The sequence below is a fragment of the Haliotis asinina genome, chromosome 7, assembly GCF_037392515.1.
Source record: "Haliotis asinina isolate JCU_RB_2024 chromosome 7, JCU_Hal_asi_v2, whole genome shotgun sequence".
NCBI lineage: Eukaryota > Metazoa > Mollusca > Gastropoda > Lepetellida > Haliotidae > Haliotis > Haliotis asinina.
Window position 1 is genome coordinate 59903514 of NC_090286.1, and position 144179 is coordinate 60047692.

Sequence of the window (144179 nt, forward strand, 5' to 3'; positions counted from 1 at the left end):
AGACTTGGAGACATGTAATAAGTTATATATCACGCACACAATAATCACTTCTCTTTTCGAATATTTGATACCGTGTTTTATCATCCAGAAGCAACTTCATGTATCACTGTGTTTCGGAAATAACAATGGATCGAAGGACATATGTCATCGTTATCATGTTGACTACATGCTTACGTATGAAGTTGGTGCAATACTTTGATGCGATCCAGGATTGTCGGATATCACCGTTTGTCTCGAACTACCGTCATATCAATCGATGGCTGTACGAATATTTATGAAACGAGGGATGTACATGAAGTTATGAATCCAGAGCTACAGTTTCCAGTGAAATCCTGTGGATGATCGAATCTAGGGAAAACAGGGGCCATGGGGTAGCGCCGATCGAGAACACAGGTTCGATTTCATACTTGGGAACAGCGCTCGAAGCCAATTTCCCCGCATCCGTGCATTAATTTTGCTGACATATTGATAGAACAGGATCAAAACCACATTCACTCACTCATTCCAGATAAATAGCTACTTTATAGGAGTACATGCGTGAGTTGAAGTGAAGGCGGTTATCAACGAATTCCTACATCGCTCGGTGAACGGGGATTCCATAAAACGAGGCCCTGAAATGAATTCACAAATTGATGTTGGTATCCACAATATTGACATAACACTTCACTTCGCCCCCCTCCCCGACCACCCCAACACCCACGACGCTAGCTCCGCTAAAATAGCTAGGAGGGTGATATGTGCAGTCTGCGAGCCCCTGACATTCACTTCTTATCATTAGGTCACGGAGACCTCACCCCGCGCACGATATCAAAGCAAACAACCGCCATGACCCCCTTGCTAACATTTGATTAAATCAACATAAATACACACCTATCGCCAGCCTTAGGTTCTACAGCATTAATATTTATTGTTTGTGAGTTTGACTGAACTATCCATTATTGCAACACAACGCCGCATTCTGTTGTTTATTACAATACCCCTTTCTTTCCAACATAACTGTAAAAATGAATTAAAACCCCCATAAACCTGTATATTATTGTTACATGTTTTGTTAGCGCCGGTATAAAACCCAGGTAAACGTTTTTTCCTGCGTGGTGCGATACCGGTCTAGCAACAACCGGTCTCTGTTTAGCCGTTTAGGACCGACATGACATGGCCAGTCTGTCTCACAGTCTCTAAACCATATTACCTTCCCATTCGTTCAGCCGTTCCTACAATCCGAAAGCCCTAAATAAGGCAAGTCTTGATTTTCATCAGATTCAATGATCAGTCATATGTATGCGTATACATTATTGCATTGCAATCTGACTTGTAACATGACACACGAGTAGAGAACTGCCACACAGGCCTCCTGGCGTTCAAACAATAAAGAAGTTCATCAAATCATTAAATAATAATTATTATTTGCCACCCGAGAATCACACCTGACCCTCAGTCTAAGTTAACTTAGCCTCAGTGTATTTCGTTACACTCCACACTGAGTCCTACAAAACCTAGTAGAAGGTCGCGTCAAGTAACCTTTGAGCGACCAATGGCCGTCCAATCAAACGCGAGACGGTTAAATAGATTTATCCAATCAAACAACGGCTACTATTTAGGGATCGGAGGGACTTTCAAAATACTCAGGTCACAGACACAGATCTCTCAACAAACAAACATGCGCATATAACAGTTATTTGACCTGTAGTATATACGCTTTGGGGTTTCTGTTGACATGGTTACCATTAGCTAATAGCCATAAGATAACATCCTTGAATACAGTGTATTGCAAAAAAACAATATTTTCAGCGACTGTTTACACACCGTTGTCATGGTTGTACGTACGCCGTGTGCATCACCCGGAAGTGAGCGTACGCTAAATAGCATTCGGACTCGTTCGGGTACGAACCTTTTCGAGATAGAATGTGCACTTTCGCGATTTGGCAAGCTGTGTTCTGATTGGTCAGTCTCAAAGGTTACCTGACGCGACATCCCATAAGGTTTTGTTAGACTCAGTAGTGGAGTGTAACGAAAAGAACTAAGGATAAGTTTACTTAGACTGACCCGACCCTGCAGTCAGTGTCTGGATTATCCACCTCCTCACACGGACTGCTATCGCCATCAAACGTCTGGACTCCTCTACTCCATCCTGATGCACTACCTGGATCTGTACATGCAGATTATGTACTGGAGGGTATCTAGCACTCACCCATCGGCCAGTCTCTGACCAAAGATGCTGACATTGCATTCTGTGATTGCTGTTCGGTACATACGAAGAAACGGGTGAGAACTGACCTTCAGTAGCCCATGCCTGTCGTAAGAGGCGACTGGTGGGATCGGATGGCCAGGCTTGCAGAGCTGGTTGACACGTGCCATCGTGTGATTCAAATATTGTTGTGCAGTGTTAAACAAATAAATACAGGTCATTGCTTGGACCTGGATATTGAACAGGTGCTCTGTTAAAGCGGACGTATTTACACGTTTAAACCAGTGTAAGTTATTGCCTGTCCACCACGCTACCTTTTGCCAAGTATATATTGCTCAGTGTGCAGTGAAGAAACAGTGACAATATTCTAGAAACTACAAAGTATACACTAATACTTTGATGCAAATTGCAGATGGTACAGACTGTATGTGGAAATCTAGTCTCTCGCACAGACTTAGTCTGTCGTACAGACCCTGAGGTATAAATATCCAAGAAAGCCCACGCAAGTCTAGAAAATGTGGTAAGTCTAGATTTCCACAGCTTTAGGACTCCATTTCATTATATTACTTTTTTTTCACTATGGACGTTTTTCCAGTAAAGTATGTTCATTTCAGAGACTATCTGTTAGTCTAGCACAGACTCTGAAGCAAATATAACAACGAAAGCCCATGCAAGTCTAGAGAATATGGCAAGTCTAGATTTCGAAAGCTTCTGGAATGAAGAAAGTCTCAGGGCTCCTGTTCATCTCAGTTTAGTTTCTTTCACAATGAACTATTTTCTGTACAATATGTTCATTTGTTAGTCTAGAGAAAAATCCAGCCATCGCATACCCACTGGGATAACCTCTTCAACCGAATAGTTCCTTTCTGTTTACCAGTGATGTCAGTGCCTTTTAAACACCTTTTTAACTGTAAGCTGTTCGCATCCTCTTCGAACTGATACGATATATGTGTGACCTTTTCAGAGAATACCCGTACCACGGCACCATAGATTGTACACTTTGTATCTGATATAGTCGTTTCTCGGATATCGGTAAATATGTTTCATTGTAGTTACTTGTGTCAAGCGTGGTGATGACTGTGGTTGTTTGTGTCAAGTGTGGTGATGATTGTGGTTGTTTGTGTCAAGTGTGGTGATGATTGTGGTTGTTTGTGTCAAGTGTGGTGATGATTGTGATTACTTGTGTCACGTGCGGTGATGATTGTGGTTGTTTGTGTCAAGTGTGGTGATGATTGTGATTACTTGTGTGAACTGGGGTGATGAGTGTGGTTACTTGTGTCAAGTTTGGTGATTAGTGACCAACACCGGAATGACCACACGTTACTGTTCTACCGAGTTCTATTACGAATCAAGATCCTGCCAGATTGGAACATTTCCTGCGAATTGTATGCAGACGGAACCGCCATTCAGGACCTATACCTCCGCAGCGGAGGCTGGTCTGTGACAGCTGATCACATAAGTGGCTCTGTGGGGGCTCAGGATATTCCATTAAAGGATAGTCACTCATCCGGAAGTCATATCATAGACACTTTGAAGTTATCTCTGACCTCCTGTGACCCCAGGTCAAATAGGTTTAACCCTAGAGTATTCACAACACATTCCCCAACACTGCTGAATAGTCATCAAGTAACCAGTTGGACGTCTTCAGAGCAGCGCACAATGAATGCAACGTACGATAAGAAGGGATGCAGAGAGTGGGTTTTACACTGTTAGCAGTTTTGATGCGTTGATCATCAAGATGAGGTAAAGCGTCAAGTGTGGTGATGAGTGTGCTTACTTGCGTCAAGTGTGGTGATGAGTGTTTTTACTTGTGTCAAGTGTGGTGATGAGTGTGCTTACTTGCGTCAAGTGTGGTGATGAGTGTGGTTGCTTGCGTCAAGTGTGGTGATGAGTGTGGTTGCTTGCGTCAAGTGTGGTGATGAGTGTGGTTGCTTGCGTCAACTGTGGTGATGAGTGTGGCTGCTTGCGTCAAGTGTGGTGATGAAAGTGGTGAGTAGAATTCCTCATTTAATGTTCCCGCCCCGATGTTGTTGTCATATCGTGAAAGTCATCATACAATCGCTCTCAATCCCAACTTGCTGACCGTGTGTTTGGGCTATATCAATGAAGAGCGCTAGCCGCGGGAGGGTTAAGCTATTAACCTTATAGTAATCATATGATAAAGTCAGATGTATATCCTGTGATGGGAACAAACATCTGCAGTACCTGCTGTAGGACTAAAGTTGCTTCTATTGGGATGGCTGTGGGTTGGTTATAGCGATACAAATGTGTCATAAGTACGTTTACAGAGCATGCGCACACATCTCTAGTCAAGATAAGGGGCTTTCGAGTGGAGTGGAGTGAGTTTGGTTTTACGCCGCTTTTAGCAATATACCAGCAACATCACGGAGGGGGACACCAGAAATAGACTTCACAAGTGAGAGTGTGTGAGAGGGATAGTGCAAGTGAGCTGTGTTTGTCGGCGACATTGCACGGAATTTCATGACACCATGTGTGGGACACATCCTACTTACACAGGATGTCGACATTTATGGTTTTAGTACAATGTGCAGGATGTTGTTTTGTAAAAAATGCGTAAGCAGGGCTGTGACGTGTGGTGAGCTGATATTCTTGTGCAGACCGTCTATTGCCGACCTATAAAACAAATTTATCTGTTGACTAAGAAACCGGAGAAGAAATCATACCCCATCACAAACACGTTTTAACCCCTTGAAAAATGTACATTCTGGTCCAAACCGACCTCTGATCCTCTACGACAAGCATTCGCTGTACAGGGACGAGTCATTAGTCGGAGCTAAATTGGAGACAGGACATTTTGTCTCTTGATTTTTGCATACTTTCTGTGATTTCCATCGCAGTCCAAACCACGAGCAAGGGCGTTTTGCTTAGAGGCCGTAATTTCTAATCAGGCCGCATTAGGGATTTCAACAAACGTTTAACCGGGTATTGGGCTACTGACAAACAAATTAGCAGCTCATTCACCCCTCAGACTTCAACATTTCAGACAGTGGTCCTAATAGCTGTCCATAGAAGTCCTTCCACGAAATTCCCTTTTGCGACATTGTAAGCCAGGGCAAGGTATTATACCTAGACACATCTTCAAATGACTAGACGCATCACGTTCAGAAAGTGTTACAGTCAAACGCAGCCCCAAGGATGAATGTATCACGTGACTTGAGATTCGTGTCGCGATTTGGACAATATATACACACTGAACACCTAGATTTGTACTGTCAACAAACTGTAGCCGGAATTAACTTAGCTGTGTCGCTAAACACGCCAGATTACCGGTTTACGCAGCCCGTATATAGCCAGAGTGGGATGGACTGTTGGAGAATCTGTCCTTCCACCTACACCATGTTGTACAGGCAGATTCACGGTTGTGGTAGACAATACGCGTTTGTTATTTCTCGTTACCACCAATGCCATTTGCATCCCCCTCGTCGCGTCGGTAATCATCCCTAACCAGGGCTGAAAGACGTCTCGGTGTCATGACTACATGCTTTTATCATAGCCAGATGATCAACTGAAATAGTGTCGAGACGCCATTTTGTCTAGATTCGTTTGACCCTGACCGTTAAATAGAAACAAACTAGTCAATCACTAAACGTAATCTTCGGCTTCAAACGATATGGCACGACCGTCGGAAGAGAGGTAGACGAGAGAGCATGCATTGATTTACATTTGTGGACCTAGGTACACCTTACTCCTTTGGTGTGCTACGTCACTATAGAGACATACGTCATCAATTCCAAGGGACATAACTGGCAATGTAATAGGCGTCCAGAATCTTAAGTGTTATCGACCGTTCAAACATTTCACAAAACCTGTTTGCAAATAATTAATTCAAAGTAACAAGAGGTCAGGTGGTAATTTTCTCTCCAATTTCGTTTAACTGGGTAATGCCGTTCTCAATGGATGCTAGGAGTGATATCGTGACTAGGCAAACCAAATGCAGAATTCGTGTTTGGAATCGAACCCGGGAAGTTGTCCCCACTGGCCTATCACCCCGCCTCATATGTAGACTCTGGGCCTATAACAGTGTGCGTATCAGTGATAAAATATTAATGTTCATGTGTCTGTTGTGATTGCCACTGCATGCACAGAGTGCATTGAGCTGCACAACACGACTTGATCACCTACATCCAAGTGCGGCGGCATCAGGACCTCCACGTTTCCTCTGGTCGTGTCATACTGTACTCGTTGTCATTGCAGTTGTCATAAGTGGGATTCCCACAGGATGGTGATCCATCACAGACCCACACTCCCCGTCCGGGACAAAGTGATTGATGACGCAACAGACACAGTGCCTGGCCTATGGACATGGATTTCGGCCCGGTTCTTCATGGACGGCAGGTATCACTTTGTAAAATTCAAAACAAGAAATCTCTTGTATACTTGATAGTTCATACCCTTCCACAACAGTTATACCGATCTATATGTACAGCCAGGGAGACCCGTGATTTCGACAAAGTAGATCACTGGTGAAACTAGAGTGGGCGGTACAAAGATACGCAACCATTTCCACAGACCTCGCAATCAGGGAGAGGCATGGTTTCTGCAATGTACAGACCCGTGCCAGTTACATTCGGACACCTGACGTCATTTCCATAGACTTACATGTAAATTTATTGTAGCATAAATAATTTTCATGAAGTTATTTTTCGTAAGATCAAAGTAAAATTTTGCATATTTGTGAGGAATCATCTTACCAAAAATCACATAATTTTATTCAATTTTCCGTGGCCAATTTATAGAATGGCAACATTTCAATCAACGTATGTGCAGTGCCGTGAACTCCTTTAACATGGCGGCCTGTGTAATTGTGCATTGTGGAAACCATATGTAAACTGGTATATGTGATGTCATTAGTTAAAAAGTGGTCGGAGAACTGAAATGAAATTATATGTGCAGAGCATCAGATGACTTCCAATTTGCCTGTCAAATCTGACAAAGATCTGCCCTAAACTCACTTCATGAAAATTATTTCCGCTACACTGAAATAACAGGTAGGCCTATGGACAAGTCTCAAGTGTCCGAATATTTATAGCACGAGCCTGTACATCACTAGCGGATCTACAGAGTGGACGTTTCAAAGAGACGCCACCATTTTCACAGACCTTACAAGCAGGGAGACCCGTGGTTTCTACAATATAGAACACTAGCGGATCCAGAGTGGGTGGTACAAGGAGACGCCACCAGTTCCACAGACACCAGACATGTCTGACATCAAGATACATGTTCGTTCACTCAGTTCGGTATATAATGCACGACCCTTATATGGATGGGTGTGACCAAGTAAGGTCCATAATGTTTAATGAAAGGAGAGTTCCTCCATTTCCCATTTCAACATTGGAAGGTACAATTCCTTTGACATGAAGTACGTAAAAACAAAGCACAAACAAAAATCGTTTGGGCAGCAGCAAGGGCAGCCCATGGTGGTGCACGTGGAATACGTTCCCTGCAGCTGTTGCACGTGCACCAGTCGCCGCGAGGTGAACTTTACAATACATGGTACGCGGCTCCTCACAATTTAGCGGGGTCCCGAAACGAGAATTCGATCAAAAGCTTAAACATTTTTTATTACATGCTCACGGTTAATATCGACAGTACAGAGCCCTGAACATGCATGTCGGTTGACCTGTTTGTTTCTTATCTGGTTCCTTTAATTATGAACATCAGTACAACTAACATGCTGCAAAATAACTGTATGCACTCTATTTGTTAAATCATAAGAAATGTATATATTTGAAAATATATCTGATGACAGTGTGCAGGTTCCAACTCATCAGGAGACACGATTTCCAACTCAGTTTTTAGAATAAATAGTCCTGTCTGTTGCAACTGTAAAGTATTTGCGTTCAAGGAAACACATGTGAAACGCCATTCTGTTGTTTGGGCGCAACATTATTTTCCACGAATACACAGACTGCTGTGCTCTCTGACACGTTCACGGGGCCAGATTCAGGATTTGTCGGGGTTGTGTGGTGGTGGATCCACCCAAACCCCCACCTCGAAATCACGAACACGATATGTCTTTTTCATTTCACTTTTTTGGTTGTACGGTAAAACCTAGATGTCATAATATATCATTTAGAATATGTCGCACAACAATAAAAGGTTGCATCGAGAAGGGTAATTGAATAATATGGTTAAAATAACAAGATTATGATAACTGAACAAATGCTGTACATCGTGAAACAAAGTTTCATTGAAAACGGTAATTGAATAGAACAGTTCAAATAAACTCCTTATGGCCACTGAACCGATGTCATATCGAGAAAAAGCTTCATCGAAAAGGACCATACATTGACAAACAGAGTTTCATCGAAAAGAGTACATGTAACTGAATAGAAAGGTATATGTTAACACTCTGTGTTAACAATAGTCGATTATCCCACTTTAACGTCTAGGTCAACGTCTTATTGTGGTATACAGTTCGCATACAACGACGTCTTCAGATGTAAGAAAGTTGCCTCTGTCCCCTCCCCACTTCCACGCGTCACTGATCCGCCACTGGTATACGACTCTTCAGACACAAAGTGAAAGAGGCAGCAATGTTTTTTCTTTCACAACACTTTACCGTCTCCACATATTTGATTATTATCATATAGCAACATGTTTTGTTGGTGTTTATGCGACTCGTTAACCTCATCCTATTGAGGGTTATCCCAAATGAGCTACCTGCCGCAGGTGAAGTGGAACCGAGGCACCCAATCTAACATGACTCATGCACGCTTGTATTGCTGATTCCGCGATATTCAGTTTCATTATATTACACCCTCTGGTCATGCGCACAAAGAGCCCCGGGTGGGACTCCTTAAACCAGAGACAGTGTCACATTCTAGATGTAATATAAATGAAGAGGCATCGTCTACAAATACATAAACTGCATGGTCCAGTTAACAAACAGAGCGATCTCGGACCAACTGACAGTCAACAATTAAATGGCGGTATATTGATACAGCGAAACTCATGGGGAGGCATCAATGGCATTCCGTTTGTAGATTCAGGGAGACCACGGCCTTTAAAGGACTGGTTCCGCCCAACATATTAAATGTCTTTAAACAGGAGCTACAGCCCGTTTCAGTGAGAAACGGACCGATGAATTGCAAATTTTATCATTGTACAAAATTGCCACATAAATATAAATAGTACACACGTTTTTGTTTTATCATTTACTAATACCCAACAGCTTTCTTGTATTGGAACAGTTTCCACCAAAAAAGTTGTTTAAGAAAATATCATCATCGAAAACACACAAGTTGTTATCTGTCGCGGCGGGGTGAAACCGCAGAAACGGAACAGCCACTATGTCGTCGTGCATGGATACACATGCCTGGTTAAAATGCTGACGTGAAACATTTGATGTTTAAAGTGTACGATTTTTTTCAGTGCTGAAACCGAAAGGGGCAAACCATTTTATACCATTCATAAATTCCGTAAACGCGCATCAAAAGCTTTAGGAGTATCAGCAAGGGTACTGACAAATGTTCTGGAACATAAACATTGCGAGAGTGATGCGAAGCAGGTAGGGGTGGTGTCACAATCACACAAATTAAAACATTTGAACAACTTTCAGTAGAACCTTGTAAGGCAGTCAATCAACATTTGTCTTCTCTATTCTGAAAACAAATACATGCCGCCGAAAATTTAAAAAAAGCATTTGAATCAAGAACACAACCTCAGAGTACTCTAGCGACTCTTACACTCTTTCGGGTATCGTTATATGACAATTTCGAGAGAGAATAGGTCAGTACTGTGAATGCCCTGATATCGTTCGCTTGAGATATAATTTTTTCAGGGTAATAAAGAAGCGCGAGGAAGGATTCGGGCCAGTATATTTGCACGAGACCTGCGCCAATACCTCGCACGCTGCCATCAGTCAGTGGGTACCCGACTGGGGTGAAAAGGGGTCACGTAGAAAGCTGCCTCTAGGAAAAGGAGAGAGACTGATCATTCTCCATGCTGGCTGCTCCAGCAAAGGCTTTCTCCCAGGCTGCTACTTGGTATTCAGGGGAAAGTCCACAGATAACAGAGACGATTATTCCGAGATGGTAGGGGAGTAATGTAAATGAGATAATGGATAATTTTATGTTACAGTAAGTTAGTATGGTATTAGCAATATACTAGAAGACCTATTGGTACATACAGTATGCTAATATACAGGTAATGAACAGCAACGAGGCGAACTGTGGTGCAGCGTAGTATCCACTGAGCCAATATACCTGAGTGAGAAGCTTCACACCATGAATGATTTGGACTTGTTTGCACTGTTTGCACCACCTTATCCTGCTGACCTCCAGCACCTCTAAACAGAGGTGATGGTGACAGATATACTCTGAATCTCAAGGTGATCAATGGACTATTCAGACTGTGCATACCACTGGGTCGTGAACACAATCTAGCAGACACGCAAGGTTGCATGCATGCACGCTTCGCATCCTTGCATTCCTGAAATTGTATGTACTCTCTAATTTTCTATTGCCTATTCTCTCGCATTCCCATGATTTCTGATATAACGCTCCTCTGGAGGAATACAGAATGTAATAATAATAAGACTATCGACTGTGTAATGAAAAAGACTGCCAAACACCTTGTCAGTGGATGCTCGTCCTTGGCACAAACAGCATATCTTAAAAGACATGATGGCATGGCTCCTTGCTTCTACTACCGTCTCTATCCACCATGCATATGACTTTGACTCCGAGGTCCATCCATGGTATGGCCTTGAACATTTCCAAGGCGTCATGGAAAATGATGCTTTTAAACGTCTGTGCAATAGGCACGTATACAGTCTGATAAGAATCCCATCCAACAAGCCTGACCTTGTCCTCTTTGATAAAGGCAATGAATTTATTTATGTCATTGAATGTTCTGTCCCTTTTGACAACAACCTGATTGACAAGATTCAGAAAAGCATGCTAAACATGCGGAACTCCCCTTTGAAACACGAATACACTGTCGTCAAACTCCCAATTGTTATCTGTACCCTTGGATTGGTACCTCGTGATCTCTGTGTGTCCGGGTTCTACACCCGGGAGAACAGGGTTTATGACAATCTGCGTAATGCAGAAGGGTGCTGTCTTGGGGACTCTATGTATTCTCCAGAAAGGTCTTGGTGAATTCAACTGGACAGCATTACCTGGGAGAAGGCAATGCGCTGTCTGGGCTGCATGTAGACAGGGTAAGGACCCTGAACTGATGAGCCTAACAATCCTGACCGTGCCAGGATCACCCGAACCCTCTCTGCTGCATTTTCCTAATCTGTAAAGCATAATAATAACATACCCCGCAAAACGTTTTAAGTCTTCACAAGTTAATGTCATCTCAGCTATTGTCTCGCAATTTCCATGTCTGAAAGATTCGTTGAGGTAGTATCACTCGGGATATGTGTGGTTCTAGGCCCCCCTCGTCAGCCTGACATGACTGGTTGTAAAACCTTAAGTCTCAAACAACAAGTAACCTAAGTGACACTGCTGAAACTTGTGTGATGCTGCATTACAAGTCCGGATATAGTACATGTTTCCATGGTGACGGAAAAGTCTTCCCTGGAGTGGAGTTGCAGCTGCCACGGACAACCACCTGTATTATCCTCCGCCTGTTGCTCCATGAAAGGTCGAAGTAATTTCTTACCGGATGTGTAGCGGATGCAATTTTTAGCATTTATATCAGCGCAGCCATCTAACGCTTGTCGCACAGGCGACCAACCCTCAAGCAGACCTATTGTCAATAAATTGAATTTGATTAAGTTTGTATGTTAATGTCGATATACGAAAGAGTCCACGATAGCGGTGCAGCCAGCCACTGGATGCGCCTCGGTAGGTTAAACACAGTCCTTTATCACATACATAAACAACATTTATTAACTACAATACGGCTTGAAGGTCTGGGTGATAACTGTATATAATGCAGATGGGTGGACCACTCACGGTTGTCTGATTAACAGGCAGTTTAACATGCACATTGACGGAATAAGAAGGAGAAAGAATCAGTCTGAATGGCCCTCCTGATATTCTCACATCAGTATAACCACCAGCCACAGTTACAGTCGGCTTCAGTAACACAACACATCAAACATGGTAACACTACATGCATTAAGGTCAAACGTGATCAGGTGTATAAGTTGTCCCAACCGAGTTGTGGATGATTTCAAGACAAGCGTTGGTAGGCCAGTGGGGTAATCTCAAGACAAACATTGATTGGCCCGTGGAAAAATTCATAACAAACATTGGTTGGTACACGCGGTAATCTAAAGACAAACATCGATTGGCCCGTGAGGTAAGCTAGATACAAACATTGATTGGCCCGTGGGGTAATCTCAAGACAAACATTGATTGGCCCGTGGGGTAATCTCAAGACAAACATTGATTGGCCCGTGGGGTAATCTCAAGACAAACATTGATTGGCCCGTGAGGTAATCTCAAGACAAACATTGATTGGCCCGTGAGGTAATCTCAAGACAAACATTGATTGGCCCGTGGAAAAAATCATAACAAACATTGGTTGGTACACGTGGTAATCTAAAGACAAACATCGATTGGCCCGTGAGGTAAGCTAGAGACAAACATTGATTGGCTCGTGGAAGAAGTCATGACAAACGTTGGTTGGTACACGTGGTAATCTAAAGACAAACATTGATTGGCCCGTGAGGTTAGCTAGAGACAAACATTGATTGGCCCGAGGAGGAATTCATGACAAACATTGGTTGGTCCACAAGCTAGTCTCAAGAAAAAAATTGACTGGACCGTGGGGTAACTTCAACTGTTTGGACTCTTCGAGAGGAATTCTAGAAGATGCGAATAATAGGAATAACAGGTCGTTATGGATGATAAACTTCTTTATTGTATGATAGCGACGTTTAACTTCAAGACAAACACAGTGTCCCCATGTAGCTTTATAGAACACAGGGTCCTGAGTAACATGTAGGTAGGTGTCTGGCCACGCACAGACCAATCATATGTCCATAAGCTCTACCGAATACTGAGACTGCAGATCACAGGCCTTGAGCCATGGCATAGCTACTTTGATTTTCCACTGGCTGCGGACAGTGGGTACCATCTAGGTAGGTTTGAGGCTGCAAATTGTATGTATAATTGGCTGTGGATTAACGCGTTGATATCTTTTATTAATTGTAGCAACGTCCTAACAAGCCTCGCGCTGCATCATCGGTGCGTACTTACCAAAGATGAGAGAAATGAAGAGCAGTATGTCGTACTGATGATAGAGATAGATAATCACATATAATGTGAATAAACTTCATCCAGGTCTTCTTCCTAACACAATGCCGTTACCTTCACATATGCAGTATGCAAACATAAAAGCTAAATGATACATTCTTGCTGAACAATTGTTTATACTCTGTGACGATCCGTGTTTCGGTTTCGGCTTGTGATAAAAGCTGTAACAGGGCGACGTCTAAAGGGTCGTTTGATGCATTCTACCGTATCTTAATGGCACGATCATCCTGGCAATCACTTACTGTCTGGTGCTGACAAGATTATTAACAGGCCGTCAAATAAGTATTACTAGGTGTGATGCCATTGAACAACTAGCTGTTCGTCCCTCACGCTTTGCAGGTACGCCGTATGGTCATGGAACAATGTCAAGATCACCATACATCAAAGTTTTGTAGTGGAGGATCTCTCTAGCGTACCGTGCAACACGTAATGTCCCAAACATGTTCTACTGTATTGAGATCTGGACTCCGAGAAGGTCAAGGCAGAGTTTCTACCCCTCTTGAGATCAGAACTCACTAATGAGACCTGAACGATGTGGTCTAGCATTGTCGTCCATGAAATCTCACCTTGTGTTCGGAGGATTGTCATTGAAGTATGGTACAACAATCCTCTATTTTACAGTTATGGGACAGGCATCCCTCAACCCCAATGAACCCTCGCCAAAAGGTACCTGCGCCAAAACATTCCATTATACATGTCCAGTGATTGTACTGAGGCAAACACGAGTTCGACCATCAGTCATGAACAAACGGAGTCGACTTTTGTCCGACCAGGGGGGCTCTTCTTCATCACAAATTCCAGTGACTTCGAGCTTAACACCGGCGTAAGTCGTGCCAATTTCTGCACCTGTGACGTATGAAGGGTCGTTTGTATGGGGTTTCCAGAAATGCTGTACCCTCCTTAGGGGTTGTTAGTGGTCGACTCTTAACGCCATTAGCTTGCGATGTTTTCTGAGAGTCGATGGATGACATCAACATATCTGCCAATAGTCCTCAATGTCATGGCAGCGCTCTTTATGTCGATAACTTGCCCTCTTTGGACAATTGCCAGACGATTTGGCCCCGCATTTGTTTATCAGCACCGGAATTGATTGATTATCCAAGTCATCGAGCTGTATCGACAATTTAATGAAACTTTATACTTCTTTTATATAGGATACACGAATATGTGATGCTCTCCTTTGATCGTTTCTAAAATCAATGTAGGGCTCCATCCGAAAAATAAAGATTATCATACATTCATACGTGATTATGACAGAAATATAAATGGCCATATCGGGGTTCAATAGCATATTTTCTTTCATGTGTATATTCAATTCCAATGCAAATGATTGCTTTGTGATGTCGCTAACACTGCTACTTAAACCCTTACGTAAAACATGCTTGCATTATGAATACACAGTGAGGGCGATGAATGCATGACAATCCTGCTCCGGATATTGAACAAAATACAACGGCCATTCTGCTAGAATACATCACGCAGAAGCTTTCAACATTAGATTCAATGTACATTAGTGAAAATGTACGGCTGACTACCTAAGATAAAGTATTTTACCGGCCCGGGCCTGCTTTCTGAGGTTCGATTGATGGACAGCCCATTGCCTCGTACACCTGTTCCCACGCTCAGGCTTATCTACCAGGGGACGCAACTCTTACATCACCAGTGACACTGGGGCGTACACAAGGCCACACACAAAGCGGGCAGATCAGCTGTTATGCACTTGTGCAGTAAAACGTGTCGGAACGCTAGCTGACTAGAAGTTTTATGCAATGTTGTCAGACATGTCTGTACATTGAATGTACGTCCCACGTACACTGCAAGTGGATTTTCAAGTCGGTTTATAATTAAACATATTTTTTAAGATTCAGTTTTGTGTTACGGGTTAATATTGTTGACTGAACACTGATGAGTCACCGTTTTGTCGATACCAAACAGTCGTGCAGTTGAACGGCAAACGCTTCAGCCGCCAGCAAATATACAAGCCAGTTTGCACATAATTTACAACGATGTTTTGCCAGCAACGTAAATAAGTTTGAAAGGCGCTCACTGACACGCCCCATTTCTAGTTCTTTAAAAGCCATACTATATTTCACTCACTTGTAACATGGTATGGTGGACATTTCAGCTGAATACAACACAGCCGTTTTATTTGTATGTCCCGCACTCGCTGCACCAGATCTTCCTTATCCTTCGGCAACTTCTGAAATGCTCAAACCCCACAAGAAGTTAGTCTCGGTTTTCCTCAGGTTAGGGTTCTGAATCTTCCTGCTCACTGGGAGTCTTTATATTTCAAATGGGGTGATATGTTATTATATCAAAGGGAAATACTTTCAGAGGGACGGAGCGTGAGTCCACTGTTTGAGTGCAACATTGATATGATTATATTGCCGCATCATCCCCAAGTAGTAAACCCCAATCAAGATGGTGACCTTTCCATATTCGACCACAACGAAGCATGACGTCACGCGGTCACGTGCCGGGTACCCATGTTACAGCTGAAACTATACAATGAAGTATCAAGACCGAGTGTGTCATAACTTGGTAATGTAACACAATTGAGGACAGAATGTCTGTACATCGGGTACCCAACCATGTCACAACTTGGTAAATCGAAACAGCTTAGGGTTAATTGACTGGACAGGGGTTGAAAGCGTTCTCTCGTTACGTAAAAGACCCGGGGCCGATATCCCCATTGCTACAATGTGTGAAGAACATTTCTGGTGTATCTCCCAGTGATATTACAGGAATATTGCTGAAAGCAGCGTAAAACTAAACTCACTCACTAACTGTCTGGGCAACGGGTACCCACCCAAGCAGGCTCTTTTGAAATTCCCCCAAACAACCAGATACACCCCCAAGGATTGAAATGGAATGTGCCACCGTTTGAACTCAAAACCAGCATCTCACTAATTAACATCTTTAAGACTGCCCTCAAACATATCTATTCAAGTGTCAATTTCCATCCTAAGCGCTCAGAGCATTTACCATGAATGATGCGAGCACATAAATGCAAATGTTATTATAAGGATAACTCTTCGTTCTTGAGCATATTGTCAAGCGTTTTATGAATCATTATCTGAAAAAAACATTAGTGCTAATTTACATTGTATTCACCGATTTTTAAAACATGTTTCCAACTACAAATAATCGCGTAATGAAATCATTATTATTGTCATGGTTTCTGGGGCGGTGGAGTGCGATGTAAGGGGCAGAACTCTTGCTGTGCTAACGATCAAGTATCTTTTGTGTCGAGGTGAGTACGTTCACGCGGTCATGTGTCGAGATCAAACCAGCTCTGGTGAGTGAGCAAATATTATTTTACGCTACTTTTATATATTTTCAAGCAAGATCACGACGAGTGACACCATAAACGGACCCACTTTGGATATATCTTTTATTTGAAATGGCACTTGTTGCTATACACCCAAACATCATATTCAAATGACTACCAAACAAGATTACTACTTACACAACAGTCTTCTGGTAGTCAGTGTCTGACTTTCAACTCCTCTCCCCCATTAGGTCTAGTACAGGTCTAAAGCGTTTTTCTTTAAAGCATGGATGCTAAACCACCAGTCTGTAAACCTGTATACGGGCGAAGACAGTCCTTCTAAAGCCGTAATGAGGACTATAACGTCCAAATGTATTACACCCACCGCCACCCTACTCCGTACACGGTCTTACACCACCACGCAACTCCACACTAGGCCTTTACACCGCCACACGTCTCCACACTAGATCTTTACATCGACATACGACTCCCCATGTCTTACACCGCCACACGACTCCATATTAGGTCTAACACTTTCATGTAGCTCCACACAAGGTCTTACACCGACACGCAACTCCACACTAGGTCTTTACACCACCACGCAACTCCACACTAGGTCTTTACATCACCACAATACTCCAAACTAGGTCTTTACTCCGCCACGCAACTCCATACACGGTCTTACGCCGACACGCAACTCCACACTAGGTCTTTACAACGCCACACGACTCCGTGCACGGTCTTACACCGCCATGAAACTCCACACTAGGTCTTACACCACCACAATACTCTAAACTAGGTCTTTACTCCGCCACACGACTCCCCATGTCTTACACCGCCATATGACTCCATACAAGGTCTAACACTTTCATGTAGCTCCACACTAGGTCTTTACACCACCACGCAACTCCACACTAGGTCTTTACACCACCACGCAACTCCACACTAGGTCTTTACACCACCACGCAACTCCACACTAGGTCTTTACACCACCACGCAACTCCACACTAGGTCTTTACAACGCCACACGATTCTGTACACGGTCTTACGCCGACACGCAACTCCACACTAGGTCTTTACATCGACTCACGACTCCCCATGTCTTACACCACCACATGACTCCATACCAGGTCTAACACTTTTATGTAGCTCCACACTAGGTCAAACATCGTCTCACGACCTCACTCTAAGTCTAACATAGATCTAATATCGCCCTGCGGATTTTCACCAGGTCTAACACCGTCCCACACCTCCACAACAGGTCGAACCCTTCCACACGGCTCAACAATGTCACTTTCATGCAGTTCCAAACGTGGTGTAACACCGTTAAACGACTGTATACCAGGTCTTACACTTCCAACACACTAGATGTAACACCTCCACACTAGGTCTAACATAATCTGTAACACCTAATGGATGGCTCCACCAGACCTAACACTGTCATACGGCTCCACCAGACCTAACACTGACATACGACTCCACAGTAGGTGAACACTTTTAGACGGCTTAACACTAGCTCTTACAATATCTCCAACAACCGTCAGATGGCTCCGATCACACAGATCACACATCGTCATAGTCCCCTCCCAAACCGGGTCAAACAATGCCATGCGGCTCCACACCAGCTCTTAACACTGCAGTACGGCCCCACAAGGTGGAACACTGCCATGTGTCTCCCTAGAAGTTCTAACACCGACATCACAGTATCACAGTTGCGTGACCAAGTTCTCGGCCAGCAGAAGCTGTTGTCCAAAAGGCCAATATCAATATGGTCTATACACAATACGGACTACCGGTAATTGATATCCTAGGCACTTCATAAAAGAATGAAGGTAACTTTAGTATGTAATGGTTAGTGGTAAGGCGACCGAGACTGGTCATTTGTAATACGGTGCGGTGCGTTCGGTCCTTGGGCGATATCATATTTTCCTGCATTATCTAACGGTAAATAATACTGTTGTAAACAGTATTAAATATAACAATTATGACTTGAGGGTATACTAACGCTGTCGCGGAATGAATTTAAAGTTTCAAAACGCAAAAGTTTATGTAAGTTGAAGGAACCCCGGTAGGATTTGTTTCAGACCAAAATACAGAATTTCTTTCAGCATTACAGGAAAACCTGGTCGGAGGAGAAACGTACTATTCATTGACTAAACCAGAGACTGATTCAAGCGGGGAAAGGTGGTGATTTTTCCGGAGAGTGAGTGTATTTGTTACAGTCTGTACAAGTGTGTTTGTTACAATCTGTACAACGTACATACTTTGTTTATGTCTCTCCTTACATGTGTATATAGCGCATCCCTATATAACAAGTGCTAGAGAACTATACAACTGAAGCTCTATCTGGCGCTACAAGGTTATCAGTTACATTATCATGTCATCCTACCGGGTACCCATTCACTGCAGGGGCCATAATCCCCTGTCCATGTATGCTTCGTGATTTTCAGTGTGGGACGAGACTAAAGGTCCGGAAAGCCTTAAGAGCCATTTGCTGGACACGGTCACCCATCCCTGGACGCAACCATCAACACTTAACCTCACCCATAACCCATTCAGGGACCTCAGCTGTGATTCGTCCAGTAATGGTTGACTGTAACTAACAGTTTTCCATACAGTAAAACCCCGATATCTGGATATTGGATATCTCGCGATATCGTTTACAATCATCGGACCCACATATGTTCACTTGTCTCGGACAACGGATAACTCGACAACCATTCGGTGAACCTCAAGACCCCACCGTATCTTTCACTACACGAAACTAAGGTTTTGTTATCCATACGGAGGTGCGGTAGTGGTTAAAGCGTTCGCTCGTCACGCCGCGGACCCTGGTTCGATTCCCCTCATGCATGAAGTCCATTTCTGATGTCCCCCCTCAGTGATATCACTCAGCTCACTCACGCATAACAATGATTAACTCACTCACTAAATACATGGTGGTGCTTTGATTGTTCCGAGTCATTTTGCCTGTAAGAAAGAACTCACTACTCACCATGAAATGGTTACCTTAATTCTTATGTTCGGACATTGATTCGAATATGTTGACCGACAAAACGGAAGCATGAAAATATGTCGACGCCTGTGCACAGTGGGGTCATGCTGAGAAAAGTCGATTACCTTGGGTGGTTTACGGACTGACTTGTAGAGGCATTTGAGTCCGAAGCGACGCCCAAGGTTTCAATACCAATCTTGGTCTTGTCAGAATACATCTATTTACAATCATTTGAAATCAGAGCGTCAGATTATTTCTCCATTTTCCTACTTATGTGTCATTATAAAGTAAGTAGGTTTCAGTCCTCACATCTGTATTGCCCATGGATGCCATCCTTCAGTGACCTCGGACACGCCACAAAGCCGTATTTGTCAAACGTTCTGTATACTCGCAGTTAAATATCCAACTGCCCTTTCTCTATGAACACGACGTAAATTGACTTTGAATTCCTACATAATATCAACAAACCAATCTATTAAAGATATTGCCGGGCTCAAATGCTAACGTTAAAGTCGTACAAATGTATGTGACATAGCGTGACAAAAGTGGCTATAGAAGGCTGTGCTTACATGCTGTGTGTGTCTCAAGCCATGTATAGCGTTACAACAAAGGGAGCGAGGACGTCATGTCTCACTTGGTGTTGAACATAGTCTCGAGACCACTCATTATCAAGCTAGTGCCGATGTTTGCTGGCACTGGACTAGCGCATGCGCGAAGAGTATACGACCACTGATCACGACATTACCTGAGATTTCCTAGTTGGAGGGATTACCATGGCGGTGTCCGGGTGTGTTCGGCCATGTTTCATCGTATTCAATTTCTTGTTTTGGGTAAGTTTAATATTCTTTTGTGAAATTATACAACTGCAAGTTACTGTTGTTTTATTTTCAATGTTGACGTTTACAGAAAGTCTTGACAGTAACTTCACATTCAATTAAACATTTGGTGGTACACTCATGACACCGTTCCTATATCGTAGCATTGTTAAACTACACGATTTATCTCAAGTTCGAATAAATCCCGATATAAAATATGGTAATAGTTCTTCTGTATCTGATTCTGATTCGATATTCTGAAGACGATGACCACAGTATGGGTGACGATGTTTGGTGGCATCTGTGTAGGATGTAGGTCTTACAGTCATTTGATAGGGACAAACCCAATACGTATGGATTTATTTCGTTTCGTTATTTGATACCCTTTGTTCACTCTCATGTATAATGTACAATCTGGCGACATCTATACCTTTAACGACCAGGACAGATCTGTTCATACAAGCATGACAAAGCAGCTTGCCCTTCATGATTACATTAAATGTGATTACTTATCATCTGCGGAAGACGTACGTAACAGTTTCATTGTTCTGCTGTCGACTTTGGCAGATTAGACATTCTGTGATAGTACTTCATTGCACAGTGCCCTGTTACATTCGACATCCTTCGTTGGAGGATGGTAGCACCTCCACATGCTCCTTCAGACTTTATTGCACATTCTGATTTTATATCCTACTTTCACCTGATGAGGTGAAGATTTATCAGGACTGTCGGTTTTATTTTTGGAGCAACTGTACTTTGTGTCGGGGATATACAATGGTTTATGGTACCTGATCGGTGTGAGTTTCATGGAACGGCATAGTTCGGTATCCTGCTGCAACAACTTCTTAATGTGTCTGTGCGTGTGTCTGTGCGTGTGCTTGTGCGTGTGGACTGAAATTGAAACACCTTAGACTGTGCTGGGGGACCTCGGATGTAATACTGCATACTGAGCTAGTTCAAATGGTGTCTGCAAAATTGACAATACGGCGTAAAATATGTAAAATAAAGGTTAATACCTAACGCCTGTTTGTTTATGGGTTATCAAATGTTATGAAACGTGTTTGATTGTTAGAAGTCAAACATTCTGTAACTGTCTGTTAATGGAGTACCTGTTAAAGACACACATCAAATTGCAAAGATTATCATTAATGGAGCGAGAACAAGCCAGCTGTTCAAACTAAAGGGACTCGTCAACCAATCTGGCCAGACATCTGACAGTCCCAGTTCAGGACGTCTGAGATTGACCACCCCGCAAGATGACCTGCGCCTTCTCCATTTGCGCAACCGAAAGCTCGCAATCACGTAAATGCATCAACAACGTTGGGCAACCAGCATGGACACAATCATGAGACGACTGCGATATGCCATTTCAATATAATTATTTATTTCATGTTTTCCTCGGCGTAACAACACCATTTTTCATTGCACATTAGGACCAAATGCAAGTAGGCTGTCTTCGATATTTTTCTGTTCATTTCTTCTCATTCTTACAACCTGACTGCATTGTCAGCTAGACTGATAAACTATCTGCAATGCCCCGTCGAGAGGTCGTTTTACAAAAGCCCAATAATTTGAAAAGAAAAAGGAGAGTGTTAAATCGCGGAAAAAGGAATAGGTTTGTACATCGTGGGATCCATGGCAGTTGCTTTCAGATTGTTGTAGGAATCTACCAAGGTGTCCCACCATATATGCCACTACTTGTTTGATATACCTAACCCCCCACAAAGCAATATTCACTCGTCTCATTATTTGATGCGAAACAAATGAAACACAGCTGAAATTCTGCAATGAGGCATACAAGCTTCAACCCGTTGTATATACTTACTTCCGCATTGTTATGTTTTCGGTGGCGTATCAACAGCAGGATGGACGTCTCCGTCAGTCTTGAATAAACGTTAGTGGTTTCAGTTTACATGTTTACAATTACGAATTAACATTGACATCAATTATGGAAAAACCCAGCCGTCTTATCTCCAACCCTCCTTTGGTGGAATAAAACCTTGCCTGACGTAAAAGCCTGGAGGGATTTAGACAAAGAGTAACATATACGGCCTGTAACAACTTGATCCACCGGTAGGGGCCATTCGCTGTGCTAACACGACTTTGTTCGTTATGTAGCGCCCAGCCCAACGTGAGATATCATATTATATTAAATATTATATATACCTTATATCAAATTCCGTCTGGAGAACATGTAGAGTTTCAGCATGCAGTATCAGCCACTACGCTCTAAACGACCAGGGGATATAATTCTGAAACATTCTGAAAGCCCAGCTGTTCAATAATGTCTGTCATTCATGAGTCTGTTATGTAATCAAATGATCTAAACGAGTTCCAGATCAAATACTGCATTCATGGGAGAGTCACTATTTGTACTCGTGTCTATTTGCCGCTAGTCTAATGGTTATGTATATTCAATAAACGTTTCTGACATCTCATGTAAATAAAGGCGTGAAATGGTTGGGATTTTTTTTATATAAAACTTGCTTTATTATGTAGTTTAGTTACTAGCTACATGACGTCCCGTGAGTTTAATCCAGTACGACATGTCCCCGCTGACGTTGGTTGATCGTAGACTTTACTGAAACCAGTGAAAAAGGCATGGGTCCCAACAGCGCAACATTATAATCCGATTACAGCGGATTCGAACCGACGATCAGAGGATCCTGCCTAGGGTAAGGGACACTATGTATCAGAGTATACGAAGCATCTGCTTCTACCCTGTCACCTACACATGTAATTGTTTGATAAAGCTGGATAAAGCACTATAATTTAGCTTCTCAGTGGATTAATACCTAAGGAAACCGTTCGACACCAAGCCGTGGTCTCATGACAAGTTATATTAGGAACAAAGATGGTCAAGTCTACAAATGATAACTATCTATTCAGTTAATTAGACCATGCAGATCCACTCGTAGCACATTCGACCCGTATCTCGTTTTCTTGATGAAAGTGGTCACGCCCATTTTATACCGTTCCTAGACGTAATACAGCAAAGTAGATACTGTAAGCGGTGAGTGGTAGATGTTTGGAAGGAGGCAAAATAATCAGGTAATTTGAAACAAGATGCCAAAAACAAATCCAAGTGACAGGCGACGGATTGGACACTTCATAGTCACCAGCTCCACTTCCCACAACTGTACTATGCGAATACGTGGATTCAAAGCAATAAATTGTTAACTATTCCATTTAAATGAAATAATTATTGTATTTATCAGCTATCGGACAGTCTTTATAGTTTATTCGACTGGTCAGAAACACTGTGTTAATGAGACTCGAACAGCGGCAGATCCGTCCAATCGCATTCTTCGTTCTAACCCGAAGCACTGATGGACACAGTCTGTCAATAATTGATTATATGCCAACATTAGATGATAAGGAACTAATAGGCCGGGCATTCAACACCCTAAGAAACAAGCTTATTGATTTCATAATTTGGCGTGGTGTGAGAACCTCTCAGTCCTGGTCTGTTGCATCAGCCATGTGACGTCTGGCCTTAAACTGTCGTTCGTTGTTAATCAGGACCTCCTTTCACAAAGTCCAAAGGTTACCGTAAGTCACTAAGGTAACCTGAGTGCAACGTTAATGAATGGGAGTTAAGGTTTACCTTAGTAAAGGTTGCTTCGCGAAAGAACGCCCTGGACGTTCACCCACATGGGTAAGCGTGTGTGAGAATATGTTGTCCATATTACATTGGTATGAATGTATACTAATCATCTTCTCACAATAAATTACCTTATGATATAACCAGCGTACTACTTGCATAAACATGTCAGACATATTGGCAACTTGAGGTATTATGTAAAGTGACACGTCTGGTAGTGAGATAACCTGTATTTTTTTATTCAGCTTTAACGGTTCCTCTTTAAGCCGCGAATTTATTGTTTGCGTATTTTCATGACGACAGTTTATATGAGTGGAGTGACAAGTTTAGACCTTTGACATTCACAAAGAATGTTATTGATCTAAAATAAACCTAACATTGGAGAAGAAGCCATGCATTGGGCAATACGTTTGAATACTGATATTTTCAACTCACAACACTTTATTCTAGTTTTACATGACCCAGACTAGTTGGCAGGTATCCTAAAGTAATGTTTGTGTTATATGGTACCCAATTAGCAGGTTAGTGACTACAGTGTTTGTTCCATGAACACGTAATTTACGTGTGTGTAGGTCAAATGTGAAGAAAGCCCGTGTCTAGGCCTGCCCACCGTGACGTCGCTCGATGTTGCTGGTTACATACACGAAAGGAGCGACGTAAGGTCGAGGTCACTCACCAACCCCAGCGTCAGCTTCATCGCCACAATATAAGAACATTCACTTTTCCAAAACTGTTCTGTGTCGTGAAGAGAGGGTGTTTTTGTTGGTACTTTCACAACACATAGCCATGTCCAGTTAAACCGGAACCGATGAAAGGATACGTTCCAGGAATAATCAAGTGATAACTCCCACCGACGTGGACATGTATAAGTATCTATACAGTGAAATCTTTCAGACAACTGACCTCCGTCGGGCCATTGTTGTTTTATAACCTGTTTTATTGACCACATGTTTAATGTCTGTATCTCCTGAAAACTATAAAGGAACTTTATTGCCATCTTCAGATCTTTACACTGAAGATCAAAACCATTCTTTCTCACTTACTCATGTTACAAATTCATGAATTATTTCGAATTATTGATGGATTCTGAGCACTGTACTCAAATTCAAGTATATTTGTCTTTCTTGAGTGTTCTTTTGGAAAGGTGCTCATAAACCTACTCTGAGACACAAATTTAAATCCTGAGTTGTTATCATACAATGTGGCAATGCCATATCGTGTTTATCGACCGTTATATGGTTCCCCGTGTGAAGTATTTGTCCTTGTTATACTACAAGTTTACAGGTGGGAGCTATATCTTTTCTTCAAAGGTGAACCATTAACGATTACCTCCTAGTAACCTGTCTCCACGACTGATCGTATGTCTGATTAATGTAACATGCTAGTAAATTAGTAATGATCACATTTACGCCAGTAGGTGATCTATGTTTTAATGATCTTATAGTGCGTTATATTTTTGCTATGTCTGTGTAAACCTTACCCGCGTCCTCGATTGATAAGCTAGTATGGCTTTGTGATGGCAGTAAATCTAAATATGATCTAATGCTCTTTTTGAGAAAAGGCAGTAAAGGAAACAAATAGCATGTGTGAAAGGTTAACAAATAAAATACACAAGCGTTATCAGTTTATACCTCTAAGGAAATAAGAAGACGTCTTATTCCGTTCTGCCTGATCTGATAATCTCTATATATACGAGTTTAACATGGAAAGACCGTATGGATAATAATCGTGAATTGTTGTGTTTTTATGTTGAGTACGTTAGGGTGACGTTGATCATCTGAAACACATACAGTAAATGACAATATGTCAGGTAATAGTCATAAATTACTGCATTGGTAGAGGCTATTGAAGTGCGACACAAATTAGGCAAGCAGTAGCACCCCCTGTTATGAGCGTACAAGAGAGATCCTGTGTGTATGTCTGGACACATCGTTACAACGTTATATAAAGATCACTAGATTCTCTCCAGGTAACCATGCTCCTGAATGTTAAATCAGAGGCATAAACCTGCCACCTTGACGGAGTCCACGTCATTTCTGATAAGGACAATACATCCTGGTTTATTTTATAGATCTTTAGTAATAAAACTGTATCATCTTACATGCGATCATATCAACACGTTATGGCTTGTGCCATGTGAAAATCCCGCTGTTTCCCACGTTGTTCCGTGGTATTGTGAACATGTTACATGTATATAGGTTACGATGAGATTCATGTCCTGAAATAACTATGAGGGTCAGCCATTTCCTGTCATTTGTGTAACAACAATCAATACATTTCAGGCATTTCATGAAACGTCTATCAATAACTTGATCTAAAAAAGTCGATCACAATTTCAACATTACTTATTGACACTAACAGTTAAAACTATTTGGCAGCGACTGTTGCACTTTGGGCTGACTTTGAAGCATTCATAGCCGTTTAACGTTTGCTGTGTCCAGAGCAGCCACACCTCACAAACCCCCTGTCCATCACATTCAAATGAAATGAAATTTCATGAAATGACTGAAAAACATTGATTGTCATTACGTAAAATGAAGAGAAATGACTAATCCAAAATGACTGAAAGTTTTGGTCATCTCACGAAATGACTGATTTCACAATCTGACTGTAACATATATGCACAGATACAGCCCTTGCTCACTGCAACCGACGTCAATCCTTACACAGGAACCTAAGCATTGTTTTGTATCGCTTTTTCAAGGAATTCTATCATTAATATTTTTAAAGATTAAGGCAACATTTTCTTTTTGTCTTGACATTTAATGAACATCTACCTATTCATTGCGTCAGTTCACTGCATAATTGTCTTTAATAATCTCGAAACGATGTGCCTTAATGCTTATATCTATCTTTCGACATACAGAAAGAGATTTGGTCTGTTTGTTTTACCTCATAATTTTGTTTTAATTTTTTTGTGGCGTCTTGTGTATTTCAAGTGTATTACAAATGTGTCTTCCAAGTATTTCAGCACAGAGATTTCAACGAATGTTTTCACAACTTCGCTTGTATTTCAAGTACAACCTGTTTATGACCTCAACTCTTGTTATCTCACGTTCCGGGGAAATGCCAAGTCCTCCCTCCCCTCACGCTGCTATGTCAGCGTGACCCCGACGGCATTTCGTGGTTTTAAAGCATAGGTGTCATAAACCTTGAAACCCACTGAAATAGATGGTGATTATATCTCTCTTTGGTCCCGACATACAACTGAATCAGTGCACTTTGATATAATTTGCTGATCTCTAACGCCAGGTCTCAAGGTAATAATTTAGAAATAGCTTACAATATTCAACATACTGACAGCGTCTATCACCCTGGTCTGTAGTTGACCACATTCAACATACTGAAAGTGTGTACCATCCTTATGTAGAGTTGACAATATGGAATGTACTGACACCGTGCAACACCCTAATTTAGAGTTGACAATATGACATATACTGACACCGTGCAACACCCTAATTTAGAGTTGACAATATGGAATGAACTGACACCGTGCAACACCCTGATGTAGAGATGACAGTATGGAATGTACTGACACCGTGCAACACCCTGATGTAAAATTGACAATATGGAATGTACTGACACCGTGCAACACCCTGATGTAGAGTTGACAATATGGAATGTACTGACACCGTGCAACACCCTGATGTAGAGTTGACAATATGGAATGTACTGACACCGTGCAACACCCTGATGTAGAGTTGACAATATGGAATGTACTGACACCGTGCAACACCCTGATGTAAAATTGACAATATGGCATGTACTGACACCGTGCAACACCCTGATGTAGAGTTGACAATATGGAATGTACTGACACCGTGCAACTCCCTGATGTAGAGTTGACAATATGGAATGTACTGACACCGTGCAACACCCTGATGTATAGTTGACAGTATGGAATGTACTGACACCGTGCAACACCCTGATGTAGAGTTGACAATATGGAATGTACTGACACCGTGCAACACCCTGATGTAGGGTTGACAATATGGAATGTACTGACACCGTGCAACACCCTGATGTAGAGTTGACAATGTGGAATGTACTGACACCGTGCAACACCCTGATGTAGAGTTGACAATATGGAATGTACTGACACCGTGCAACACCCTGATGTAGAGTTGACAGTATGGAGTGTACTGACGCCTTGTAAGACCCGGAGATTTAGCTGATAATATGGCATGTACTGATAGTGTGTAACGCCCTGAGGTTAGTTGGCAATATGGAATGTTCTGACACCGCGTAAGACTCGGAGATTTAGCTGATAACATGGCATGTACTGACGGTGCGTAACGCCCTGAGGTTAGTTGGCAGTATGGAATGTTCTGACACCATGGAAGACCCTGAGATTTAGCTGATAATATGACATGTACTGACGGTGCGTAACACACTAACCTGTATGATGTAGTTAAAGTCGGTAACTCTCTGCTGTATAAAGTCGAGGAAATCATAAGCGAGGCAGCAAAGCTAACCTAGTGTATGAATAGTTAATACAGAGCATACCAAGACCACTGTTCAGTTCTAGCTTCTTTCATACTCACTCCGACCTTATTATCCCTATGGGAGAAACACATAGTTCACTAAAACTCATAGGAACTAACACACATAACTACTGAAGGAAACCAAGAGCAGTATAATACAAGGAACCGTACAGTGGCACCTAAATGTTTGTTTGTAAATATCATCGATTAAAATATCATCGTTTAAAGCAAACGTTTAAATATCATTGTTGAAAATAAAATGTGTAAATATCATCGTTGAAAAAACTCGTGTAAATATCATTGAAATCTTACGTGCTATTGCCATTGTTGAAAACATACAGTACTCGTCAATGTCACACACGCGTGTACATATCAACGTTAACAACATACAGTACTCATCAATGTTACGCACAGGTGCACACGTCAATGTTAACAGCATATAGTACACATCAATGTTACGCACATGTGTACATATCAGCGTTAACAACATATAGTACACATCAATGTTACACAGACGTGTACACGTCAATGTTAACAACATACAGTACTTATCAATGTCACACAGACTTACACACATTAGTGTTAACAACATATAGTACACTTCAGTGTCACGCAGACGTGCACACATCAGTGTTAACAACATACAGCACACATCAATGTCACACAGACGTGCACACGTCAGTGTTAACAACATATAGTACACTTCAGTGTCACACAGACGTGCACACGTCAATGTTAACAACATATAGTACACATCAATCTCACACAGACGTGCACACATCAGTGTTAACAACATATAGTACACATCAGTGTCACACAGACGTGCACACGTCAATGTTAACAACATACAGCACACAGAAATGATACACGTAGGTGTACATATTCACATTAACATCATACAGTGCAGGCCAATGTCACAAACACTTCTACATTTAAACGTTAGAAACACGAAAAGAAGATACTGTGACTTCATTACTATCTTGGTAATGTATGACCCATGTCAATTTCCATGCTTGCTTGCAAAAATGTCTGACAAAGTTCTCCATCTAATCCCCACAGGGATTCGACGGCTCTCATCCTGATACTTTTGGGATCTACCTGTCAATCAGCGTTATCGACCACAAAATGCTATTGATTTCTTTAGTTCTTATTATCGCTGTTTGGAGGAAACCTTCAGAAAACGCCGATCACAAAGGCTCCATCTATTATTAATGATATCATTTCCTGTCTGTTAATACAGATATCTGATCTAACGATTACAATCACGAGGAAAATGAAGACTCTGACATAACACTCTCCAGCCGAAATGAATGTCCAATGTGTTCCATGAATCTGTATCTATCCGTGTCACGTCACCCTGTATATATTAAGGCCTCACATACCGGCAAGCCTTCACCATACATCCCCTTGGTTCACTAATTACTTCTCATCTTAATTTGCGTTTGATCACCCGTGAAACATCGGTATCGTGTAGTGGTAAGTCGTATTATCTTGAACCGCATCCCTTCCTTCAAAACTAGTTTTTGCTTTCTATTGCGCGTCAGTCTGTTTTTCAACATTGATTAGTCTACAGATGGCCGCTATGTGGTTGTTACTACCTCAACTTGCTAGTAACTTAAATTCTGAATGGTTTGTTCGACGTGGATACAATTATCAAATAAGATCGGGTGGGAAATATGACACTACATGAACCACAACAACTAACGTAACGTAGGGGTCAATGTAGGATTAATATGTGATAAAGGGGACCACAAACGTGATGTACCCATACATTGTAACTTTGAAACATTTGCTTGCTTTACAATACATATCAGATAAAGTTATTGTTATGATTGGTGAATAAGCCCCTTATATATTTTACTTATTTTATTTGATGCATTAAAAATGAAAATAATGGTTCTTCTTTTTAATCCCACAAAGTATCTTTTGGAAGACAAACTATGAACAAGAACGTTTCAAAGTACATGCTGCATGTTTGGAATGTTGACAAATCTGCTTTAAAAAACAACCAAGATTTTCATTTTTTACGCATTATTTTCTTCAACACTCCCTGTCCCGCCATTAAATTCCAGAATGTTAAACATACCTTGCCCCATTTCCCTACAATTAGGGTTCTGAAGGTTAGTTGTGTTCTTCACTGCGTGATGTTTGTCATTGCTAGTTTGAAAGTCAGATTAACTAATTCATGAGTTCGTGTCACATTTCTTCCCGTATCTCATAGTCCGAGGTCAAATGGAACATTGAACAAAACAGCAGTATCACTCGTGCCAGTTCCCACCATATTCACACCCCAATACAATGTTGCAATGGCGTGTGTGTCAATTTGGTTGTATGCCCCAGAATTGATATATGCTACAGGCGTGTCCTGTCGACATCAGCGCCTGACGTGCAGCGATACACAGCCACCAGCTAATTGTGATATCAGTACTGAAGTAGTAAATATAAGTAAGTGTGAGTAGAAGTAAATATCACCAGTGCATGTTTAGGAAGAAAATATTCTTAATTACCATTGGTAAAAGTTTTAAAACCCTTGTCTCATAAGCGGCAGAATATTTGCAATTGCGTCGTGGCAGATGTTCCATATTTTTCAATATTTCCAACAAAATCAATAAACATGCCATCATGTCTAGAGACTGTCCGATCAAGAGCCGATTGTTTATAGACCGGTAAGGCAAGTTTTGTGAGTTGGCTGTTGGCGATACGGTAGGACATACTTACCATAACACGAACACCTGGTGTCATCGTGGATTTTAACAGCTTCAGTCCTATAGCAGCTATATTTTCACAGCCACTTTCCCTTCCACGTCTATGGAGTCTGTCTTAGGAGACATCCAAGAACGATTATTCACTGCCTTTGTCGTTAGATATAATATATTGTTTGCGTCCTCATAGTACTTTCAGACATTCCGTGAATATAAGAAATGGATCGAAATATTTTACCGTTTACGTAGGGACAGTTGTGTGCCCATGACGTTGTATTGTGCTGCTACTGTCGATTTTACTGATAAAAAGTCCCAAATAGTTACATACTTTTACACGGGGTTACACTTTCTCGTTCAGTACAGACTCTAGTACTGTTTGGGGTTGAGTGACGTTTGTTATATAAACTGTTGTTTGTTTGTCACGATTGCTTAGAGAATACAGCTGGTAGTTTCTTCTCAAACTAACATCAACTTTGTAGCCTCCAAAACATTGATATTAGAACTCAGTTATCGTGTAGCGAGACATCATATCACCATGATGGTATCAATTTGTCAAAAATGTCCGCTCCAAGACGGAAGATTGTAGCAGTTTTTATTACCTGTTGTTAAGGTATCAAAAATGCAAAGTCACTAAGTCAGTGGGTGATTTTCCAATATGTTCCCAACTGTAAAATGTGTAATTTGCCAGTGCGAGTTGTCATACGAAATACAATACGAAAAATCAAACATCAAGAACGGAAATATAACCATGTGTGACGATACATGCTTAGTAATATCATGCCATTTTAAGTACTTCCTGCAATGCTTGTCCACTTCTTTCAGCTTGTATAATATCGCTTAAGTAATCTCTGCAATGTGTTCGTATTTTGTTCAGCTTCTATCATACCCTAATAAGCAATCCCCACAATTTCTTAATCCTTCTCCTTGTAGCTTATTTCATCCCGCTTTAAGGAATTACATCAATGCATATCCACACCTACCTCTGTCAGCTTAAATAATATCGTTTAAGTAGTTCCTGCAATGTATGCCCTTCTCTTCTTGCAGCTTACTATGTCGTCTAAAGTAATTTTCGCAATGTATGCCCTCTTCTTGGAACTTATATGGTGTCGTTTTAAGGAATTCCTGCATTGTATACCCACTCTTGGAGCTTATATATAGTATTCCCAGAAATTATTGAGAATCATGTTGCGTCATGTAACTCATTACGTTTATTAACTTCTGGCGTTTTACTTACATAAACATCATCCTTTTACAGTCTCAGTCTTGTTTTAGTACTTTGTTAGACCTCCTCGCTCAGCAATGCATGCCTGAATACGCCTAGGCACACTACCCATCAAAGTTTGTAGGTAATCGTGTGACAGGGTATCCCAATATTGGACCACCTCGGCCTTCATATCTTCAATATTTCTCAGTCCCTTTTGGTTTATTCTGTCCTTCATGACTCCCCACACATTCTCAATTGGGTTTAGGTCTGGGCTGTAACTGGGCCAGTCTAAAACTTGAACATTTTCGCCCGACAACCACTGTTTTGTGTAGCGCGCAGTGTGTTTTGGGTCATTATCATGCTGGAAAATCCATTCATCTTCATGCAATGTTTGTGATGTCGGAAGAAGGTGACCATTTAGAATGTCATTAGACAACGTATCTTTCTTTTGTCAAGTTTCCCGTGAAAACACACAATGGCGTCACTCCGCGAGCCGATATGCCAACCCACATGTGAAACTTCGGGCTATGTTTTGGTCGCTGGTAGATAGGTTTGACAGTATCTTTGGTCCAAATTTTCACACAATTAGGGAAAAGCCAAACAGAACTTTCATCCGAAAAGAAAACATTATCCCAATCTTGATTTTCATGAGCCCGACACCAGTTTAAACGTTTTTCCTTTTGTGCATCTTTCATCAACGACGAGGGAATTCCACGTTTTTTCACCCAATTAAGTCTCTGTAATTCCTGCCTAACTGTTTCATTGCATACCTGAGGACTTCCTCTGCTAATCATTTCATTTCTGATGTTCTCAACACTTTTCAATTTGCCCCTACTCACAATCTGCCCAAGTCTTCGGCGATCTACAACACGGAATTTCCAAGGCCGACCTGCCCCTGCTTTGTGCTCTATCCCGGTTCCTGTTTGAATATTCTTCAAAGTTCTGCATACTGTAGACAGAGGAATACCATGTCTACAAGCTAACACTTTAGCATCAGCCTCACCCCTTTCAAAATCATCTAGAATGAGCTTTCTTTTCTCTCTTGCTGTAAATTCTGCCATGTCAACACAGGAAGCCGTCTGCTCAGACAAGGGAGATAACTCTTGACATAATGAGCTTCCTTCTAAGCCTTCAAGAGTTGTCTCCCTTATTTAGTATGCTTAGTGCATAGTGAAAGCCCTTTTTCCAATCTTAGCATCATTAGAAAAAAAACAAAGATTTTCTCAATAATTTCTGGGAACACTGTATATCATGCCTCTTTAAGTAATTCCCGTGAGTGACCACTCCTTACACATATATCATACCGTTGTAAGTAATTCCTATAATGTATCCCCTCTTCTTTTTACAGCTGATGGGGTTGTTCCTCGTGGGTTTCATTGCCTGGACAATGGCCACCAACCCAACTCTGGTCAGCGGCTTCCTTTCCGGCTCTAGGGTGAGTGAGGCACTGGTTTAGGGCGCGTTCTTGACATTTATTCAAATCCGATGTTCAAAGTACTTCTTTCACCAATCCCTTTGGCAGTTTATATACAATTCTTGGTAACTAGGTGACATATTATCTCACTTCGTTGATGAATTCGTCACATATTCTTATGCTTTTATACAATGTCATGCATTTACCGTAATATTGTGGGTAGAATGTGTGAAGCCCCGGTGTCCCCCGTAGAGATATTGCTGGTATATTGCTAAAGCGTGTGTAAAACTATATTCACCCACCCGCTCATGATCAAAACTATATGTACAATTTGCTAAGTGAAACTTGGTAAACCATATGAAAGATATCTATACGAGTGTGATATCTATACGACCATTCTGCCTTTAGACATTTCATCAGCCAAGGAGGCCGTACATGTACGTATGAGTACTGTTAAAAATACACAATGAGTCAACCAACATATATCACAACCTGACACATAGCGAAACACATTGTCCTCAGCTGGTACCGTACAGCAGTGGGAGGTTGTTGTAAACGAGAGGTTTAGTTTTACTTCACACAACAACACGTGTTTTTTCACGTCTGAAAAAGGGCGTCATATTCAAGAGGTATTGACACCAGACGGGGTCAGAGAGCCGCGATTGTGTTCATGCAGCTTTCATGCATGTTGGGCTGGGTCACTACACTTTACATATTTAGACATGTCGTGTTAGTTGCTAGACTCGCGGGTTTCCGTCCTTCGTTAACCTTGTATGCTTCTTGCATACAAGAAGAAACCCAAATCAGAGCACACCAAATAGTCGCCCTTGTTTGTATCAGACTGCAATGACCTATACTTTCTCTTTTGTATACAAAACTTCCTACAATTCTGTAATTAAGCAAAGTTCATTTCATGGACTAAAACATCTCTCTAAGCGTGAGCTGAATATGCTAAGGGAAACTGGTTGTCTTGCGTCAGTATAACTTGACTTGAATGCTTGTATGACAAATTCATAATTCACGTCGTACTGTCTGTAGTTCATCTATAACATCATGTGCCTAATAGTATATTGTCAGTGACGAGGGTGTCAGCATCATCAGCAGTCGGTGGCACAAACGTGCTTCCATACATTAGTTCTTTTCCCGTATGCAGTTAAATATTTTTCATTCATAGCTTATTGTGAATTCAATTTTAGTATGAATACGTGACATGTTTTATGGATAACAACTTATTTATTTTATTCTTTTCACGACGTTTCAGAGCTAACTCTTGATCCTTCATCGTGTGAATGCCTACTGCAGTCACTTGACGAAAGAACATGAATCAAATCTGAAACTTCGTGTAAAGAATATAATAAATAAGTTGTTATCCATAAACCGTGTTATGTATTTATGCTCGTCCAACCTCTAAATGACTTTCAAAAACCTCATTTTCAGTACTTTACCTACTCGATTTTGGGGGCAGGCATTCTCATCGTGTTGGCAGGTAACAACATTTATTCTGTTATATATTACAATATTTACACACGTCATGAATTAAAGAACATTTCACTGGATTTATGCAGTACTGCATAATAAAGAATCGCATAATGCCTCTTTGAGATGTTTATTCTCACTGCCAGTGATTACATTGTAAAGAGTTTATTCTCAGGGTCATTGCACGATGCCATTTTGTCTCCTTTCTCTCTATTATCTCCTGGCTATCGGATACTGGTGCCGACACAGGGCACAGATGCCACCTGTCAGCAAAATAGGTCTGCTGGATTAATCATCCCGTGAACACATCTGATGTTCATATTTCTGTCTTTGTTTGCAGGTCTGTTTGGTTGCATCGGCGGACTGAAGGAAGGGACATGCCTCTTGAAGACGGTATGTCACCCGGGGGTTCACGGCAGACCGGTTCATATACCCTTAGACTTGTTATTGCATAGTCGTATTGTGCAATATTTTGTATAACATGCTCTTTCCTGTGGGACATATATTTAGCATTAAATACTCAAGTCAATGAAAAAAACGGCGAAAGGTTTATGAAGGCTGCTTTGTGATTACACCTTTCTGCACCAGTACTCATGTCTTTGATACGCATGTAGTACTGCGTCATGCTCTGTGTACGAATACATGTAAAGACTTCTTTTCAGGGATACTTATCCCACACGTGTCATACAAAATCAGGCTTGATTGTGTCTGCTATTTCAATGTGTTGTAGTTTGTCATCGATTCGAATGGTTCCAAACGGAACCAATACATGGAACCCATATATAAAATTTATGTTTGTCAAACGAGAAAATTATACGAGAGCGATGCAACCCCTCATAGCTGTCTAGGTCTGAGAAGAATGCCAGACGAAGTTCAACGAATTCTTTTTTTGTGTGTGTAATTTACTGATATCTAGGTTCACAAACGTATGTCTGAAGCCGTGGTGGTTGAAGGCCCGGGTTTGATTCTCCACACGGGTACAATGGTGGGAGCCCATTTCTTATGTCCCCCAACTTGATGGTGATGAAATGTTGTTAAATCATATACACGCACTAGTAAGTATAGTGACATATACATACTTGTATACAACATCCACTGTTGTTCACAGTGACTGTCTTTATGCAAGTATAGAAATCCCTCAACCCCTCGTTTTATTCACGAAAGTCAATGCAGCGTTAGGTACACCTGTTGATCTTAAATTCCATGCTGGTAGTCAGTGGCATTTTGTAGTCCTGAAAATACAACAAATCTTCCTGTCAGATTGGGTAACAAACTAAAGCAGTCTTTGCAATCCTGGGCACGTTGGGATAAGTTGGGTAACATTGTGATCAAAGCGTTCACTCGTCAAACCGAGGACCCGAGTTCGCTTCCACACATGGGTGCAATGTGTGAAGTCTTTTTCCTGTGTGCCCCATTGCTGGAATATAAAAGCAACTTAAAACTAAATGCGCTCACTCACCTTACCATCTTGCATGGGTTCTCAGGGAGTGACGGAATTTTTTGGTCTACACCTTAGTATCTCCTCATACGATATGGATTTTCTGACGAATCAGTTTTCTCAAAAATCCGATACCAGATTTTTCTTGAACTGGATTTACATGGGGGAAAACCATCTTTCGACGTATCACGCTATAAGTGAAACTTGACTGATCTGTTTGTAAGTCCATATCCGAAATACACGTGTTTCTGTTTGTAGTTTATCGCCTTCACTGTCATCATATTCCTGATTGAGATAGCCGGAGCTGTGACGGCCTACATGATGAGGGAACAGGTAGATATGCTAACATCTGATGATATCTTTCAGTTATGTTACTACAGCTTGGCCTAGTCAAGAGAATACTACAGTACTATCGGACACAATAGTTTTTATTCTGCTACTCCATATCCCTCATATGTAGTCAAATGCAAACAGGATATGTTGAAATGACTCACTTCGGCTTAACTCGGCATTTAGTGTAGTAGGATATCCAGAAAAGCATGTTTACTCGTATAAATCGGGTAAAAATACGAATAGCAACTGAAAACAATAGATTAGACTACAGATGACAATTGGGTAAGAGTTCCTCCCGTTCCCCTATTCCATATAATATTTATAAATTGATACATACTAGAAATATGAAAAAAACCCAACCTAACAACAATTACTAGAAGACCCACAATAATAACTCAAAGTCCCCAAATTAAGTGCAATATTTATAGGGTTGAACCACTCGGTGTTACTTCCCTCTGTTAATCTGCGGAAGAAATAATATGGGGGAATGGAAGGAACTCTTTCCGGCAATTAGGACGGAAAGTGGACTCACCTGGTATGCATGCATAGTCTACTGGCACAAGAGTACCATACTTGATAGCCACAGTAAAGCATCGTATTAAATGTCTGTAAAAATATATAGGTGGCATGACCACCCGAAGATCCAGAGGAATGGATATCATAATACATGTTACGACATGCCGTGTACTTCCCTATTTTGATTTCCCTGCGGGATTATAGCTGATATCACTGTCCCCCTGCCCGACCCCAATGATTGTCGGCTTCATCGATCCTGGTTTTGCTTTGGAGGCCACCCCTCCTGCGTATTTCTTATTATAGTGATCGTGAAACTCCATGGTAGCAACATCCTTAATAGTTTCAGCATGAAAGTTACTATTTTGTACGTCAGCTATCCTTTATAATGAAGATAAGTCTAATTTCAAAATGGGCATTTAAAGTGCCCTTTGTATTACAATATGATCGCTCACTAGTTTGCGTAAACCATGGTCTGTTCCAAGAAGTGGCTTTGGACTTTAAAAAAATCCGCATTGATCATTTCTGCGCTAATTTCTCCTCAATGAAGTCCTTTTTCCTACCACTGGAACTGTAGTTAGGCCGAACTTATTTTAATATTTCACACTTTCACATGTCAACTACAACAATTTTGGAGGTGAAAGTGAAAAGTTTTTTTGTTTTTTTATTTCCGACAGTACTATAAGCATATAAAGTATCCAGCGTTACTATACGCTACAGACTACACGTCGTGGCGGGCACATAGATATCCACTGCTCTGCATGTTTCAGTTACAAGTGTACAGGGATTCAGGATGGGCCGACTTCAACACAGAAACCAAGAACTTCCTGCAGAGGGAGGTACGGCGTGTTCTGGAGAAATAGTGTTAGGAAGATGTTGGACCTTTCTTGATAGATGTTCATATGGTCAAGAGACCTGCAAGGTTGAAATATGGCGAAAATGTCAACTTTGTGAAATTTTGTAAAACGTGCCTTGCCATGTATATAATCTAGCTGTAAACAGACAATCCAGTGATTGCTATCACGAGCAACGGGCCAGCCAGTTGTAGTACAATGACACTCAATCAATCATGTCACTGAATCTGACCACCCGAAACATAAGTCCTTTAACGACCACTGGGCACCTGTTCCTCTCCTGGAATATCCGTGTGACATTAAACATTAGAGTTATTGTGTCAGACTGAAAATAACTACACCACTACAAAGTGTTATCGCTTTATAGGAAATAACGACTGGATATTTCAAAATGTAACATTTAAGAACTGAATACATTATGAAATATGAAATATTTTATTCAAATATAAGGTAACAATGTTAAGACATTTATGAATCTTCAATAAGCAAGGCTGTCTGAGAGATTCAACCCAATCGCCATATATATGTTTATAGCAGGTGTATGTTGGTTTGTGTCTTTAGCTGAAGTGCTGCGGCTTCAACAGTGCGACAGAGTACGGCTCCAACGTGGCCCAGTACCCGGACAGCTGCTTCTCAGACCCGTCCACCAAAACCGGTGCCAGTCAACACAATGTGCGTCTGGGTTGTATTTCCACCTCACCCTAAAAGTCACGACGGTCTAGTTTCCGACTTTAGTCGTTAACGGCTACTGTATCTCTTTATGCAAAAATATCAGTTCATTAATCCTGAGTATACAGCTTTTTAGGGGGTGTAGCTTCATACATGGCTGCATGTTGTCGCTTTCTCCTGTTTTCCTCGTTACGGGGTGCACGATACCCACCCTCTGTTACCAGATCGTGGAAGGTCACGTGGTTGCAGTGTCATGTTCTCCCTTACATAGCAAGCTACCTTTTACTTGTATGTGTGCTCTTCGCTCAGTTCTGTAAACCACAGCGGTATTGAAACCATCGCTTCAATTTGCTATTAATATGCTGTTCATCCATATATCTCATCTTCAATATTCTTATAAAACTGTTGACTTTCTGTTCCAGGCTGCATGCTGGGCTAAGATCAACGAATGGCTGGACACCAATATGCCGATATGGGCGGGGACACTGGGCGCCGTGGCGCTGGTGCAGGTATGTTCTGTGGAAGCTGGGAGATGGTGGTGAGGTGGGTTGGGGCGGGGGACACCCTTTGCAGCCAAAGAAAGCAGCAATATCTCAGAACACATCGTTTATTGAATTGATAGGTTCACAGACATCATAATGTTGTCAATTCCGTCGGAAAAATGTTCCAAGATGTATCAAAATACTCACCATACCAGACCCCAGTAACATTTGTACCGACCATCCCTGTTTGGACGTTCAAGAGCGCGGGGTAGCTTTATGAGGAGGTTGTTTGAATGTGGGCGTGGCCTATATATTTTACGAATTATGAACTCTATCTCCATAGTCGGACAATCACATCAAATTAGAGGGAACATATTTATATTCTGAAGGTAATAACTGATTCCTCTGAAGGAATACCTGCCGTAGTGACATTCCATCCATAGGAGACCTCTTCCCATCATTCAACCATCTGACTATCAACACGACCATCTCTCACTCACTGTCTGGGCCAGATCGTGTGAACTAATTGATCCTTCTGTGGACCTGTCCCACATAATCCAATTCTCGATCCTTTGAAGATAATCTGTCTAGCAGTCTAATCACCAAACATAATCTATACCGTCGACACGTCTGTCATGATTCCTCCCTTATCCCGTGCATCTGCTGACTCTCGCCTATAATACATCCATGTTTTGACCCTTCAACGTTGTCCGCTCTCAACCATCTGTTCGACACACCATCACTCTGTCCACACAATCCCAACACAATCCAATCCTCTGTCAGCCCTCTAACACAATCCAACCCTCTGTCTGCCCTCCAACACAATCCAACCCTCTGTCTGCTCTCCAACACAGTACATCCCTCTGTCAGCCCTCCAACATAATCAACCCCTATGTCCGCTCTCTAACACAATCCAAACCTCTGTCTGCCTTCCAGCATAATCCAAACCTCCTTCTGCTAACAATGTAATCCATTCCTTTGTGTACCCTCCAACACAACACAACCCTCTCTCTGCCCTCCAACATAATCCTTTCTTCTGTCGATTCGTCTAGAATTCACAAAATCCTCTGCCACTCCGCCCAATGTCCAATACTTGTTCTTCCTATGTTACAGATCATCAGCCTGATCCTGGCTATTGTGATTGTGTCGAGGGTCAAGAACTCCCGCAAGGTGTCGACCACACCTTCTTACAAAGGCCAAGCGTGGGACGCTCGCCACAACGGGGGTAGACATGCTGGTCACAGGGGTGGTAGTCGCCGGTACTAGCAGCAACAGCCAAGGAAATGAACAAATCAGTGGTCGATATCATTCATAACCACTCGGGTCATTCTGGCATTCTTGTAGGCCGCGGAAAAGGCGAGTAGTTATGAATGTTGTCGATATATAATATTTCCTGGGAGCAAGTTAGGGAGGGGAAGAAGTCTATCACATAGGATAGTTGCACCATGAAGATAGATTTTTGAGTTGATGGAAATATACATGTCTTACGATAAACAGAACAGTACACAATACTGACGTACGAGTAACGTTGCCTCTTAGTCGTTGTCAGCCATGACGAATCAGTCACATCCGTCCATAAGTTTGAAGTTATGGTGGTTAGATTAGGGGGTGAGGGAAGGGGGTACGAGTGGTTGTGGGGTGGCGTGGTGCAGCAGATGGGCACAGGGTGGCGTAGGGGTGGGAATGGGGTGGAGAAGGTGTGGAATGGGTGGTCGTTCTGCTCCATTCTGTTAGTCCCAGTTTTGACAGCGAAACATCACACCTTGAAGATGTTCGATACAATGGTTTGAGCGCATACCGTATGCGACGGGATGTGACAGTAGGAGCGCGTATTTATGTTACGCAGGTATTTCCCCTTATCTCCCTCAGATACTTCATGATACTTTAGCCACACAAACATTTATCCTGTTGTAAACCTTGGCAAAAGTCATCTCTCCTTATAAAATTTAATATGGGCATGTTGCTTCAATTGGAAATAATGCTGATACCCTCTGGTTACATATATTTCATAAAATATTAATCTACCTATAAATCTTGTCATTATTAAATTTCTTTTATTGATAAATCAATGATTTTCTAAATTCTTGTTTTTCTAAAGTTTCTAAATGTGTCAGATCCTACATACTGCCTTGAAAATTGATTTTCCTGCTTTAAGTAATATCAACACTGCAATATATTTATAAAATAACACATACTGAATAATAAAAGTAAACAATTTACTTTTAAGAAAACTTTTATTGACATTACAGACTGTGCCAAAAGGCGCGCCGCTTGTCAAACAAATGCCGCAGTGACTTGCTATTTTAGTGCATAATTAGATTAGGGACACACATTTCTAGAAAATTACACCAAATTTAGCAGTTTCTTGACATTTTGATATATTGTGTCCAACTTCCGTAACGGACCAGTGACCAAGACACTGTCAAAAATGGGAAACTATCGCATGGTGCAGAACATAGACCGCGTTGACGGAAGCATACCATTTGTGCCTGAAACAGTGGTTGGATGTTTTGTTGTAAAGTCATTGAATAACTTTTACACTGTATGTCTGTGATCTATATATACTAAGTTTAACCGTGGGCTTTGTTAGTTTATATATATTCTTAGTTTATACTTTGTTTTTTTTATTGAAATTTGTTTGTTGTGTTATATTTTTCACAGCAGATTTTATATCATTGTGCCAAACTTTTCGGCTGTCTAGGACAATTTACATCTGTACTTGTAAAATCCCTCCATGATACTTTATTGGGGCATAAAGGACCATGAAAGATGTTTTGTCTGCAACTAATTTGCTGCCGTCCACGAGTGTCACGTGTTGTAATCAACTATCCATTGGCGTACATATTTTCGATATTTAGTTATTTGTGTATCTTTCGACGAAAGGAGAGGAGATGAGGAGATGTCTAAATAATGAGGCTGTTTGTACGGGGTCCAGTTGGGGCACAGGTAGTACAGGCCTGGGCTTATTCGTTGTCTGCTTCTATATCGCATCCTAACCAACGCATGGATGTACGGATGACAGTGACAGTGGTGACGGTGTTCACTCGACAAGCCAATTAGCTGGGATCGATGCAAACACTCTCACTTTTATGTCATCCTTCATACTTATTCGTATGTGCGTTTCTAGAGAAATGTAAAAATGCATGGAAGCACTTACATATCTTTAAGATAACAGTACTTTCTTTTCGTGAAGTAATTTGTACGATAAAGGTGCATCGGGTCTGAGATCATTGTTTTCACATAGCATGAATTGTCAGCATGTAGTGTATGTTGTAACAGAATTAACTTGGCTTACAACTATCGTATAACTGTTTGTTTTTTCATATCGTGTTAAACGTTATTCACGATCGAAATATGTGTTGAAGAGAAATACTGTTTCTCCTAAGAGCTGAATCAGTAACTACGCCACGGTTATCTCCCTTGCTCTGACTGCTCCAGGCTAGGGTGCTATTACCTCCTCGCCCTGAACTGTTGATTTGGACGTTGTTATTTTGTATTGACATTGTACTCAGACCGTGGTTTGAGTTGGCTGTACAATCATTCCTGTTTGTGATAGTTACACTTATATGTTATTGTGTGTTTTATTTAGATGTTGTTTGCATTTTGCCGACCGTCAATTGTTACAATAAATGTAATTCCATTTGTATTTGATTTGAACTGTTTTTGAAATATATGTCAGATGTGAACCAACCACAACTCTTCCACAACTTAAATGGGTTTAAATAAATTATTTTGTCACTGATTGTGCGCTGAGTTTTGTTAACTGCATATAATGTATCCAGTATTGCTATATATGGGGGCACAATGGAACCAAGCCGTTTCGGTCGCAGCAATTCACTGCAGGTTCGAATCCCAGTTCGTTCCAGTCATGTTTCCAGACTTGTCAGGATCAAACTCATGATGGGTTTGAACAGATAACTAGAATACTTTACTACGATACTTATAAGCCGAAACCCAACTCACTCACTGACACTCGCTCAAAGTAATATACCGACGCAATGTAACGTATCAAAATGTCAGTGTTACTAGAATGGACATCACCCCGATTCTCACTGCACTGCTGCCACAAAGCATCGGTCCTTAAGACTGGAGCTGTTTGATACCAAACCCATCAAAACTCAACGCGTGAACACCCGAGCACCTCTGACGAAGAGTGTTGTAAATCCCACAGAGAGACACTGAGAATGCAGCTGCAGCTGCAGCTGCTGTACGAGGCGTACGCTTGAATAGACATTTACAAAACACATGTTTAAATAGCATAACAATGTAGAAATAGAAAAGACCTTTTTCTATTACATGTAGTTTTCCTTAACGCAAGGGACTTGTCAAGTAAATGACTTGTAACGTAAAAACTTGTAACGTAAGGACTTATACGTAAGAAAACCTCCTCCTCAGGTGGGTGTCACAAGAAATGTTTAGATATCGTGACGTGTGGTCGAGATGAAAGACACAAGTCATTCTTTTTGCATGGTCAATCTTTCGATGCTTATAGACTTCCGGTGTCCATGCTGGTAGCTTATAGCTGACATATCGCTAGTGTGGCGTAAAATCATTCACTGTTAGTTTATACGACAGAATCAGGAGATATGATTGTAACTATGCCATTTCGTTTTGTAATCAATGTAACACACTGACCTCTTGGTGAAAACTGACAAATTTATTGAATTAGGTCCCGATTAGTTTACCAACAACATACAGCTGTAGCACTGTTGAAACAAATATTTACTCATGATAGAGTCACTTTGTACAATCGACTCTGCTTATGGCAGGGATTTCGTACGAAAGTGGAAAGGATTGGGAAGGGTTTTGTCGCTTCTATTTACATAGTGTTATAACCGGTTCAGGTGATTTTACACATGAGTAACTAGATATGCATATACATGCAGGCATCGGGTACCTGTCACTATCTCGCTATACAAATATATACCACCTGGTTTAGCTTTGGATTATTCCATCAAGTCAATACCACAGCCCTAGCACTAACATTTTGTGTAAATGGGCATTTTGGATATTTACTAATTGGGAAAAGACATACCCTTATGAAAAGTAAAAATATTTAATAGGAATTTTTCAAGAAAAGGACTTCTATAAAGCCCACTGAACGTGAGTTTGGATTAAAGCCGCTTTTCCAGTTTGGAGGGTTGGATGGAGTGGGTGGGTGGGTGCACACTTCATTTACACGCGAGTTACAATTGTAATTTAACAAAATCAGGACAAGGAGTGGGGGGTGGAATGGGTGGGATGTACCCCTACATCATCCTCTGAATCAGCCTGTGCTGGATGTATATTAACAAGACAACAAACAACGACATAATATAATTTCAAATTTTTAACTGGATTGGCTCAAATCCTGCACTGCCAGGCGTTACTCACAGACCTTTACCAAGCCAACTGCAGGGAATGCAACTACTACCACCTCGACTGTCCTGGTGCAACGCTTACAAAACAAGTCTTAAAGTAGGCATACTTCAAACTTTTAATGATGACTGGACTATTTTGAGAACACGCTATGACATGTCCCCAGTGATATCCCAAAAGACAGTGGAAAAAGTTCCAAAAGTTATCTCCGAAGTGAGAAATGAGGAAAAGCAGTTTTATTAACTGCGTTTACACACAATAGTCCTGCGAACTACTCGGACACATGGATGTATTCCAAATTCATTATTCACGGTGAAGAAGAATGTTCTGAAGACATTTGAAATGAATAAACGGGATACACATTTCGTTACAGAGCCAAACGGACGGCCAGACAATTATGTTTAGTGCTACTGAAGGTAACAATGTCCAGACAATGGCATGCTGTGGTCACACAAGACATTCTTGAAAGACCCAGCCAACCGTCGGATCGCCACCGTCAATTTCGGTCAGAATAGTCAACGACGTCCGTATTTAGCTGACTCTGAATTATTTACTTCACACATGACGTAGTGTAAGGCGGGTTTGACGTAGAAGACACGTGGCATACTTTACGTACCGGAAGCTAGACAATAGCAGCGGACGCCATCAAAGCCACATGTCCGTTGTATTTGGGATATTTCCATTTACTCTGTGAATGAAGCACGCAGGTGATCTGACTGGTCCCAGCACTATGTCATATTCGGGACAGTCAGTATTTAGCGACCATCTCATAACGCAGTTAATCTAATTATGTTAATGAACATACAGATTTTTGTCTGGGGTTAATGATAAAATTCTTCTATTAATTTAATGCAGTATAATGTCTGAACAGGTACAGGCAAAAGAAAAGTGATGGAAATCAATGAGAATTGTTTGTCACCTTCTTATTGTCTGTTCCTTTCTTCGTGGTATCCATGCATCCAGTCCTTAGCTATGGTGATGTTATTACGCATAAGGATGCCACCTTAATAACACTATCCAACCTTAATAGCACTATCCAGCATAGTGTACAGTGACATTCCAATTTTGAATGTGCATTGATGACTATTCACTGTTTAGGTATTTTCTTGGCCTCCCTGTTGTCATTTAGCCATCAATAATACATATACTGGTCTATTGTCGTGCATTCCTATGTGTTGTTTGTAGTGTGTCACTATGGCCGTGCATTCATGTGTCCTCAATCTAGTGTTAGTATTGCATTTACAGCTGAAGTTAGTATTATGTTTTGCTACATTATATAGTCATCACATTCACTGTACTGCAATGGTCATACCTTTGTTGACTGTGGTTCCACAACAATACAACGAAGTAAACAACAAACAGAACGCACCCACTGTTTAATATATTCCGATATAATAACCTCTACAATCTCATGAAGCGAGTACCTATGTACGAGTAGGCGGCTGACTATTATGTAGTTGGTATACTGGGGATACTGTTTGTTATCGGATCCAGGTACATTGAAAGGAATAATCCAGATGGCGGTGTCTGGATGCCTTCGAACATTTTTCCTCGTCATCAACTGTCTCTTCTGGGTGAGTATCTGCTCCTTGCCACATTCACGATGTTTTATGGTGTAGACTATGATCAAAACCGTGGTTCATGGTACTTTACACCAAAAGGTACATGTAACGTATTCATCATTGTATAGCTTCATCTTTACTCAACTCATCTCGCTCTCTCTCTCCCTCTCTCTATCTATCTAGCTCTCAGCTTTAGCAGGTATGTTGGCTTTATACAGAACACACCCACGTTCAAACATCGCTATTTACCCCCTATCCCCAATCGTAATACACTTTCAATTATGCCAAGAGCACTAATTCACCAGGGATAACCATGGCGTTCCCACCTCTTGATTCACACAGAGTTAGGACTTACGGAAAAAAGGATAATATTGTCAGAAATGTGAAGACTTGACTTGTCTTTCTTGCCTTTGCATGTGTTTATGAAGGTGTCTACAGTCGAGCAGGATACGCCTACATTGTCGTGAACACTTGGTATCATCACTATTAGATTATGAATAGGAACTCATACTCTGCACCTAATAGTCGTATCGTACAACTGACTCTACTTCCATGACTTTAGTCGATATGAGGAAGCGTGTAAATCAATGTTATCTTCTTTGGAAAAGCCAATGGACAATTTGCTAAAATAAGTTTTGATCGGCCTTAGGCTTTATTATGCTAGATATATACAGAAGTTCAAGGAATGTAGAATGCCTTTCAACATTATCACGAACCGCTCCCCCAAACTGACATTTTCAGGTGCAAAGAAAGTCCACGATCACTTCGTCCTCTTCAAGCAGTTTCACCCTTGTTTCATGGCATGGCGTCATAGTTAAGTACACATTAAACGTGTTGGAGCACTCACGTATATATTTGGGAAATGGCCTCCTTGTCAGGCGGTTCGACACCTCATAGCATCATGACCAATTTATTGATCAGCCACAATCATTTTTGAAAAAAATTCATATATCCTTAAATTTATCACGAACAGTATTTTATTTAAAAAACATACTTTTCTTAATTCTCTCTAGCACCCGACTTCAATCAAAACACAAAAGTGGTCCAGCCTGTTTAATGGGCATTGTTAGTATGTCAAAAAAGAAACATACATCTTTATGGATTACAACTTTGTTTATACGTTGAGCGACGTTTCAATGAAGATTCTTACATCGTTTTGAAGCTAAATGTGAATACAACCAAATAGTGAGAAGCTTATATACATGGTATGTTGTGACAAACAGTTGACAGCATGTGATAGAGTAAACAAGTGGTACATAATTGGAAGAGGCCAGTAGGTTATAGGGAACTAAAACAACAAAGAGCACTAGTGATGCGGGTGTCAACGGTGCGGGAAGTTTCAGCGGTTTCTTGCTTGGTCAGTTTGGGATTGTCCTAAAGCGTGGTGGAGATGGTCCTCTTGACTAGGTTAGATGAATACTGGTTAAAGTCGGTGAATACATGTTGTAAGTAGCTGAGTTCCTGTTCTAGGTCATAGCTGCTGGAGCAAATATTCTTGGCGCGTCTTGTCAGGTTTGAGATGACACCAGACTTGGTTTTAGGGGGTGGTTGGAGTTGAAGTGGATATACTGGTCAGAGTGGGTGGGTTTCCTTTAGACTGTGGCTTTGATCTTGTTGTTGCAGGGGTCTCTGGATACAAGAACACTTGCATGTCGGCAGTATGTTTCATATGTTGGTCCAGCCTGAGTGACCACTGACTCGTTAAACTGCAACATGGAACTTTCAAACACCGTCACCCACCCAAGGACTCTGTGACCAAAGTTGCTTCAACTTATTTGGGGCTCCTTTCACGAATGTCTTCATGTATTAAATCCAGAGAGGTCTCTGAGCCTGAAGCTATTGTAAGAGTTACCATCATGTGATACCCACATAGCTTTCTGTTCATCCAAACTGGACTCCAAAATAAACTTAGCACAATGGTGGAAACCTTGTGCTTTGTGGATTCGGGGGCAAATCATGCATCTGTCTCTTACTCTCTGTCACGAGACAATGAAATGAAGGATGCAGATCCTGCGGATGTATCTCAACAAGGAGGGCATTATAGATACTATATTTTGATTCAAAACCTAAATTCAGAGTTCACAGTTACATATTGACTGGACATGAATGCACAGACAGTCTACTTTCAATGGTACTCAGCCCAAACCGTTTCAAGGTTTTCTCAGTGGTAGCGGTAGTATTGCAGGTAGGTGTAGATGACCCAGAGAAGCCAAGGAGAATACCTACAGCTTCCACTGACTCAAATATTGGTGGAACAACCCACTATTCTGCTTTTGACCTACTAGTTAGACAGAGAGGAAAAAGCCTTTTAGTGTTATAATAACAATGGTAATATGGATATTATATATATAATATGATAATATTCATAATTTGCGTGTCACTATAATGCCATATAGATGGGCCAGGCGCCATATGTACAATAAACAAACTTGATCTTGATCTTGATCAGTACCAGAATCCATCTGCATAAAAGTCGAACTCATTGCATTCACTATTTGTTACTTTGAGGGTTGTTATGGCTTATGAAATTTCTGTGGACAGGCCCTCTCTAATCTGTTCTGTGTGTTTTGCAAGATGTGTTTGAGTGTTAACTTTTGGTGTGTTGTCCGTGCTCACTGTGGGAGACCTATTGCATCCTACCCTGTAGGTGATACACCAGTATTTACTTCTTGGTGTCAGATATATGCACACAAAGAATACTGATATGGGTGACATGTTGCTGAACATGGAGCGACGGGCATCTTGTCCATCTTGATATAACAGAAGACAGACCTCTGACCGGAACTATAACATAATATGTTAAGGTCGATGATTTTCGAGGAAGCTAAAAACACTTAAGTCGCGCCATTTCAAGAATGCTGTAAGGATTTTCTGTATCTGCATGAGATTTTATTCAAAAGGACAGAAAACGGGAACGTTAGCATGGGGTTTGACAGTACACAAGTTGTAGGGTGGCACCTATGACCAAATGTTAAGAGATATGACATCTGTCTGTTTTCTGTGAGCCCAGGCCAAGCATATACAATGCTAAGCAGAGTCAAGTCCAAAAGAGGTTAGTCGGATTTGATGAAAGAAATATTGCACTTATCCCTATCATTCGTCGTTCTAATTTGAACCTAAACGCACTGTAGAAGCTGTTGTCGACGACAGAGTTTGTGTCACAACTGTATATGTACCTCTAAAGTCATTAGACTTTCACAAGGACTTGAAGATCTCGTTAGGTAAATTGTTTCTTTGTGTGATCACATTGTTATCGTGGGAGAGATTAACACGAGTTGGAGAAGGAGTTCCAATTTGATTGAACTGTTTTCACGATACAATATCAGACACCGCAACATCTTCTGGTAATCATTCGGGATTTGTTGTTCATCGAAAAAGCTGACATTACCTTGACTGACCATCAGCTGATATGTGCGCACTCCCCCAAGAACACCAGGAAAGACACCAGTAGACACAGAAACCCTTCAAAACCAGGTAGATGCCTCATCAAATGTGTCTAAAGTTTATAGGCACTGCGATCTTCTCTTTGCTGACAGAACAGTAATCCTTTCATTAGCCTATCTGTATCATAACTCGTTCTTCCTACAGCTGATCGGGTTTTTCCTTGTTGGGTTTACCTTCTGGAATCTGGCGACCAACCCTCTCCTGACAGAGAAGTTTACTGAAGGCACAACAGTAAGTAGGTCATTAATAACATGGCTGCACGAGCTGCAGATGTAGGCTACTTTTCTCCTGTCATCGACACACTTATTGAGACTGTTTTTAAAATTATAGGTCTCATGCTTACAGGTTATGTCATCAGTATTAGAAGGCATTTGTTTTCAAAAGGTTTTATGGAACACATGTGGAGGACATTTCTGGTTTACAAACTAGCCAAAATGCAGTTTCCTGTTTTGACTTGCAGCATATGTACTCGTGGTAGAGTGAACCTCTATGCATTAACATGCCGCTACAACGGTTTGTGTCTTCTTTAAACATTAGACGTTGACAATTTATGCATTTGACACAATATAATGGCCTCATTCCCACCAAGTTTGATTTGTTGGCTATGGTGGTTTGTTTATTAGTAGGTTTACTAAGAATGGTGACGTGTATTTCCAGTACTTCACCTACACGACTCTCATCATGGGGCTGGCCGTTGCTACAACAGGTAAAGTCTCAAACCTTCACACCTTTATCATTGCAATCAGCCAGTTTCTTGCATTTTGGTGAATATGACGTTAATTTACCCATACAGGTAGATTATATGCAATGCCTTAATCTATATACATAAAGTAAAACAATGCCTTTGGTGAATAGAAAACCCAGTATATAACATAGTATGCCCAGAATCAATGAACGGTCGTTACTTCTCTTTCACATGTGCCCATCCCTTCCTCCTACAGGGACATTTGGATGTGTCGGGGGCCTGATTGAGAGGGACTGCCCACTCAAAACAGTGAGTATTCAGCATGGCCCCAAACACCCTATTAAGCACAAGGAAAAGGTTTACTAAAGCAGTGCCCTACCCCTGGCACCCTATGAAACAGTCAGTATACAGCATTGCAGCATATAAGATGTGTTACCGTGTGTGTGTCACCTAACGCACTGAGTATAATGCATTACCGTGTGTGTGTGAGGTAGTACATTGAGTATAATGCATTACTGTGTGTGTCAAGTAATACATTGAGTATAATGCATTACCGTGTGTGTCAAGTAATACTTGAGTATAATGCATTACCGTGTGTCAAGTAATACATTGAGTATAATGCATTACCGTGTGTGTCAAGTAATACTTGAGTATAATGCATTACCGTGTGTGTCATGTAATACATTGAGTATATTGCATTACCGTGTGTGTGTGTGTGTGTGATGTAACACACTGAGTATATTGCATTACCGTGTGTGTGTTACGTAATACATTGAGTATAATGCATTACCGTGTGTGTGTGTCACGTAACACATTGAGTATCATGCATAACTGTGTGTGTATCAGGTAACACGCTGAGTATAATGATTACAGTGTGTGTCAGGTAACACACTGAGTTAATGCATAGAGGTATATGTGTCACATGACACAGCGGATATTATGCATCACAGTGTGTTTCACATGAAACATTAAGTATAATGCATTACCATATCTGCCACATGCCATATTAAGTATAATGCATCAAGGTGTGTGTGTATGTGTGTGTGTGTGTGTGTGTGTGTGTGTGTCACATGACATATTAAGTACACATGATACATTGAGTCTAATGCATCACAGTTTGTTTGTCACTATATGAAAAGCATTATTGCATTCTCCGTGTGAAACACTTAAATTAAGGACACGGGTTGAGGGAAATGTACATATATGTCAAGGGAGTATGAGTTTACACCACAGAGAATACACTTACAATTTTGAGACGCCGACATGTAAACAATCCAGTGACTGACAACATCAGCACCATATACTCTGAAATGTATTTTGGTGAAATTCAAAATATCTTGAAACAGCTGATGATGGTTGCATACTTCTGATGGAGTGTAAACGGCAAGTTTTACCCGCAGTACATCACCTGTCTGGCCCTGCTGCTGATACTGGAGGTTACGGGGTCAGTGGCAGCCTACACCAAGAAAGACGAGGTGAGTCGTGACCACTGCATGTCACATCACCAGCAATCAACATGCTGATGGTTGAGCATCCAGAACTTCGCGCTTGGGCTATGAAGAAAGAAACATTCTAAACTCATATTATACTGTATGTTTGGTGTTGGATTAAGAAACAATATCTACACTCGCATGCGAAAGTGATGATTTTTCTATTTAAACAGTTTTGATATTAAGAGAAATATACGAAAAAGAATCAAGGATTCACTGTACGTATAACGCATATACAATGTGCCCGTTGTGAGACACCCATTGATATGGTGCATGAAATATTACCTACCCGTATATATGTCCATTGCTCGGCAGTGGACATTACATTTCCTTGGCTCCAACCAAGAGGAGTTCGTGAACACATACGGAATTCCAGGACACACCTCGTGAAAGTGTGGTTGTATCAAGATAACACTAACACGTAAGTGACAGGGGGTATGCATCATTCTATTTCCAATGCAGAATCCATGCGTTCGATCCAAACACACGCGTCACGCATGACATGTAATCTGTATGTATATTTCAGCTAGATGTTTACCGCATGTCTACATGGAATGACCTCAACACAGTCTCTAAGAACTACATCCAACAGAAGGTAGATGTTTGAGCAAAAACAAAACGTTCATATATACAAACACTATTGTTTGCAGTCCAAGTGTTAAGGAACCGTTATTTGCATTTACTTGCAATTCATGCTGAATCCATCTCTTGTAGCTGAGTACCAAACAACTGATTGTGGCTTTGTGATGATAACTTCGTACACGTTTCTAAAAATAGAATACATTCTTCAGTGCAAAGTCATTCAACTGGCCTTAAAAACGACCTTAATCAAGATAATAAACTTTGTCTAACCAAGGAGAAAGCACGCACCTTTCAGAAGTACTCTGAATAATATGATTCTTATAATTTGCCAGTTACTGTAATTTGCCATATGAGAAAACTAAAGGATAACTCAGTACCATGGTAATTCACGTGGTATGATCCAGAACTTGCACCGTTAGATGGGTGTTTTCCCATGTGTAAACAGATGAACATAATCTTGCACTATGTCGTATAACCGGGCGTTCACTATAACATTGTATCCTTAAGCCATCTCTAGAATTGCCTCCCTGAGTGAAAAGACTCCCTAATTAATAAAACTTTCTCTACAATCTTGTACGTTGAAAAACATGGAACATTACTTTAAGCCCACCCTCTCAACAATAAAATGTAGTATATTCAAAATAATCGTTTGTGGTGAATGTCCGATTGAATTAACTAAATCAATACATCCAATACAATGTGCCCATCCCTTTCTTGGTCACTTGGCGTATCATGCTGACATTAGAATTGTATTGAGTTCACAGATAGGTCAGCACAGTCCCTTGATTTGCCATTTGGCATGGACACTATCCGTAACAATACAATATGTCAGATGTTTTCTTAAGACAGCCTGATGTGAACATCTGCACTTGTTACAGCTGAAGTGTTGTGGGCTGAGCAGCTTCACCGACTACCTAGAGACGATCTCCCAGCTTCCAGACACCTGTTTTGCACCCGGGACAGTCAAATCGTCAGTCAATATGTACATAGTCAGTATACCCGTCTTCACGAATATTTGCTAGTTACGTTAGACATTGAAAAGCTGTCGAACGTGCGAGTAGGGTGTAACGCTGTGTGAAGTGTGCCGGTTACAGCACGACGTCATTGTGTCCCAGAGCGTAGTCGTTTACTTCTGCAGGCTTTAATTCAAAAGCACGAACAGCCTAACATGGGCGACTAAGGCACATGATTCTGTATTGTGAATTCTTTGACCATAGCTCCGTGACATCTTGAATATTGATCGTTAATAAACCATGTTTCCAAACTGAGAAACCTACCACAATGTTTCCAGTCCGGGTGTTGGAGCCAAATTAACGGGTGGCTGCAGCAGAACGTGGCGACGTGGGCGTGTACGATAGCGACAGTGGTTGTGTTGGAGGTAAGGATCAGGCTCACACGTCCTGTGTGTAATTACACTCAGATCCAGATCTTTGCATGCCAAAGTAGTTAGAGATAAAACAAACACAACAACAGCGGTCTGTTTACTGATATATCCTGTCAAGCTTAAATTGAAAGCAAAACATGCTACAAGATCAAAACATAAACCAAGTGAGAATATGCGTTATCCAAACTCATATTTTCATCTCATTTTGAACTGTACCAAGCTGCCAGATTGTTGACTAAACATGCTTCAGTACTGCTGCAAATCGGAGTATTTTTCCATCTATTTTGTTCTGAATGTTCTAGTGTTCTTTTTCTCCTGAGGTATAAATCCCGAAACATTCGAAGGAGATTTTAATTTACCTTTTTAATGTAGCATTTTCCTCATTTTTAAAAGTCTGGCTAATTTTGATTACAATCTTCAGTTGCTGATATAAATCTAGCTTGGGTCCATGCAGGAAGCAAAAGTACTGTAAGTTCCCATGGTCTCTAGTATGTTGATCAACCTTCAATTGCTGGTGATCTATGGCTTCTTTTGTATGTTGTACCGTTGTTTTACATTATGAGCTATGGCAATCTAGTATTTTCATTTTATTTTACTTTTATCTAGACTTTCGATTACAGGTTTTTACGTTCTAAATGTATTTATCTTTACTACTATTTATATAAATTAAATTGTTCTCGTCACATTGTGGCTGCAATATTGCCGATGTGATGCTAAATATGAACTCACTCGCTCATCCTGAATGTTACATATATATTATAGTTGACTGTAAGACTGTTGAATATTTTACGGGAATCCTAACCTTTGCATGGAAGTCTTCATGTTCCAGCTACTGTGCCTCGTCCTGGCTGCTCTCATCCTCGTAAAGATCTCCAGATCAGCGAAAGTCTCCGCCCGAAGACAAAGCCTCCCCGACAAGGTGGAGAAAGAACCAGTGCAGGAGGCTAGCAACAACAAACTTGGTACAGCGGCGCTGCACACCGCAGTTTTATATCCTGCTAAACCGGAAGTCCAGCTTTCCGAGACGCCACCTGGATCCATGACGGTGGATGAGGGGTACAACAGCGACGCCAGTCCCAGGGATGCACGTTCTAGAAACCAAGGCACAGGCAGATGGGACAGGGGGGATAGTAACATGGTTGTTCTTGTGAAGACCAGTAGCCCAGGTGTGACGAGAGGGAGTGACAGATCTTTGCCACGTCACACCCTCAGCCCAGCGATTTACAGCAAACGAAAGTTCAAACCAGTCAACTACTAACGCTGTTGGGAGAACTAGAGGCCCAGTGGTCTGTGCACTGTGTTTACGAATCTTAAGCTCATGGGTTTGAATCCTTGATAGTCCGATTATCAAAATGGCTTGTTATCACAGCACCACTGTGATCATATCTATTGGCCCGTTCTCAGCCGACAGCTATTGAGATACTGTTAAAAAAAGCGTCAACGGACTTCCACTATTACATATGAAACGTTCGGACTCACAGTATCGGATCACTTCATGCATGTGGTTGTATATTGTTACTGGGTGTGATTTCGGGTGGTTAAATATGAAATATTAATTTGGAATCGACACTCATCGTCATAATTCTCATCATATTTACATTCCTGTTTTTGCAATCATTAATCTATTTACCTAATATCGTGATCCACCTATACTTCTGTTCTCCCGGCGGGTAGATCAGAATGGTCATGCTTCCATTCCCATTGCCATGGAGAGTACCCATTCCAAGCTCTTGGAGAGGGGCTGTATGGTTAACAATCAAATTCTCCCGGGTACCATTAACTTTGTGTTGAACAGAGGGAACCCTGAACTGTGGAAACACCACTTTGTGGACGATAGGATGAGTTGTGTACATAAAACATGTCTTTGTATATAAAGCATACATTTTAAACATTTCATACCGTCTCATGACATTTTCATTCATTGCCACATCAATAACTTCACCAGTGTATACACTGAACATCTTGTTGAACCATTATCTGCAATAAACATTTCAAAGAGAGTGTTTTACCTTTCTTCGGGTGCGAGATATGAAACATATACATTGCACTTTACCAAACATCGAGGGTACTCCAAGGGACCAATAAACAACATATTTATCTCACCGAGCACCTCAATGTTAATGCTGAACTGTTTGAAACATGGGTATCGGAACGAACATTTCAGACAACCTGTGTGAATCGAAAGATTCGAATCTAGCACCTCGCTGTTTTCCCGCTGGTATTGTCTTAGTACGGATCCCCTTCTTAATATTCACAGGGACTGCATTTGAACGCTTTATCAAAATTTATACATTGGAATGCGAAGCAAATGTTTTCGTAGCTATCACTAGCTTTTGAAGACGACACAAGGAAAACGGATTTAGAGTTATCTCCCTTCCATCAATTTGCATTCGCAAAACATCGGTAATTTCCGCACACCATGCGTTATTCAGTGTTATTCGACATATAGAAGTACAACCACGGAGTACCTAATGAGTTGCCATTGGCAGCAGGGTACACTGAAATGTACCTCGCTAGTAAGAGAGTAGCCAATGAGAAAACGACATATATCTGTGAGGTAAGATAAATGATCATACATATATAAGTGTAACAGTAGCTAAGTAAGTTGAGATTAATTCTACACTAATCCAAGAGTGAGTGAGTATTTAATTATTTTATGCCGCTATCAGTGATTTTCCAGAAATATGACGGTGGTGGTCTCAAACATGGGCCAACAACCCTGCAATATCAGGGTATGGGACACATTACCCTTCTGTTGTGCATAGCTTTCAGTTTTACTGTCCATTCACTGCATTTGTACCAACAATTCGCATGGAAAGAAAAAGACAAATGGACTCTGTCACCCCTGTCCTCGTCGTTACACCAGCATATAAACCATCACTTATCATTGCCTAATGATGGCCATGAAATGTGGGCGTTTAACCTGTTGACAGGGTGCGACCTCGACATGACATGTCTGTGTTGGCCGATATTGCAATCCGTTGTGTGTCACGTGCAGGAGAAACCCGTCTAGCATGTTCGCCAACACCGGCATGGTGTGACTGTTCAATACACGCGCTCATATCAAACATTTACCTGAATAAGAATAATAATTATAATGACTGCACGTGTGTTTGTTCACCCACGTGATTTTTAACATAAACATTGACAACAACATGCAAAGGCGATATAATTCCTCACATTGGATGTACTTATGCAGTATTGAATGAAACGTCCCTGGTTGAGCTCCGTGTAAACAGATTCAATACAAAATCACCTTTCATTATACAGCTCGGAGCTGTGTCCCGTTCAACCGGTCTCCCTGCAGTGTTCTCGACAACAATCAAGCGTCGACTTGGCATGTCGTTCCGAGTCAAGATGTAGCCCTGTCATTGAGATACAGGTGCGGTAATGTAGGCCTGCATAATACGGCGGTGATACATTGGGCATTCAGGACAGGTGTACATACTGGCACTCTTTACTCCTGGGACAATCGCACGATATACGGTGCTGGGAGCTCAGAGACATCGCAGCACTTGGTGCTAGGTCTGGGACAACAAGACGGTGTTGGGAGCTAACTATGCGAGGTAGACCGCCATGGCGGTCACGGGATGTCTAAGACCGTGGTTCATCATTTTCAACTGTATATTCTGGGTGAGTTTAAGCTTTTCTTAGGACAATGTTTCGTTCACACTGAAGATCCACGTCGGTAAATGAAATCAATCTTGGTCGTCATGCATGAGCATGTGTATCTGACGACATGAGAATTGTACCTGTTATGTTTCAACCTTTCACGCCTGGATGGAAAACATCTTTTCCCAACCGATCAATGGACGGGAAATCGGGTAGTGATGCATTATTTACGGTGAATTGTGTAAGAATGGTTCTTTGTGCTATGGGTCTCCCCAAAAGGATTGGGAGTTCTACCGGAACCCTCTTTGTAGCTGAAAATGACAGCCGTGCTGTGCCTGTCTAAGTAAACGCTATTAGATGGCTTATACACATGTAGAACTAGATGGTTAGTGAAGCAGATTTGCGAGAGAGAGATTTGATGGTACAACTGTACATCCTTATGTTGTTTATTTTAAAGAGGGAGAGCAGTGACTCACTCTACTCGTGTAATGTGAACCCCTGTTAATACACACTGCACCCTTCACAGTAGTAATTTACATATTTCGGGTGTAATATGTTGTTATTAAGGTGGTATATTTGAAGACATCCCTGATGGTATGTGTCCCGAATCCAGGTGTTTCAGAATGATAATTTCGGCTTTGACGAGATTGCACTGTATTTGACAACGTTCGTCTTTGATATGCTAATTGCCTTATACCAAATACTCCGTTATACCGAGCAGGATGTTACATAATAACATGACTCACGCCTGACGTGTACCTGAGAATGGACTAAAAAGCGCGAGTTGTGCTGTCTCACTAAATGTCATGTTTGTTATTACCAGTGTTAAAATACGACGCTATGTTTACAACCCATTTACTCTCGCACGTTAGCTAATGTCACCCGGCAAATCGACATGCTGTTCTAACGCGTTTTAAACTTTTCTCGTTACGTCAACACAATTAGGTTGTAGAACATAGTTTAATAGCTAATCAATCAATGTGCGATGTATGGAATAGGTATTGTCTCACTCCGGAAAATGGATTTTCCATTAGCTCCTAAAAACAGTTTCTGTGGATATCATTTACAAGCAGTATACATTTTACAAATGTTACAGACCGTGTTTTATATTAAGAAGTGTTTCGCGTGTATATATCATTGATACGATATATGGCAGATGTCGTTACAATGTCATGCATGTCATTAATAAGCTATGATAGACATTTAGAACTTTACTAGCATGAATATATGCCTCTTTTCATGGATAACATCTTCTGTTAGTCTTCGTCATGATGTTTCACGTACGTCTTGTTCCTGCACCAGGTGATTGTCATGAAGGAACAAAAAGTAACTTCGAGAACAGAAGTTGTTTGGGCGTTAGAGATAACATTGCTACAGTATATCTATCATTACTTTAGTTTAGATATTATAGTAGAGAAATAAGAAACATCAGGCTCGACACAGCATCATCATAAAATGCTGAACAAGGCGGACACACAGTGTGTATTGCTGTGTGATATCCCACACTAGTTACTCAACCATCAAAATGCATCCCTAGACACGCTTGGATTCCTTTTGGAGTGAGTGAGTAAGTGGATTTAGGTTTACGCAGCCTTTAGCAACTATTCAGCAACATCAGGGCGGGGGACACCAGAAATGAGCTTCACATTTTGTACCCATGTGGGGAATCGAACCCGGGTCTTCGGCGTTCCGAATGATTCTCAGATACACCGAGTATCAGTGGCTGGCAATGTGATATTGCGTCGTCACTGTGTGTTATTTGTGATTGTAGAGTTAAGACATTTCAACTCCAGTTATCATCAAACCGCGCCTCTTCACTCTGCAGACACCCTACACGTGTTGTTTGTTCTTCTTCCAGCTGATCGGGTGTTTCCTGGTCGGGTACATCTCCTGGACATTGGCCACTAACCCTGCTCTACTGACCAGCTTTCCGAAAGGCACCACAGTAAGTTGTCGGAACAAACATCAAGTCTAAACATTCAGAACAAAGCTGAAACTGCCTTTTTAAAAAAATATTCCCTTGCTACCACTTCCTGATTTAGTTATTCAATATGAAGCACGGACCTTTTCAACCATTGTCATGACATCACGCTGTTGTTCTTGGATGCTGAATCTGTGCTTGGAAAAGTGGTCGTGCATTTTGAACAAGTAAACCCGATGTCACCATAGGGCATTGAGCAAAATTATTGAGAAAATAAAATGTTTCAACCAGAACATGGATTGAGTCAGATTATGACAGTGTGATCAATATGCAATTGATTTACTGAATGTCACAGGTATTTGAAACAACTAGACCAAGCAGACCAAACTGGTTGACGTCAACAGCTACATAACGCCAGGTTACCTCTTACGTAAAAATAAGGGGAGGGATAGCCTGGTGGTTCAAGCGTTCGTTCGTCGTGGGTATGATTCCCCACATTGTGGGCACACATCACCGTGATATTGCTGTAATACTGTAGGTGCGGCTGAACACACAACTTACTCCTATCTATAAGCTGTGTATCTATCTCATGTGCAACATCCTCTTGCGTTTCAGTATTTCGCCTACACAATCCTGTCAGCTGGGGCCTTTATATTTGTCACAGGTATGTGTTGTGTTCTCAAAATGTGTATGTCCCATATCAAGCCTGTAGTTATGAGTGGGTATGTAATATGTTAAACGTGCGTATAGACGCAGATACATCGCTGTCCTGTCGAATACGAGATTCTCCTGGATAGGAAATATGTCTGCTAGCACCCTGTTGTACCTAACATTCCACATAGCTTCTGACTTTACGGTGTCAATGATAGAACTGCTACAATGTTCAAGGTGACGTATCCCAGCTCAGCAGTTAGCATGGGTAATACGTTTGTGTGAAGGTCTTCGTAGACGTCAGATTAGTGTCATTCTGTAGTCAATTAACGTATGTCTGATTACACGTATTTGTCAACAAATGATCAATAGTACTGATTGTGTCCTTAACAATGCAGTTATGTGGAACACCAGTCATCGTTTATGGTTTTAGAGTACTGCTCTCTCTCTCTCTCTCTCTCTCTCTCTTTCTCTCTCTCTCTCTCTCTCTTTCTCTCTCTCTCTCTCTCTCTCTCTCTCTCTCTCTCTCTCTCTGTGTGTGTGAGTGTGTCAAGCATAACATGCGCACTGGTACTCGCTCACCATTCAGAGTGTCTGGGATACCACATTGTTTTGCTGGAACACGGAACATCATTTTGTCTCTACAGGTTTCCTGGGTTGTATTGGAGGTCTAAAAGAACACAAATGTCTTCTGGTAACGGTGAGTGAGTCCGGGGTATTTGACAGGAATTACATACACTATCGCCCATGTTTAACCTGGGTATGTTACCACAGTGAAGCCCCGTCTTATCAATATGTACACAATTCTTCCAATACCCAGATCAATCGATAGCGTTCGCATTCTCCCGATCGATGCCGTGTGTAATTACTCTGAAACTAGGTATAGTTCCCACGTGACACCAAACGTATTAATAAGTGTTCTTCATAGATATTGTATTTGCTTATTTCATTTCCGGTGCACGTGTATATTTGAATAGAGAAATACCAAGTGGATAGTTTGTGTATTTGATAAAGGATTCACAGTATTCACTGTTTAGTGTTTAGTGTAATCTTATTAGTTAATTGGGTGTACTATTCTGTCAGGGGTCTTGTAAATTTCGAAATAATTTTTTGTAATATATAGCCTCGATATATTCCTAGAAGTTTAACTTAAAAAACACTAACTCAAAACATTTCCCATAGACGTTTCTCGTGCTTACTCAACAGTTTATAGTCCTGCTGTTGATTTTCCTCGCCGTGGAGATAGGGGGCGTTGTGACTGCATACCTTCTTAGAGGCGAGGTAAGTGAAGACTAGTTTGCTTTTTAGTCTTTCAGTTTTGAAGAATTTTCAAAGCATCTTACAAAAAACAGGAATGTTAACCACCAGAGATAGATCAGCATTTTAGTCCTACGGCGACGTGTCGGATTTATGTGACAAGTTCGTCCAAGTGGTGATGTTATGGAAATTACAAAAGAAGTTAAAAAAGATAATAAAACTGGTCTAAAAAGTCTCAGTTGTCTCATTATGTCTGACTGAATGGTCCATTTCCCCAGTTTCCTACATTTGTTCACTCGACCATGAATTGGGGTTTGTTCAATGGTCCAACTTATGGGATGTCTGACAAATGGGAGGTGGGTGGGGGAGGGTTTGTGGAGCACCGACCAATGGCACAGTGACATTTGACGCAGCTACTGCCAGTAACCTATGTTGGTCTGAAGAGGCGATTGAGGTGGTCGGACTAGGTGACTTAAATGCTTAGTTTAGTTAGTTACACGTTGCTGTGTGCGGCCTGAGGCAACAAGCACATACTGGCCTATGTGTTTGGGAAAATCAACTGGACTGTTCTTCGCTCAAATGTGACACATATTAAGCTAGGTTTACCTAGCAAACCCTGCTAATTTGACTTTCTGTGCCCTCCAACAAACACGGCTACCTGCAAGATTATTTCTATGGAAACACGTACCCTATAAATGATGACGAATCTTGGATCGTTAAGTCATGTCATACCCTATTATTTCCAGCTACAGGTGTATCGCAACTCCACCTGGCGGGACTTCAATTCTGACACAAGGGACCTAATACAGACTGAGGTGAGGTGGCAAGCATGCATGTGGACAACTGATCGATATTCTACACATCACCATTTAGGACATCACCGTGCATGGTAGATGAGAAAACTGTTCAAATTCCCCATCATCCTTGTTTTATGTTGTTGTCTAACTCCACGAGCAGCAATGTGGCTGCGGAGTGTAAATAATCAAGTCTTCTCCGGAAAATGCAGTGATTGATAATATCCACCCCGTCACTGAGCATGGCTCAACCAAGTCTTCCGGTACTTTCCACCCTCCCTCCTGGTTGTGATCCTTTCAGTCAAACTAAAGCGTCTGCCACGTAACATACCCAAGTCCTCATACCCAACTCAGGCAATTTATTAGTATGAGATTCTGTTTGTTTGTGGTCTTTTGCATTTAGAATAGTCTTAAATGTTAAGATGTTCATGTGTCACTGCGGTTGTAAGCTGAGACGATTTTGTGTGTGTAGTTGCAGTGTTGCGGGCTATACACGTACAGGGAGTACAACGAAACAGTGATGAAGATACCCCATAGTTGTTTCTCATCTCAAACCAATATGTCGGACATCTATCTCAGCACCGTGAGTAGCTGTCGTCCCTGTTGGCTATCTAGGTCCAATAACTCCGACGTCTTCCTACTGCCAGTAGCCACATCTATCTGTCTGATATGCGAGTCCAATACATCCACTATCATTCTCAACAACCTGATCAGTTGTCTCCCCTGTTTGTCTAAGATAAGGGTCTTGACGTCGAGGCTTATCCGAACAGTCTGACTAGCAATATCCCTTTACTGACCACTGCCGTCTGTTGATGGTCAAGGTTCAATTGTCTTACATGCCAGGGTCATTCACATTTAACATGTTTCTCCATAAAAATCCTCATCATCCCCACCCCCGCTCGTAGACGCAAATTATGGATGGTCCCGTACCACTACGTGGTACCTACAAACACGGATCTGCTGCAGATAACAGTTACCGGCGTGCCAAAGAAGCTCAACTGTGCGCAGCAGATTTTGGCTCATTGGTTCGCCTTACGTGCTCTCTTCAGTCTGAAGTAATCACCTCTACTGATCTAGGTAGTAACTAATGATGGGTGTTTTCAGGTCGGATGTTGGAGTAAGATCGACGAATGGCTGTTCGCTAATATCGTGATATGGGCATGTACAACGGCGGCCGTGGTTGCGGTTCAGGTGAGAATCGCGTGTGTTCCCTTCTGACATTTATGGACAGGTACCACGTGATAAACAAGTAAACAACGTGACGCACATCAGTGCCACCCGGGTGATAACAGGTTAACATCATGACGTACATGGGTAACTCTTGGTTCATCAGACAGGTAAACAATGTGACGTACATGGGTAACCCTAGGGTCATCAGACAGGTAAACAACGTGACGTACATGGGTAACCCTAGGGTCATCAGACAGGTAAACAACGCGACGTACATGGGTAACCCTGGGGTCATCAGACAGGTAAACAACGTGACGTACATGGGTAACCCTAGGGTCATCAGACAGGTAAACAACGTGACGTACATGGGTAACCCTGGGGTCATCAGACAGGTAAACAACGTGACGTACATGGGTAACCCTAGGGTGAACAGATAGGAATGTGACGTACATGGGTAACCCTGGGGTCATCAGACAGGTAAACAACGTGACGTACATGGGTAACCCTGGGGTCATCAGACAGGTAAACAACGTGACGTACATGGGTAACCCTAGGGTGAACAGATAAGAATGTGACGTACATGGGTAACCCTGGGGTCATCAGACAGGTAAACAACGTGACGTACATGGGTAACCCTGGGGTCATCAGACAGGTAAACAACGCGACGTACATGGGTAACCCTGGGGCATCAGACAGGTAAACAACGTGACGTACATGGGTAACCCTGGGGTCATCAGACAGGTAAGCAACGCGATGTACATGGGTAACCCAAGGGTCATCAGACAGGTAAACAACGTGACGTACATGGGTAACCCTGGGGTCATCAGACAGGTAAACAACGTGACGTACATGGGTAACCCTGGGGTCATCAGACAGGTAAACAACGTGACGTACATGGGTAACTATTGGATCATCAGACAGGTAAACAGCTTGATGGTGTCACAAAGAATGGTCAATATCCGGACTATGAGTTCTCATCATTTCGAATTGTAAAATTGCGATTGGTATGTTACAGATTAATATAACACCATGAGGACGACATTTGGAACTTGGAATGTGAAACACATCTTACATTTAAGCGAGCATTGCCTTTATCCCCCAGAATTTCGCAACTCACGTATAAGGTGAGACTAATGGCATATTACAACGGCTGACTGACTCTGTTTGCTGCAGCTGGTGTGTCTCATCCTGGCCATCGTGATGCTGGTCAAGGTCTTCCGCTCACAGAAACACATGGGGTTGTGGGATGAATTCTACGACGTGAACTTCCTCCCATGTAACAGTAACGCCGAGAAAGCCTTGCAATCTGCGGACGGGAACTTCACCCTGAGCAGCTCCAGCAACTCGGTGAGTTCTCCCTTCAGCACTCTCAGCGTGACAGGGTCAGCCCGGATGGACAGCGCGATCAGGAGTCAACACGAGAAACATTTCTACCGTCGTAGCTGGACTTACATGAACTTTGATGACCCCTGCACACCAGGCACAAGTGTCACGTGATCACATGTCTCTTAATGAATTGATGTATATAATAGGTATGTACACTCAAACATTGTTTTGTCGAATTTAATAGGACCTTCGTAAACCTTTCGAAATGTCTGAGGTTCGACAAAAGCGACAAATACAAAAATGAAGCAATGATACGAAGGGATAGTGTGTTTGTAAGTTCGACAGAATAATGTCTTTGACTGTATATCATTCCAACAATAATATCAAAACTAGATTTCCCCAAAGCTTCATAAGTGACCTTTTCAATGACTCCCTGGAGTTTTTTTTCTGTGATCATCGTGTGTTATAATTATGTAATTTGATGAGTGGGACTTGAAGAGAGTGAGTTTGTACAGGTGAATGAGTGAGTGAGTGAGTTGGGTACAGTTAAGTGTATATGTGGATGCATAGAACTGTATGTACGTTTAACTTATAAGTATTGTATAAACCATGTTTGAAGTAAATACAGTGCCGTCGAAGTCTTCAGTTCGTTACATGTTGATTCTCAAGTTGCAACAAGTGAACTGGAAACCAACAACGGTGCTTGGAACACCAACAATCCGTACCAAATTAATTAAATTCTCGAAGTGGTTGATCGAATTCTTTCCAGAAATTGCAATTGTTTTTGTCAATACATTTCAATACAATGTTGATTCGTCATGATATGGCTGAGATATTGCCGATGTGACGTGACTTAAATATTAACTCACTCAAAACAATGTTGAGCAACGCGAACAAATACATTCATTAATATGAGACTTTCGGACGTATACTATTCTTATTCTAAAACTCACCTGCAACATGACAAAGAACATGGAATAACAAACACAATGGCATAATACAGATTTCACTGGATGGTGTACTCAGTTGCAATTCAACGATGACGTGAACTCTACCGACTACAAAAAATGAGTTATCGGCCTTTGTTCATATACATGGCGGTATAGGTGCCGGGATATATCTTTGCCGTGTGAGCAGGAACCTAGCGCGTCGTGTAGACTAAAACAGTGTGCCTCGTTCGCCTTATGTAATAACACCCCAATCCTGTACTTCTAGGTCACACTGGCCAGCTATCTGAAGATATTTGCACATACCAATTTAATAAAAGTTGGAATGTATACGGAGCGTTGTAACATAGTTGTTAACGTGGAAACTCCATAACAGAGCTTGTACGTTCTTTATCTGTAAATATATGTCTCACTTCATCGTTCTTAGAAACCACTAGCTGACGATCGGGAGCCACAGCTATATGATCATGACGTGACTAAAACAGTGTTGCTCGTACAGTGTGCTACTGGCTGATTTGTGTGGACAACTATTGGTGCTCACGACATGTGACTGTTGGGTGCTGCCTTGATTAGAATGGTGTTCATTACGTCAGCCAGTGCTTTGCCTTGTACAGATTCCATGCACGAAACACACTCATACAGCTCTCTCAAATTTGGCTTCCACCTGTAACAGCTTGCATCATCACTATTTCCTAGTGATTCGTAAACACATGCTCTGTCATCGTATATCATGGTGATAATCAATGGATTGTCTGGTCCAAATTCGATTTTTTTAAAAACAGCATCGTACAGCTATTATACTGCTGGAACAAATATGAGCTCATCATATTGTCACAATTGTACAATCGACTCTGCTCTTACCAGAGATTTATGGATGTAGAAAGGGTTTTGTCGCTTCTGTTCTCCTTACAACAAAGATACGATGGGAACTTGCGTTTGACCTGTAACACGAGTCTTCTCCTTAAAGCAAAGATGCGTCATATGTGCTGGGAAGCCTGTGTTAGACCTGTAACACGAGTTTCCCCCTTACAACAAAGACAAGACGTATATGCTGGGGAGCCTGTATTAGACCTGTAACACGAGTTTTCCCGTTACAACAAAGATACGATGTATATGTTGGGGAGCCTCGCTTCGCCTGTTAGATAACGACTTGCTTTGAAAAAGTAGAAAACTCACAAGCAGACGTTTTAATCTGTAATATTGACCGGTTTGAACTATTATCTACATTTTCCCTGTGTAAGAACGACTTTCATCCCGACCATACCATACAAATACACTCACTGAATATCTATATTGGTTGCTTCCTCCACATGGCCAGGATCCCCTGAGTGATGATGGTGTATCAAATTGGCGTGTCGTTACAGTATGCTGTTTTGGGGATTCCCTTAATACGTTCTTGCACAAGATTTAGGTTTCCTTCGACAGACCGTGATGTAACTTATAAAGCGACGTTAAGCACTAATACTAGTGGGGCATGGTGGGCGAGCTGGCTAAGGCGCCAGGCTAGTGATCCAGCGAGGTTTCGGTTTCGGGATCGAGCCCACCTGTGACCGGGTGTAAAAAACCTTGGAGTCAACTTTGTGTGCAGACTCTCTCAGTGTTGTCACAACCCCTAGTGTACAGTACACAACCCTGTGCACTTAAAAGAACCCACGAATCCGTTGGTATATGACCAGATGGTGGCTACATGAACACGTGCATACACCTAGCAACGTGCAGTAAACTTGGACAAAGTGCTGTGACTATGTGTCCCAGTCCACCCAGCTGTCAACTGGGTACCTCGTTAGGATGAGACAGCTACAATAAACTCGGTGTGCCTAGTGGCAGCAAGAGTTGTATACTCCCCAGGGAGTTGAGAATGAAAAAAAGATGTGCTGTTGAGATCGACATCCGCTGATCGAGGGAAAAATATTTTAGCGCCTAGAGAAATTGCCTTGCAGTTTGATTTGTGCGCTATACAAGAACACTTATTATTATTACTAGAGCAACACACAACATTAGCAACTCATTTTATTATAGAATATTTATATACAACATGTATATATTTTTTCGATATGTGTAAAAGACAGTTATTTAAGTGTTCTCCAAACTGGTAATCTCCTCTGTCCATGGCAACCATGCACTGATTGTCAAGGCAATCTCAGTAATGGCAAGGGGAATTCTGATGACAAACCGTTTACAAGGAAACGTTGATGACAATGTTGAAGTGTATGTAATACTGTTGAATGAAGCAGGATAACATTCGTGACGATGATGAATGATATTTGATCTTACTGTCATGTTGATTATATATGAGTGATACTGTCTGGGTGGTCCGTTTCCTCGTCCTGCCCGCCACGCAAGGACGAGTTTGTGCACGTCTGGTATATGTACAATGACGTCACAGTCAATAGCACAAACACAAAGATGAGTCCAACAACAATATATGCCGACGTCACAAGACCAAATGCAAAATAATACGCTGTAATGTCACAATAGGTGGTCCTGATGGAGTCGTGAAACTGCACTATTTTCTCGGCACTATAGATCCACACCGACCCTGCAACAAAACAGTCGCAGTCAGCCTGCTGGCACTACAGATGAAACAAAACTAAAATGTTCTTAAACGGGTGTACATATGTGCTATGTCATCTGTAGAAAGTGGTGAAAAGATCCACAATGAAATCTTGGTAACCTGGTCTAACTGGATGTGCTTTATTTGCTATCTTCAACGCCACCCAAATCAATCATACAATCACACTGAACCAACAAGTCACTCACACATTCACGTGTCCATCATCCCACTCACACATTAACGCAATTCCATTCACTCGCTCACACATTCTCTCACCAGTCACTGACAAAGCCTCCAACCCTCACCCTCAATATCACCACAATCACAATCATGTTCACAATCAGTCACTCTGAAGTCTCACACAAACATTAACTTAAACAACCACTCACACACCACCTACTCATGCAACCACTGACCCCTGTATCCACCATTCACATACATGCATTCACATAAAAACCAATGCTTGATATGACTACTGGAAAACTACTCACTCAACTCCCACACCCATCCCCTCAAATAACCGCTCACTCTCATTTCCTGGTCCTCACACACATACTCTCACTACTGACATTACTATGAACCACTCTCACTCACTCACTCACTCACTCACTAATTCAGAGTATGTTTTACACTCCTATGTTCTTTAGCTGGTGCAAGTAGAGCCGTGATCCACCTGTCCTTCTAGACAATCTGCAGAGCCGGCGGCTCCCTTGCATATAACGATCTTAATTAATTAGCACTACTGTGAATGTAACTCTCATTCTCAAACACAGGCTTAAGATAGCTGTAGCGCAAAGATCGCTTTGTGCTAGAGAGCACTGGCGCTCACTGTCCAGTGCAATATCAAGGGCAGATAACTCTAAGCAGCATACATCGCCAAACCCACCTGCCAAGTTCCACAACACGAGAAAAAGCACTAGTATTTTTAGGAGGATGCTCGTGTTATCTAGTCTATCAATATCCGGGTCACTGGACTTCTTCTTCTCCATGCACAGTCGGAGAGCCGAGATGCCCGTATGTAGAGCCAGGATGCTGCCATCAACCAACAGGAACACAGGAATAGCAGGCTCAAAGGGACATAACTCTTTCTTCTGTATGCCTGTATAGCAAAGTATGGCTTAACCAATTGCTTAACGAGAAGAGATAATATAATTCGTCCGACGTCACATCACCATTTCATTGATGCCATATGGAGATCACTGATACTTTTGACATATGTCTCACAGACGTCTCTAAACTGTCATAATTATCTTCCTATGTGTGTGTTTCTGGCGGACACGCGACTTGCCTTTGCGTGTGTTTATGGCTGATGCCACCGATGGCGCAGCGTAGCTGATAATATCTCTGTTTGATCGTGATTCCTAAAACCATTTGTGTGGTTTAACCTGAATAGTACAACTAACTCTCCTTTCAGCAAACATTTTTAGATTTAATTAATACTGTTACATATATCTGTTGGAAAATCGAGGGTAAATATATGACGTCAAGATATTAGAATAACATAATTAACAACATCTACCCTCTCTTCCCCGAAATTTGAATATTGTACATGACATGAAGTACTCACCAATGAAGAGCATGCTCACAGTTATACAGATGCTGCAAAATCGCACACACTCCCGTAACACTGGAAACAATGATTTTGGTGTTTAGCTTTCATGGCATGTTTCTATTAACATATCTGTTCAAGGAAACAATGTTGTAACATTCAATCATGGGAGACAGATACATATTAACTAAAACAGTAATGGGCTGACATCGCTTGGCTGTGTCAGAATCTGTTACTCGTGGATTCCTGGTCTATCTTTGCACCGATTATGTCCGTTAATACGTTTCATGTTAAAGGTTAACGTCAACGCCGTGTGCCACGCTGGCTACTCTATATTACATCCTACTGAAATAACGACCAAATCAGCGCAAACCTGTGCCCTCGTGCTCGAATAAAGTGATAGAGTAGCTGTGCATGTTCACCAAGCATCAACCCTGAGACCATTTTGAGGACTTCTGCTTTAACGTTTGTGGATTAGCTAGTAGTACTTATCAAATTTAGCTTCCCGTGGCAACATTTCGAAACAATTCACGTTGCTGACTAAACTTCGCATGTGTCTATTTTCAAAGGCAAAGTAGTCGAATGAAGTTTTACGCCGAAATCAGTAACTCCCAATCCTTAAACAACGGCTTCAATAAACATATTACATTACCTTTAGGGTAACAAATAATTCCTGTGTGTAATGGTACCACAAACATTTTCAACAGGAATTACGATGACATATAATAGCAACGATATTAAGCACTGCATAGTTATACAAGTACGCGTTAAATAGTCTCTCAGTTTGGTACTTTGGAGTTTAATCAGTTGATTATAAAGCACATGTGACTGTCCTATTAGGCAAAAGCCTGGCAAACTGGATACTCTAATGATACTTAATAAGATACGCTGATACTCTAATAAAGCTTGATGAGATACACAAAAAACCTCGCCTACGCTGCTTAGATCCGAGGCATATATTACATAAATAACAAAAGAGGGTGAAAAACATAAATGAGTGAACTCATTATTTTGTTTATGTGCTCTGCAACACAGGAAACTGTCTGACACAAAGAAAAGAATGTATTCCACATATTGTTCTAAATGTTTAAACCACAGTGACACAACCCCTCCCACATTTCAGAAGTCAAAAAAATATAAAAATTAGAGTAGAGTAACTATGATATCTGTGTTGAAACCAAAAGGTTATTGGATGTCCACAATGTAGACGTCGACGATGTATGGTCGCAATTCAAACCAGTCATTAACATATATATAACTATAATGTTTCAAGGTTTCATTCCATGGTTTCAGACATGTTGATTACAGGTGCTCTTCTAACAAAGGCGCCATTCAACACTGTCTTCACATGTGACTATTACCTTCAGTATATGGCGCCGTGGTGAGGATCATAAGCTGTTATTAAGGTGTACACCAGCAGATGTATTTTCCGATAGGACATTTCTGTTATACCTATCATTAACATCCGACTTACCTCTGTTTTTGAAAACATATCTAAGGAACAGGTATGAAACGCGCAAAGGGTTGCGTCTTCTTTTCATGCTCCCATCACGTGTGTGTCTGAACTGGCCACAGATGACATCCTGAAGCAGAAACATGTGTCTTATGTACCCATGAACAAGAACTACCATGAACATCTCTACAGAAAACCTGTACAAATGAACAGGAACTATAACATGCACGTGTACAGAAACCTGTACCCTTGAAGAGGAACTATTACATGCTCTTGTACAGAGAGAATGAACCATTGATCAGGGTCTGTCATGTACTGTCATATGAACCATAATGTCGTTAATTCGTCGTTGTTATTTCACAGTGATTTGTAAAAAGGGTTACTCAATCAGTTTAATTCGTTTTTCTTATATGTTTTCTATTTGCAACAACGATACACGTGTGAAAACCACCGAGAGTAGTTTGGATTGCTTCACCTATCCAGTCTTCTATCAACCACACATGTTGTACTGTCCACCTCATCGTACCCTGAACCTTCGCTCGATGTAAGGCGAGAGCATTGATTTAGTACAACCCCTTGGTGTATCAAATTAAAACCTTATTTCCCTACTTGTATTTAAGATGATGAAGCAAATGAGAAAGGGCTGGCGTGCCCTTGGGCAACAGTCAGAAACAACGGGATCCACATTTGGGGTCTTTGTCACGTGATTAGATCAATTAAGTAATAGGTGATCGATATGATAGTCTGGTAGTTTGGACACCGTCGGTCAGTCAGATTCTTGCGGAGCTGCATTGTACTGGCGTCATTAATACGTAGAGACGGAGGGTGGTCTAACCAGGCTAAATGGTGGAGATATGGGAAGGATCGGATCTGAATGCAGCCGATTTGACATCTCGATGCCTGAAAACGAAATCCAGTCTCTAGGACTGCAATCTTTTTGTGGAATGCAGGGACACAGTGTGGCTGTTGACAGATTACATAGTGATAAACGCTTTAAATGCCCGTAATCTGTATGATCATCAGTGCCTTTAAACATGCAATGCAATCAATATCTGTGTCAATCGTCTTGCCGAAGTAAATCGTGTGCTAAGTGCCCATCGTTCCGAATAGTAGTTACGATAATTTATTGCATTTAAAATAAACTCGTATCGCCTATGTTACTGATGTCTTCGACACACTAGCATTAGGAGACAAAAACACCTCAAATCTGCGACAGGGTCTGTAATTTGCGAACATTGGGGCAATTTCTGTCTGAATGATAAAACTGCAGCATGATAGCAAAGTAGCACTGACGCAAAAACTACAACCATTAGCTCCGCAAGGCTCTTCAGCAGGAATCATGGCACCGTAAGAAAAAAGACACGCGTCGAAACAAGATACTGGCAACAAGACGCAATGGTAACAAAATACAGAAGCACAGGTGACGGGTCACAGTGGAAACAGCATCGGGGTGGAGTGGGCTATGGTGGGGTACAGGTGAAAACAGGACATCGAGAGAAACGGGATACAGGGTACACAGGACACTTGTAAGTGGAAACAGGATTCTCTCACTGCAAGACAGGACACAGGGAGAAAACAGGACACAGGGAGAAAACAGGACATAGGGAGAAAACAAAACACCGGGAGATCCAGGACACGGGAGAAATCAGGACACTGGGAAAATGAGGATACATGATAAGTCAGGACATATGAGAAAACAGGACAGTGGGCTACCAGAACACAGGAGAAATCAGGACACAGAGAGGAACAGGACATAGAAAAAAATTATAGGAGAATTTCAGGACACAGGAGAAAATAGAACGCAGGGAGAAACAGTACACGGGAGAAATAAGGACACAAGAGAACTGAGGACACAGGAGAGGACAGGAAACAGGGAGAAGCAGCACACAGAGGGAACAGAGGGAGAAACAGAATAGAAGGGCACTTAGGGCACAAGGACAAAGAGAATAGAAGGGTACACAGGACACAGAGAGAAACAGAATAGAAGGGCACATATGACAAAGGGAGAAAGAGAATAGAAGGGCACATAGGGCATAAGGGGAAAGAGAATAGAATGCTACATAGGACACAGGGAGAAAGAGACTAGAAGGGCACATAGGGCACAAGGAGAAACAGAATAGAAGGGTACATAGGACACAGGGAGAAAGAGACGAGAAGGGCATATAGGGCACAAGGAGAAAGAGCATTGAAGAGTACACAGGGCACAAGGATAAACAGAATAGAGGGGTGCATAGGACACAGGGAGAAACAGAGTGCATACACTGAGGGAAAGAGGACACGGGCAAAAAGAAGACATAGAGAAAAACTGACCACATCATTGTAAACGTAGAAACAGGAGACAAAGGGAACTGGACATAAATATCTGTGACAGAATCAAGGTCACAGCACCTTGTCCACGAGGACCTGTTTTGTCCACCATGGAGACAAACACTGCGAGAGTAGACACTGGAACTCGGACAGCCATGGCCAACATTCTCAACTGACTTGACCTCTTTGTCCAGGCTATCCAATAAACAACACCGCGTCGTCTTACGTAAAATCATATTTGCAAATCAAATATAGTTTTGAAGGAGGTCTGTAATGGAACATATTCATCTCTGCAGCGTTGATGACCAAATTAATTCACAATGCAGGTTGCTAAGGTATGGATTTGCGAATTGGAACAGACTTGCAACAGTTACAAACACTATCGTATTCGTATCCAATATGCCATCAATAAATCATCACAAGACCTAGTGTTCGTTTTAAAGGAGTTACTGTACAAGTTGTTTATCGTCTTGGGTGTGCAAAATAGATGATATATCATACGGTAAACCGTCAGACAATTATACTCAACCGGAGGGCACATTGTGGACAGCTGGACATACTGGTCATTCTGCAAATCATGATATTCATGCGAGTATAGTTTACATTTGATGCGAAAAATACAACTGTCCCCTGCTCTTATTAACAAAGTGAGTCAACAACAGTGTTGTGTTAAGTACACTGCGCATGTGCCGTGATGTATAGAACAGTAGACAATGAATCTGAGTGCCATATATCGACTCGGAGAGTGCTCGTCACTGAGTTTCACCTGTAGTGTGGTCAGTTTGTCCATCAAGTTTTTTCACAAGTCACCAGCCATGTCTGATAGGGACTTAGTCCTTGTTAAGCTGCTGAACGTACTTCAGGTTAGGGACAGAATTAATTAGGATGCGTGTTAATTTGTTGTTTTACGGTTTTACTCTTCGACGTACGGAAACGTAAGGCAGTTTGTTGTGCAATTCATTTATATGTATGTTTTCACTGACTGCCGACTGACGGCATGAGAAAAACGGCATTACCCTTTTGATTTTGTAGATGATGAAGGGCACTAACTGGTACATAAACATCATCAGGAAAACGTTGATAATTGCAATAAGGTTACACCTTGCACAGACATCACACGAATGCATACGTGAGTGAGTGAGTATGCGAATAGCAGCCAAATCGGGACCAAACTGTTGGATGGGCACTCTACCACCATACTGTCATTTTACTCTGGTGTTGAGTCCCAGTGGGTGATTAAGAAGATATGATAGGTGGTAGAATTATATGACCTGATAACAGACTTTAGGCGTTCAACTTCGCCCCTAAATTACCCAGCAGTACACTGAAGATGTTCATCATTTGCGGAGTGCTTATCCTTTGTCGGTGTTTCGGTTCAGATGACATAAAAGATCATCGCCTCAAGTGATGCATGGCATTGATTGGGAGGCTAAATGGACCTAGAATGGTCAGTTGGTCAGTGGAGAGAAAGATGGCCGTGGAAGACAGGCCTGAGGCGTTAGATCGATGGACAGAAAATGGGAGAAGCAGTAAATGACAGTTTCATTGGTACCGGGGGTTGGGGTTCTCAGAGTAAATACAAGATGCGTGTCCTGTCCTGTCTGATGATCACGGGGCTGTACAATGGAGGCAGCTTGGTTTTTGTTACGTCGGTTGGAATACTTTACACTTACGAAACAATGGTATCAACTAGGTGAAATACCCTGTTAAAACTTTGTGGAGAGTTATCTGGGTAAAGTGTGGAATTTCGATATACTGGCGTGTTTCTTGGTGTGAAGGTTGCGTGGTCAGTAGGTCTGCTGTGTCATTTCATCTTCACTTTCATGACTACTTGCATCACTTGTACTTCCTGCACACAGATATTTACCAAGTCAGCTCCAGTGACAATGGCGAACTCTTTCAAAGCTACACGATTGGTGAACGAAATCATGACGAAAATAAATTAGTCAAAACACATTAGACTGAGATTGAACCCTGCGAAATGTGGTTGTGGGATACATAGATATGCCTTTTCACTATACGTTACCTCTCTTCTAATACCGATATGTGCTTAATAGAATAACTTTTGTAACCGACTCGTTGGGAAAAATAAACACGATTCGTAAATTATCAACAACATCCTGCATTTGTGCAATATGGGTCGGCAGAAATAATACGAAAAAACCCCACCTTAACAGCCATTATAGTATTCAGCATTGTACGACTGTTTTCGCCACACATCGTCTTGTCAAAAGCTGTATAATGGGAAGGAATACAATAACGGGGGAACGCATAACAATCTATCATCTTCAGGCGGGGGAAGATGGCAGTACACTCGCTGGATATTGAAAATTTGCCATAAGTGTCATGCACAAGTGTGATTCTTGGAATAAATTTGTGCTAACTCGGTGTAATATAATCACGATCATCAGATTATTCGTGAAGGACCCAGCTCCTGTATCAGATCCTCCTTCAAACCGCCCTGGGCTGGTGATGAATGGGGGACCGTGATATTGGTCCTCGCCACAGGGGCTAACCCGTGATGAGGGGAAGTTGGGATCTTGAGTCTCTGCGGTCATTTATAGCCAATGCCGGGATTACATCAAAGACATCGTTGGTTGAACATGTTGAGTATAATTAGTGATATTTATACGTTACTGTGGGGCTAGCTCATACAACTCAAAGTACTGACTGAAGTAACTGCTGACATCTCCTCGCGCTTGTAGATTCAGCTGAAACGTTTCTCGGGGTCTCAATAAATACATCTAGTGGAGTGTTTGAGTTACGGCAATCCTGTGTCTTAAGGAATACACCTCCCAGATAGTTACAGTTACAGTTATTCGATGTCTCAGTAAATACACCCAGCAGATTGATTAGGTTACTCGTGCTCCGTGTCTCAAGGAATACATCTAGTGGAGTGTTAGGGTTTTCAGCAACTCGGTGTATCAAAGAATACATCTAACAGCTAGTTAAGGTTACGGTGTATCAAGTAATGCATCAGTCAGATGATAAATAGAGTTAGTTCAAATACGGAATATAAACACATTTTACCATTATCAGACGATATCGATTGCCAACTATGGACGATGAAGCATGATGAGCATTGTCACAAAAAGACTGAACAAGTTAAAGAATACATAGTGAAGGACCAATGTTAAAAGACGTCAGTGAACAGTCAGCGTTGGCCACCACCCGGACACAAGCTGCAGGTGAACAGTAAAATTTAGACTTGAGTCTTTTAGGGCTTTTACATTGCACAAAGGGCTGGTCGGAAAATACTTAGTTTCAGGTACAATGAGACAGGTTGGCGGCAGACTGACAGGAGGTGTTCTTACCATATATGTTCCATAAACAGGCTGGGTACAATGAGACAGGTTAGCGGCAGACTGACAGGAGGTGTTCTTACCATATATGTTCCATAAACAAGCTGGGTACAATGAGACAGGTTGGCGGCAGACTGACAGGAGGTGTTCTTACCATATATGTTCCATAAACAGGCTGGGTACAATGAGACAGGTTGGCGGCAGACTGACAGGAGGTGTTCTTACCATATATGTTCCATAAACAAGCTGGGTACAATGAGACAGGTTGGCGGCAGACTGACAGGAGGTGTTCTTACCATATATGTTCCATAAACAAGCTGGGTACAATGAGACAGGTTGGCGGCAGACTGACAGGAGGTGTTCTTACCATATATGTTCCATAAACAAGCTGGGTACAATGAGACAGGTTGGCGGCAGACTGACAGGAGGTGTTCTTACCATATATGTTCCATAAACAAGCTGGTGACGACAGACAGACATCATGTACTATGTCATCACGAATTAGGTTCTCCTTCGTCAACGCAGCAGCAGTGAGCGAAAGGTTAAATGCAAGTTTGGACAAAAGTAACGTCACAAGTCTGGCGACATGATAGTTACGTCACCACTAATGCCATTAATACTGACGCTTACAGCAGAGATACCAGACTGCTAATGTGATTCACCTGCCCCTCTTGAGCAGGGTCACTGAGTACATGTGTCGTCTTGTGACATCATGTGGCCAAGACTCATCAGCTACTTTTCATCACACTAGTGAGATCAATAATCTGGAGTGACATCCAACACTACCTCTGAACTCTGACATTTACACGCATTTAGGCGTGTGTAAGTTGTGTCAGTCATTTAGTAAAGATAGCACAGTGTATTATTATACATGCATAAATTCAATTGTAAATTGCTGGACATCATTTAGGAAAAACGAAATAGATATTTAATGAAAAAATAGAACTTAATCTCTATCTTTGACTTGACCTAAAAACGCAAACGACAACTTCAGTTTCTTAAGAACATATCATGAGATCATATGTCCTTTACAGACAACCATTCCTTTCCATTTTGATGTATGATATTTTTATATCTTTTTAAATCATTTCATATTGTATCTCGTTAATTTTATTAAAAGTAACGCTATCGATAAAAACGAACGGACCTTTCTAGTTTTCTTTTTCATATATAAGATAGCAAAACAAAAACCAATATCAAAAAGACATATTAAGTGAGCAAAGGTCCAACTGGTAGATATTAAATGTGTTGCCGTTTGCAAACTGAGGTATACGGTATACAAACATCGGGAACATATTTCGGTTTTTCTCCAACTTGGTTCGCCTTTTTTGCCCCGAGCCCATTATATCAGTAAAACCACCAAGTGTTGTAATAATGCTGCTTGATTTGTCAGTCTGAGAAATCACTGCATCGGAGATACAAAATGTCCTGAAGTTACTCCTCATAAAGCCGGATATTTTCACTACTGAGTCGTGATAAACATTTGTTAGAGCGAGTACATCATGATATAGCTCGCAAGTACTTTTCAAATTCTTTTTGAAGTCGTTGATGAATTACATAAATGTTATTTAAAGCGCGATAATTACGTAGAACGGGTGCCATAAGTCCTTTGACATATACTGTAGAAACTGTTGACGTCACTTCCGGATGTCTCCGCGACACATATTTCGAAACTATATTCGTTTTGTTCTTAGATAAATGAAGGAATGTCTCTCTCAAACAATAATCTCGTTAGCTCTCTTTGGTCAAACTGGTACGGAAGATGCAAATATTACACGTTTACACCACTTTGGTGAAACATTCATGGGTTGACCAAACCACGAATAATTATCACATTATATCAAGGTTCGAACATACAGTCCTAGCTAGGATTCCGACACGTCTGCACAGACCATTGCAGCACCTAAACAGACTGGACAACGCGTGACCAGAGTGTCATCAAGAGACGATTGGATTAGCATCATGATGAACATCAGCCAGAACGTGGATATCGAGAAGCATTGGTCATCACTGATGAAGTTTTATGCGTATCACCGAGCGTGCATAGTTACCATAACATCATCATACTTGGGCACTGTATTCCCACAATCTGTCGTCTGTGATGTAGGCATAGGACTGGTGGTGGTATAGAGGGGTGAATAGTTGTACACATTGCCTTCAATATCTCGAGTGATTAAGTCGATGTATAGGTTATACGTCCTAAGGTTTTGGTTTCAATTGACGTTAAATGTATCTGGTTTCTCTTTCAGCGATAGTCATTGATGTACATTTTTTGGGTGATTTTATATGCTCCTTTTTATATTTCGAACAAAATGGATTGAACTTTAACGATGTTCGTCTGTTACTTCCTTTACTTTAGATTTACATTATCACTGCTGTCATTGGTATAAAGATCAAGAATAACGTTTATTTAATTCAGACTGCAATGAGTGCCCGGCTTCTCCCGCTAGGCAGGGTTGCCTGATTGCTTTTCCTTTTCTCTACCAATACCATGTGTTTGAGCGTCTTGTCCCAATTGAAACGCCACTTTGTAGATGTAATTTCCATGATTGCACCGCAGTAATTTGTCCGCTTGCATCAAGAGGTGTAAACCCCCAGGAAAGATGCACAACAGAATGCGTCCGTTGCATCACCTGTGCTCCCAGTCCACACAACCAGCCGTCAGAAATAATCTAGAATCAATTGTTGAATGCTAAGCAATTTCCCCCAACACGTGCAAAGCGCTGACCCCCGGGTCGACCGTGATAGGAAATATAATGATGGCCGAAGAGAGAAGTGCATACTGTGGCTGGCATTGATTATATAATTGCTGGCGCATGGACACAACAGTGGGTGACAGGTTTTAATGATGTAGGAGCTGAATTTCTTTGGTGAGGATGCGGAATTGGTTTGGCAAATGTTGATAGCAATCAGCGACGTCTCAGACAGGAGACCTTGTTTCTTGACGTCTTCAGAGATTTTGATCGTGCGATGGTGAGACTGTATCTACATGAGGTTAAGGACACTGTCGGTGTCGTCACGAGACCATAGCTCCATCCAAGTATCTCATGACGACACGGACAGTGTCCTTAACCTCATATACACATAATCTCACCATTTTGATGGCACCCCGTGAGGTATTAGGATGGATCCCGTGATGTCATCAACTATTTGGATGGATCGCGTCAGAAACTGCACCAAGTATTCCCATGTCAAATGTTCGCGTCATGGCGACCTTGTCAAGTATTTATACTTCTAGCAATATTTTCGTAGTATTTTAGTCATGGCAACCTAAGCGACATGTTCATGACATGTTATACTTAATGGCGTTCATGTCATGGCACGATGTATTCAGTAATTGTTCCGTACAGTATGCGTAGCTTCATTCGAGCATTGACGTTTACTGTTTCCATTAATATTCATGCAATAGTTGGTTGTATCAACTTCTTATATACATATAGATATTTATAACATAGGAAAAGCCTGGCGCAGGAAACAGCAGTAAATTAATTTATCTGCTTACACAAGTAGCATATAACATTTCACGGAGATAAACGTACCACAAATCAGCGAATTTTTGAGCATTAGTACCAAGAATATTAGGTCTAATGATAATGGTCATGAAACTTAGCACGATGATGCCCAAAGTCTTACATGAATGTTCCGTTGAATAAACCAGGCGTAACCGGAGGCGCTGGGCTGTAAAACCCCACATTGCCTTCTCATCCTACCGGGTACCCACTAACTGCTGGGAGAATAAAGTTACATTTCAAACACGTAGCACGTAGATCATACTCGGACCGATGTAGGGTGGTGGATACATTCACATGACGTCACTATTCGAGCCGATCACGTCGATGACGTTTAGACTATGCAACTTTAATGACTCACTGTCTCGAAGCTTTAACCCATTATTAAAATCTGATAGCCAGGACACCGGAAGTATTGACTATCTCCTTGTATACAGGACGCTGTGCAAAACTTTGAACAAATACAGGTGAATTCACAAGAGCCAATGTCGCTATTTGACATGGCTTGATGAATCTGTTGATGTCAATACGTCGATCCAACAACAGCCGTGGGGCATGTCGCTAGCACACTCAACACCACGCCTTCACAGACCAACCATGACTACAATGAAACCTGCAACAAAACCCCTCTAACCCTCCCCCCGTGGGGTAGCCTAGTGGTTAAAGCGTTCGCTCCTCACGCCGTCAACCCGAGTTCGATTTCCCACATGTGTGTGAAGCCTATGTTACTAGACTGCAGCTAAACGCGGCGAACCATTAACACACTCACTCACTATCCCAGACATGTCCGACTGCATGTACATCTCCAGTACACCCTCAGGGATTGATGGACGTATACCCGGAAGTAAGCGGCTCATGTACAGAAAGGTCCTAAAGCCATGTAAACACACTGTTTACACTCAACGAACCTACCTCATACATACCATGCAATGCTTTTTCAAGAACTAACGTGTATGGTATCATCCCTAATGGAACCATACACACAAAACGGATGCGTGGATTACCGCAAAATGTGAACATCGGTTTTTAATTCAACTTCCTAGAAGAAAACATGTATTTAAATCAACAGAAATCGGTATGTAAATAGTCGCGGGGATAATGGAACTTCACAACCTGCTCAGTGACTCACAGACACACACACATTCACACATGTAGATAAGAAAAGGAAACTGAAATCAGAATAAGGACAGTGTAATAATTAACGACAAAGAGTGCTCTGCTAGCAAATCCAAAGGCACGAAATAACCTGTCATATATGAACTGACATCAATACTACTATCCCGCTGCCAAGATCTACAATGTTTACTTGCACTGCCAGGGGTCAGATAAGGTCACAATAAAATTGCTCAAGAGTGATACTTCCAATTGATTAACTCCACACCTAGAAATACCTCCGGGTTATAAAACTACCAGCACCAGATTCAGTGTGCATGTTTGTGTCGGTATTTGTGTGGATGTGGATTGTTTAGCCAGTATCCATGTGAAGCATAAAGCTTCAGGAAGTTCCCCACGCTATATGCCTGACACTATATGTATAGAGATACACGGCATTCACAAAAAACACTAACGTTCATAATGCAAGGAAAGAGAACTTCTGATCCTAGGCATCTGCCATTCAAATACCGTCACAACTACTACCTGTCCTGTTGCTACTACGTCAGCTACAACTACTACCTGTCCTATTGCTACTACGTCAGCTACAACTACTACCTGTCCTATTGCTACTACGTCAGCTACAACTACTACCTGTCCTGTTGCTACTACGTCAGCTACAACTACTACCTGTCCTATTACTACTACGTCAGCTCCAACTACTACCTGTCCTATTACTACTACGTCAGCTACAACTACTACCTGTCCTATTACTACTACGTCAGCTACAACTACTACCTGTCCTATTACTACTACGTCAGCTCCAACTACTACCTGTCCTATTGCTACTACGTCAGCTACAACTACTACCTGTCCTATTGGTACTACGTCAGCTCCAACTACTACCTGTCCTGTTGCTACTACGTCAGCTACAACTACTACCTGTCCTATTACTACTACGTCAGCTACAACTACTACCTGTCCTATTACTACTACGTCAGCTACAACTACTACCTGTCCTATTACTACTACGTCAGCTCCAACTACTACCTGTCCTGTTGCTACTACGTCAGCTACAACTACTACCTGTCCTATTACTACTACGTCAGCTACAACTACTACCTGTCCTATTACTACTACGTCAGCTCCAACTACTACCTGTCCTATTGCTACTACGTCAGCTACAACTACTACCTGTCCTATTGGTACTACGTCAGCTACAACTACTACCTGTCCAGTTGCTACTACGTCAGCTACAACTACTACCTGTCCTATTACTACCACGTCAGCTACAACTACTACCTGTCCTGTTGCTACTACGTCAGTTACAACTACTACCCGACATAATCCTACAAACTATGTATCCTACAAATATTGATACTACTGCAACAGCTGCTGTTACCACTAGTGCTATTTCCCTACAACAGCTACCTTCACTACTGCTTGCCTCAGTAAGTCTATCACACGTACACAATGTAAGCCAATATCACACTGACCTAGGTAAATACTTTGTTAGTTACATTATTAAATGAGCATTGTTCTTGTAGACGCTGGTCTGATTTGAGCAGGCAATCGTATTGTTCTGACCCTGAACCAGCCAGTGTCGAGTGACTGTACACAAAGACGCAACCTTCACAAACACAATGGTGTTACATGACAAATGTGTTATAGTCAGGGAGTTCCCAGGTATGTGCTAATATTGATATATGGTGATTACTGTCGAGAGTCAACAGCTGATGACAAGCATGCCGACTTCTTGGTCCACCGTGGCGTTGTGTAACTACAGTCGATATCTACTTAGTGTAATGAGACATACATGCTACACGCATACACTCTGTAACCCCTTTCCCCCAATTTTACACACCCTACATCATATGGAGGGAGAACTTCAATATACCATATTTCCTCTATTAGGCACACGATGCACATTGGCTTTAAAATGAGGCTTTGTCCAATATGGGATAAAAGTGTCTCTGTAAATTAGAGATCAGGCTTTAATATTTTGACACCGTGTCCATTATTTGATGAAATTAATGATCCCTCTCGTATTCACTTCCGGCTTGTAATGACTACTTCCTTTCACTTTCGGTATCACCTTTTGGTAGGATACGGCGTGTGAAAAATACACGGTTTAGATTCGATGAAGTAATATGTGCCAAAGCAGACCACAGGTCAACCCTTTGCGTGAAATGAATAAACTCTAGCGCGTCAAATAAAGGAAATACGGTATATAGAATACCATGGGCCTGTGTGACTACGCTCCGATTTCAACTACTTACATAACATACATGTATATGTGAGAGTGCAGATTGTGGGCCACTCTGTTTAGTGCAGTACATTTACTGTATAACCCCATACAGCTACACAGTGTTGTGACCGTCTTGTACTGTCAGTTGGATAACAGGGCATGCCGTCATACAGTATTACTTTTGAGGGCAAGACATTAAAATATTCATTGTACGTTTAGCATTGTATAATGTCATAGGTATCATAGCAAGTGACATTAGCTGGGACATGTGTTTGATGACGCCACAGATATTACATTTGCCTTTCGGAATTTAGAGCGGATGTCGAGGTTTTTTAACAGAATAACAAAATGCCATAAAAATATAAGAAAACCATATCTGTCACCTTTAATACATGCTGGTCTGGGAGTATTGTTTTACCCTTGTTTTCACTAATGGGGTACGTTTTGTTACGTGTTGGTCCATTTCGTACTTTCTGGGCATCAGCTTTATACTACATTCAGTGTCCTTATGAAACAAACTGCTTCTCAGGTCAGGGTCACTAAAACACAAAGTATATATATTAGCGGCTCCGACTTGTCATCGTAGTTTACACAAGGTATTGACAGCTAATGCTGACCGACCTGTACCTGAGCCTATTGTAGTTACAACGGAAAGCTGCCTGTCTGCGCACACCTGTAATTTCATGTACTGTTACTCCGACAGTGAGGGCTGACTCATCAACATGTGGTATCGTTACACAGGAAATGGTCGTATAAAAACTTGTTTTGAATTTTTGGGGGGAAAATGAGCGCATTCTGACTGGTAGTCGTTCACGTAAATAGTCAAAGTATAGAAGTATCAAATGAATCAGTTTAATGAGTTTACATTTTGTCTTCTCTAGTACCTACCAACCCCGAGGATTCGTACAATACTCAACCCTGTAGATCATCCGGTACACAAACACATACATGTATAGCTTAATTATCAGTTCATGTAAACACGCTATACTGCATGGGCTTTGAGCAAAGTGCTTGTTGTTTTACTAAAACTACAGGGGACTAAAATAGCGTGCACACTGCACCATAACAATACATTCTACAGTTGGAAGTAGAAATCCTACCGTGTTTTCCTCCTTGGTCTCTTCCTCGACAACATCGTTGACTCCCAGCAAACACTGTGTGTCCATGTTGATGTCTACCTGTATGACGCTTCCTGTTTCAACCCGGCTTAATTACAGGTGAGGGATAGTTCATCTTACCTGCCAGGCAAGAGTAGAGAACGATTCTACCTGCAAGGTAAGAGATGTGAACGCCGGTGACACACGTCGTAATGAGCTGAGTGAATAACAGTCCGAGCTTATACAAGAGGCCCCAGGCACACAGGTCTCTGACCCACGACTCACTCTATGACTATCATGAAGGTGAGTGGACAGAGCCGGAGGTGTTTACAGTGGACCTAAATAAAGAAGTGAGCACACCGGGGGCCCGAACAGAGAAGCACGTGTTGTAACCCATAAATACCGCCGTTGTAGCGGAGGACCATGCCGAAACTGAAATCACAGAAGCATGTTTTACATGGCGGCATGTTCGTGGTACACATGTGGGACACTTCGTAGCGGGGTGACTTATGTCACAGTGACGTAAAGATAACCCCGGAAATATGAGGGTTATCTCATGTCGGGTAAAACGAGTGATTAAGTCTGCCCTCGCCGAGGCTAGGACGCGGGTTCGAATCCCACCTCGGTGCAGTGTGCACATGTTAACATCCCTGTATATTTATAACAAACCGTACGGTTTCACAAGGAGAAATAAAATGACTATTTGGAATACAGTAACATTACCGATGTTATGAAACGCATATTTTATGCTAACTGAGGAATACCTAGCGCATCAGTGAAGATATTAGACATGCATGCTGCTTTGGGCAATATGTATGTAGTATGTCAGAATATGTCAGAATATGTCAGAGGAGAGGATCGTATTTCAGGCTGCTGTCCCAGCTGTTGTCAGTCTGATGTTTATGAACATTTATTTAAAAAGTCTGCATCAAATACTCCGATGAGTATGGGTCTACAAACTATAAACGATAATCAACACACAAATCGTCATCACCTGCGTCCTCAGTTAACGTGTCAAGTGGCATCGTTGAGCTACACTTTCTGTCCAAAGAGAGCAAACTGCCCTACAATGCGTACATGTATACGCTAGTTGTCGTACATGGGATTTTGTTATTGTCACGCTGGAAAATGAATTATGCACATATTGTACATCTGTCTTCTCTGTGTTTGAACTTGTAACTCTGGTAACATGTTATGAGATATGTCATGTGAAAAGATATCTGTTTCCTGTTGTAATCAAATCGTGATCTGGGACAACATGTGACAGAAGTCGTGTGGCGTGCAAGAAACCGCTCCATCAGAGCGTGGCCATCATTTCCTTCACACAAGAAAAACAAACAGTACCGAGTGAACATGTTATATAAAAAGGAGCATGACTTAATTTTGCATTCGTTTGAGCCCACATCCAATGTGATAATGACGAAATCGAACTGAAATGACAATGGTGAAAGTTTGTGGGTGTCGTCGGTATTTCGTGTCGATAGTTAACCATACGTTTATCAAGAAATAAACAAGTATGAAAGAAACAAATAACAATGCCATGGTATACAATAAACAGTCTCGTTGAGCTCATTATGAAAAGATTTATAAGCCACTACTAATTACTGCAGTACTTCAGAATGGCGGTATACAATGGAGAAGTAGTCCACAATTCCGCACTACAATTACAACAGCAATAGTAAATATAACAGAAATGGCTATTTTATAGTAATTATATTCACTTAATTTCTATATAAAAGCACAATTCACATGCACCTGTTTGCACACGTATGTATAAATGCACAGATGTGCAAACGTCACCTGTATGTTTAAATGTGTCATGTGAACGCAGGTGCAGGACCAGGTACAAAAGTATATTTACACATGTGCAAATTTGCACTGTTAGTAAGTTGTCTCACTTCCATTTCCGGACAACGTCATATATGGTCTGGAAAACGTTATGAATGCATTTACAAATAGCTGACTTCCCAACGCCCAACACATTCCTCACAGTTTTATCTGTAGTCTGAAGTTGAAGCCATCTAGTATATTGCGATTGCATCTGCCATTCGTACATCAAAAAGCTTGCGAACACTTTGGTCACTAGTTTTTAAGCAATCTTGCTGTTCTGTGCAGTTACGATCGAAAACACCTTTGTTCATTTGAAAATTATCCAACCAGTCTTTGTCGTCATTAATTTTATTCATATCGTTCCCCCAAACATACTGTCTTTCTTCTGGCAGAGAGGCCTGGCTTGTGACCGACCTTTTGAAAGAGCAATATCTGATACTGCCTTTGTCTTCTTAAACGCCAGTGATCATCTTTCTCTGTTCTGCTGAAGTTCAGAGAAAAAATGAGACAATTTCATTCACTTACACTTCCAAGTTTACTCACTAACTATTACACACGCGCACGTGTGTTTGTTTATAGACGTGCAAATGCACTTACATGAGCAAATGTTGTGCATAAATAGATACAGCAGTGGTCAATCTTCAGAAATAGGCCATGCAGGGTAACACGATGATCGTCACACAACCCTTAGATAACATAAGGATGCGTTTCCAACTTGTATAGGCTCACCAGTGTTCCATGGAGATTCTGCATTATGCTAGATTAATGTATGTTGTTCTAGAAGATTTCAGACAACCCTGGCCCTCTAGAACTTCCACACCACTGGCTTCTACTGAACTCTAACAGAAACGACAACAACAAATACTCGTTTTACAATAAACTTTGTAGCTTACGACTTGTTACGCATGGGTGGCACATGTTATTTAACGTAACTAAGTAAAACATTCAGTTAAGTAACGTCATGTCACAACATGAAGTTTCCTGGCTTCACAATGAGTCCTGCTTCTTGGTGCTCAAGTACATGCTTTGCCTCATCGTTTCACCTCACCGTTTCACCTCACCGTTTCATCATCTATCAATGCGACCTGAGAATCAGAGCATTGTGAACACCTGCCAGGGCCATCTAAGCATTCGGAAACATCAGGGTACAATCAACATCTGGGTATTAATCGACACCCTCTGATTCGGCCTTGGCATCAGAGAATGCTATGAGTTTATAATGCGACATGGGAATCAGAGTTAAGTATGATTTCGTAATGCGACCTGGCCATGTGCGTGTATAATCAACGCCTGATAATCTAATCTTCGGGTGAGATCGGCATTCTATAATTCGGCCTGGAACCTCAGAGTGTCATTATATGATTTTATAATGCTACCTGGGCATTTAGAGTGAAACATGATTTCATACTGAGACCTGTGCATTTAGGGTGAAACATGATTTCATACTGCGACCTGGGGATTGGAGTGAAATATGACTTCATACTGCGACTTTCGCATAGGAGTGTAGTATGATCTCATAATGCACTCTAGACTTCAGAGTGAAATCAATAGCTGATAATCCGACCTAGGCATCAGATTTTAATCGACAACCTATTATTCGACCTGGGCATCACAGTGAAATGTGATTTCATAATGCGACCTGGGCATCAGAGCATAATAAACATCTGTTAATGCGACCTGTGAGTTTGTTGCAACCAACGTGAGATAATGCGACTTGAGTACAAGATGTTCATGAAAACAAACTAATATGACCTGCTCAGTGTGCAGAGAGGAGCAGATAGAATGACATGGCAGAGTGGGGAGTAATCAAGACGTGTGCAGTAAACCTTAAGTGTAGTTTGTGTGGAAGGCGTCATATATTACAGAATCAAAGGAGACGACCAACATCAGACCAGCTTATACATCAAAAGACAAAAATAATGTATTTGGCAAAAGTAGGTCATGTAATTACCATAAATCAGGACAGACAAGCTAACAGAAAAATATTGACTGAAGTCGGCCGTGCTGCTAGTGTAGTTTGGGGCATGGATGTCTGATTCTTTCAATCTTATTGATTTTTGATAGAAGACGAACTCGCTTTGAAGCGCGGATTAAACTCTCGAGTGATGAGTGATGCAGTCACGGAACCCATGGGGGGTGGCCGGAGAGTGGTACAGTTTGAGAGCCAAGGGCGCTAGCTACGTTCGAGGGGAATTTCAGTACAGCCAGGAAGAGAATGTTGTTGGAAGGTTGTTCCAGTGCTGGCATTGTTGGAAGGGATCTCTGTTATGGAATACAAGAGGTGAGATGGGTGGATTGAACAGAGGGCGCAACAGTACAACTAGTATACCGTGACCTGATGAAAAATCCGAGGAAAATTATCAGAGGGTTTTTCTTGAAGTTGAAAGGCGATTTGTGATTGGTCCTCGTCGTTTGGTGTTCAGGTCCAGGATATGGGAAAGGTGACAAGGGACATCAACAAACAGAGTGAGTGAGTTCAGGTTTACGCAGCAATACTCCATCTATATAGCGGTGACCTGTAAATGATCGAGTCTGGACCAGACCACCCAGTGATCAACAGCATGAGCATCGATCTACGTCATTGGGAATCGATGACCAGTTAGTGAACCTGACAACCACCTTTCAAGCATGGGTTACTGAAGCTCAATTCTAACCCGGATCTAAAGAAACAGAAGCTCGTAGGCATGATGAAAGGTTTGCCCAGTAACAGAACTCGAAAAGGGTTTTCTCCACAAACACGAAAGCGTGAAAGGAAGAGGAGTGGTCTATTAAGACAGGTGTTTATTACTTATAGTATGACCAGACATTCTTGAGACTTTAAACACTTTAATTTTTTTACTCATTACTCACGTATTACATGTGGATGTAACTCCAGATTCAAAAACAGGTGAACACAATCTGATAATGTCATATTTTGGTTCCGAAACCAGGCCCGTGAATGCTTTGAATGATGTTTTGGGTCGTTGTTCTGCTGGAAAATCCCACAATTTCGGTAGAAAACGAGAGCCCCTAAAAATATCTGAATACCGCTCACTGTTCATATTCATTCAAATAAACAGAGGGGCGTTGTCCCTAACACATATATACACCCCGCACGTTCAGTTTTGGACTGTACTTTGGGCGCTTATACAAGAGTATTCCAGTTTGTTTGGTCTAGAATTTGAGTGTGTTTGGAAGCAGACACACAGAACTTTTATCCGGGAAAATGACATTGTCCCTGTTAAAATTTCTGTATGCTCCTTATTTCAGGTCTCATGATCGATGATTGAATTCCTCGACTTTTCTGTCAACCCACTGCATGCAGTTCAGTTCTGATTGTTTCTAGTCTCATCCAGCCTTACGATTCTAAACCCCTTCGTTTGTTTATAGAAACAAGAATACCAAGCCACCTTCTGCCACCGACAGTCAGTTTTCTGGGCCAAACTGCGCCTCCCTGGTGCTCAGTGTGATATCCATATATATCATATTGCAATATGTTTTAAAGCACGATAAACAGTGGACAAAGGGATGCCTGTTCTACTTTAAGTCACTTTAGCTGATCTGATGTCCTTGTTTCGTTATATTACGAAATAAACCTCCTCTTCTCTAAATCATCCACACTTAGGGTAGCAAGTAAACAAAGCGGATATATCTCTTCACAAACTATTGAAAAGGATTAACGGAGTTGTCTCTCTTGAATGAAACCAAGCACTTGATAGCTAGTCAATTGTTTATACTAGAAATCTTGCTAAACGTATTCCTAAAATTCTCAATAATTTCTGGTCATACCATACTCCATGATTTATGGCAGGAACTAATCTTCAGAAAACACAGCAGGTGGCTAAATTTAAACTACAGTTGTAAATTAAATACAAGTATTTGTCCATATGGAAAGACACATATCAAACAAGTCTGACCCATGTTATCCAGAAAGTGGAGGTTTCATACTCAAACTCACTTACAAGCTCTCTTAAATGAGAGTGCTCAATGACGCAATGGCGTGAACGTCCGTAAGTTATAGCAATGACGTAATGAAGACACGCGCTATATTGACCCACAACATCGAGTGGCATCACATCGTTCGGAATATCAAGTTCACAATGGCCCCCATCGTCATTCTCTGTTTAATTAACATTGTTTAGACCTTACGGAACCGATAATCATGGTGTTTACAGTATATTCATTAACACTTTTACAGTGAAGTTATTCTACCATAGATTATCTGTCGGCAATACTATGTACATCTTGTATATTCTGTGTAACTGGCACCTTTATGATGCACTTACACAGTTTTGACCATTATGTCGGTAGGTATTATCAAAGGACACTATGTGCAGTGTAAACGGTGATGTATGGGCCTGTATACGAGTACCATCGCTAGTTGGAAATGTACGAGGATAACCTGTACACTGAGGAAAATTGAGCCAATCCTCCACCTCTCAGTTGTGGAGTTAATCTCGTTTATACACTTTGATTGAACTTCTCACACCGGGGCTATGATATGCATAATGCATGTAATTCACAATCGAATCAAAACAATTCTCTTATATTATTGAATTTAGCCAACACACTTCAGCATCACGGCAAACCCATCAGTGCAGCCATTCAACCATTGCCCTGTGTGTTTCTGCAGAAGAAATTGCTGGTAAAATGTGGGGCAAACCTTTGAGTATTTTATTATCTCTTCTTTGTTCTAGAGAGCAACCATTTCTCAAATGAGATGAAAGAATTTATTAGATCGAATTGAAGCTGACAAAAAGGGAAGATTGATGTTTCGACTTAGGAAAACATGCTGGCGTTGCATGTCGGAGGCAGGAGGTGGGACAATGTGAGGAGATTAATAAGACAGAGTGATGTTAAAAGCTTGTTCATCAAATCGACGTCTGGCATATTATTAAATCCACCGTTGTAAACGTCTGATTTGTCCCTATGTTGCATAGTGTACGATGGAAACTGCTGACTGCAATATTCTCCCATGTGTTATCAACGTTGACATTTTGTGTCTCCTGTGCCGAATAATGTGTAATCCTAATCAATACAGAGTGAAGGAACCTGAGGAATGTCGCGATAACCATTCTTCAAATCATTTTGTTTTCAATCATTTTTCCAAATGCTTTTAAGTGAACATTTTACATTCTACATTTATACGCTTAACAGCACTTATATAAAATCACGTTTAAGTCACATGTGTGTCTGACATATCGTGTGAATTTTTTTTACAGCGCAAATATTAAAGCCTTTTATGTAGAACTGACCCACATTTCTCTTAAAACACAAACCGTACTACATGCAGACGGACGCTATTGACCAGTCGCCGGCCTTCTGGCGGGAAGGAGGCCAACACGCGTTGTTTGGCGAGGGATTATTCTCGACATTTAGATGTATTAGTGATGAAATTAGTTCGTCCGTCGATGATGTGGTGATTGTGTGTGCCACTTAAATTTGCATCAAACTTTCCTCAACCATCCGCCAGTACAGCGCCATCTCATGAGTGTATAGTACTTTTTGAATTTCAATATTACGAATGAGAGATTTGCATGCATTTTGATTGCATTTCTGTTCGGGAGGTGATTAGAAGTATAGGAAATGAGTCGTACTGAAGTGATGTTCCCCAGAACGCAGCAGTATTTGATCAAGCGGGCGTTGTGAGGACGGAGACATGAGCTACAGGGGTCACATCGCAGCGTGCTGACTTCCTGTATCAGGAATAATCTCTATGTGTAATGGACGCCCATGTCTCTTCAATGAAGACGCTGTCCATGCCGAGACGATGTGCTCAATGACTCTGGTGTTAAAGTGGCAACAACGCCATACAGTGTTCTAGTCCAACACCTTCACATTAACACACGCTTGCTTCATTAACCTAAAGTTGTCAAGCAACATAGTGTACATTCGAAGTTACCAATCAGTAAGTCATGAGAACGGTCTATGTTGTATAAAACACTAACCTACAGGGATTTATACACACACCTCACACATTCACACACAGTTAAAGTTAGACTTTGAATGTTACTCATTCCTTTTGAGTAACTGCGAGTTTTCAAGGATAGGATATATTGCTATCTGAAACCATTATTCTTAGCCGATTCAGTGACACCAAATAAATCAAACAACACTACTGATAACAGTCGGTTTACTTTTCATCTGGATTTTCTAAAGCACCGATTTGAGTCATCAGGTGATTTCAAATTTATTAAGACTTTTCAAAGATCATTATCGCATACAGAGGGCTAATGGGGGTAATCTCCAATACTCTTACAATATTTTATTACTTCAAAGTTGTATATGTAGCATTGTACATTATATGATCTTTCCGGTTATTATATATATATATATATATATATATATATATATATATATATATATATATATATATATATATATATATATATATATATATATATATATATATATATATACATCGAGACGATATATAGCCATGCAATACATGTTACGTGGTGTTTCTCTTCCTCATCATGTTCAGTTATTAATGTTAAATATCAAGGTTCCCTCCATCAGTCATGCCACCAATAAAACACTCAGGCAACTGCTTGCTGCACAAGGGTTTATTGCCAAGTGCTGAATCTGGGGCGAAGTAGGATTGTTCCTCAGTGTATAGCCATGAACCGAGGAGAGTTGTGTAATCGCTCTGGTGCTCACTCACCAGTCTTACCATATTAGTTCAGGATCAACGAAGGAACGTGATTAACAACCTGGGGATGAATTTAATTATGGGATTTTTGTACAGCACAAGCGTTGTTGAAAATGTTTTAAGATCTATCATTATTTCCATGTTAAATCTTTAAACATCGTCTTTAAAGCCTGACCACCACCTAAGTGTTAGGAAAACCGAATATTCACTTTTTTGGATATTGTACTTCATACTTAAGATCAAATTGTTATTGTTTCTCCATTAGTGCTTAACATTGTTTAACGAACTACGTGTCTAAGTATGATTCCATGGTATCTGTTCCAACATGTATTAGAGTAGTGTTCCGTGTTCTTTGAACATTTGGTAGGTATCCAACGTACATAACGACTGTCTATCATCAGCTGTCATATGCGAATATCACACCATTAACCTTTAACCATAATGTGCACAGATCGTATTTCACTGTGTTGAACTAGGTAGAACTAGGCAGAATCGATGACAGTGCGTATCTTCCTGCTCGGAGATGAAATGGACCGATGACACGCTGTGTCCACCACGATGATTCGATTATAAGTCAGCCCAGTGAAATCAGGCATGTACTTCCGGGAAGCTAGCTATGTGCCCGCCAAACGGATGCACCGGCTAATACAACATTCATGCATTCTAATTAAAACTTCAAAGCCGTACACAGTCTGAGATACAATCGAGGCATGAGATGGAGCAATATATTCAGCATATTTATCACATCCTTAAATGATTAGGACTTGCCATGGTATGGAGAAAGGTATACGTATTTCTTACGGTCAAACATTTTCGCTTTCATCTACCCGGACAGTCAAGACATGTTTGTTTCAACTCACAACTGGATCTTGAAACTGTTTATTTCGGGAGGAAAAGAAAAAGATGTTGTTATATCTGTTTCCTGGTCTGAATATTCACCTAATATTCACCAACAGTTTCAGGGCAAAATCGGTGTGATTACGCTATCCTGCATTCAGTATTTATACTTATCTCATTTTATCACTACACCATATGCACCCGTTTCCTGGTCAGTTCAACATGTGTAAATATTTCTTAGGACATATATGTAGTAGCTCCGTAGGACAGCTTAATATGTATGCGTTTGCCATGGCATGTGTCAATGAGCGCCATGCGATCTCCGTTCAAAAGACAATACTTTGAAGCTTGTATATGCGATCGGACAGTTTAATATGTATGCGTTTGCCATGGCATGTGTCAATGAGCGCCATGCGATCTCCGTTCAAAAGACAATACTTTGAAGCTTGTATATGCGATCGGACAGTTTAATATGTATGCGTTTGCCATGGCATGTGTCAATGAGCGCCATGCGATCTCCGTTCAAAAGACAATACTTTGAAGCTTGTATATGCGATCGGACAGTTTAATATGTATGCGTTTGCCATGGCATGTGTCAATGAGCGCCATGCGATCTCCGTTCAAAAGACAATACTTTGAAGCTTGTATATGCGATCGGACAGTTTAATATGTATGCGTTTGCCATGGCATGTGTCAATGAGCGCCATGCGATCTCCGTTCAAAAGACAATACTTTGAAGCTTGTATATGCGATCGGCTCAGCTTTCCTTTGCTGAGACAGGTATTTCCGAATCGACGTGGTCAAGAAATGAAGACGAATCGCCTGAGAAAGCTGACAAATAATTGGCTCAAGAACCCACGCATTCTTTATTTAAACACTGGGGATCAATGTTGGCTATGGGTTCCAGTATGGAGTCATCGTCCCTTCTTCGGGAATCGGAGTAAAAGATCACACGTAAATGAGACTGACCAATATCCTGTCCAGGTTAGTACAGAGAACGCTTTCCTGGGCCATAATAATTACCTATTTACTGGAAAAGCGATATGGGAAGTATCGATTCACATGTAAACGCTTTTCTCTCTGCAGAGTAGCAATTGTCTAGCCATTCATGTATGAGCGCGTCCTGACAATAGTGTCGTCCAGTTGATAATGTTATTTATTGTGCAAAGGTACTCTTTGCGCATGAGAAGACTCGAATGTGCTTGGCAGTCGGGTCTTTGGATGTAGAACACATTAAACCCTAGAAATTATGTAAGTAGTCTTTCAAACACTATCTGTACAGGACTTACCATTCCGGGTAGGTACAGACATCATACACGCATGCAGTAGGATAGTTTGGAGTGTATTAAGTCGAGTGAATCTTCGGGATGCAAACATATCCAAAGATTTTGGATAATTCTTTTAAAAGCTAAGTAAATGTAATGCAATTTGTACTGCGAAAGTATGAGAAATGTTCCACTGTTGATATCTTCTGTGTGAATCTTACCTATAACATTTAAATAAGAAGAAGGGATGTCCTCTGTTGTTTATCTGTTTCTTTATGAATATTATAATTGCTTTTCAGACAAAACCAAAAGAACCAAACATTTACCAAAGAACTAATACATGAGGTATACTGATCATGGGTGTGACCTTTTTGTTAATAGTTTCATCCAGGTTTTACGTTCACGGCATTTGTAGAGTTTCCCCATTCTACCATTTATCTCCGTGTATTATCAGGCGATCAGATAACTGGCCTTTGCACGTATTTCTGACGGGTGCCACCAATCAGGAATGATATACGGACATATGGTATCATTTTATGAATGACAACGATTCATGAAGTAGTGGGCGTCTGACTGGTGAAGGTCCCGGGGTAGAATAGACCTTCAGCAACCCATGCGTGCCATAAAAGGCGACTATGCTTGCCGTAAGAGGCGAATAACGGGATCGGGTGGTCAGGTTCGCTAACTTGATTGACACATGTCATCGGTTCCCAATTGCACAGATCGGTGCTCATGTTGTTGGTCACTGGATTGTCTGGTCCAGACTCGATCATTTACAGACCGCCACCATATGGCTGGAATATTTTACTGAGTGCGGCGTAAAAGAAAATTCACTCACTCACTAGTGGGAATCTTGCAATGTACACCACTAGGATTTCACAGTTTAAGTTCCGCGTTATCAGAAGACATTTACCACGCGTGTCATCCATCCCCAAGTACATTGTAATAGTTTGACAGTGGATCTCCTGCTATTTTGTTCATGTGACGAGCTATTCGGTGTTGATGAAACCGGACAGAACTGACACGACATGAGTCTCCAAGTAATAAAACAGAACGGTGTAAATTTCTTAACTCCTTTCGAAAAGCTAAAACCTTACGGTCCCTGGAGAGCTACCACAAAGCTAGAAATAGATATACCACAACCTGTAAGGAAAAGAGAGAGCCATTTATGGAACAGATAAGAAAAAAAATGAAATATAAATGATGCCAAAACATTTTGGAACTTAAAACACTAAATCCTATGAATAGCCAAAATAACAACGTTGAAATCGACGACTGGCTCAATTACTTCAAGTCATTATTCTCTCTTTCTGATAACAAGCCAGATGCAAATACATGTAGACAGGACTATGTGTACGACACAGAGTCCACTCATATTTCATGTGCCGCCTCCGACATACTGGATGCCCCAAGAAGTAGAGCTGAAATATTAAACAGCATACAACACCTAAAGTGTAATTAGTCACCAACAATAGAGAACATCCTCCCGGAATTTTTCAAACATTCATCTGATCTTCTACTGCCATATCTTGAGCTTATTTTCAACATTATTCTAGAGACTGGGAATTTTCCTGAGTCTTGGTCGGTTGGCATTCTTTTTCAAGTCTATAAACGGGGTGACCCTAAAGATGCTAATAACTACCGTGGAATAATTGTACTTAGTATATTTAGTACGTTATATACTTATATTATCAACAAGAGATTAGTTAAATGGACTAACGTCATGGACCAGATATACGAGGGTCAAGCTGGCATTTTCGGGAGTGATATACAACAGACAATATATTTATACTGTGTAGCCTAATACAAATACACCTCAACTCAAAAGGTGGAAAGTTCTACGCACTACGACAAGGTTGTATTTTAAGTAATTTCCTTTTTAGGTTTTCCATTAATGAACTAGCTGTACAAATATGTGACACATGTACGAATGGGATCCAACAACACCCAGATATAAATACTACTATTTCTGCTACTCTTTGCCGATGATATTGTATTATTCTCTAGAACTGTTAACGGTTTACAGAAATAAATACATGAATACATGAATTAAACAAATTTTCTGACCAATATACATTGTGTGTAAACAGAACCAAAATTGTCGTCTTCAAGATAGGTGGTAAACCTTCTCAATTAGAAAAATGGTACTATGAAGGGCAACTACTCCAAACTACCAACGTTTATAAATACCTCGGGCTGTATTTCTTCTAAAAGGCTTTCCTGGTCTAAACACACAAAACAAGCGTGAGTGCAAGCTTTGAAAATCTTAATCGGTGTTTGTGAAAATATGAGATCTTTGGGAGAAAAGCCCTTTAACGCGTTCTTTAAAATATTTGATATGAAGATAAGTCCAACGCTTCTATATGACTCTGAAATATGGGGACTACAACAATATGACACTATTGAAAGAGTCCATTTACATGCATGCAGAAAATTCTTGGGGTAAAACCGAACACGTGTAATATGATGGTCTATGGGGAATTAGGTAGATTCCCTGTTTATATACTCTTCCATCAAAGCAATAAAGTTTTGAGTAAGATTATTTTCATATGCCATGCCATAGGTTTCCGAAAAAGTGTTATGATATGATGAAATTGTATGACGAAAATGGGAAAAGAAATTGGGTGACTGATATTAGTACAAAACTGGTTATGGTTATGTGTTGTGTGATCACAGTGTTCAGTTAAACACAAACTTTATCGTATCATTTACACAAAGAATGAAAGATATTATTTCCAATCTTCGTCGGAATCACTACTTCTTTCCACAAAATGCTCATACTATAATCAATGGAAATCGGACATACGTCTGGAAGACTATTTAGCAAAAACCGACGTAAAGAAGTTTCGCATAGCTCTGTCTCGTTTCCGTTGCTCTTTCCATGAATTATTTATTGAAACTGGCAGGTATACAGGTATAAAAAGGGAAAAAAGAAATATGCCAGCTGTGTAATATGAATACTGTTGAAGATGAACTACATTTCCTTTTAATATGTCCTGCTTATACGACTGCCTAAAACCACACTTATATAAGCACTCAAGTGTGAGAACATTAATTTCACTATAAACAGATACTACCACATCACTATTACAGAATCTGGCAATGTACATCTGCTTCGCTATGAAACTACGAAAAAGTATTGCTACAGAGAAGAACCAATCATGAAACGGCTGTCCGCTATCAATGCATGGACTGAGGTTTCAGCATGGTGAGTTCCATATCATCTGACTCCTCACCAGAAGACCTCTAGATTCATCGTCTGCCATGTTCATCATCTTCATGACGCAGACGCAACTGCCTGGTGATTGGTCACTATCCACAGTCTAAACAGCAGTCAGAATTGTTGTAGCATCTATCATCTGTTCCTCTAAGATAAGGAAATGACTGGTGGACTACCCTCCGAGAGACAGACCATTCCTGACCAATTTCATGCTAATTTGCTAAGAAAGGAATGTTTGAATATGAGGGCTAAACGTGGTGTAAAACACAATAAAGACGTGTTGTTCCAACAGACCGATGCATCAGTGCGGCAAATGTAGGACTTTGAACCCCTTGAATAGCCTCCATATTTATCAGATGTTGGGGATTTTATACTCTACCTGTAAGAAGTTCTCAAAAGGGTTTACAAGTTACAGCAGTATTTCCATTCACCATTCGAATCTGAATCCAAAGTTGGTACTTTATAGGCTGTAATTCTAAGAAGAGGTGTCATGGCGTTTGCTGACAATGGACTGATTAGGTTACTGTATTTGGGTTCAAAAAGGTCATTATTGTAATACACCTACTCCTGACGGTTTGTTATCACTAACTTGTGTTTCATATAAATTTTAAAAAGTATTGAAACAAGAAAATGTCATTAAAACGAAAAATAAAAACCTATCAATTGCCTTCGTATCTTGATCTTTGCACAAATGTAAAAAAATCGGCAATGTAAAAAAATCGATTTGTTTTGACCAACGGGCTTTATGACAGTGTGCAACAACACTCAATGCGAATATAAGTCTTAGATAAGTTACAATCAATAAAGCGTTTATTCACTATTTATAAAACGACATTCAATTGCTAATGAGGGAAATCAATGTGAATTTATTTGAATGAATGACCACAAACGATGCTTGTAATTCCAGGATACCTACCTCTATTGTGATCCGACGTGCCAACGCATTGACCCTATTGAACTCCTACACACGCCATCAAATGCAGAAGCAATATGTCTGCAGTCTCAACTAACCCAGGTCTTGAGAGATTAATCTGATATGTCTATGAGATCACTGTCCATTTACACACTTGGATCTCTTGTTTGAAAGGAGGATGTGACCTGTCAGATATATGTGTACTCAGCCAGACCCTCTTGGGAGACCTTGATAGGTAATTTCAGAAAGAGGGAGCGTCAACACACTGAACAATCCCCTCGGTCGAACATCAACCTCCAAATTCTCGGTCTCACCACCTGTTTTCACGGACATGAATTGTTGCATTTCAGTAATTGAATTGCTGTGTTTGAGAGAATTGGCCAGATCAATGAAGCTAGACACATTAGAAACTGCTCAGAGGGAATTAGCTGGGCACTTGGCCTGCTCACCCATCACGAACTGTAATGTCTCGGTCAGCGCTATACAATACCGTTTCCGGAGTATGACATTTAGCGTTATCTAATATACAGAATAGAGAAATATAGCTAATCCAGATGAGACTGATTCTAGTCATTAGAATAACTGGTGAATGTTTATAACATATGATAAAACTGAACTTCGAAGGTTCCTGATGCCGGCTTCTGTATCTGTTTTGTGTCTGTTTGTAGTGAGTCCACCCGTATCACTTCACTGCTACATACGTTTACGTCGACATTTGTATCTGTTCTGTGCACCCGTATCACTTCAGTCCTGATACACACTTATACACCTACTTCTGTATCTGTTCTGTGTCTGGGTACAGTCAGTCCCGCCTGCTCCACACGTCTCAAACTACGACGTCAAAATAACGTCAAGTAACGTCATTTCCACACACACTCACTCGTGCACATCAAAAACATAGTATCTGTATACATAGCAATGCATATTGCAATCTTGTGTACATCTGCCTCCAGATTAAACAACATAACAAATGATACAAGGACATATGTTGGTGGACAAGTGATACTGATATCACAAAGACAATAAAATCAGGATTGTTAGTTTCTGTTCCTGGAACTGCCTCAGCAATCGGGTTGTTGGTTATATGTGTCTTATACAAACATGACTCACCTTACATCGTCAATACTTTTGTATCATAATTGCAAGTGTATGTTTGTAAATCATTGTCCTCGCTAGGTCTTTAGATCCGAAAAACCCCGATAAATCTATCTTTTATATACAAAGGTACAAATACAACATGACATTCAGTATATCATACTCAGTGCCTCGGGCACACTTTAATTTCTATAGAAATCTCTCCCAAATCAAGATTCCCTGGACCAGTTCGATTTCCCGAGCCTTCAAAGAGATCGCCGCTGACTGAATCGGTCCCCAACCAAGATATTTGCACTGGCTTCCGGTGTATGCATCTCGTCATATTACTGGACAGCAGACGGGGTATTATCCCGGGGTATTATCCCGCTTCGATTTCCGCTGAAAAGTAAGACTTGGGAAGTGTCGTTTAGACTGCGTTCATGTAATCCCCATGTGAAGATACCTTCCCTATATCAGCTAACTACTTGAGATAGCACTGCCTCACACTGGATAGGTTAGAGATGGGGATGATGGTGGCCAGGCGATCGTTAGAAACTTTAAAGGTTAGCGGATTATGTACATGTCTACCACTCGCATCAGCGGAGCTCTGCACAATCTGAACCACTCTACCGCTCTATATAGCCAGCAGTCTAGAGAGTGTCTGCCCTACAGTTCCTAGCAGTGGAGCTCAGCCAAAGCTCCAGTCACCTACCACTCATGTTAATCAACTATAGGCTGTGCTAATGAACCGCCCTATTGCACGTCAGTGAACGTCACATTACCTGTATCTTGTCTATATATCCCGAATTACATAATAATGATTTGTCGTTTGTCGTTAGTTGAATGCATCCACAATCCACTCATCGTCATTGAACATCATTAAGATCTGAACTGCTAGTTAAATGCCCCCTCTACTGACCCTGAACTGAAAGTTGCACCGACAGTCCGCCCATGTCAGTGAACTTAGCTAATTTCATATACTACACCATTTGAGAAAAAAGTACATTGGGTCTGCTTAAGTCAGGGTGGTTCAATGTTACATGCAGTAATGTGTCGATATACTAGAAGCTATTTCTTGTTAAGAAGTACACTTAAACTCAAGATATGTCACATAATGTCTTGATAAGAACTAGCGTTTTGTCATGACACGTTAGCGATCTGTTAACAAGTCGATCAATATTACTACTCATTAACAAAGTTCACATGTAGTAGTCTTGGCACTGTCCAACTGCTTCCCCGAGTGTTGAATGAAATGGACTATGTCACTGTTGTACTTCAAAAAGGATTATTCCGTTATCTCCAACAGATAAACATTGCACTACCTCGGGGCAATGGGCCGCGAACATTCAACACTAATGTCCGCATGACCAGCAGCACTAGCAACGCCAGAGCCTTCAGCAACACCCGGACTGACCTTCCTCCCTTAATAACACCGATGACCATCAAGGGTTACTGGGTCGTAAGGTGGACAAAGACTTGAAGTGGGTCAGATGGCCTTGGGAAACACGTCCAACTAACTGACCGCTGGGAAGAGCGAAAGGCATGTTCGATTAGATCAAACACGACCCAAATATGATTAGAGAGGTGAAATAGAAGCATGGCATTATGTCCATTTGATCTGTGATTCTCCAAGACCCAGTCGGAAATAGACTGTCCGCAACCTACGATAGTTTCCATTGCGAAACGTCTCCACAAAATGCGTCGCCCCGAGTCACCGGAAATGTATTTAGTTGCCTTTGTGTCATCAGTGAAGGCGCAATAGGTGTGCAAATACATGTGCGTGTGGCGATTAAAAATATCCCTAGAACATGTGCGATATTTGTGGGTAATGACTTACTTCATTATTGACTGTGTGTCATCTCCAAATCATTTTACTGGAAATGTGAAAGGTGTTTTCAAAGTGCAAAGCTGCATTCTTCATCAGGTGGCATCACTGATTGTATCAAGATGCAGGTATATGTGTTGCGCATAATGCTGACGTGACAATAAACAAAATGCATCTGCGACAACGGTTTCCACGTTAATATTGACGTCTCGGCCGAATATTTCTGTAATGTACATAATTTATTTACACAGACAGGGGGCGAGGGAATAGTATCTACAGTACCAAATCAGAATCGTTTGTTTCACCAACAGCTCTTATATGGTTCGACATCTCGATGACTTTGTGTACGATTGATATTTTTGTTTGCCATCCAAAACAGAAGCCGACGATGTTTGTCAATATTTGAGACTGTTTTCTTTCTGAAAGGATGACATCTTGAATGCGACACTTCAGAATTGGTATTGATTTAGGGTGTCATTTTGGGGCTGGGTTAAGGCAGGATTGTTTGCAATTGTACATATAATAATTCTTGAAGACATGTGCATTGAATCAATCCCAAACATGTCTTGCGTAGACGTTTGGTTCGTTGATTTCAGAGGTAATGCAATGCACTCAAACCATGTGTCATTCAGACGTAAAGCAGTCCTTGTGTCTGCTTCAAAGGTAAAAACTATGCAATGAATCCCTGTGTCTACGTCAAAGGTAAACTCTATACAATGAATCCCTGTGTCTACTTTAAAGGTAAAGACTATACAATGAGTCACCAAGTCTACTTCAAAGATAAAGACTATATAATAAACCCCTGTGTCTTCTTCAAAGGGAAAATTTAAACTATACAATAAATTCATGTGTCTGCTAAAAGTAGTTACAAGACAATGAACAAAGGAAAATAAAACACACAAGTCCCATACTATGGTAAACACAACTCAAGAGGCTAATTTGTATAATCATACAAGCAGCGTGTAGACTGACGTGGCTTCATCGTACATTTGGACGCATGGAGGGACTTCTTCAAAACCGACATGCGACATCCGACAAACGACGTCCAACATTCACATTAGGGTGATACATCAACCTACCGGAATGCATAGTTATACGGGGTGGACAGCTGACAGCCTTGAGTGGATATGTTTTCCTTTCGCCATTACAAATATTCCACCAAACCACAGACGGGGACACACGTACATGAAGTCTCTGAAATCAGACAATACCAAGGGTCTCTTGGATAATTGTGCTGCAAGCTAATAAAAAATATGTGTCTTCATTTTCAAAAACATGAAACAGGTAGATGATATAGATGATTAGGGTTTTGAGAATACATATGTTTTCAGAGGGACTTGATTAGACAAGAGCACACGGGAATTCAAACAGGATCAGAGAGTGACTGATCTTCCCACTAGTTACAGCACCGTTCCCATAGTCAGAATGACAGTATAGGGGCAGTGGGGAGATTAGATTCAGGCATCGCTTATTCAAGACAAACACGTCTTCAGTCAAAACATGATTTATTGGTGCGGTGGTCCCATTACGGATGTTCTAGTCGGATGGTGTTTTTGATTAGCTTCGTGTGTTTAGATGATTGGAAATGCAGTCACGGTAAGTGAATTCATACTTTGACATATACCTGGGGTCAGTGCCACAGTGCCTGTTGACATGATTGCATCCGCGCATCAGTCTTTCATGGTCCCCAGGTGGCCGAATACCACTGTGTTATTAAGCCTGGTCACGTGTCACTCATTCCAGTTTCCGTTGCTTGTTAACCAATGAAATTGATCGATATATCCCTGCTTTGGGAAATTTCCTCTCTAGGTAACCCTTATTATGCTCAATGACAATCTCGAATCCTTTTTGAAAAAAAAATACATCAATTATTGAAATAGAATTATGCCAGTCTATTTTGACCTAAAACAAACTGTTAACACTAAACAGTTATAGCATTAAAACAATGTAACGGTAATTACCGGCTGATAGTGTCATCTGGTGAGGGAATGATGCGAAAAGAAGCAAATTTTATACGTTTGTAGGTTCGGTGAAACATACGTTAAGTTCCACAACCAGAAACCAAAGAAGAGCGAACGGAAATTCAAACAACTGGTAGTAATGTCCAAGGGACGAATAGTGTGCCACCATAAACGACTGTGACCCCGTGCTTGCAGCTGGTCAAAGAATAATGATAATATAAAAGTATCGTTATTCAAATTTTCCATACAAATGATAAAGCAAAAAACAAAATAAACGTGGGTATAATGGATGTGAAATATCTGTATAAGTTATTCATATGTTTTTGCGTTCAGTTTTTCAACAATTATTTTCAGTGGTCTGTTCATGTCATCATCAACGCTCATGTGCCTACTTGGAATATATTTCGTCAGACACTCGAGACTGGATGCTTTCTGAGGTTCATGTGTCTGAAGACTAAATAGTAATATTAATCTTCACAAGGATGGAATATCCCAAACACCCCTTGTGCCCGAAACGACTCTTGCTGCACAAGATCACCCCTTTCCCATTCCCCAAAGATCTATTGGTCGTGAGTTGTCTTGGAAATTAAAATTCCTTAACTCCTTGGTTGTGCTTGTCAGAATTACTAGGGTGGCAAACGTGTCTTGACAGAAAGTATTCGTATACTATGAGCTGGTAGCAATGAAATACTGCTCAAAGAGGCCTTCAAACCAGCTCATAAAACCTGAGCCAAATAGACTAAAACAGCTGATGGTTTTAACTCATCAGTTCTGCACTGGGATACACTAATGTAAATCACTGAGACATGAATTGTCCTTACAGTACTTCTCACCCACTCTGGAGATAGCCATTTACTTTGCAGCAGAACACGGGGATTGGTACAAGCACGTCGAGATGGGTTACCGGCGATAGGGAAATGCTAACATACGGCAGGACACCACCTGGCGTTCACACTTGTTTTGAAAAACAGGAAGTAGTGTAACAACGTCTTGAATCCTACATGCCATGCGTCGAGATCAAGGCGACCTCAGGTGTACCGGTGAAGATGATACCACGGTCTCCATCCTAACCTCCACTCATCCCTGCTCTATACATGCTAAGTTGTGAAGGTGGATCAGTTCCTGGGCCTCCTGCAAACGTTTAATGTAAAGATACAGGGAAAATAATACAGAATTCGACTCAAAAACGTGTTAGTCAAAATAAGATAAATTGCATTATGCGTATTATACCGACGAAAGAATGAAACTACATACCAGACAAGGTATTTTCGAAGCGTTCGTTGCCCTACGAACTTCTTAATCGTATTCGTAACACATTGGCTGCGATCAAAGTTAAGAAGTCTTAGGGCTACGAACGTTTCGAGGGTAAGTCACCCAGGGTTTAGACACCCATTGAAAAGCAGCGTAAATATTTTGAATAGTGTTTTGATTGTGATGTAAAAGTCACCAATATTGAGTACGTGTTTCCAAACACCTTATACATGGTACCCAACGGAACGCACCAGAGGTTCTCGAGAAGGGCCCCAAGCAGTATCACCGCCGATATGTGCCTTAACTATTGTAATGTACAAACGCCCTGTTTAATGCTCAAACAGAGCACTTTAACGCCACTGGAGGACACTGTCATGGAAAGGAAACATATTGTGTCTACAGGTGCAAGTGGGAACATGCCGAGACTGAATGCTCGCAATCGCAGCATTGCCACAGATATTTTCACTTTGGAGGATCTTTGTCTGCAAATTCACGGATAAATGCAAGTATACCCCGAACAGTATCACCAGGACCTATAGTAAATGGCGAATTACAAGAGGTAAACGCTACAACCACTGACAAGTCAGTATTTAAAAGCATGATTATATTTACCTATACTCACAACCTAAAGTCAGTGTTCCTGGATAGCCAGCGTATCTACTATTAGATATTCACTCTGCAAGGATTTACACCAATTCCATCACTCAGGTCCCTTCCAGGCAGGCAGACTAAGAGTAATTATTGTTGGAAACAGGGGTCCCAGTGTCATTACAGAGCGTTTTCATCTTTGATTGTTTCACCATGTTGCTCATAATTCTGGAGCGAGGGACGAAACCACGAGAAGGTAGGTGCATCTATATGTCAAAGTGATTGTCATTAATGATACAATCATGAAGGTCACACTCACTTAAACTCGATTCCTGACTCTCTACAGTAACATCACAACCGAAGAAAAGGGGCATTTGACAAACATAGTTTTGTAGAACTTCCGATACACGTGTCAACGGTCAAAACAGGGACTCTTCCCATACATTGTGCAAATACAGTCGTGAGTTGTAACAAAAAATGATATTACATGTTACAGAAACGGTAATGTCGAACGCAGCCATTTACATGAACGATACCCAACGACCAGTGTCAAACGGATATCACGTAGTTACCGGATAAGGGATGAGACAACTATATCCAACGGCTTACGGGTTAATTTTCGGCCTGTATCAAAACGATTTTAACAAGCTAACTGCACGTGAGGTACCTTGTAGTGTTTTTTAAAACACGAATCCAGCTAGTAACACGCTGTTTATACTGTATTGCCTTAACAAATAAACTCGCCTATTTACACATTTGTTTACGAATACTCTCATAACGTATATCCGCCTATTTACACTTTCGATTAGGGATAGTGTTATAGCATATATCAAGTGATTTACGCATTCGTTTCCGCATAGTCTTATGACGTATATCCGCCTATTTACACTTTCGATTAAGGATAGTGTTATAGCATATATCAAGTGATTTACGCATTCGTTTCCGCATAGTGTTATGACGTGTATCCACCTATTTACACTTTCGATTAGGGATAGTGTTATAGCATATATCAAGTGATTTACGCATTCGTTTCCGCATAGTCTTATGACGTGTATCCACCTATTTACACTTTCGATTAGGGATAGTGTTATAGCATATATCAAGTGATTTACGCATTCGTTTCCGCATAGTGTTATGACGTATATCCGCCTATTTACACTTTCGATTAGGGATAGTGTTATAGCATATATCAAGTGATTTACGCATTCGTTTCCGCATAGTCTTATGACGTGTATCCACCTATTTACACTTTCGATTAGGGATAGTGTTATAGCATATATCAAGTGATTTACGCATTCGTTTCCGCATAGTGTTATGACGTGTATCCACCTATTTACACATGTTTCCGAATAGTGTTATAACGTATTCCACTTATTTAAAGGCATTAGTTTTCTGATAGTGTTGTAATGAATATACCGCTTGTTTACACATTAGTTACCAGAAAGTATTACAGCCAAATTATATATACCACGTACACGGTAGATACGAGACAGTTTTAGTCTATAGTTCAATATATGCTTAAGATAACCTTGACGCATCACCTATAGATCAGCATTGTCAATATGATCAGTACTGACGCGTAGATGAACTCAAAGAAAACAATATAATGTATCTGACACATGGAAGACGTTCTGTGTTAGTAACGACGTCGACGCTTGGATTGGACGACTGTTGATGCTTCCAGGTCTTCACTGTTGATGCAAGCTAATTATGCCCTATGTGCACTTTGTGAAGAAAGACAATTTCTTTGCAGATCAAAGAAGCAGCGTGTGGGCCCTACACAAAGTGAGCTCGTGGCATGTCAACAATTTGATGAAATCAATTAGAAAATTTCTTTCGGCTAGGGGCAGATGGTATAGGAAACGTCGTTCTTTGACCTTCCAAATGAACCCGTCCAGAGAAGATCTGCCAAGGTCGACAGTCCGTCAAGCATCACGATCAACGCTCCCAGAGCAAATACAAATTTCTTAGAGTCGCCAGAACGACGAGCTCGGCATTTGCTGGGACCGATCTGGGGCACGTTTGCTTCCTCTGACCACCAGAAACGACTGTCTGCTCAATACATGATCGGTTAACTACTTGAGCCCAAGGCTGGCCCATGGCACGTGGGTAGAGCGCGCGAATCACGCGCAGCAAGTGTCGTCTTCTGGACATCGGCCGTAGTCTGCTCTGTCTGAAGCACGAAGCAAGGTGATCCACGGTGATTACTTGAATCGATTGCATGGTTGTTACCTACCTTGAGGGACAAGACTGCTCCATCTTATAATTGGAATATGACATTCTATAATTCCAAGGATATTACGTGATCATGAATTACGGTGAGTTGTGTTTACATTTCTGCTGTGGGCAAGGTGAGTGAATGTAGAAACAGTGAGCACCAAATGGTGAATTTCTACAAGTAGTTTAGGCTTTGCAGGGCCGATATGGCCTTGGTAGACGTTGAGCTGCTGCCTATAAGTGTCTTGGCTTCACATTGGCTTCGTTAATTAGGATTCTCTTGTAGGAAACACATTCCATTGCCCGTGGCACAATTTCCTTTAATATGAACCTACTTTTTATGCTTTTACCAGTACTTGCTTCTGAGCCCTTTGATTTAGTGTAAAAACAAAATCGTCAAAGCTCATTCAAACAGTTTGTGTTGAGTACGGGTAGCGATAAAATCGTAATACATCTGGAAAGTGGTAAAAACACCAATGAAATATCGCGGTAGCCGCGAGCAGAATGCCCGAGATTTTGTCCAAAAAAGGGTTCAACAATTCGTTAAACCATTGGCAGTGCAGACGTCAGTGTTACTATTGTAAACATCACATGCAAGGGTTGTGCTTTTTCACCCAGAACACTAACACTCTCTCTAATGAAGATGAAAAAAATGCTGGTGTGATATTATGATTAAAAAAATCAAGTAACACTGTTTCGGTTAGGTAACGGTTTCCCAGGCCAAATATGCCCCAAGGTTAAATCAGGGTAACTTGAAATACATATCCAAACTCCATAGGAAGGTCTTGAAAAAAAGCACTTTGATCTTAGAACGATCTTACAGTGGTGCTAGTCATGGTGCATAATTATAGTGAACTATTTTAAACTATCCCATTTATGGCACATTGACTGTTGTTATGAAGTTACGAGCATCAAACACTATCGCATTATGTCAAAAGAAATCTGTCTGAAAATATTCTAGTTGTTGCAATTGCGGCTAAATGCAAGGGCGCGCATCCTCCTGTTAGAAGCTAAATTCAATCGTCGTATAGAAGTTAGTGGGTATAGTAAGTGAAAACATTTTCAGCACTGCTGATACGCATTTCATCTTGCACTTGCACATTGATTGTTTAGGCCTGAAAGTACGTATGGTGGGCTTATAGTATATATTGATACAGTTGTCAGCAAACTAGTATCATAGTTTCATCTCTGACACCTACCCGATTGTCAACCAAATGTCGTCTCCTTATCTCTCTATTACCACCAACTGTCATCACAAATTTCACACAATGTCATACATATGTCACCGGTCATTTAGTTAAAGGTGAAACAATTCAGATTCAACCGTCCTTCACCACCAATCCAAATTTTGCCCATTGTCGCCAACTGTCACCTAACTGTCACCCAGTGTACACTTTTACACGATATGTGTTGAAGTGATGTGTGGAAGTGAAGCTAAGTAACCATGGTTAAATAACTCATAAACCCACCAAATACACGAGGAAACATATTTCTGACGACCCAGCACTCTCAATGCACTGAACGTCCGTATTTCCACTTCAGTGCCTCAACAATTACTCCATTGCCTTTATTTCACTAACTCTGCTATCTGCATGATCTCCATGCACTGAGTTTCCACCAAAGTAACTCTGAACTCATAATTGATAACCCCTGCTTGTCTGTACGTTTACAACTCCTTATGCATTCTCTACACTTTCCTCCAAGCTACACGCACTTTGATCATACTTGCTTCAATTTCTCCATATTCTCTTCATTTTCCCAGACTGTGTTATACCTTCTTCACATTTTTCATGTTCCCTGAATGTGTTATACTTGTTTCAATTTCAACATATTCTCTGCATGCTCCCAGAATGTGTTATACCTTCTTCACATTTTCCATGTTCCCTGAATGTGTTACACTTGCTTCACTTTCTCCATGTTCCCAGAATGTGTTGTACTTGCGTCACTTTCTCCATATTCTCTCTATGTTCCTCGAATGTTTTATGCTTGCTTCACTTTCTCCATATTCTCTGCATGTTCCCAGAATGTGTTACACTTGCTTCACTTTCTCCATGGTCCCAGAATGTGTTGTACTTGCGTCACTTTCTCCATATTCTCTGCATGTTCCCAGAATGTGTTACACTTGCTTCAAATTCTGCATGTTCCCTGAATATGTCATACTTGCTTAACCTTCTCCATACTCTCTGCATGTTCCTGAATGTGTTACACTTGCTTCACTTTCTCCATACTCTGTGCATGTTCCCGGAATGTGTTATACTTGCTTCACATTCTTCATGTTCCCTGCATGTGTTATACGTTCTTCGCTTCTCTATGATCTCTGCATGCTCCCCGAATGTGTTTTACTTTCTTCACATTCTCCATGTTCCTTGAATGTGTCATACTTTCATTACTTTCTTCATATTCTTTGCATGTTCCCCGTGTGTGTTATACTTGCTTTTCTTTCTCCATATTCTCTGTATGTTCTCCGAATGCGTTATACCTGCTTCACTATCTCCATGGTCCCTGAATGTGTTACGGTTGCTTCACTTTCTCCATATTCTGTGCATGTTCCCCGAATGTATTATACTTGCTTCGTTTTCTCAACGTCTCCTGAATGTGTTATCCTTGCTTCACCCCCTCTATATTCTGTGCACGTTCCCCGAATATGTTATACTTGCTTCACATTTTCCACGTTCCCCGAATGAGTTATACTTGTCTCACTTTCTCCATATTCTCTGCATGTTCCCCGAATGTGTGACACTTGCTTCAGGCTCGTGCAGGTCCCGTTGATTTGGTTTACACATGTCATCGGTTCCCAGTTGCGCAGATCGATACTCATGTTGTTGGTCACTGGACTGTCTGGCCCAGACTCGATTATTTACAGACCGCCACCATATAGCTGGAATATTGCCGAGTTCGGCGTAAAACGTAACTCAGCCGTCAGCCCTCACACTTGCTTCACTTTCTCCCTATCCTCTGCATGCTTCCTGAATATTTTCTATATTATTTTCTCCATACTCCCTGCGTTATTCCTCTATCATCAATACTCCCACTCCATTTGACGGCACCATGCGAGGAGTTTACGTTATCAACACTCAGTCTCATGCACCTCGGTAATTGTTGGAAATTGTCACCTGTGTAAGGTCCCCATACCCTAAGCACCGTGCCTGTGATTTCCCACTACTCCCACTTACTGTTTCTTAGTTTCTGTGAAAATGTTAACCTCTAAAATTAGACAACCATTTTGAATATTGTATTGGCTAATGATTTTTTCACTCTCAACATGCACGCCCAAAGGCATAGTAATTTAAAGTTTTATGTTTTGTCAGTTAGTGAATGATTCATAATTCACGTTGTGTTACAGTTCTACCTAGTCCACCAGCTCGCTGTTGTTTCTGTCTTGGACAATCTATGGTTTCTGTTTGGTCTATATATGCTTACTCTGTTTGTCGACGTTGCCCCGGGCGTCTCAGGCACACGTGTGTGGGTGGAGGGTAGTGGCCGGCTTCCTGCCTGCACAGCAGCACATCGTAACTAATACAGCGGCTTCTGTTGAATGCCAGAGAAATCAATTAATGCATTACTTGATCAAATCAGTGCAGTCGGGATACAAAGAACTCGGTGCTTTACATAGTGAATACGTACTGCAGAAACTGCTATACTGCCGCAACTGGGTCCGAGAATGAGAGTAGGTGAAGGTTACTGTACAATAGGGCTGAAATGAAGGCACACTCAGACCCCAGACATGAACATGGTATGAGCCCCATCATACTCTGGTTCCCTTCTATCACTGCTGCTTTCAACGGGATCTTGCCCGTTATGTTTACACATATTTCACAACATCTTGCCTTCAATGCTTAGCTATGGACTATGCGTTAACACGGTCAAGAATGAGAAGGTGAATGCAAGGTCTGAACTGCCGGATGGGACGCTGGCTGACGTTTCCCTTGACCATGGTCCATTTACCAGATGTCCGATTTAACTCAGACTCAGACTACCATTGTGCAGTCGTCATTGTTGGTCATGCATGAGAGGGAGAAGATGTCATCTCGGTTTCAGTTTCGGATAAGTCACGGAAATTTAGACACTGAATAGAGGGAATGTGCAAGACACATTTTAGAAACCTGCGACTTGAATTAAGGAAACATCTGGGAGACATCGGATGTTCGTTAAACGGTACTATTCGCCGTCCTTTGTAATGAATGTCTCTTCTGGCAGAGGCTCAGAGTTTAGACTATTTCCTCGATTTCAGTGCCGCATACGCTCTTTGGCCAACAGAACATATAGCACTTTCTCTTCCGTCAATGCGAAGCCTTGTTGTGCCTATTTATATGCTACTCTCTTTACGGGCATTCCCAGCATTTACCCTCATTCAGCAAGTGTATTCATCAACTAGATCTTTAATTTGGGAGTACACTCATCACCAAGATCTTTAACTACACACATCAACTAGATCTTTAACTTGAGAGCACCTTCATCACCAAGATCATTAACTACACACATCAACTAGATCTTTAGCTAGGGACTACGAGATCTGTAACTAGGCACTACACTCACAATCTAGATAATAAAATATGGACTACCAGGTCATGAATTAGGGATTATACTCATCACCTAGATCTTTACTGGATCCACAAGTTGGGACTGCTCTCATTAGTTTAGGGCCATAGTTGCTAAATTCAAGCTGCTAAGTGTTACTTGTAAATTTCCAAAATGTAAACTCAAAAGAATTCAGTTTTCAAACAAACGTTTTGCAATCAACAATAGTATCATACAGTTGACTTGGTGTACAAATGCACACGCATCAATGAAACCCAGTTACAATGACATTACACAATACAATGACATTACACAATACAATGACAGTACATGTACAATGACAATACAAGTGGTAGCACAATTACAGAGGCTGGAAGCAAGGAGGTTCTTTTCGTTGTTTTCTTAGCCTAAATTTCCAGAAAATTCCCGATAACGGTTGACTCCAAGCATCTAAATGTATAGTTACTGTGGATTCTTACGTTAGATTGTAGTACAATTAAAGCATTTCAGTTCCTAACAATAGATTATATCTCCATATGACATAAGCGTAGAGTTGTGAATAGAGTTTTCAATATGTGGGGGAAAAAGGAGCAGTCGTTTGAAGATATACTGGCTGAATTTAGTAAAGACCCTCGTATCCCACTGATGCCGTTCACAGTTAATGCAACACGTTCTGTGATGCGCTGATTCCGCGTTCTAGTCCCAGTTAACGGCGCATGCCAGATAAGCAGGAATATCTCATGGGTTCGTCAAAGCAGAAGCTTCAACGATCTGTGATTTCCTGTTACCGTCAAGACCGTATTTTGGTCAACATAAAATTCCAACGAATGCACGTGACCGAGTTATGTTTTATGTTTTGTGTCTTCTGGAATTCACCCATGCCATGACTTTATGTATCTTTAGCCTTGATGTTGCGTCGGGCACGTCAGGTGGTGCGGACAGGACGTGGACTCCAAAGGTGGGCACAATGAGTGGGTCCTGGTAGGATATTGCCACAGTTGTTGCCAGGTTAGTGAGAATCAGTGGCCCGATATAAATGTAACTTAAACATTAGCGTCCTTGCAAAATAAACAGAGAAAATTTAACGTGTTCGCAGGAGGAAATTACGAGGTAATTCATATTTACTGACAACGACTTGCCGTATAAAGACAATCAGAACTATAAACTTCTTTTGGATAATTCTTTGAGCACCGAATTCACTGTCGGTGTTTGTATGGTTGGTGGTAGTTTATGATCAATGAATGGCACATGTTATTTGATATTATGTGATTGTAACATGTTCGCCATAACATTACATATTGATGAGGACATTTCAGCCTGGGCTTTGTAAATCCACAACAATATAGAACAATATTAATGTAGAACAATTTTTTATTATGTATAATGGATGATCGGTGGGATAGGGTTTGGTAGTCTTCTACACATTGGTCAACATTAACAGGAGGCGTTATAACACTTCGGATGGGGTATTCAGGTTTGCCTGTATTTTACACATATCGTCCTGGATTAGCCATGTAGCAGGAACTAATAGATATGTATGGATAACCTAGGTGTTTCAACAGTGGGATCAGTGCATGAGCTATGTGAATGAACAGTCGGATATGCTGTGTATGAGATAAACGTATATATAGTCAGACAGGCTGTGCAGGAGATAAGTGTGTGAACAGTGGGATATGCTATGTATGAGATAAGCGTATGGACAGTGGGATATGCGGTGTACCAGATAACAGATGAACAGTCGGAACAGTAGGCATGTAGATGGATGAAATATTTCATTACAAAAGTGAGGACAAAAAGTTCATACAAATAATGAAAATGTGGGGTGTTCCTAAAATAGTAAAATGTTTGCGTCAGCGTCTAATTAATGAAGGGAGCATGAGAGGCAGTGTGAATCAGACAAGAGAAACCATAGGTAGGGTAGAGAGAGAGAGGGTGATGAGTGGAGGCAGGCGCAAGATGGGAAAGAGACAAAAGCATAATCATAGGCTAAACACAGTAACTGTATCAAAGTACATGTACTTGAATTAGTCTTGGTGACGCAGCAGTCCGCAACAGGTGTAGTATCTAACAGGATGGATGCAAGCGGGTTAACCCGATCAAAAGAGTGCAAATACGATTCATTCATTCATCTCAAGGAAGGTTCCTACGATGATGCCTACACGCCAGCATGATATTATAGATTAAAAAAGGGCTGCAACCAATGGCGATACTCACATTCCAAAGGTGTTGCTTATAACGATGGATGCTCTTTTATCAAATTGGCTAATACAATGTATACTAACAATCCAAAAGGGTTAGTATGACAGATACTCATGTGCAAAGTGCTTAATTCGATACATACTCACATCCGGAATATTAGCGCGTGAATACGATAGATACTCGCATCCCAAAGAAGTTAATGAGATGGGTACTCACATCCCAAAGAGGTGAATGATATGGATACACGCATTCATAAGGGTTTAAAACCCAAACCACAATGCCTGTACACCGACGTTGAATATGAGTCATCGCTGGTACTCTTTAAGTGACTGGCGTTTTCAAGCAGTTAATTATTTTCACTGCGTACATCCCGTTCTTTGTTAGAGGTTTATCCTAGATTGTGTAAACCTTTTATTTTACTTGTCAATATCCAATTAGAATATTGCCTTTTGGTAAAAAATGTAAAAAATGCGATCCACTCGCAAGCTGTCAATCAAACTCCATCACCATGTTGTGTAAGCGGTCTGCACGTGCAAGTCCATGATAACAGCCGTCCATTTGGTCTTGCTCATCCTTGAGCTGGGTATTCCTCGCTTGAAGATTTATTTGGACATTTCCCAAATCTGTCTTCTGAATTAATTGGATGTTTTGGTGTGCCAACAAAAGCCTTAGTCTAGTCCGAACCTTCAGGCACCTATAAACCTATGTACGGAAATAGGTATATACATGTATCAGGGTGTCTGTGTGCAAGGCTACCAGAGCGCAAAGACAAGAATCTGTTCTGAAATATAGAACTTACACTAGGATCGTTTTGCATAACGGTGGCCTTCACTGTCCACCTTCTAATAGCCATTTGTCCTTTCTCATTCTTAGCTCGACTGTCCTGTAATGAGTTGTTCTTCTGTATGGTGGTGAAGATGATTGTAAGAGTTAACATATTTGACGTTTCTCTGTAGGTGCTCACAAATCATCAGGATGAGTAATGTATGGTCATGGTATTATTAGGAGAGTAAAGTAAAAGAACAAGGATATTGTCATGGCTTGTAAGTTTTAGTGGCCACACTAGTAAAAACTTCTAAAAGAATGGGTGGAGGTACGAATCTGCCAGACTGTCTCCAGAAGCTATAGAATCATCTCGACCAACACTTACTGGCCGAGTGTTCAGGCTCGGTGACGGCGTGGCGTGTTACTCAAGGTATCAACCCCTCATGTCCGGTCCAGATGTGCCCCTGGCTTGTCATACAAATGACAAGGTGATGTGTTTGCTGACAAACAGCAGCACCAGTTCGTTGTACATGCATCATGTTTGGCCACTCCGTCAACGTGCAAGGCATAACATGATGCATCTGATGTGCAAACCAGGATATAACTTTTATCCGACATTGCATAGACCCGTGAAGATCTGGGTCAGAATTGGTCTTCAGCAACACATGCTTGTGTGAGAGGCGACTAACGGGATTGGGTGATCAGGGTCGCTGTTTGTTTGATACATGTCATCGTATCCCAGTTGCGTAGATCGATGCTCATGATGTTGATCTCAGACTGCCACCATATCTGGAACATTGCCGAGTGCGACGTTGAACAACAACACACCCCAATCCAACCCGAAACATATTGCCTCAACAGACGCTATGTTCTGTGTCACTGTTTCCATCTGTCTGAAACTGCAGACATCATGTACATTGTTCTTGTTGCGGGACGCGTTTCAGCTAATAGAGAGCTTATATGGCTGTGTGGCTCACAGATATTGTAGTACAGATTTAAACAGTATAATTACAGTCATTCCCGAATGATGGTATGACTTAAATATGTGTCATTACAAGATACAGTTTAATCATCTGCATATGGTTATCCGTTTGTTATCTCTCTTGAACACTGTCAACACTAAGTAAAGAATGACTAAGAATGACGATATAGTTACTGTTACACCATTACCGATGATCTAAAACAATGACTATTCTTGAAGAGTATGAGTTTATTATTATGCCCTTGTTAGCACACTTTTTAAATAACGAGCATATGTTCAACCATGTGGATATATGGCTGAATATCTACAAGACAATCAGGAAGGAAGGCCTACGGATTCGGTGTGTGGAGGTATGCTTGGTTCATACTTCCTACAGCAATACTTTAAGTATAAGGTGAGAATAAGCACAGCAAATAGTCGTTGTCTGCTACATTTCAAATGTACACTTGTGTATATAAACCTTACCAAAGGGTTTACATGAAGGCGGTGTGCAGGAACGCTATGAGTGAACTGGAATGCACACACACGTGCAGAAGCACGTGTATGCTTCTCATTTGATTGCGTCCTTGCGACAAATGTTTACGTGATACTCTGTATGGAGGTAGTCGCGAATAGTGACATGTATGTCGAGGGTTTAAGTCACACTTGGAAGGGAATTTGGTAGCGCTACATGCTGTGTGGAGGACAAAATGTCTATTGGTACTGTCACATGTGTGATCCTATGTAGAGAAACTATGTCACATTGTCTATTGGTATCATCATATGTGTGATACAATGTAGAGAAAATATCGCACATCTTTCTATTGGCATCGTCATATGTGTGATACTATGTAGAGGAAATATCTCACATCTTTCTATTGGTATCGTCATATGTGTGATACAATGTAGAGGAAAGGTGTTTCACTATCTAATGATGTCGCCACACGTGTGATGATGCGTATAGAAAAGGTGTTACGCCGTCTACTGGTACTGTCACATGTTTGATGCTGCGCAGATACAATGTGTCTACGATCAAATTACAAATGGGATGAACTATAGAGAGGGAGATGCCAAATCTGTGACATTGCAAAGGACAGGTACAGTAGATCATTTATATCACAGTTTGTTGAACGCATGCGAAATTCAACAGTAATACATGCTTAAAGAAAGGCAAATGTTCCAGAATATATATTAGAGTTTAAGTGAAGCCCCCAAGCTGGAATATCACCTGTTCCCTCGGGAAACAACTCTAATGTCCTGAAGAGCAACGTCAATCACACATCCCCTACATTTCCGATATGTATTAAATATTTTTATTGGATCATCTCGACCAAAGACGAAACCACTGAATGCCATTACAAAGCACGCGTTGTAAAGAAGGTTATGGGCATTGTATATAGTGGCCTATTAAAACAGTGTTGTTGCAGGAATTACACATGAAAACTGTAACGGTAATAGTAGTGACGTCATGGGTCACGGCGGAGGAGCGCAGTGATGGTGGTTGACGAAGTGATCAAAGTACGGCATACTGGCCATACGATGTGGAGTTACGACATGCCGAGTAGCATTGTCAGCAACCCTGCAGGTGGAGTTATTTGAAGTGAATTCACGTCTTCACAACAAAATGAAGCGACTGCCCGCAGTATAGCACATAAGCTAAGTCAATATACTCTTAATATGCACACAGCCCATCACTCCGTTGTGCATAGCTTCCATCTGGAAACTAATTTCACCTCAACCTTGGCATAACTTTGACATGTAAGTTCATTTTTATATACATGTTCACGATGGATACTGCTGAACCAAAATGTATGGTATTTCCTCATTGCCAGCAGTGGTTTCCTGTATGATGCGCCCTTCACGTACAACCCACAATACCACTGCAGCCTGTCTATTGAGGAATCTGCTGAATGATCAGAATTATGGAACAGTGATAATCTGTTGTGAGCGTAAGTCCAACACAGATACATTCGCTAGCTACCTGACAGTATTGTCGGACATAGATAACAACGGATGGCTGTTTAACAACAAAACAATGTTGTCGAACATAAAGTCCACCTACTACTATTCAGTACTGTCGAACATATTTATTCTACTGTCTACTATCTAGTACTGTCGAACAAGCATATGTTACTAACAACTACTCAGTACTGTCGAACACACATATTCTGCTTAATACTATTCAGTACTGTGGGTACTAGTCAGTATTGTCGACATAAATATTCTACTTACTACTATTTAATACAGTCATTACTATTCAGTAAGTTTCGTGAAGGTTCTAATACCGTTATCAAGGTTGCTTTTCATAACGTACATAAAATCGTTCCTCTCAGAAGTTGTTCATCCACACATTGTATCAGTCCTTACTCCTCTAGCATCTAAAAGCTTCTCAAAGAAAATACTCAGTACTGGCGAACATAAATGATCTAACTGATAGTCAGTGCTGTCAAACATGCTGCTACCCTGAATCCAGAACTATTAACACACCACCCAGATCGTGTGTGTTCCTCTCTAGATCATGTCCCATTGCATTGTATCCAGTCATCAGTCACCAATATATAGCAAAGTGTATTTCATATACCCATAATGCCGTCTGTCTGCGCTTTACGATTCACCCGGTGACTCGTGTTTGTTGTATATTTTAGGTCAGTCAGTCGTAAATATGCTCTTTCTTGTTTCCGCGAGAGAGAATGTATCACGAAGTCTTTCATTCTGTTTCGCGTTTTTCCACTAATGGAAACAAACCGGGTTTACAAAGATTGCGACTTTTCCATTCAAACTCTCTTTCTGTTTACAACGGATTGAAGGCCGACCAACAGAGGTCCGTTCATTCGCTGTTAATAGTGCTCTGGTATATGGCACTGCGAACTATCTCAGCGCCTCAAGGAAGAGTAGTTCCTTGCCAGACCACCAGATGTCTCCTTTCACATCCGCCCGCCATAAACAAAATGGCAAATAGTTCTTGTCCGTACAGTTGGTTCATTTTTATATCAAACTAGAGTCGTCAGCAACAGTAAACATCGACTACAGCAACATCTTTGTGAGCGTCTTAACTTATGAGAGGGAGTTTCACTGTGTTGCTATTTGTAAACTTTAGCGGTTATGACCGCGCCACGTGGGGACAGAGTAGATCAACATCACTCAGAAACTCCGGACCAGTTTGGGCAAGGCTCCGAGACGCTATAATACTCAAATACTATAGCTAGACAGCATGTTACAGTAACAGAAATATATACCGTGGGCAACAGGAGGATACATAGAGTGGGCGTTACTAGATGTTATACTAAGATGTGTTTGCGCAAATCTTTCTTGTTTTAGAACGCAATATCAGTTGGGTTGTTGGGTTGGCGAGATCAAACAAAGTCTAAATCAGTTATATTTTAACACCATTACATTATTATTTAAAACAGCACATATCATAGCACCAAATTCAAATGCAAGCTATTAGTCAAGTTTAATAATGATCTGAATTTCAGCAAAGAAAAACAGTGAAACCATGTTTAGCGGGATATGTATGACTGCTTATCTTGGAGTGGGATCCCATATTTAGGTAATGGTTGAGGACGATTGTTGTTGTTGTGAAGCAACGCGATGGAATGATAGTTGAACGGATGCAAGAAGTACAGGGATACAGTTTTATGGTTCCAGGACCGTTAAGAATAAGCATATCTGTACGACACTCCTCTCTGTTCAGGAATGCACTCGCTGTTCAATGTCGTAAGAGGCCATATTGAGCTATTAGCGACATTGGACAGCGAATGTATTCATGAACAGTGTCGAGAGTCACACAACCATACTCCTCCATCACGGCTTCCTAACGACACTGGACAGCGGGTGTATTTCTGAACAGACTATTGGCACCTTTCATTGTTGAGAATAATATGTCGTTTGGTGTTGAGGTAATTGTGAAGAATAGCAGGATGACAAGTATCACTGTTAAAGATTATTCTTGTTTTCATTTATGTTGCCACAAGGCAGTTATTGTGAAATACTTGCCACTGTCCCAGAATATAAACTCTATTATAGCCACAGGGCAGTTATGGTGAAATACTGTTCGACAGCACTTGCCACTGTCTCGGTATATACACACTGCCTGACATTGCCACAGGGCAGTTATGGTGAAATACTGTTAGATAGCACTTGCCACTGTCTCCGAATATACACATTGCCTGACATTGCCACAGGGCAGTTATGGTGAAATACTGTTAAATAGAGCTTGCCACTGTCTCGGTATATACACACTGCCTGACATTGCCACAGGACAATTGTGGTGAAATACTGTTAAATAGAACTTGCCACTGTCTCGGTATATACACACTGCCTGACATTGCCACAGGACAGTTATGGTGAAATAGTGTTAAATGGAACTTGCCACTGTCTCGGAATATACACACTGTCTGACATTGCCACAGGGCAGTTATGGTGAAATAGTGTTAAATGGAACTTGCCACTGTCTCCGAATATACACTGTCTGACATTGCCACAGGGCAGTTATGGTGAAATAGTGTTAAATAGAACTTGCCACTGCCTCGGTATATACACACTGTCTGACATTGCCACAGGGCAGTTATGGTGAAATACTGTTGGATGGCACTTGTCGCCCTATTCAGATATAGAAGTGCTGCTACTGTCTGAAGATACCTAGACTTGAGTACACCAGTACACTTTCCTTCCCTACAAGTGGTGAATTACCATTCTACGAGTCTCCATGGCGAAAGAAATCGATGGGTTTAGTGTTTCTTTAATTAAGAAGACCGCAGCCTGATTGCCCCTCGCAAAAGGAGGACCGTTCCTACTCATGACTCTTGGCCAGAAAATACTGCCAATTACTGCTTTACAATCTCATCCTTTTCAGTTTACAGTCCTTTTTAATGATGCGACCACTCACCCAGTAACATACGGCGTCGTCTATGCATCGTGCCACATGCTCCATCAATGGTAAGAGGCTGTCACTTTAATTATAAAATATGCAGGTTCATCCTGAAATCTACAATATTCTCTCTTACTTCATATGCCTGTTCGTGAAGTATGACATTTGAATTTTAACACAATTTATGTCATGAATGATGAAGAGAAAGTCATCTGTAATAGGAGATATATCGCTTTTATGGACACCCATAATTGTGTAACGATATTCTGTTTAGTCAGTATTTGGACATCCTTGGTAATGTCAAGATGTTATGTTCGGACAGTACTATGACATGCTTGCAATGTCAAGATGTTCTCTTTAATCAGCACTTGGACACCCTGGGTAGTGTCAAGATGTTCTGTTCAGCCAGTATTTGGACGTTCTTGGTAATGTCAAAATATTCTCTTCGGTGGGAATTTGGACACCCTTGGTTATTTTCTTTAAGAGGCATTTTATTTGGGATGTACAACATTGAGCAATCTTGATGCATAAGAACTTATCTCACACATCTCTTCCTTTTTAAACTACTACTTTCATTTGCGCATCTCTGTCTCCCACGCCTTTCCCTTTGTCAATTCACTGGCTTTGTCAGCTTACTGCATTGCCAGTTATGTTTTTCATGCTGTTCCTTTGTAACATTCGGTAGCTACATTCAGTATGTACATCACGCTACATTCAGTAATTACATTCAGTATGTACATCATGTTACATTCAGCATTTACATCATGTTACATTCAGTATGTACATCATGTTACATTCCGTTTGTACATCATGTTACATTCAGTATGCACATCGTGTTAAATTCAGTAGTTACATTCAGTATGTACATCATGCTACATTCAGTATGTACATCATGTTACATTCAGTTTGTACACCATGTTATATTCAGTATGTACATCATGTTACATTCAGTAGTTACATTCAGTATGTACATCATGTTACATTCAGTTTGTACATCGTGTTACATTCAGTTTGTACATCATGTTACATCCAGTAGTTACATTCAATATGTACATCATGTTACATTCAGTATGTACATCATGTTACATTCAGTATGTACATCATGTTACATCCAGTAGTTACATTCAGCCTGTACATCATGTTACATTCAGTAGTTACATTCAGTATGTACATCATGTTGCATTCAGTAGTTACATTCAGTATGTACATCATGTTACATTCAGTATGTACATCATGTTACATTCAGTATGTACATCATTTTAAATTCAGTAGTTACATTCAGTATGTACATCATGTTACATTCCGTATGTACATCATGTTGCATTCAGTAGTTACATTCTGTATGTACATCATGTTACATTCAGTTTGTACATCGTGTTACATTCAGTATGCACATCATGTTCCATTCAGTAGTTACATTCAGTATGTACATCATGGTACATCCAGTAGTTACATTCTGTATGTACATCATGTTACATTCAGTTTGTACATCATGTTACATTCAGTATGTACATCATGTTACATTCAGTAGTTACATACAGTATGTACATCATGTTACATTCAGTAGTTACATTCAGTATGTACATCATGTTACATTCAGTATGTACATCATGTTACATCCAGTAGTTACATTCATTTTGTACATCATGGTACATTCAGTATGTACATCATGTTACATCCAGTAGTTTCATTCAGTATGTACATCATGGTACATTCAGTAGTTACATTCAGTTTGTACATCATGTTACATTCAGTATGCACATCATGGTACATTTAGTAGTTACATTCAGTATGTACATCATGTTACATTCAGTATGTCCATCATGGTGCATTCAGTAGTTACATTCAGTATGTACATCATGTTACATTCAATATGTACATCATGTTGCATTCAGTAGTTACATTCAGTATGCACATCATGTTACATTCAGTATGTATATCATGTTACATCCAGTAGTTACATTCAGTATGTATATCATGTTACATTCAATATGTACATCATGTTGCATTCAGTAGTTACATTCAGTATGCACATCATGTTACATTCAGTATGTATATCATGTTACATTCAGTAGTTACATTCAGTATGTATATCATGTTACATTCAATATGTACATCATGTTGCATTCAGTAGTTACATTCAGTATGCACATCATGTTACATTCAGTATGTATATCATGTTACATTCAGTAGTTACATTCAGTATGTATATCATGTTACATTCAATATGTACATCATGTTGCATTCAGTAGTTACATTCAGTATGCACATCATGTTATATTCAGTATGTATATCATGTTGCATCCAGTAGTTACATTCAGTTTGTACATCATGTTACATTCAGTAGTTACATTCAGTTTGTATATCATGTTGCATCCAGTAGTTACGTTCAGTATGTATATCATGTTACATTCAGTATGTACATCATGTTACATTCAGTAGTTATATTCAGTATGTACATCATTTTGCATTCAGTAGTTACATTCTGTATGTACATCATGTTACATTCAGTATGTACATCATGTTACATTCAGTATGTACATCATGTTACATTCAGTAGTTACATTCAGTATGTACATCATTTTGCATTCAGTAGTTACATTCTGTATGTACATGATGTTACATTCAGTATGTACATCATGTTACATCCAGTAGTTACATTCAATATGTACATCATAGTACATTCAGTTTGTACATCATGTTGTATTCAGTAGTTACATTCAGTATGTACATCATGTTACATTCAGTATGTACATCATGTTACATCCAGTAGTTACATTCAGTATGTACATCATGTTACATTCAGTAGTTACATTCAGTATGTACATCATGTTACATTCTGTATGTACATGATGTTACATTCAGTTTGTACATCATGTTACATTCAGTAGTTACATTCAGTATGTACATCATTTTGCATTCAGTAGTTACACATTTAGTATGTACATCATGTTACATTCAGGATGTACATCATGTTACATCCAGTAGTTACATTCAGTATGTACATCATTTTACATTCAGCATGTACATCATGTTAAATTCAGTAGTTACATTTATTATGTACATCATGTTACATTCAGTTTTTACATCATGTTACATTCCTGTTTGACGACGATACAAAAATCTGTACGTCGCACTCATGAAATAATAGGAGTTGTTATCCAAAAAGTGTCTTCAATATCGTTGTTTATGTTTTACATCCCAGGATATGATAAAAACTTTCTGATCAGTGAGTAGTTTGACATCAATGGTCATGTCAGGATGTTTTGTTCAGAGAGTATTTGGACATCCTTCGACAGGTACTACAATTCAGTTCAGTACTAAAATGTACAGTTTGACATCAACCCTGAAATGAAAATATTCAATCCTATGGGAATATAGACATCCAAGGACTTGTGAAATCTTTGTGTTCAGTAAGTGTTTGGGTATCATTAATTTAGTGAAAATATCTTCATAGCGAGTCATTGAACATTCATGGTTATATCTGACATAATGTATTGGTACTTTATGACCATGTATCTATGGTACTGTGTAGCCATGTGTCTATGGTAGGACCACGTGTCTATGGTACTGTATAAGCACGTGTCTATGGAATTGTATAAAAACGTATATGTGGTGCTGTACGAGAACTTGTCCTAGGTATTGCATAAGCACGTGTCTGTGGTACTGTATAACTGCGTATCGTAGATAAGCATGATATTGATGATCATGGTACTGTATAACGATGTGTAATGGTACTGTATAGCCACCTGTCATAGTACTGTATAACCACATATCATGCTTCTGTATGGTTCTGACCACTGTACTGTGTAGCCACGTGTCTGTCTAGGACGGAAGTGTGTCATCTCATTACATGCTGTACCAACTCACTGGTGCCTAGACTGACGTTCTAGAGACAACTGATGGATAAGAGGTTCTTGTGAAAGTATTGCTCTACCTTTGAAATATTTGAAAATCATAACCTTTAACATTTCCTCTTGTTCTCAGAATTCTATCACCATGTCTCTAGAGGCGGTGCTTTTTTGCACGCAAGAAGATTTCCAACAAGGCAAATAATTACATTTCCCATGTTGTTAAATGGCGACGTTTTTATTAAAGCACACGCGTCTTTGAGCGGAGTAGGGCTATGTAATTACCAATATCAGGAATTACGCAAATATTTTCCACAGCTCAAATGTCAGTATTTGAGTTATTTGAGGTCCTACGTTCTGAACATCTAACACAGAAATGTGCCTGCGTACATATGTAATTATAATTTCTGCTTCAAATGGACAGACTTTGGGGTAATTCCTCTTGGAATAGCCTGGGACCTGTCGTCTGTTTCGTGATTTTGGATAAATAAACTCCGTGCCAACCAACTTGCCTCTTGAGTACTCTCTGTCGCCATAACACTTTATAGTAATAACGATTACAGTCACTTACAGTATTGACTAGACTACAGTTGGTAACAGTGATAAAGATTACAGTGAGCTTCATGAATCCAATCACTGTTTGTTACCGTCCTACAGGCTGCTATTACAGCGACACTCATCCTCTTGACTCTTGTATAGAAGATAATTATACTGATTGATATAAGCTGTCTATACACTTACCAGGTCGATGTGCACTAATCTGTTTTGCAACACATTCATAGAATAAAAGAAGACATATTTGTGTCCATTTGTCTGGATGACCATCAACGTGAATGTTTCTTTTCAATTAAATAACACAACTGTATCATATCCTTAAATACGTTGTGGACAATCTGTACCATCAATGTGCGAACACCAGCACGACCAGAAATGGCTAGAAATAGAATACAATATTACACATAGTTTATAATACTTTCGTAACAAATACATTTCATTTATGTAATTATTATATTTTAATTATGACAACAGTAATGCTGAAACAGGTGGAGGCAGTGGACACCATGTTAATGACATCATGCCGGGACAGATCTAGACTGGAAGGTCGTCACTGAATGTTGCTCTTATTAGATTAACGACTTCTTATGACAGATGCGATGATGTTGTGCGACGGGAGACGATGGGGGAGCAGCCAGCAGTCAACCCTAAACCTAATTGCTCTCGATGATGAAACAGCAAGCCAGTGTATGCCATAAGATTTTCAAGGCGTTCTCAGGATTTAATGACATACTGACATTCAAAGACCCCAATGAATCACTTTCTTTGGTAAACAGGAGAATTACAATGTGTTCTTTGGTAAACAGGATAATTACAATGTGAACAGCATATTGTATTCTTTGGGCATTAGAAACAGTCGACAGGAACCTGGGAACTTGTCCATCGGAATTGAAATGGAAAGGGAAAGGTCGAATTTCTGGCTATGACGTAAACTTGACGTCTGCGTGTATCCGATCAAAGACTTAGTAATCAAATGCAAGACTGCCGATGATTTATAAGATTCTGATTATTATATCTAAGATATAAACATTTTCTGAAGTTCCGTGATTCGACGCCAGCGTCCACTGAATGATATAGAGGTTTGCAACACACGTAACAAATATCCCATTTGCTGTGTGGCACTGAGACCATGAAGCTTCAACACAAAAGAACTGGTAACGTTTTGTAAGACGATATGCATAGAGCATAAGGGCTAGGGGTACCTACATGCACTTTGATGTCCACAGTTACTTCACTACAAGTGAATCCTTGACAACGCCCATGTTATTCAACACCGAAGTGATCACTGCTATAGCAATACCGTGTGTGAACCAAGAATACCACTGTAGTGAAGCAGGATCCCATACCAGGACAATCAAGCCACGATGACTCACAACATCACAGAGTCACACAGAGTCTAGCTCCCTGATTCATTATGCCGGGATATTATTAATATCAGTCCATACCATACTTAAATTCATGTAATATGTTGATAGAAGTGATTCCATGTTTGAGGAAGATTACATAGCCCTACTTTTTTTCCTTCATATACAACAGCTAAATATAAGGTAGACGGGTGGTGAAATCATGCGCGCGTCACCCTGAAGACCCGTGCACAGTTCTCTACATGTGCACAATGTGTGGCCCTTACAATTCGCTTGGTCGAACGGCGTGATGACTGTTATAATAAAGATCAGCTAGTGATTCAACAGCAGTCTGTACACTGTTTCAAGCCAGTGTTAACGTGTTTTAATCAGATCCGCAGACACCTCCTTCTGTATGAGTTATTTCCTCTGTGAGAGGGCCTTTGTGTTGCTTGCTACCCGATAGGACATGTCAGGATGGGCCTACAGTACCATCCATCATAAGTTGGAGTAGAGAGAGGCTGGGATACAGAATCCTGCCGCTGTTGAAGGGAGAGAAACGCTCTATCAAGGGTGTCTAATGGTGCATGATATTAGCTCCATCAGTTAGTTGAACCTGGATGCATCCACATTCGTGAACAGGGTGGCAATGTCTGTTTTCATACATGATATATTCTCGAACAAAAGGTTGAAATTGCTTACAATTCGCTTAGCTATGTTCGTATACAACGTTTGTCACTGGTTTGTATACGACAGGTGCATACAGACATCTGTAGGGCAGCGTAAGGTGGTTAAAGATAGGCAATAAACGTGTGCAAAGTGGTCATACATGGCGTGACATGAGTTTATGGGGCTTGTAAACATGTGTGTGCATTGTGAGCGTGTATGAACAGGTTGGCGTGTGTACAATGTGGGCGCATGCAGAGTGTCATGTGTACAATGTGGGCGTATGCAGAGTGTCATGTGTACAACGTGGGCGTATACTGAGAGTCATGTGTACAATGTGGGCGTATACAGAGCGGTGTGTGTTCAGTTTGGCCATACAAAGAGCAAAGTGTTCAGTTTGGCCATTTTGTTACGGTTAATAATTTGCCGTGACAAGAGGTACAAGAAATCCTCAGGAACCAGCAAAATATAACACTGACAAGTGTAAAATATTCAATATTATGCATTGACCAAAGAACAAGATACAATGATTCACAATAGAGGTATCTGGCAACCGAGTCAAACCTAAAGTAATGGGTCACAAATATGATATCAACTCACCAAAGTCTTGATTTTCAGTGAGAAACAGTTCTACTAAATCTTCCCTTGAATGTAGCTCAATGTTGGCGAAGAGGCAGACAGATGTAGGTAAGCCGTATGATGACACAACTCCAGTATTACTCTGTGTGTTAGTCTGTGCGTGTGTCCCGTCCACACAACAAGCAGCCTTTATATACTGATTCTTGAGCATTCCAGTGAAGTATGGGACCTTCGCGATAGACGTGGTGTTTACCAACAGTCAAAACACACCAAAGGGAGGCAACTCTAATGCGCTATCTCAAAGGCGTGCCGCTAAAACACTATTAGCGATGAAAAGACCCATAAAAACTATCACTTAATCAATAACAATACAAATGACGGAAAATACACTCTCGTTTACACAGAGCGTCATGTCTTCAGTGGGGCTGTACACCGAGCGGTATATGTTCAGTGGGGCTGTACACAGGGCGGCATGTGTTCAGTGGAGCTGTACACAGAGCGACATATGTTCAATGGGGCCGTACACAGAGCGGTATGTGGTCATTGGGGCTGTACACAGAGCGGTATGTGTTCAGTGGGGCCGTACACAGAGCGGTATGTGTTCAGTGAAGCTGTCAACAGAGCGACATATGTGGTCATTAGTTCTCCTTTTCGGAGTGGTATTTGTTTGTGGCGAGCATACAGAACAACATGCGGACAAGGTGGGCGTATACATCGAGCAGACAACTAGCCCTTGTCAGCTCCTTTATCACATCACAAAAACAAAAATAATCGTATATATTCACATGCAACCAGAATTAGTTTATGGCATTCTGTATTCAATAACTGAAATCTCCTGACAATTTGGCTGTTTTTTAAAACGTTTCGTCGACAAGTTTTACATTCTTGAAGTGATTTTTCTTCCTTTAGAAAAAGTACTGCGAAGCATAGTGGACAGACGCATCGATTTATTAGGCAAACATTTGTTCCAGCTGTTTCTTTTCAATCTCATTGCATGTATGCATTACGGCAGTAGTTGTCTCCCTTGTAATAATAATGATGGAAGATGAATTGTTTGGGCATGAGGTAACTCAGGCTGGTACTTAAATGTCGTTCTTTGTAAATACATCGACCCTGCTGCTACTGTCAGTGTGCTGCGGCTTCTGTGAACGTCACCAGCAGTGGAAAAGACGGGGACATCCACGCCATGTCATAACCAGTCCATTGACATGCACGAGGAGAACTGTCAATCATCGGCTCAAGTAATACATTGTATCACTAAAGGAATTCCTGTTAAATAGCACTCACGTAATTAACAACCACCGTTCTTCCATTGACGATGACAGGACGTCATGTCGCGACTGTGAACATCCATCTATCCCGTTATTTACATGATATTGACTGACAGGAATAGCCGAGAACAAATAGCAAACCTCGTGTCCGGTACAATTCTCGCGAGACGAGACCTGGATGTATGAAGGCTTCGTTTCTTCGTCTTCGCCGCAGGAATGTTTGATCGCCGTAGTGTTATGCTGACATTTGTGTTTGATGTAAGGCCTGCCGACCAAGAATTGAGCATAGCCGTTGTAACTTGGTTACCTACATGCACACGGAATGAATACATGTAATTATAATGAGGCTGAAACTTAAGGCTTCCTTATGTTTGCAACTGTGACATGTGACACGTCAAAGTACTCGTGTGAGGTACAGTCCATATCAGTCGCAAATGTCGCTGGTATGCTGGAGTGGCAAAGTGTTAGAGAATCTTAAGTTTGAGAGTCACTTACCCTTCATTATAGCACTTGAGCAAATGTCCTTTCTTCTAAGTAGACCGCTTGAACCGAGTATGGTGTAAAAGTTAAGAGCACACGATGTACATTATAAGTGGAGGGATCAATGCTTTTGACGACGTAAACGGGGAAGTCGAATGGCACGTTAAATTACATAATGTACCCGCTAACTACGTCATATTGTTACGAGAGTGTGTTTTTCTGTAATTTGTATAATCATTGAATAGGTGATAGTTATTATGGGTAACCGTTACATTTCGCATCGTAATGGCAGAAGTAATATAGCGACACGCCTTTTAAGGTAGCGCTTTAGAGTTAAATCCCTTCAGGCAGTCCTTCTTACATGTGTATATGTTTTGACTGTTACAAAACACGAGGTCAATCGAGAAAGTTCTAAGTTAATGTCGATTTGGTCGCAAAGTGCTAAAATGTTCATGAATCTGTGACTGTATATATAAAGGTTGGTTGTTGTGATGACGTGAGACACACGGACTTACACTTGGACTAACTGGAGTTCCGTACATCATTCTGCCTACCCCCATCGACTGTTTGTCAACAACATCGACCTACATTCAAGACTGACACGTCTCTGTCTGACCGTTCGCTGTGTAACATTTTATAACTGTTTCTCACTAAAAAAACCAAGCCTTTGGTGAGTTGATATTATATTTGTGACCCATTTCTCTAGATTTGACTCAGATGCATTGTACGACAAAACTCTATTGTCAATCAGTGTATCTAGCTCTTTGTCGCCTCAATACATAATATTGGATATTAAAAACTTGTCTGTGTTATATTTTGCTGGACCTGTGAAGGTCCGGGGTAGAGCAGGCCCTCAGCAAACCCATGCTTGCCATAAAAGGCGACTATGCTTGTCGTAAGACGCGACTAACGGGATCAGGTGTTCAGGATCGCTGACTTTGCTTGCCTCACGTCATCGGTTCCCATTTGCGCAGATCTATGTTCCTGCTGTTGATCATTGGATTATTTGGTCCAGACTCATTATTTACATACCGCCGCCACGTGGCTAGACTATGACTGAGTGTGGAGTAAAACTAGACTCACTCACTATATTTTGCTGGTTCATATGGGATATCTTATACCGTTTGTCACGGGAAATTATTAATCTTAACAGATGCTTTGATCGGCCCGGTATGATATGTACATTGTTGGTCGAGCGGCTCACTACGATATGTAAAGAGTAGGGGAGAAGTTCGGTATGATATGTATGTACATTGTTGGTCGAGCGGCTCACTACGATATGTAAAGTGTAGGGGGAGAAGTTCGGTATGATATGTATGTACATTGTTGGTCGAGCGGCTCACTACGATATGTAAAGTGTAGGGGGAGAAGTTCGGTATGATATGTACATTGTTGGCCGAGCGGCTCACTACGATATGTAAATTGTAGGGGGAGAAGTTCGGTATGATATGTACGTTGTAAGCGTAGCTGCTTGGTATAAGTACGTTGTGAGCGGAGCGGCTCCGTACGATATGTGCGGTTTGAGCAAAGTGGCTCAGTACGATATGCACTTTGTACTAAGAGCGTCATTATGCACATTGTAGGCATAGCGGCTCAGTATACGTACGTTGTAGGCGGGAGCAATCAGTACGATATGTGCCATGCAAGCGGTGCGGCTTAGTACGATAGGATAGAGATAGATAGATATATAATCTTTATTTCCTCCGAAATAGAAGATACAGCAGATAGTAACATACATATGTGTATTTACAGGTTATTGAGTGTCACAGCCCAAATTAGTGCAGGTATTTTAGTTGATATATCCAAGGTTTCACAGAGTTTGCTATTAGTTTTATACATTTGAACCATATTTTTAGTTCAAGCTCTTGGGCATTTACATTCGGTTGACCACTCAGCATAAACGAGACAAAGAGGTCTTCGTCCTTCCATAAACTGGCAAAGGTATCAACATCTAGAATGTCAACTAGTGACTCGATCTTATTACTTTGTTTGAGGGGACAGTGTAGATATACATGTTTCACAATGTCATAGGCAACTATGCCACATTCACACTCAAGAGACTGAATGCTAAGTGTGCTGATACATAGAAGTGCAACAATATTACAGACACATTCTGGCATTTTATAGCGCACAGACCACAGTCTGTGAACATTTTTAGGATAGTGAGATATCGTTCAAGGTTAAGTCTCGACTTCGTTACAGAAGCATTATATGATTCTACAGACCACTGAGTTTTCGTTAAGAAGGACGATTGGTTTACATAGATGTGCAAATGTGTATCTAGGTCATACATAGTTACAAGATTCAGCATATGGAATATTGGTGATGACTTGCTTTTTCGTTCTTTCTCCAGTGATGAAGTTTGTACTGACAAAGTCTATGGAAAAGCATTTTCTTAAAAACAAATTCGACATCGCTGTTACATAGTTTACCAAGAAATAGCAAAGATTTCTGGTGCATATATCTTCATAGTGTAACCTGCAGGGCGAGACTATCTCTGGCTATTGTGGATGATCCACGTTATGAGAGACCTTGGATACTCGTACAAAACTGGTTTTGAACAGTTTCCAACATAGCATATTCCTTTTCAGGTAAACGAGTCAATACATTAAAAGAGTACAAACCGCATGATAGAATAACTTTTTCCCAGATATGGACACAACGAAGTGGGTTAAGTCCACCAAAACATAGACCATGATTCTTATTGGCATTAAAGAGTATCCTAAGCCTTTCACATACAGATTGCGAACGTTCTATAGTTCTGCCCGATGAATGGATTTGGAGACCAGCATATTTTACATGTGTATTGGTAGGTATTTCCTTCTCACCAATATATATTTTGGGAAGGACATTCCTTTTCTCATCTCCTAATACAAGAAATAGGCTCTTTGATGCATTAAAACGTAAGTGCCATGTGTGCGCATACTTGTGTACATCAACCAGGCTTTGAAGTCCAACCGGGTATGCACTTAACAAAGACATTTCGTCAGCTAACAGTACCACGGGTGTTTTGCCCCATGGTGGACATATGCCCAGCCCAGAGTCATCAGTACTATGAAGCAAGTCGTCTATATATACCGTGGAGAGCCAAGCTGATAGGACACGACCTTGACCTACCCCCTGTTTTACATCAAATACATGAGAAACACAGCCACCAGTGCTGACACATGATTTCATTGATGTATACATAGTGTGTATAATTCGCCATAGTTTTCCTCGAATTCCGAAATTGTAAAGCTTGTAGAGAAGTCCATTTAACCATACTCTGTCAAAGGCTTTCTCATTATCAAGGAAGGCACAAGAAACTGGTGAATTTCTTTCGACATAGTAGGCAATACTTTCAGCTAACGTAAGCGCTGCAGTTCCCGCCCCCGCCCCCTACCTAGGAGAGGTGACGGAAGTCGTTCTTAGCTTTCGTCCATGTTTCAATTCTTTTGAGCAGTAGTCTTTCAAAAGGTTTTGAGAGAACAGGGGTAAGAGTGATACCACTATAGCTGCACGGGGCATGTTTGTTTTTACCATTTCCTTTGTAAATTGGTAGAGCATTACCAACACTAAATGTATTTGGTACATACTCAAATGATACAATGGCATTAAATATTGATACAATATGGTCAACAACATATTGACCAACATATTTTACATGCTCGTTTGAAATACCATCTGGACCTGGAGACTTGTTGTTTTTGAGGCGTTTTACAGTATCAAGTACCGCATCTTTAGTAAACGGGGAAAGAATTACAGAATCACTGTGATCATTTACAGGATTACGCACAACAGTCGTTTCAGTTGGAAGTAGATTATGGTCACAAATACGGTGATCACGGTTGAAAAGGCAAAGGGTGGCAAAGAGTAATAAATGATGGTTGAGCACAGGAAGGAGCTTCTGCTTACCGGATTTCTGCCAATAAAGGTACAATGGAACGGGAAAGTTATTTTTCTACTGAAGGTTTATCAGGCATTAAATGCGTACCCGGTAGGAAGCCATTTTTCATACCAAACATACAACATCGACTGTATAGGCCCAATGGAGTCAGTTTTAAGTGGCCTTCCTCACAAATATAGCCATGCCATAGTTCGCTATAGAACACACGTAGATCTATCTGTCTGTACATCTTTAGCGACTTGAAAGGAAATCAAGAGTCTCTGAAGATGTTTTAACGAGATTTCTACGTCTTACATGTAAGAGTCACCGTAGGGAGATTTTCACAGTTATCTATTGTTTAATTAAAGGTGTGTAAGGAATGGGCATGTTTTAAGTTTTACTTTCAATGTACGACCTTACGCACTTAATTCTCTTTTAATGCCACATGCAGTCAGTTTCAACTATCAGGGACACATATGCGGATGAAATCATTCACACTGACGAAGGCTAGTCTGCCATACAGCCTTGGAAACAAATATATCCAAGTATACAAAAGTAGTGTGTGGCAAGTCTAGATTTCCTCTGTTTTTGTGCCAACGGTTTCTTTCTGTCACACGAGGACCATCATGGCACGTACAGCTTTTGCTTTTGTCTATGAAAGTAAATGTTTAACAGAATTACACCATAGGTACATTTTATGAAGATGACAAAAGACAAAATAAGGTACTGTTGTGCTCCCGATGAAGAATACTGCCTTTGTTCTTTACACGTGTTACATAAACATGATCTAACTCTGCACGAACTCTGCTCGTTTGAGGGAACGTAATGCAGCGGTCATATGACAAATGGAGGATAACAGGAAACGAGCACACCAGTCTTCAAGTGTAAATTCTGTAAATGGAGAAACACAATTAAAGCGTTAGACGCCCTCTATCCCAATCCACGAGCGTCTGCAGCACTTCATCATGGGACATGATATATACCTCCCGACATGCCGACTGCCATCTCTGACAGCAACGCAGCTGTCCAAACTGACCAGTCGATCACAGACAGTGTCCAGTTGCCCTACTTGAGATATACCTGACCTGTAGTCTGGAGGCTGGTATCCGTGCTCTGGGCTGCAGAGCACATGTGTGCTGCAGACCCTTACAGGAAGAAGTAACACTCTCTAGGCCCTCTTTTATTGTTGTTACCGAAAACTCAAAGTTCCAGTGCCATCCCTGACAAGACCGCTGATGCTTAATCCTGCTTACCACTGAGTGTTCTACCCTGTAGACAGCCAAGGGCATCAATGCATGCACATATATTCACGCTTAGTTCCTGGACATTTTCCCAACGGAAACCCAGATGTTGAAACTTTGTTTCAAACGTACAGAAAGAGACGTCTTTCACTGAGTATTGGTAAATAGAGGGGTTTTTTTTATTTAAAAAAGTGCTTATTAGACCTGATGCGTACTGTTAATGAGGTAACTGCCAGCAAAAATCCTGATTTACAGACATAATTACGACGTCGAGTTGAAGTGTGAAAATTACTTATAATTTTAATTGCTACGCGTTTGATTCAGCACTTGGTGACCCAAGTTCAGCCTTCTTGAAAATGAAATGCCATCACGCTTGATGAGGGAAAGTCTAGTAATTGAACATCCATCACTACGTGCTAACACCTCCAGTGCAACACCTTCCGCAGCCTGAGTCAGGTCGACCCGCCGCCGGCATTATTCTTACGGAAGTTGAAGGATCTAAACGGAAATTGCAGTGCAGTATGGGACGTGCGTGATTGTGTAGTTTGTGGTGACATTATGGGATGTGATTGCGTCGGGCATTGCTTGTGACGTTGTATTGGTATTTCCCAGGTGGCGAGGATATGACTCTAGTGCTATGTTACAATCTCTTGTGAGCAACACAGTGTTTTCTGTCTGGATTAATGTTTGGAATAATATGGAGGCAGCAAACGAATCGGGAAGATTGCCCACATCATTACAGTTCGCCCCTCCTTATCGTACCCCAGTACACTCTATCCCCTTCCGTGACAGTCTGCCCCTCTGCGGTGTACTCCACTACAATCTGCCCCTCCGCGATGTACCCCAGTATAGTCTGCCCCTCCATGATGATCCCAGTAGTCCGTCCCCTCCGTGGTGTACTCCAATACAGTCCGTCCCCTCCGTGGTGTAATCCAGTACAGTCCGCCCCCTCCGTGGTGTACCCAAGTATAGTCTGCCCCTCTGTGGTGTACCCCAGTAAGTCTGCCCCCGCCATGGTGTACCTTAGTACAGTCGGACCCTCCGTGGTGTAGCCCAGTGAAGTCTGGCTCCACCGTGGTGGTCCCAGTACAGTCAGCCCCTGCCGTGGCGTACCCCAGTACAGTCTGACCCCTTGATGGTGTATCCCAGTACAGTCTGACCCCTCCATGATGTACCCCAGTACAGTCTGACTCTCCGTGGTGTTCCCTATGATAGTGTGACCTCTCCATGATGTACCTCAGTACGGTCTGACCCCACTGTGGTGTGTCTACCCCTTCCGCTGCATCTGCCTGGCCCTTGCCATCGCCAACGTCAATCTATACCTGGTAACTCACTCACGTTGAAATTGTAAGCTCGTGTAAACTAAGGTTTCTCGCGGCCTAATAAAAATCACACTGAATCTGACGCATGGTCATTGTAACATCGCGTGCCCCTTGACGTACAGGAATCAGTCACCAACTACTAGTTTGGCCGAAGTTTTGAAGACATCTCACATTAGTCAACACTATTCGTGGTGACCCATATCTGGTGTTGCCCAGTCGTGATATTACTGGAATATCGCTAAATGCGAAGTAGAACTAGACTCGCTCACTCACTTCTTGGGACAATATCGATAGGAAAAGTAGATATAAATATATTAATTAATGGGCCCGTTATTTAGAACTACGACATACGATTCCATCCTTTGACATAATCAGTGAAGCAAGTTTCTGATAACTCCCTATGAAAACATTACGTTAATATTTCAAGCCGTATGTGTATGGTCCGTGCGATAGGGCGAGTAGATCACAGGCGCATGCAGTGTCCTGGGAAGGCCATGCTTTTTCGAATTTAAGCGCTGAACAGCATGTCCATGTCTCCACGCTTTATCATCCAAGTATGTAATGTTGGTGATGTAACAGAACATTCAACAATTCCCATGAACCTTATCGTATTAACCATCCATCTGTACTAACCCGATGATCAATGTATTGCTCTGTGTAAGCTCCACGTATGGTTTCAACATGTCACTTACATTGAACGTCAACCCTTTGTTAGTTTAGAAAAACCGTTCAACCAAAATCCTCTAGAGTAAACCTTAGGCACTTAGAACTGTAAAAGGTTATCGGGTTTTAAGATAAAATTCCTTATTGTAATGTGAAACGTTTCAATTGATTTTCTGAATGGCATCTAGTAAGGGTAGGCTTTCTCGAACATAGAACAATCAAATACTTTGAGGCTGTTTTCATGATAAATTCATGCCACATTTGACTCCGACTGCCTTCGATCCTATATAGCAATCAAAACATGACTATATGTAAACAACAGAGACGGAAATCAGACGGACTATTATATTGGCCAAGACTTGACAATATATTTCATCGATTATAGTAAATGCCTGAATACATTTGCCTTGTGAATATTTCATACAAACTGTTTCCTCCAGCAGATCCATTGCACGGACTGACGTCTCCACAGTTGACTACTTCACGACAATCGCCATTGTTCCCTATTTATTGGATCAGTTGTGGTCTGAAGAAGAAGAAGACGAACCTGTGGTGTGTGTTAATTTGCTAGCAACGTTTGATTGGATAAACCGTTCTGCATCTGAAGAGAGCATGAAGATGAGGTGTAAATACGATTGCTTGAACCTGTCCCCATGATCATCAATAGGTAAGCCTCACGAACTTTCTGTCACAGCAGCAGGGTGCCCCACAGGGGAATATACGCATTTTGGCTGTTAATTTAATCTTAGTAAACTATGGAGTTGGTGCAAGATAATGAAGTGATGTGAAGGTCACCATTATACGACTTCCCTCAGGTCCATGAGTGTCATGAGTATATACCTTGTACAAGTGATAATAGTTGGTGTGACAAGAGAGTATATACCTTGTGCAAGTGATAATAGTTGGTGTGACAAGAGAGTATATACCTTGTGCAAGTGATAATAGTTGGTGTGACAAGAGAGTATATACCTTGTACAAGTGATAATAGTTGGTGTGACAAGAGAGTATATACCTTGTGCAAGTGATAATAGTTGGTGTGACATGAGAATATATACCTTGTACAAGTGATAATAGTTGGTGTGACAAGAGAATATATACCTTGTACAAGTGATAATAGTTGGTGTGACATGAGTGTATGTGAGGGAAAGCCGGACGGAGGGTATATGTTGTGGAGAGGATATTTTGGAAGGAGACCTGCACAAATTCAGTACACCGACACTGAATCGATTTCAATGTCGACATTGTATCTTAAGGCCACTGAGAACAAAAATCGACCAGTTGATCTGTTATGAATATAATTAAAGTCGATCTTATATTACAGTTACAATTGAGTATGTCATAGTGATTCATAAACACATGCTGTGTCATCGTATCTGGAGGCGATGTCTGCACTGGGTTGATTGGTTCACACCCTATTTGTTTACAAACAACATCGTACAGCTATAATACTGCTGAAAAAAATATCTGCTCATGATAACAGTAGGTCAGGGCATGTCTACTCGTGTCGTAAACACCTGGTGTCGCAACTCAGTTGTCTATTCATGTTTATTTCACGTCAACTAGTTTGCCTTTTACGCCAGATGGCATCTAATGATAGGGACTGGTTATCTTCAGGCGCTGGCGTTCTTTGCGTTTCATGCATGCATGAGGGTAAATAGTTTAATGCATTCAATTTGTTATTGACACTACGCACTGTAAACACTCACCTCTTGTTTGTTTGGTAGTAACACTGGTGCAGATATCTTCCATAACTGGTCATATATTTCTGTTACATAGAAATACATCAGAACCCCAGGGAGCTGAGGTTGAAATACGATGTGCCGTTGTGATGGACATCCAGTGATCGAGGGAAAACAAAACGGCTTTGAGCAGTTGTTTTGGATATCGTCGCTATGCATATGTTAACATAACAATCGTGTGCCACTGTTCTGTTCAATTAATGCTATACATCATGCGCTGAAATCTACGATTTGGAACCGATCTTTCAAAACACCGATCTTTTAACACTTGTTGTTAGGCAAGTTTTGTGGACATAACATATTTAACTTACATTTCAAAACTAATCAAATTCAAGTATCCGAGAGAAAAAAAACCCAAGCACAGAAGACCTGTGATCATATAAACAATGTCTTTTCTCAATATTTTCTTGGTAGCTATCAAAATACAAATGTAATAACTCTTACATTACAATTCTATGGAAATACGCCGTCAAAGCTTAAGAGAATAAGGGTAAACCAGCAACTGTGATAATACTATGATCACATACGTTGTTAGTCCAACACGGTCTCACTTCCCACGCACTCTTCACTGCATATTAGCATCATCAAAAATGCGTAGACTCAAGTTAATACACTTCTGACTCTGTTTCCCTGAGCATTAAGTAATCACTAGTAGAATACTACACCTTCCTTTGTAATATAAATTTTCCATAATTTGCCTAGCAGCCGGCTTCCTCGACTAAATCGACTGACTATGTGCCCCTCATGCATATTGCCGTTTGATATTAACCCTGACTGCAGAGGTTTCTAGTATTCACCACTGCCCCTGTAATGGACTTATAAGCTTCATGGACGGATCAATGGACGAAACACGGATCACGTTGTACATCGACAGAACACATGATCATAAGCGCTGTTAATTTCAAATGTAGTATTTTCCCCTCTCGACTGCCGAATTTGCTTGACTAGATTCGAGTCATTATAATATAATAAAGAGAAGCAAAAGCACGCTGCATTGATCTTGAAGTCCAAGTCCTTTCGGTCAATATATGAAAGAATATCATGTACCCGCTAATGCATACTTGACGAATGTGTACAATATCCTAATGTACATTTTGTATGTGTGTAGAATGAACGTGGCGACACGCCAAACGGGTACAATGAACGGGTAATTAGCCGGCAGCAGACTACATACATCTGGAGTAAAAACCTGCTGGAAATCGATTTGAGCTCCAGTATTGCTTATCCTTTATTTATACAGCAAAATGTCGCGTTTCCGTTCAGTAGGCTGCATGCCCCTGTATTGGCATCCTCTTTAGTTAAGGCTTCCCTTAATCCTTTAGAGGTATCGTGATGGTAAATACTGAAGTACCTTGTTGGTAAAACACGATACATTGTTTAACCTAATTTTTCAGTTACTATGCCTTTTGGCAGATTGTATAGCGGGTATGCCAAGGGTGTCTCTACGGGTATTAGGTATATTTGTGTCTGGGTATACGGGTGGTATAAGGTGCCCACATAAGACACTAATTACATTCCGAAATATATGTGAACGCCGTTAGTAGTTGGAAACTACTACTTTGTAAGAGTATTAACATAGCTTTTGCTATAACATTAGAATTTGTTTAGTGATTATTGGAAGTGAAGTTCCCTCTCTAGCTGGCATTGTATGAACGTCCACGCATGACCAAATACCGCGGAATAGAAGTTCGAGCAGGTTGTTGTCACGGAGAGTCTTAGGTTTTCAAGAGTACTTTCATCCGTAACTACTACAGCTGTACCGACTGTGTCCACAAGCTTGTTTCTAGAGAGCCATCAAGCTATGGACAGTGGGGTCCACGAGTCCTCCCAAAGTAACACTAAAAATATAAAGTGTGACCTTTGTGCAACCATAGAAACCTGTGCCACTACGAAGGGAAGGCTTCTCGCCATGTTGGAGTCCAGTGAAAGGTATTCGTGTTTCAGATTTTCAATCACGGCGATGTCGGAGTCGCTAAAATTTGTTATCATCGCATCTATGGCGCTACGTGTGTTTCACCAGCTTCCATTCATTAGTATTGGGAGGTGAACTTGTGACCAAATGTACTGTTGTTTCCCCATGTACATTTGTAGTCTGTAGCCACGTCCTTCCTCTCACAGCTGTCTCCAGCTTACAGAACGTCAACACCGCCTCGCTGATTGTGGAAGCTCTTGAATAGAGAAAAAACCCTTATCACCTTGGTTACGTAAGATTTTCCATGCTATTTTCAAGCGTTTGTGCTTAGGCTGAATGATGCCCATGGATGTCGTCTGTCAACTCCGGAGGCACTTCCGGGTAACTAGTGTAGCTTTGATATCAACTACCGACCTACTATTCTCGATCGCTCTCCCTTACTTCCGATACACTCCGATTTGTGCGTATAGACCCGTCGACAACGTGTTGACGTCCACAGTGGCTGTTTTGTTGTTTCTGCAGAGTATTTACTCTAGGGAGTGATCCTTGTATCCCTGCCCCCCTTACAGCCCCTCCCCCGCCCCTACTGTCAATATTAGTCCGCTTTAGTGAAGTCAGTAGGAGCCAGCCGCACTAGAGATCACGTGCACACTGTGTATGTTGATCGATGCCGCCAGTGGAAGGTGAGGAGGCAGTAGTGGTGCCGGTGTGTTACAGCGGAGGGATACTGATGGTGATGCCAGTTTCAGTATGGACGGCAATATCGTCGGCCTTCACTCGGATCACCGTCAGGAAAAACCAACAGCGGATTACCAGTTCTGTAATGTGTGACAGCACATGTACCTTTCACATCGTGTTAGAACATTGCACAGGTATTTATACCCTTTTTTCACGACATGTATGTTTTTAAAATATATCCTGATTTATCTAAAAAACATTTACATGAACTGAAATTGTTGAAGTATATACAAAACACATTTAAAGCTTCATCTATTTGCCTGGATGGTGCATACAACCCTCGGAGCCAGAACAGCCACAATGTTGTTAAGTGATTATTTGCAGTGAACTTTCTCAGAGTATCACAACATTCCAAACATTCTGTTGCCATGAATGATTTAACGAACTCTCCACTACATAATTAAACGTGAAAAAGTCGCCTAAGACTGCGTTAATGATAAAGGAAACTGTTTGTTATCTAAAGTTCAGTGTTGTTTTAACGCGCGAGGAAAAGCCGACGTCCACTGTCTGTGTAGCTAATAAGTGTAAGTATAAGGTATGAAATGTCCATCAGCCTTAATTATTCTGTACACGCTATATAGCCAGGTCAATTTTTCCTCCCAGCCTCATGGTTACCCGACTACCATCAACCACAATAAGCAGCTGCAAAAACCATTCTGATTAAATAATAATCAATGCGATAAAAGCGATTGAGTTGACGCTAAATTGAAGTCTTCTGTTTTAAATTTACGCCGTTAGAATATGCACTCTGCCATCCATCATTCCGTATGTCCAATGTTGTATTGAAGTTTCATTATAACATATGTAGCTGAAAATCTATCGATTACTTCTTTCGAAGAATTAAAGTCTAACACTGGAGTTTAGTATGAGAATGCGTTTGTGTAAAACAATTGTTCACGAAATTGATGAATTTCGACTCGACATTATACAAAAAAACCCAACTAAATTCATTCAGTTTACTGTTGACACTAACTCAGTTACCACTCCACGATGGTTCCTACAGAATGCATCAATGGAAATTAAACCGTTTCATGAAATGGAATCGGTTCGCTGAGTATCCAGTTCACAGTTAAGGTAATTCTGAGTTTTAGTCTGGTTACACATTACGCTGAACTGAAATAAAAACAGAAAACGTGTTCTCCTGTAGCAATGGAACTTTTGAAAATGTGCATATGTAAATACGTATATGCATGTATATTGCCTGTTATCAGATGGGATAACCGAGTGTACATACAGGGCATTAATGTCTCATGCACGTTTCACGTTTCCATCACGAGGCAACCTTTGCTAAAGTTAACCTTAACGCCCATTCTTCAACACTGCACTAAGGCTAACTTAGTGTCTTACGATCACCTGAGGGCTTTGTGAAAGGAGGCCCAGGAACTAGCTAAATAATGTAAGATATGTTATATTTGGGGTTACACCTTTTTGGGGCTTCATGCGGGATTCAAACCCACACTCTCAGAGTCAGGCACCTAATCGCCAGTACACAAAGTCAGTCGCCCTACCCTCTCAGCCACCGCGACTTTCACAGAAAGTCTCTCTCTGAAGGTGTCGGTTCGAATCCCGGATAGGACTCAACTCAAAAAAGTACTAGAATTTGTACTTTACTAAGAAAGTGTAATTCCAAATATAACATTAGTTACATTTGATCACTTTCTAAATGGCATTGTGTAATCATAGCTAAATACTGTGTTCTCACGTGGGGCTAGAATCTGTGACTGAAGTTGATGAGAGTAGACCGTTACTACTGGACTACCCTGTATGGGTAGATGCATATAACGCTAGGGGATGTGTTATACTGCTTAATCATGTACATTGTTATTGTTCTCGTGATTATGGTATTTTTGTTTAGCGTTGTTAAAAAATATTCCTAATAAATAAGCCTTGGGAATGATTGTTAACACATTGAAGATCTCCGACGGCTGGCATATCATCGTTTCTTGGGTCTTCCTGACATTCTCCATTCTTCTTTGAAATGATAAATGTTAATATGGGCACGATAAACACTGACGTAACTGAAAGAATGCCTTTAGACTTCACAGGCAATTCAAAG

At 41.1% G+C, this 144179-nt stretch overlaps 3 protein-coding genes across 3 annotated transcripts; 2 read left to right on the forward strand and 1 right to left on the reverse strand.

Annotated features, from left to right (window-relative positions):
- Positions 1-20419: 20419 nt before the first annotated feature.
- On the forward strand, positions 20420-43421 carry LOC137290615 (tetraspanin-8-like). The gene is made up of 9 exons (XM_067821674.1): positions 20420-20521; positions 33849-33935; positions 35352-35400; positions 35731-35783; positions 37087-37161; positions 38445-38513; positions 39090-39200; positions 39620-39706; positions 40793-43421. The coding sequence occupies exons 1-9, from the start codon at positions 20465-20467 to the stop codon at positions 40943-40945; spliced, it is 741 nt and encodes a 246-aa protein (XP_067677775.1). The 5' UTR covers positions 20420-20464; the 3' UTR covers positions 40946-43421.
- Positions 43422-57312: 13891 nt separating this feature from the next.
- LOC137291387 (tetraspanin-9-like) lies at positions 57313-65556 on the forward strand. Its single transcript, XM_067822708.1, has 9 exons — positions 57313-57817; positions 59655-59741; positions 60333-60381; positions 61016-61068; positions 61575-61649; positions 62372-62440; positions 62892-63002; positions 63524-63610; positions 64763-65556. The coding sequence occupies exons 1-9, from the start codon at positions 57761-57763 to the stop codon at positions 65084-65086; spliced, it is 912 nt and encodes a 303-aa protein (XP_067678809.1). The 5' UTR covers positions 57313-57760; the 3' UTR covers positions 65087-65556.
- A 2298-nt stretch (positions 65557-67854) lies between these two features.
- LOC137291038 (transmembrane protein 272-like) lies at positions 67855-85676 on the reverse strand. Its single transcript, XM_067822296.1, has 5 exons — positions 84977-85676; positions 71440-71548; positions 69984-70043; positions 69303-69515; positions 67855-68401 (listed from the first exon to the last, which is right to left on the reverse strand). Exons 1-5 carry the CDS (start codon positions 85040-85042, stop codon positions 68148-68150), a joined length of 702 nt encoding a protein of 233 aa, XP_067678397.1. The 5' UTR covers positions 85043-85676; the 3' UTR covers positions 67855-68147.
- Positions 85677-144179: the final 58503 nt, after the last annotated feature.

Excerpts from the sequence above, each read along its gene's own strand:
- LOC137290615 (XM_067821674.1), top strand. The coding sequence starts at position 20,465 with ATGGCGGTGTCCGGGTGTGTTCGGCCATGTTTCATCGTATTCAATTTC. Across the intron at positions 35,784-37,086 it reads GGACATGCCTCTTGAAGACG|TTTATCGCCTTCACTGTCAT; the intron begins GTATGTCACCCG and ends TTCTGTTTGTAG. Across the intron at positions 39,201-39,619 it reads CCGGTGCCAGTCAACACAAT|GCTGCATGCTGGGCTAAGAT; the intron begins GTGCGTCTGGGT and ends TTTCTGTTCCAG.
- LOC137291038 (XM_067822296.1), bottom strand. The coding sequence starts at position 85,042 with ATGGACACACAGTGTTTGCTGGGAGTCAACGATGTTGTCGAGGAAGAG. Across the intron at positions 71,549-84,976 it reads AGACCAAGGAGGAAAACACG|GATGTCATCTGTGGCCAGTT; the intron begins GTAGGATTTCTA and ends TTTCTGCTTCAG. Across the intron at positions 69,516-69,983 it reads TGTGAGCATGCTCTTCATTG|GCATACAGAAGAAAGAGTTA; the intron begins GTGAGTACTTCA and ends TTTGCTATACAG.
- LOC137291387 (XM_067822708.1), top strand. The coding sequence starts at position 57,761 with ATGGCGGTCACGGGATGTCTAAGACCGTGGTTCATCATTTTCAACTGT. Across the intron at positions 63,003-63,523 it reads CGGACATCTATCTCAGCACC|GTCGGATGTTGGAGTAAGAT; the intron begins GTGAGTAGCTGT and ends GGGTGTTTTCAG. Across the intron at positions 63,611-64,762 it reads CGGCCGTGGTTGCGGTTCAG|CTGGTGTGTCTCATCCTGGC; the intron begins GTGAGAATCGCG and ends TGTTTGCTGCAG.